The sequence below is a fragment of the Oncorhynchus keta genome, chromosome 3, assembly GCF_023373465.1.
Source record: "Oncorhynchus keta strain PuntledgeMale-10-30-2019 chromosome 3, Oket_V2, whole genome shotgun sequence".
In the NCBI taxonomy this organism is placed as follows: Eukaryota; Metazoa; Chordata; class Actinopteri; order Salmoniformes; family Salmonidae; genus Oncorhynchus; species Oncorhynchus keta.
In genome coordinates this window covers 9950513-10093972 of record NC_068423.1, presented here as the reverse complement: position 1 = coordinate 10093972, position 143460 = coordinate 9950513, and the positions used below count along the sequence as shown (strand labels likewise).

The window sequence follows — 143460 nt, the reverse complement described above, 5'->3', positions numbered from 1 at the left end:
ACTAGAGGTTGTGGGTTTAAATCCATGTAATGAAATATAAGGACATGTTGTTCAACCATGGTCATCTGTAGTGTGACTTGTTTTAAGATGTGTGCATGAGAGATGACAACTATATAACTATACAACCATGTAACTTTACTATATAGTTGGTGGAAGAGGCAACCATGCAGAGATAAATAAATAACATCCATAACATTCAAATGTGCTTTTCAGCCTTTTTATATCACAGACCACATACAAACACTTTCCTCCATAAGTTGTTTTTTTGTTTCTAGAATTTCTTATATACATAATAACATTCACATTGGTATTAACACACAATTACACTCACATAGAAACAATTGACAATATCAGCAAGCATGGCAGTTTTCTGCTTTTTGTGTACATACCGCTCCAGCACATCAACTTAATTTGGTGTTAACTGCTCCCTTCATCCATTTAGTACACATAAGACAACATAACTTGACAAGCCATCATGGCCATGGATATTAATTTTTTGTTCCTTTTGCATGCTAGTCTAGAGATGCTTACCGCTAACCCCAAAGCTGTTTGAAAGAGTATCATGCAAATACATTTAATACTGCTGTAAGAATTAATTATTGATATTTGGACTAGATTGTATTTTTGTTTTTTAATTTCACCCCCTTTTTCGATCTTGGGATAGATCCAGGGTATTTAACTTTGAACAATGACATAAATCTGGGCCAGTAGACCTTATAGCATCTCATTATCTGTTTTGGTAGTATTTTGCAGCTTGTTTTTTGCAGACAGCTTTTCTCTTAGGCTTACAGTTACAAAATAGGTATGAATAGCTACGAAATGGCTGTAACGGGCAACACTGTTGTAACGTAATTACGGTAAACTCGAAATAAGGGGTTTTCAAATATTAAAATCAATGTTTCTCAGACAGCATATTAAAAGGTAACAAAGGTTTTCAACCAAACTGAGATATCACAATTAAGTCTTGAAGTAAACTGTATTATAAATACCACTGAAAATATTTAAACAGGGTTCAAAAAGGCAGAATTGCCTTCTGTGTACTTCGAAAAAATAATAATCTCAGAGTTGGCTATTGTCGTGAAAGCACGTTCATCACTAGTTTGCAGAGTTTATCGTGCTTTGAACCTGCTGTGCAAGCTTTAGCCTCGCGCTAACATGCGCTAGCCCAAGCCTAGCATTAATATGTGCTAGCCTAGCGTTAACATGTGCTAACCCTAGCGTAGCACTATCATGCGCTAGCAATATCTGTACATTTATTACGTTCTGATCACTCCTCTTCTACGCTACATATAGTCAGGTTTTCATTTGGTTTTCATTGCTTGCAGCATCAGACTTTCCAGATCATTCCCTTTCCCTTATTAGTGCAAATTACGATTTTTTTTCTTTAATCCTTGAATAAAGAAAGACCCACCCTAATCTCCAATAAATAATTGCAACACTGAGAATAGTCCCCCATTGTTTCTTTCAACTATAAAATTGTGAGAAAATCTTGGACACAAAAGGATACATTTCCCCCAGTTTTCCGAAACAAAACATTGAAGGAAAATGAGTGGCCATTTTGAAGACCACCATAGAAAAACAACAGCCTTGTACTTGAACACTGGGATAACAATTACGTGACTTCCAAACAGATGCTAACTTCACCACAGAATTTTCCACATATTTCCCTGAGTTTAAAAGACACAAATTCACACTCAATAGCTCTGAATCCATTCCTGACAAATTTCTGCTTGTTGTTACGGAAAGCTCTTGTGAGAATTCTGAATAAGCATTTTTGGAAAATGTGTCCTGTGCCGAATGCTTTAATCTCATCTCGTCCACAGTGTCCTTCATATTTTAACAGGACTGTATATTGCACTGGGAATGGTGCTACAAATGTCCATGCCCAACTCCTCAGTCTTTGGGGGAAGACTGCATCCAACGGGACCTTCATGGCAGGGTCGGCCCACAGCTGCATCATCGGATAGGCTTCCATCTTCCTCACCTTTCACTCTGAGGTATGGCAAACCAAATGACAGGCAAGGGGGGGCTGATCGAGTTAGGGCTTGCCTCACAGGACAGCCTCATTCAGGGGAGTAGTCAGGTGGGATTTGGGGTGGCTCGGGTCAGTCCACAGCCATTTCACAGGGTAGCTGCTGGGCCAACTTGGCCTGAGCGTAGGCCTGGAGGAAGTCCTTGTAGCGGGGGGCGCAGCCCAACCATGCCTCACCGAAGTGGACGCGGCCGGTGAAGAGGAAGCTGCCTACCCCAGGCCGGACACCGCACTGCAGCAGGGTCCGGATCTCGCCCGTGCGGGTCAAACGGCCGGTGCCGGTAAACAGGGTGTATTTCTGGCGGAACACTTGGGTGGCGCTGACTTTGATTACAGCCGCCCGTAGCTCACTGTCCTCGTCCACTGCCTTGATGTTACCACGCACCACTGTGGGTAGAAGAGACAAACTGGTTAGTCAAAAGCTCTATTGACCCAATTCGTTTGTAGCAGTTGTTACAAATACGACAATCATAGTTAAACTAAATGTGGACTAATATGGTAGATGGTTAACATCTGTTGAATGGATGTAATGTTCTTCAATACTTGTTGTTCCCATTCTAAAAACACAATATTGGTAATCAATGGGAAAATATCTGCCACGCGTTAGCTGCCAAAAAACAGCTGAAGTACTAAACAAGTAACTAGAATCCTAACCCACCAGAGGCTAACATTAGAGTCAGTGAAATTGGTATGGAGAGCTGCCTGGGACAGTTCTGTAATCCCCCTGACTTTATGTTGCCAAAGGGCTGCCACTAAGCCTGATTATGGCTCAATTAGAGCCATGCGGATTAGTCCACTGCACTGTCTAGGGTGGGGGGAGATTATTCCACTACAGTGCCTTGAGGAGTGGGGGTTTAGGGGAACTTCAGGGAACTAGAGAGGCTAAAGTAATGCTGTTTCACCTTTGACCTCTGCATAAATTAAGTAGTTCAGAGGGGGGAGGATTTATATTTACACCAACCTCAGACCTGTGTTACCCCTACTTTCAGCTAATTCAACACAACCGATTTGTAGATCCTCAATCCTGACACAAAATCATTATCTTTTTTTCTCTGCAACTGAATGGCTTTTCTTGCCATGTTGTATTGAATCTACATGAAACGGAAGACGAAATTCAGTAAGACACCAAACTGTTCCTGGTCTGGCGTGTTGTTTTATTGTTATACGGCAGCCCAGACAACAAAACAGGAGGCTGTAAAAGAGGAGAACTCACCAAAGTCACTGGTGCAGACGGCCATAAGGAGCTCTGTGTTGTTACAGGGTCTGCAGGCACCTGGGAAGAGAGGGGGAGGAAGAAGGGGAAGAAAAAAAAGAGAGGGTCAGTTGGAGAACTCCACTAATCAAACAAACACTAATTACATCCTCATTCAAATTCTGTTTACTCCCTCGTGATGTTGTAAACCACAGAATACCTAAAAAAAAATAAACAAGTTATAATATTTAAAAGCTTTATATTACAAACGCGTTGAGCTCTAACCTATCCTGTTGCACACTTGAAAGGAGACTTAAAGGAGGGTGGAGACGAGCTTACAACAAAGATCAAATGCTCTGGAGGCGTGATGCGAATAGAACAAATCAGTGTAAGGACATACACACACACGGACCAACTGCAGTGTTCTTTCAGACAGTTGCTACTTTTACGATTTGGAGAGGAAGGCCAGTGAAACTCCAATGGCCCCAGACGTTTTTAAAGCCAAATGAAATTAAACAGCCCACCTACCTCCCACCCCCACTTCCCCCCTAGACCCTGCTAGGGTGTCTGCACCCACACCTCATCAAAGCCAACCAGACAAGGGCAACAGAGGAGGGTGGAAAACTTCAAAAGATTTAAATGGGCTACGCTACACTTCTACACTTTTTCAGAAGGCACTTACTTATTTTCTAGGAGTTGTGGCGGCTTCAATCACAGCTGTTTATCACTTTAAAAGAGGAAACTAAAATACAGCAAATCCTCCTCTGTTTCATACAAGGACCCAGTCCACAGATGGCCACAGAAAAGGAACGCATAGCGAAACAAAAACACCAAACTGTGGCTGCATTGAAATGACTGCACTGAAAAAAAGAAAACACCCTGGCATTTTTTAAAGTTCCAAGAAGTTCACCACCACCCCTCCTAGCTGCCCCCTCCACACATTCCCCTTCTTAGTGAAAAAGTCTGATAAATGAGATTCCTTCCTTCTCCCTGGCCATAGAGCAAACCTCCCCCCATGCCCAGCCAGTGTGTGTGTACGTGTGTGTAGACTCTTGAGCGGAGAGGGGGTGTATTCTTAGAGCCAAGCCTCCCTACAGAGGGGCAGCTCAACAAATGAGGGTAGCATCTCAGCTGAGGCCTCCCTGTCGTCAAGGCAACGGCAGTAATCCCAGAACACTCATGCGAAGGCTCCAATGAAAGGAGCTCCGGGCTCTGGAGAGAAGGCCTCACATACTGGGCTTTTGTCCCGCTAACCCTCCTCCCTCTCTTTCTTTCTCTGCCTCTCTCCACTCCCTTTCAAATCTGAACCTGGCGACAGGGTCTGTAGGCCTATGTGTCCAGGGAAACTAGAGGACACTTCCCCCACTCTACTCTGCCTGGACACAGAGTAAACTGAAAATTAACCCCCAAAAAGGGTCTGTTTGTGCTTAAGAGCGAGGAAACATATTTAGGGGGGTTGCCAGAATACAATTTAATATGATTCAGATACCCATGATAAAATAATTACTGGAAGCATGTTGGTGAGAAGAGAATTTAGTCGTAGAATCTGAGCTACAACAAATTCTAAAAGTTGTTTGTTAGGCCCATCAACCCTCAGGGAGCATATTCACAAACAAATGCAACACTGTCTTTTCCTTGCTTTGTGTTAAGATAAATATTTTATGTGTATCTATTTGAGCCCAAATATGACCCTTCCAGAACCCAGACTGACCTCGCATGGCTGCCTCCCTCCTCGTTCCAACTCACCTTCATTACTGATGATGGGGTTCGAGTCGAGTGACAGGCGTGCCGTCCAATCACCTCGCAGCTCATAGCGGAACGATGCAATGCGGCGGCTGATGTCCTGGTGAGGCGTGGCCTGGAGGAAGAGGGCTACCTTCTCGCCGGGCAAGCGGCTGAAGCAGCGCACCCGGGGTGGGGGAGACGTCTCCAGACGGTCCCCTACCAGGAGCTCCAGGACCCCGTCTCTCTCCAAGTAGAGCTGGGCCCCGTGGAAGTGCTCCGAGGGCTTGACGCAGGCCGTGATCAGGCCTGAGCTGCTGCCCCCCGGCCCCACCGCCGCAGAAGTCAACCTGGGGGACAGGGTGAGGCGAAGCGCCCCCTTAGGGTAGAGCCAGTCCAGAGCACCCTCCGAGCAGTGGAGGGAGATCTGCTCCACACTGCCTGGCTGCTGGGACAGACCACTGTGGGATGGAAAGAGGGAGAGAGAGAAAAGGGAGACCAAGTTACATAATTGAACTTCATCGCCTATAACCTCCAAGCTAGACAGACTCGTCTTCAGAAGTTGTCCTCTTGTCCTCTAAAATTGGAGTCACCAGCGTGTCACTTTCTAGGATGTGGTGCAATTTTTATAAACCAATGATGTATATAACCCCTGGATGACTAACAGGGGGCGCTGTATTGAGTCCATCGCATAGCCATCTTGGTACTCTTCATTGTAACAAAAAAAAATCTGGAAGCTATATAAATGCATTTATTGATGTCTACATTTGTTTTTGACACATTTTTATATTACAGACACTGTAATGCACACTTTTAAATTATATTATATGAGCTAAACATAAATTAAAAATCACATTTATTTCTTATTTTAGTGATGTTACTGTCCCCACTGGCCACAAAATAAATGTTTGTCCTTGATAACTGAAATGCTGTAGAATTCCATTCATTCCTATGGAGGACTGCTCCAAATGGGGAGTGCCAATATCGCTGCCAGGTGGCTTCAAAGCCTCCTCAATGTCCAATTCTATCATCATCAATCCAGGGTTTATATACATCATCGGTCGAAACCCATTACGGAAATGGTACTGAACATTGCAGGATGTGTGGTTTGGGTATAGGCTTTAGATGTGGGCAACTTTGAGAGGGACTGAGGGAAAGCTTGAAAAATAATAAATAAACAAATAATTCTGGCTGAAATGGATGAGAACAGATGAACCTTTTCAGCTGGAGATTTTCATTGCAGTGCATTTCTTAAGTGCATCCTTTGAAAACGATTAAAACATGCTTTCAAAATACACATTTAACTGAGGTTACCATTTGCATTCAAAAAGAAGTAGCGCTACCTATTGGTCACTAAATGCGGCCGTCAGTGCCATTTAAAAATGTGTCTGACTTCACATAGTGTAGGTCATTTCATCTATAAAACGTGGCCTAGAATTTGGTTTTATAAAATTAATATTAAATCATCCTTTTCCAGAAAACGACAAGTAATTTCCCCTGTGCACACATAAAACCGTTATAATAACGGCATAACTCTCTCCTCTCTCTTGCTCACTCTGCAAGACTGCAACCCAAGGCGCAATACTTTGTGGCAAGACACTGGAAACATTTAATTGCGCCCAAACCCTGTATCGACTTGTTTCAATCAAGGTAGAACCTGAACAAAACATTATTTTGCACCTAGCTATATCAAACAATGTGAATGGTTCTCCATAAAACAAATGAAACTTGAATAAACCGTTATAAAATGTATACTTGCCTCCCTCGCCAGCTGCATTGGTCTTCGGAATAACTGGACACAGCGCTATCAAAAATGGGTAGTAGCAGGATCCAAACTTTGTAAATCCAAGAAATAGCCATTTCCTTCGGTATGTGTTACGACTTAGATTTTTTTTTAAAGTTAATCTTCCAAAGATGCCGTCCCTTCAACCTTTACGCATGGGAATCTCCACTATTCCTTTCTACTCGAATTGTATTTTGCTTTTCTCGACAACCTCCATAGCGTGGTAGCCTCCTTTTCTTGATGAAAAGATAAGATACTTTCAGTTACACTTTTAAACGGACTGTCCCTACTTTTACTCTGCCTCCCTGACGGTAGTGCGTAAAGAGAAGAGTCGTCTGAAGTTTTGGCCCGTGAGCACAAGTTGGTCGACCAATCAGAGTTGGAGAGGAGAAACTTTAAACCACTCATACGATAGAAGGGGAGGGGGTGTGAGCTATTGCCCGTAACATAAGAAGAATGATCTATCAGTATGCAAGAACAAGCCTTGTTGGTAATAGATAGGCGGCAATTTACCATTGTGTCAAACAAGCATGTACAAAGAAGAAGAAAAAAAATGAGTTGCATGGGCACAAATATGAACCTCCTTTGTTGAAGTGTGAAGGCACTGTCCTCATATTTCCTCTCTCATATTATGAGCAAACACAGGGTTAAAGTGAAATTCTTCACTTGAAAGTTCTTGACAATAGGCCTACATGTATTGGAGCCATTCCTCCTCAAAAGTAGACAAAAAACATGGTTCAGTGGAAAATATGAATGATTCCACCATGTACAAAAAGGCGTTTAGATAATAATGACCACTATGAAATATAATAGCGTTTCTCTGAGCTTTGCTGCTTGAAACCCTAAAATGTGCAGGTTAGAAGCACAACCAAGACGGACAGAAAATTCTACCTTGAGACAGGAAAGTATGAACAGAGAATATTTATTTATTGTGATAATGCTAACCAAGGAAAGCTCTAACTCCTTGGTTAGTTTCATTGGTTACTCATTGCTAACCTGTGAGGCCCACTGGCCACAAACTGGTTAAATCAACGTTCTTACAATGGAATTTGTCAACATATTGTGACGTGGAATCTATGTGGAAAAAAGATTGGATTTTTAAAAAGTCATCAAAACTGTTGTTTTGAGGGTGAAATTTCATTATGTGTCACATATGCTCCTGCCATGCCCTCTAGTGCTCATCCTGTCTCTCCTTGACCTGCCGCCACTCCCCCAGCGCTCTCTCCCTCTCCCTCTCCCTCTGTGTGTGTGTGTGTGTGTGTGTGTGTGTGTGTGTGTGTGTGTGTGTGTGTGTGTGTGTGTGTGTGTGTGTGTGTGTGTGTGTGTGTGTGTGTGTGTGTGTGTGTGTGTGTGTGTGTGTGTGTGTGTGTGTGATTGTGTGGGCAGAGACAGGTGTGCTGGAGTCAGAGCAGATCCCCATCAGCTGCAACCTGTTCCATAATCAAGACCTCTACACATACTCAGTCCTGCCTCTTCCACGCTGCTAGATCGTAATCTCTGCTCAGTCAGCCCATGTTTCTAGTCCTTTGTTGCTGTTTTCCCTTGCCTGCCGCTGTTTTCCTCTCCGCTACAGTTCTGCCCGCTCTGACTCTGGTCCCTGTCTCCAACCTCCGCACCTGGTTTCCGGCAACCCGCCCGAGCTTCCCCTGGCCTGCACTCAATATTACCCCCGTGTTTCAATAAATACCTCGATAACCTTATCTCAGTCTCCTAGTCTGAGTCTGCTCTTGGGTTTACCTGTTCCGCTCCACATGACAGTACGATCTGGCCAAAGACATGAACCCAGCAGACTCAGATCCTCTCCACCAAACCCTCGCCGGCCAAGGCACCCTGCTCGAGCAACATGACCAAGCCCTGAAAACCCTTCTGTAGCACATCAATGAGTTTTCACGAAGCCTGTCTGACCTACAGGGCCGAACCTTCGCCCAGAGCTCGCAACCAGCCCCTAGTTCACCTCATCTGCACCGTGAGCCGTTTGTTCCGGCCCCTGAGCGTTACGATGGCAACTTCAGAGCTTGCAGAGCCTTTTTGTTACACTGTTCGCTGGTATACAAGCAAAAGCCCTACGCTTATGCTAGCGAATGGGTCAAGATTTCCTTCCTGAATGACTGCCTCAGTGGAGCAGCGCTTTCTTGGGCCACAGCTGTGTGGGAGAAACAGTCCCCTGTCTGCTCCTCCTACTCCAGCTTCACGGAGGAGATGAGGCGAGTCTTCGACCATCCTGTCTGCGGTAAGGATGCCGCCAAGCGACTCCTGTCCCTCTGTCAAGGCTCCCATAGTGTCGCTGAGATGGCGATCGAGTTTTCGCACCCTCGGCTAGAATGAGGATGCCCTTCAGCGAGCATTCCAGAACGCTCTCACGAGACCATCAAAGATGAGTTGGTGTCCCGGAATGAGCCTGATGAACTCGAGGAGCTCATCTCTCTTGCCATCCGCATCGACAACCGTCTTTGTGAGCATCGGAGAGAGAGGGCAGGACCCGAACCCACACGGCTCGACCGGTCCCGTCTGTATCCTGAAGAGAGGCAGTGGCGAATCAGCACTAGGAGCTGCCTATACTGTGGCCAGGTTGGTCACTTTGTTAAAGCTACTCCTGCCCCTCCCTCAGCAGTTGTGGGGAATATACTGTTGAGTCAAAGCACCGGTCCATCTTCCCCCAGACCCTTTCTAGGTGGCACTCTTGTATGGCAAAGTCGGCCTTTTTCTCTACCTGCCCTCATCGACTCGGGTGCCGAAGAGAGGTGTTGTTACCCAGTTAGGTCTGGACACTGTTCCACTCGATTCACCCCTTGATGCCAATGCTCTCAATGGACAGCTCCTCGCCCGTATCAGTGAGAGAACCGTGCTGGTCATCCTGCATCTCTCTGGGAATCACCAGGAAAGGATCAGTCTCCACATAATCGACTGCCCTCGCTCTCCTCTGGTTCTTGGTTAAAGCTGTACAGCCCACAGTTCGACTGGAAGGGTAACCACTTGGAGTACGTTTTGTCACTATAATTGTCTATATTCTGCCCTTACCCCTGCCTTGTCTGTGCCTCAGTCCATTCCAGAACCCCCCAGACCTGTCATCAGTTCCTCCAGAGTATCACGATCTAGCTCCTGTGTTCAGCAAGAACCACACATGGTCTCTGCCGCCTCATCGGCCGTACGACTGCGCTAACCTCCAGCCTGAAACTCCTCTCCTCTGTAGCTGGTTGTATAACCCCTCTTGCCCCATACAAGAGTGCCATGGGCCTCGCTTTGTGCAGGCGGGCAGTTTGGAACTCGGTAGTGAGTGTTGTAATCGAGGACAGACGATTTTGTGCTACATGTTTCAACACTCGGCGGCCCTGTTCTGTGAGCCTGTGTGGCCTACCACTTCGCCGCTAAGCCGTTGTTGTTCCTAGACGTTTCCACTTCACAACAACAGCAATTACAGTTGACCGGGGCAGCTCTAGCAGGGCAGAAATTTGACGAACAGACTTGTTGGAAAGGTGGCATCCTTTGACGGTGCCACGTTGAAAGTCACTGAGCTCTTCAGCACAGGACGTTCTACTGCCAATGTTTGTCTATGGAGATTGCACGGCTGTGTGCTCAATTGTATACACCTGTCAGCAACAGGTGTGGCTGTTGCTGTCAAAGTCATTCCAAAGGTTTAGCAGAGTAAATTAAATGTAACAATTCTTTATCAATCATATATCATCAATTATGCTATTTAGGCATATATAGCATTTGGGAAGTCATCAACAGCTATTGTTTAAATGATTCAGCTTTGGATTCAGCTAAAAATAGACCATACATATAAGCCTAGGGTTTCAAGCTTTGGTTGATTTCAAATGGTATCTACAAGTTAATAATACATACACTGTATGTTGGATTCACGTCTCCATCTAAACCAAAAAACGAAGTTAAAGAATAGGAGTAAATCAACTCAAACAGTATTTAAAGTGCATTTAAAGTTTGGTTTGTAATAGAGACATGAATCCAACATATGAAACATTAATTTGTAGACAAACTTGAATTAAAGCCAGTGGCACAGATGGAACTATCCAAGCAGAAGATAGATACAGTGTTGATGTTGATATTTGGTTGTGTTATTAGAGTCATCACAGTGTATAAATCAATCAAAAATCAGACATTGGTTGTGCTGTTAGACGGTTGAAAGCATAGTGAAAACACATTGGAAATTCAACAAACTTTAGGCTGTCTCTTTGAGTTGGTGAAAACAGGTTGCAATCTCATTGATCAACCTATCAACCAAATATTACCCAATTCTCTTGAAATGACGTGGTGTGCCCAATGGGGGTGTCCCCGCTGGGTGCTGTGCTCTCTGCCCCCACCCTGCTGGGGTTCTCTTTCATGTGGTGTTATTATAACCTAATCAAATATTCTTTTGTACTGGTACCCTCATCCATTTCCCTGGACTGAAACAGTGACTTTGAATGTATGTGTGTGTGCGCATGCGTTTCTGAGTGTGTGTGATCAAAGGCAGGGCAAGGCCTTCTGATCGAGTTATGACAAGGCCTCAGATGAGACACAAAGGCACATGTGCAGAAATCCAGCTGCTCCATTGTCTCCATCGGGACCGAGTTTTGTTCGCCCCCAGGGCATTTCAAAGGACCAGCATCTCAAAGACAGAGGCAGGGGGTAATGGAGTCAAAGACAATATGAATATATTTGGCTAAACTTAGTTATGGGCATTATTGCTATGACTATGCATCAGTGTGCACATAAACCTATGAATAGATACATATGTACAGTACACGTGTATCCCTAAAAACAATGATACACACACTTACAGTGACCTTAGAGGTGCCCTCCCCTGGGACACTACTATCTCAAACTTGTGGGCTTGCTTGGGTTGCATTTTTGCAGTGAGTTCCAGTGTAAACATGCAGTTCAGCACACAGTACAGTTTCACGGAACAGAGAAAATGCTTTTGTCAATTAGGGGGTAGTCAGCCGTGGGTGTGATTGTTCAAGCATTAGTTCCCAAGCTTCAAACAGTGAACCAGATTTTCTCTGTTGTAGAGTTAGCCATCTTCTCGTATGAGTCCGTGTTCACATTATTCTCACTGGCTTGTGAATGCAGTATCTTTAAACACTGTCCTCGCGTTAGTACGAGTCCTTGCATGTGTATGTTATACAGTGTGTGTATTTATTTGGTATGTTTATGCTTCTCTGCGTGTCTCTGTGTGTGTGCATGCATGCTTGTGTGTGTGTGTGTGTTTGCTGGGAGGAGGGCCTGGCACTGTAATGTTACCGGACTTTTTAGGAGACCTGACTCTGGAGCAGGTCTCGTGCTCTCTCTCTCTCCCTCTCCTCTCCTCTCCTCTCCTCAACTCCTCCCCCCTGAGCGATGAGTTGGGCCAAGAGAATGTTTTTCTGGCTGTGTTGGATCCTGGATCAAAGACCCAAGGTACAGAGCATTGTGTTCCCATAGCTTCAGGGCTACACTATATGCACCTGGACATAGTCTTGTGACCATACGTGGATGCCAACTCTACATTTCCTTTGCAAAATAGTTCAAAGATAAGTGTTTATACAGTATGGAGATACTGTATATTGTCAAAATGTTATAAAGTAATGAATGAGTAATAATTCACAAATTAATTATGTATTTTGAGGTTAACATTGTATAGTTTTAGCCAATAATAAGCATTTGCTTACTGCTTTACAGCAGTACGCCAGTGATTCGTACTGTAGTGCTAGTGATTCATACTGCATAATCATTTCGTTTTTATGTGATAACTATCCAAAACATATATATGCATCAATAAAGCTTTCCGAGCTAAAATGTTTCTTATGTAAATGTTTTTCCATAATCCGACCCCTTCCCGCCCTCACAGCTGCTTCCCATGGCACATCAGTGCAAATCCGCTTTATCTGACGTTCCTGCTATTTGTTCGCCAGCTCTGTGACATCTATCCCCGGTAATGAGATGGGCAAGCATGTCCAACTCCCCTCTCCCTGCTAATCAGACTACTCATTGTACCAAAAAAAACATTATGTCATCCTTAAGACACTGTACCACAGACACTATGTCATTCTTAAGTCAGTGTTATAACGTGTGCAAAGGGCTTCTGTATGCCCTTGTCTATGAGACCTCTGAACATGATGTTTTACAGTATTTAAGAAGTACAAATCGAATGTCCTGTATTGTGGGAATAGTCCTGCAAAGACACTGTAGAGTGGATGGGAAACGTTGGCATCTCCGAGGTGAAACTTCGGAATTCCCGAGTGAAACCACATCACAGTGCTAGTTTCTGATGAGTCGGTGAGATTGGTGAGGCTGGCGTTTTCCCATCCCTACCCACCCAGGTGATGGGTTCCTGTCCTGTCGTTTCTCTCAGGACTAGTATGTCTCAGTGAGGGCTGTGGGAAGCACTAACTCAGGGATCCCTATATAAAGTACTTTATTTGCCCTCTGAGCCCCTATGAGAGACCAATGTGAAAACCGACACCTGCTCTCTCACTCACTTTCTCAGGGCTGTGTATGTGTGTGTGTGTATGTGTTGTGTCCCTGTGGGTGTGATTGTGTGTGAGTCTATGGCTCAGTGGGAGAGCCCTAGCAGGTAAACAGAGGGAAAGAGTAGATTGCAAACACAGCTGGAACCGCAGAGAGGCACAGTGAGAATACCATTAACTCTCTCATAAACATGTAATACATCACTTAGCTCTACTACCATAATACTCCGTTCATGTTGTTCTGAGAGATTTAGCACTTCTTTAATATAGAAGAAGAATGTGAAAAGGTCTTAAAATCTGGATATGAGGGACCTTCCTACATGATATTATACAAAGTGGCTTCATAACGTCCCAAACTCATTGCTTCCTAGGTCAGAGGTCACAGCTGGGTGCTCTACATAACATTTGAATTACTGAAATGGAGGGAAATGGGTGCAGGTGTTAGGATGAGGCTTTAACATCTTGATCAGTGTTTCCCAACTCCGGTCATCGAGAACCGCCAACAAACACACATTTTTGTTGCAGCCCTGGACCAAAACACATGAGTTAACTTGTCAAGGGCTTGATGATTAGTTAACAAGTAGAATCAGGTGTGCTTGTCCGGGGCCTCAACAAAAATATTTACTGTTGGGGGTACTCGAAGAATGGAGTTGGGAAACACTGCTCTATACTGAACAAAAATATAAAAGCAACATGCAACAATTTCAAATATTTGACTGAGTTACAGTTCAAAGAAAGAAATCAGTCAATTTAAATAAATTCAATTGGTCCTAACCTATGGATTTCACATGACTGGGCAGGGGCGCAGCCATCTGTAACGTCTCTCGTCGGAAGGCATGGACCAAAATGTAGCGTGGTAAGTGTTCATGATACTTTATTACTCAAAAACACTCGAACCAAAATAACAAAGTGGAAAAAAACGAAACAGTTCTGTCAGATGCAGACACTAAACAGAAAATAACTACCCACAAAACACAGGTGGGAAAAAGGCTTCCTAATTATGATTCCCAATCAGAGACAACTATAGACAGCTGCCTCTGATTGGTAACCACACTCGGCCAAAAACAAAAAAATCGAAAACAAAGAAATAAAGAAACTAGAATGCCCACCCTAGTCACACCCTGGCCTAACCAAAATAGAGAATAAAAGCCTCTCTATGGCCAGGGCGTGACACCATCGGTAGGCCTGATAATGTATAGGCCCGCACACTTGGGAGCCTTGTCCAATCAGAATTAGTTTTTCCCCACAAAAGGGCTTTATTACAGACACAAATGGAAGCCCTGGGCTGTCGTGGTTACATGTGGCCTGTGGTTGTGAGGCCGGTTGGACATACTACCAAATTCTCTAAAACAACATTGGAGGTGGCTTATGGTAGAGAAATTAATGCTCAAATCTCTCTGGCAACAGCTCTGTTGGACATTCTTGCAGTCAGCATGCCAGTTGCATGCTCCCTCAAGACTTGAGACATCTGTGGCATTGTGCTGTGTGACAAAACTGCATATTTTAGAGTGACCTTTTATTGTCCCCAGCACACTGTGCACCTATGACATGATCACGCTGTTTAATCTACTTGGTGATATGCCACACCTGTCAGGTGGATGGATTTTCTTGGAAAAGGGAAAATGCTCACTAACAGGGATGTAAACAAATTGGTGCACAAAATTAGAGAGAAACAAGCTTTTTGTGTGAATGCAACAGTTCTGGGGTCTTTTATTTCTGCTCATGAAACATGGGACCAACACTTTACATGTTGAATTTATATTTTTGTTCTCTATAGCAGGGGTATTCAACTCTTACCCTATGAGGTCCGGAGCCTACTGGTTTTATGTTCTACCTGATAATTAATTCCACCCACTAGGTGTCCTGAGTCTAAATCAGTCCCTGATTAGAGGAGAACAATGAAAAAAAGCAGTGGAACTGGCTTCGAGGTCCAGAATTCAGTTTGAGGGATCTAGAGCATCCAAAATGGGGGATTGATTATTTCTGAAATTAGCTTCTAAGCCATTGGTTTAAGTTGGTCTTGGTTCCCATGATTTCATACAAAGGGGAAAGCTACATGGGACTTTTCAACATTACGAACATTCATGCAATGCTCAAAAGTCAACCTAACATCAAACCAGTTATGTCTACTTCTTTGAGTACTTAACTTTTTGTTGTTGTTGTAATTTTAACCCTCTTTTTCTCCCCAATTTCGTGATTACGATCTTGTTTCATTGCTGCAATTCCCCAACGGACTCAGGAGAGGCGAAGGTCGAGTCATGCGTCCTCCGAAACATGACCCGCCAAGCCACACTTCTTAACACCCGCTCGCTTAACCCAGAAACCAGCTGCACCAATGTTTCGGAGGAAACACCATTTAGCTGACGACCAAAGTCAGCCTGCAGTCGCCCCGCTCGCCACAAGGAGTCGCTAGAGCACGATGAGCCAAGTTAAGCCCCTCCGGCCAAACCCTCCGCTAACCCCGGAAGACGCTGGGCCAATTGTGCAATGCCCTATGGGACTTCCCTATGGGAAGCATTGGACCAGAACCTGACTTTTGACAGCACAGGTTTGTCACCAACTGGTACCACAACAGAGCCTATTATCTGTGTGTTCCTCTGTGGTAGTCAGCAGTCTGAATAGGTCCCTATCACACTACCCACCAGGCAAAGCACCATATCACAAACTGAGCAATGCAACTGATCATTGTCTAAAAATGTATTTCCTACTGGGGTGCAGCAGAGTAGAGCAGAGCAGATCACATGGAATTGAAATGCACATGTTTGATAACATTCCACTGACTCCCTTCCAGCCATTATTATGAGCCGTCCTCTCCTTAGCAGCCTCCACTGATATACTCCCAGGGCTTTTGTCTTTCCCAAACCCCCTCCAAGTCATCCAGCTGTCCTATTTTGGAGGGAACCTTTGGAGGGAATTAATGACTTGAACTGAATAAAACCTTAATAAAAATATATAACCATATTGGTCAACAGGTATAAGAGAATGATCAGATAGTCATTGTTTATGTTTCAAGCCGTTAGAGCTTGCAATTGGAAAGCTATGTATCCTTTGTTAATATGTTTCACCACTTTTCTAAATCCCATTAGCCCTCTTTCTCAGTAAACTCTCAATAAATACTGATAAAGCGTCACCAATAGATGACCAATTTCTATCCTGAGAGAAAGAGAAAGTGAGAGAAGGTAGTTTCCAACTCTCCCTCACCTTTATCTCACAGGCAAGGGAGATAACGATAGTATCATTCAAATGAGGTTGTCTTTAAAAAGAGGGGAGCGTCGACAGAGCAGCCAACCTTGACTGGGGTTTGCGTTGGTTCTGGCATTCCTCACATAAGGGAACGCTTCAGCTCAACAGCAAACATGGCAGACTCCCTGTGAAGTGGTTCTTCACACAGAGATGTCACCCAACAGATTTACTGGCTCTACGTTGACTCACAACAATCAATGCATGCTCATAGGCCCCACAGACGGGAGAGAGGGGAAAAGAGAGGAAGAAGAAAGAGGGAAAACCCCACAGTAAAGCAACCACAGAATGCACACAGGAAGTCTACCACGGTATGTGGTTTGAGAAGCAAATACGGTATAATATGACTAAACTGTACTGTTTAGGCCCCCCAGCTATTTGCTGTAGCCTGATTGGAAACAATCTGGTGGATTTAATTTCACTCTAACCACGGCCTGTCCTGTCTACCTAATATATAGTGTATTTCCCCTTATGAGGTTTGTGGGACTGTGTGTGGGGTGGGGTGGCTGAGTCAGGCGTGGGTGTGTTTTGGAGGGAACAACATCTGACTTATATTGTGCACTTCTTTTAACGAGGTTTGTGGGATGCCGGTGATTTCAGTCATGATAACCTGAGGTTTATTCCAGGCAATGTGTGGGGGGTGTCAGCTGTGTGTGGGAGGGTGACTGAGTTTAGTGTGGGGGTGGTTTTGGAGGGAACGGCGCTAGCTATTCTTCTTGATCCCATTGTATGTTTATGATTCTCATTAGCCACTGCTTACTACAACTCTTCCCAATATGTCTATTACCTCCATTACCCCTAATGGGTTATTGTTATTGGTATCACAATGATACACAGTGATGGTCCAGTCCTGCTGGGGCTGATTGCCTGTGTTGTTGTAGCCCAGTTGGTGGTCAGACAGAGGTGCTCCAGTGTTTGTCCCTGTCTCAAGCTCCCCTCCCCCACCACGTCATTGTCCACCATGATTGGCTGGATCATGTTGGAGGGAAACCATTGTAGTGCCATCCTCCCTCCAAAAATGTTTTTAGACCTATGCCCACACTCAGAGACACATTCTCAGTCGTCACATAGAGGCGCTGCACATATTTAAATACTTGATTTGGATCCTCAATGAAGCGTTGTTAACACAAACATCCCAACATCAGAGATCATGCTTGAACTAATACTTGGACACGCTTGGAGACATATCAATGAGTCATTTTTGATGTAACGACAAGATATAATTACACAAAGTTTGACATTCTGTTTCACTATCCTGCATCAGTAACAGAACCTATGATAAGAGAATGGTCCAGGTTTGCTCCTTTGGTCTGCCCCTTTGGTCTGCTCACTGGTCTGCTCATTGGTCTGCTCATTGGTCTGCTCACTGGTCTGTCCCTTTGGTCTGCTCATTGGTCTGCTCACTGGTCTGCTCGCTGGTCTGCTCACTGGTCTGCCCCTTTGGTCTGCTCACTGGTCTGCTCGCTGGTCTGCTTGCTGGTGTGCTTGCTGGTCTGCCCCTTTGGTCTGCTCGCTGGTCTGCTCACTGGTCTGCTCATTGGTCTGCTCATTGGTCTGCTCCTTTAGCCCCATTTGATAACAAAAACAATCATATACCTTCAGTCACACAAAACCTGAAGCTCAAATCCTACATCAGACTTACCCCTCCTCCATGAGTTGAGCACCGCTTTATGCTATTGACTCCTCTGTGCATTGTGTTTCAGGGGTCCTCCTTGGCTGCACAGGCTGTAATTAGCTTATAACACACACACACACACACACACACACACACACACACACACACACACACACACACACACACACACACACACACACACACACACACACACACACACACACACACACACACACACACACACACACACACACACACACACACACAGCGAAAGAGAAACGTTTTAAACCCTAGACAATGGTGTACATTGGACAATAGACCAATACTCTGACCCCCTCTGACAGAGCTCTCTAATCTTCGCTCGACTGCACTCAGACCCCTGATTGTTCTAATCTAACAACCCCGCCGCCCACCCCCTGCCCCCACTGTGCAGTATAATGAAACTGCTAATAGGTAAGATAACATTTTGGTAAGATAATGTGATGTTATCTCTTTTGGATTTGGTCTCTCTTGCTGTCATTATGTGTGAATACAAAATATACCGGTCAGTGTGTGTGTTGTGGTCTGGCAGGCCTGAATATACTATGAACCTCAGGAGTAGTTATAAAAACATTTCAATCCAGCTACAGAGCCTTGAATGATACTGAGTCTGCTTTGGTGAATAGAGTATCTAGAAATAGATCATCTAGAAATGCATAAATAGAGAACCTTCTTTTCACTTTGTCATTTAGGTTAGTATTGTGGAGTAACTACAATGTTATTGATCCATCCTCAGTTTTCTCCCATCACAGCCATTAAACTTTCAAACTGTTTTATAGTCACCATTGGCCTCATGGTGAATCCCTGGCAGTTTCCTTCCTCTCCGGCAACTGAGTTAGGAAGGACGCCTGTATCTTTGTAGTGGCTGGGTGTATTGATGTATCATGTAATTAATTAATACACCAAGATCAAAGGGAGTTGTGCTTTTTAAAAATGAGTTTTTACCCATCTATCAATAGGTACCCTTCTTTGCAAGGCATTAGAAAACCTCCCTGGTCTTTGTGGTTGAATCTGTGTTTAAAATTCTGAGGGGCCTTACAGATAATTGTATGGGTGGGGTACAGAGATGAGGTAGTCATTCAAAAATCATGTTAAACACTGTTACTGCAAACAGAGTGAGTCCATGCAACTTATGACTTTTTTACTCCTGAACTTAACAAAGGGATTGAATTATTATTGACTCGAGACATTTCAGCTTTTAATTTCTTTATTAATTTGATAAACATTCTAAAAACATAATTCCATTTTGACACTATGGTGTATTGTGTGTAGGCCAGTGACACAAAGTCTCCATTGAATCCATTCTAAATTCAGGCTGTAACACAACAAAATGTGGAAAAAGTCAAGGGTTTTGAATACTTTAAGGCTCTGTATATATATTTTGAAATGCCCTTCTGTGAGATGGGAACTAGCTTCAAACACCGCCGATCCTGTAACCGGTCACATTTGATGATCTGAAAAGAGATTCAAACAGCCACGATTTTTCCTTTGAAAGTTGCATTTTGCCTCGGCTTGCACACCAAATCTGAATTTGCTTCTATTTATTCCAAACCTTCCTTCCTCAACCCCTCCATTCAGTCAACCCTAGGCTGTGACCTGGGTCTGTCACTGTTTCCAGCGGCCTTTTCATCTACTTCTATGAAATACCATCTCACATGCACACACAAGATATTTATATTCTCTCTCTCTCTCTCTCTCTCTCTCTCTACACACACCTGCAGTTGTCTCTGCTGATCAATAGGCCTAGCTGTCTTTTATAAATGTATACATCTATTGTAAATGAGGAGCCTCTTGTTGGGGAAACCCTTGAGGGGACCGCCAAACTTGGGTGTCCCCTGTCGTTGAGTAAACTCTCTGCCCCCCTCCACCCCCTGCCCCCCTCCACCCCCTGACCCCCTATCTTAAATGGCACACCTCTCTCCACAGCAATATCATGTTACTTGGTTCTAAGGGAATTTTATGTGGGGTTAACGGCTATTAACGGTTGCTGCTATTTGGACAGATACACCATAGTGTAATGGTATTATGAATGCCACATGCGCTGTCAGGAAAAGGTGTTGCAATATGTGTTTTCTTTGCTCCTGTTGAAACCAGTAACATTAGTATAGTTGTATTTTGTTGATATGATGAATGTCGATCAAACGATTTAACTGTAATGAATGAATTGTTTAATTGGTTATGCCTATGTTTCAATACAAGATAGTTATTTGGTCTTGGTCAGTACAGTGAGCGATAAGTAGCTCTGCTTCTGTATATATATATGTATATATATATATATATATTTTTTTTAAATATCTAGGATTCTGAAAACCATCTCAGGAACGATAAACATTTCAACTCACAGCTCTGTCTGGTCATTTGTTTTTTTCTGCATCTGACCACAATTATGTGGAACAGAGGAGGCTGGGAGAAGACAAAGAGAGAGAGGGAAAGAGAGAAAGAGAGAGAGCAGACAGACAGTCGGTCCCCTCTTCAATAGAGCGAGTCTCTCTGGAGCCAACAGTGTCGGCTGCAGAGAATTTCAGAAGAGGGAAAGAGGGTTAAAAAGCAAGAAAGGGGGAGAGGGGACATGTTGAATAATGGAGCATATTGAAGGAGTATGCTATGCATTTGTCTTGAAATTCTGACACACACACAGGCCTGACTTTGTCCTTGCGGCTGGGTCTATCTGCAGATGTATGCGTTCTAATCTGGGCCCTCCAATAGGGAGAAAGGCGCTGGGTCAGCCAGGGTGAAATGTTTGTGATGGAAATTTGGACGGCAGGCGTAGGAAAACAAAGATTGAGACAAGACGCCCCCAGAGACGACATACTTTACACATGAGATAACATCACCAAATACAATAAAAAAAAGTTCCCAAATGTGATGTATCATCCTGTCATATTTTTTCCCTCTCCAGTCAAGTCCAACACTAGTTTGGTTGTTTTCATGGAAAATATTGGTGTTTTAGGTTTTACTTGATACATAATTAGCTAGCCTTGACCATTTATACCAACATTGATTGTGTTTTGACCCTTTCGGCAAAAGCTTTGCGGATGTATTGAAATGTTTCCATTTCGCAGGAATTTAATTGAATTGACACAATGACACACCGATATCATTTTGTTTTTGTGGGAGGCCCACAATGACAATTGGAAATCTTCAATAGGCTATTCGGATTGTCCAAAATGGTGGTTTGCCTCACAGGCACAAACAATCAAAAGCCAGTTTGAACAATATCTATTCTGCCCATTTAAAACTCAATCACTCTTTGGATCTGAACGACAACCATGAGCTTATATCGATTTCCCCCCTGTTAGTTCTGCTCAGGAAAATAACCCTTAATCCAGCCCTTCCCTGTTGGAACCCGGGGGGGAAGCCTGCAGAACCGGACAGAGCACGGAGATGGAACCATGGAGGAATCCAATGGAACCGTCCAATGGAACCGCTCCATACTGTGAGATCCTGCGAGATGGCACAAAGATTGGATTTAATGACCCTCCGATTCAGCGGTTCTGAATGAGCTGACCTCTGACCCCCAGCCTCGGCCCCTCCTGACCCCTCACGTCCTCCGGGGGCCAGTGGTTGTCACTGGTCGTTTGTCAAACTCCTTTCAGTGATCTGATTACCATCCAATTTGGGATCTGCCGACTACACGCTTCTGGGATCAAGGCAAGCTGCATATAGCAACTTTACATGACAACAAATAACTAGATTGAGGAGTGAAAAAGTGGAGGGAACATTAATTATTCTATTCGCAGAAGTAGAGGAGTTAAAACTTTAGAAACAAACAACTTTGTTATATATATATTTTTTTTATGAATCTTTAACATAAACCATAGACATACAAAAAAGATGTTTAGCGGCAATATTGTTCAACAGACAACAGACCTGATGGGCAGCTGTGAAAGCAGTTAGTAAAGAGTCTGGGAGCCGATGGGAATCATTAAGAGAGTCGTTAGCTGAATGAGGCCAATCAGTTATAAGAGCAACTGCGGAAGGATCAGCTATCCCAGATTCAACCAAACTAAACAACGCATGATGAATCATGACTCTTGTCCCCATCCAAACAAAATCTCTCGTGTCCAGCCGACTCAGAATCCACTGGGCACACACTGGTTGAATCAACGTTGTTTCCATGTCATTCCACGCCGTTGAAAGGAGGTCTGTGCCCAGTGGTTCTTGACTCATTAGGATGTGTTGCAGTGTGTGTGTGTGTGTGTGTGTGTGTGTATGTGGTTGTATGTGTATATGGACCCGTACAACTGGTGTACAATGCATCTGGCACAATGGTGATGAAATAAAATAAGAACTCTCTGTGGAGATACCGCACAATGGCACATTTTTGTGCAGACAAACTCTCTGTTATATCACAAAAACGATCAGTTGTATCATAACTATTGTGTCAAATGTGTTGTACAATCAGTGGTACAGAGCCTGTATGTGTACGTGCTCACACTTCGGTGTGTGTGTTCAGGTGTCAATGGGCCGCCATGCTTTTCTTTAATCTACTGTACTTCAGGAATGTGTGATATTATTGCAACCTTTTCCTGCCCCTCCCTGAAAGACCCTCCCTTCCCCCAGTCCTCTGTCTGGGTCAACACACACACACACACACACACACACACACACACACACACACACACACACACACACACACACACACACACACACACACACACACACACACACACACACACAATTAGCCCCCTTACCCCATTATGTCTGGCTAAACTCCTGCGGATTGTGTCAGAGTGGGTTGGGGGGGCTGGGCGGCAACCCTTGGAGAAGAGGACCTCGGGGACATGGGGGTGTCAGAGGGGTGGGGTGGCGGCGGGGGTGTGTGGGGGGGGGGGTGTGACATGGGGGATGGGGCAATGACATATCCCTGACACAGTCATTTTTAGTTCCCTCCAAAACCTTGGTCCTTGTCAAAAACGCCTCCCCACCTCTGATACACGGCATAAAGCCAGCACCCCCACCCGTCAAACATCTATCAACGCAGCCAGGAGGGGGTCTGGGGCGGTGTAGTGTTCACCCCCTAGGGTTTGAAAGATTTGAGAAATAACACCTTTGGTTTACAAAGCTATTAATAACATAGAGTTGCTTTACTTCCCTTTTTGATAGTGTCTGAAAAGAGAAGCACAGAGTTCAGGAATGCAGACTGGCAGTTCATGACTCGCATAGAATGAACTCAAACTCGTACAATGTTTGATCATGTTTGATCATTTGTTCATAGATTTGGTACACTGTCTTTTTGAACCCACGTTATCCTTTTGATAAAGCAAACTAGAGAACATATTGGTTATATATCAGACAGTGTCTTTTTCATTCTATTTGAGTTGTATGCTGCTGGTGCTTCATCTCCCTTTGTGTCTGCTGTGGACAAATAGACATAATTCATTGTCCCACCTGTTTGTGTGTGGATGTTTATTTGACTGATCTGTCCTTAATCTATCCTTCCCTGGGGGTGGGAGGTGTATAGAGTGTGATTCCACAGCCCTCCTCGGACAGGAAGCAGTAATCAGGGCCGTGGAGGTGTGTGGGTGACCCCTGACCTCTGTCTTGTTTCCATCATCCACCTTCCTCACTGGGACTCAGGGACCTGTGGCCCCACATGGCCCTACACACAGCCCACACACTTCCCTTTACCTCTCTGTCAGGATGTCCACTCACCCCTGACACCTCAGCTCCGGGTGGAAGTTGCCCTAGGCAAAGAACTAGGATCAGTTTACCCTCCCCAAAGCCTTACACGGCCCTCACACCTCTCAGTCAGGATGTCCACTCACTCATTCACTCAACACTGCCCACCTCTCTGTCCTTCAACCAGGGTCATATATAGAGATATACAGGTAACTGCCAAAATAAAGGAAACGCCAACATAAAGCGTCTTAATAAGGCATTGGGCCACCACGAGCCGCCAGAACAGCTTCAATGTGCCTTGGCATAGATTCTACAACTGTCTGAAACTCTATTGGAGGGATGCGTCATCATTCTTCCACAAGAAATTACATCAATTGCGTTCAATTGGGTTGAGGTCTTGTAGCGGTTGTCGTATGAAGAAGGTGTGGACCAAAGCGCAGCGTGGTAAGTGTTCATGTTATTTTTTATTTAAATTGAACACAACACAAAATAACAAGAGAATGAACAAAAAACAAAACAGTCCTGTCAGGTGCAGAAACACAAAACAACTACCCACAACCCATATTGGGAAAACAGGCTGCCTAAGTAGGGTTCTCCATCAGAGACAACGATTGACAGCTGCCTCTGATCGGGAACCATACCAGGCCAAAACCAGAAATACAAAACATAGAATGCCCACCCCAACTCACACCCTGACCAAACTAAAATAGAGACATAAAAAAGGAACTAAGGTCAGGACGTGACAGGTCTGGTGACAGACACACACACACTTAAACGCCCTATTATCCTTTGAGACCCCTCTTTCAAAGTCACTGAGATTTCTTCTAGCCATGGTAGCCAAAATAATGGGCAACTGGTCATTTTTATACGTGACCCTAAGCATGATGGAACAAAAGCTGTGTGGAAGCATCTGCTTTCAATATACTTTGCATCCCTCATTTACTCAAGTGTTACCTTAATTTTGGCAGTTACCTGTATATTGCTCTGTCTGGCCTCAAACGCATCACCACTCAAATATACCTTAAGGAACAGATATAGGATCGGTTTACCCCCCTCAAAGTCTAACTGAAATCATTAGGCAGGAAAAACACAAAACTGATATGAGATCAGTGTGGAAACTTCACTCTACTTTAGCCACACATCAACAGGTCTGGACATGTCCCTCTCAGACGGGGGCTGACCAGTCAGTCCAGGAGCAACTGGTCAATGAGCATTAAACACAGGCCATCTGCCATCGATGCACCGGCAATATCAATTAGTATACAGACACTGCACTTACACAGAGGCCCCCAAACCAAGATCACACTCCAAGCTGAAATGGGCAAGCGTGTTTGGCATGCGTGAGATGAAACCCATAGTCACAGTCTTTACGGCATCCATGTTAGGATGTTGTCAGTTGCCAGGCAAAACTCTAAACTGAGTAGGCATACAACATGCAATTTGTCTTGTGTCTCATATTGGGAAACTGTAATGACAGTTGCACTACTTTGAATAATATATAAGGGAAAATACATGTTTTTCCCTGTTACGGATTAACAGAAAATCCTTGAATAGTTGCCAAACCAGACACAGCTACTGTAGACTATACAATTACACTGTTGTTTAAGCTTTGCCTGTACCCATTTGAACCTGCAGTCTCCCCAGTGATAAGGAGAGTGTGCTCCTCTTTTTCTTTTCATTGGATTAGGTGGTGAATGGGGAAGAGTGGCTATTGCCAAATGGGAAAACGGCTACACAGGGAGAGAGCAAAGAAGAGAATCAATCAGGAAGTGGCAGCCTTTCAGCCGTGCCAGTGAAGCCGGGGCAACTTCCTGGTAGTGTTGCCAAGGTGACTCATAGTCCAGCCAGCTGGTTCAGAGGGCTCTCTGGGATGCTGGCAAGGAATGAGGGTATATTGGAGTGGAGAAGAGGGAAATCAAATCAAATGTTATTTGTCACATGCGATGAGCCGAATACAACAGGTGTAGTAGACCTTACCGTGAAATGCTTACTTGTATATGGTGGGCTATGTATTTCATGGTAAGGTTTTGTTTGGTATGGTTTTGCGGGAAGGTTTGTGTGTAGTGTGTGTGGATATGTATGCGGGTGCGAGGGTGTGTGTGTGAATGTGAATGTGATCAGAAAGTGTATAGTAATGGTGGTGTGCTTAGTGAAGCGTGAGAGCTTATTCCCGATATTCCCAATAGCTTAGGAGTGCATGGGAATTTAAATCACAGGCATTAGTGAGTCCATGTGCATGTGTATGTATAGCTAAGCTACATGTGGGTGGGGTAGCTAATACCTCGGTACAGCTGTGGCTCTATCCCCACTCCCGCGTGACCACAGGGCATTGGTTTGGGTGAGGGGAGAGGAGGGGTTAGGCAGGGTGAGATGGGGTGAAGATGGGGTGAGTACGGAAGGTGGGGTGGTGGTGAGGAGGGGAGAGTAGGGGGTCAGATATTGGGGGATTTGAGGGTCCAGACTGGGGAAGGGGGAATTTGGGAGAGAAGGGGTGAGGAGAGGAGAGGAGTGATGACAGGGAGTCAGTCAGATATTGGGGGGATACGAGGGCCCAGACTGGGGGAGCTAGCTGGGCAAACACAGCTGGGGCTGCAGACCCTGGTGGGTCCTGCCGCTCAACGGCCCCTCGCACATTATCCGTGTGTTTGCTCAGGGGATGGGCCCTAATCCTCACACACTGATCTGTGTGAAGGCCCACCACAGTCTTTTCCATCCTCTCACCTCATCATATTTGAATCATTCTCCTCTATTGCTCCATCCCTCCCTCCCTCCCTCTGTTCACACCAGGCCTACAGGCTTAGATTAAAATGACCCTGTTCACAGTCACAGACTTGCTAATTCCTATAAGAGTAAACATTTGTGTTCTTCCTATTCACTGGTGCAATATTAGATGTCTATTGGACTCCCAGAAGGGAGACAACAGGGTTGTGTCTATGGATCTATACTATGTGTGGGGCTGCTGTGGGTTAATCTCTAGGTGGGTAGGTTAGTCTGGTCTAAGTCCTAAATGGCATGTCAATGATCATCCCCTGACATTTCTCTAGTCTACATGTGTACAGGGAACCTAAATCTCTCAATAGAGGCATTACATATACTATAGTTTCCATTTCTACCAACTTTGATTTGAATTTGTTCACTCAACACCTACATTTACTGCAGAGTAATTTCCAATACATTTCCTGAACTTTGTACAGTGGTTTGGTTTCAGGCCAGAAGATATAGCTCAAATGATAGACGTTCCATAGCGTTGATGGAGAAATGTTGATTTTTGTGTAACTTTCATCCTTAGTAAGGGCTTCTAAAGAATATAAGAGGGAAAAATAGGTTGCCTCTGACGACCTTCAAAGACAGTCTGTGTTGGAGACATTAGCAACTGAGAAAGTTCTACATATCTTTGTTTTGCCTGCTGCCCTCTAGTGGGAAATGCTCACGCTATTGCAAGTCATGAGCAAAGTAAGGTAGCAAATTCAAGTCTAACAAAACAAGTGCATAGATACTGAATCCGTCAAGAAGTTTGGATCTCTTGGAGTGATGGTTAAGGTGAAAGCTTGACAGTCACTGGACCTGGGTGCGTATCCCGGTGAGGGCTCCCCCACGCGAATTCGCTACATTGGTGGCGCATATGAGGCCATTGGAGAGGAGTGGACACATGAGGGACTTGGTGCAGAGAAGCCTGGGGACAAACTCTCTCAAAGGAAGGGAGTAGTGTGTCAACCTCAACCCAACACTTCGAGGTCGGATCTGAGGTCGGATCTTTTGGCGTAGCGGTTCAAGTTGCGGTCGAGGCTGCCTTTCTGAATTTGCTACAATCCTGCATTTACCTGACATGTGATACAGTATGTGTTGAAATTATTATTTTGAATGTTAAATGTGAGATAAATTAAGTTTTTCAACATTACTTACATATCTTCATTAAATTAAGGTGCATATTTCACAAGGATGTAATACAATTCTAAAAAAATTATCATTTAAATAACAGTGTTGTGCTAAGATGTTACAGGATTGTGAGTATTCTGTGTTACTGCTCTCAATGCAGCTCCATCGATTGCTAATGCTCTTACAATCTTGCACTAAACGGATAAACTCTTCTCATGCAGTGTGTCCACATGGGACAGTGTGACAAGATTGTTCATTCTTGACCTGTGATAGACTACTCATGCCCTCTGCTGGACGGCCCTGTCTGACATCTGAGTTCACACAGAACCACGAAGCCGCCCTTGACAAAATACAAGCTGCTCCTACTAATAAGGAGAAACTTTTCACGGAAAACAAAAAGTTTCTCTGGAACCCGTGCTCTGTTTGTTGGCGTGTGCATCGAAATGACTCAGGCCATGGCCTCGATCAGTTGTTTTATCTACCTGGATATACTGAAGGATCCATTAACTGTCACATGTGGACATGGCTTCTGTATGTGTAGTCCAATATTAGACTACAGGAGCCTAACGTTACGGCTTAGTCCAAGGACCTTACGTGTTCTGTTTAAAAGGCTAATTGGCGCTGGAGGCCGAAACAGACAAATACTCCATTTAAATGTGAATTGAGTCTCAATTGCGGTACGGTTCTGGAAACATAAATCCCTCTACTTTCATATCACATCCAAATGCAAAATACACACTTACTGTACACTGTTTCAACCAGTTTTAACACAGTTGCAGTACACAGTATTTTTTGTGACACTACTTTTGTGGTGTCTGTCTTGCGTTTACACGCAGGTGTTCGGAGACGCAGATCGCTAATTAACACAGGTAGTCCACTGTCTTCCGCCTGTTTTCCGTAAACAAGCGTTGTAACATGGAAATATCCCCATGTGGGAACCTTAAACCTATGAACCCTAAACCTATAAAAGGTGTATCAATTGAATCTTTTTTTTTTAAAGATAGAGATTATTTCTCGCCAAAATATGAAAAACAAGGACCGTAGGCTTCCAAAACCGTACCTCAAGCGACAAGTGTTAATGTTCAGACCGAGTGTTTCGCTATTCTTAACAAAACTCCCGCCTACAGGAGACGCCTTTGTCCAATGACTCTTATGTGTAATGCAATGGAGCTGAGTCATGAGCAAGGGTTACTGTACGAACTGTATTCAGGGCTGCTTGGATCAGGATGATGAGAAAAGTGTCTACAGCTGCCCCAGTCCTGTTCTACGGGAAGAGAAAAAACACTCTTGGAGAAGCTAAAGAATACTGAGAACTCCAAGCTGCTCCTGCTCACTGTTATGTTGGTCCTGCAGTGTGATTTCTGTACTGGGAGAAAACTCAAAGCCAACAAGTCCTGCCTGGTGTGTTGGGCCTCTTACTGCGAGACTCACCTCAATCCTCCATTAAAGAAGTACATGCTGGTTAAAGCCGTCACACAACTAAAGTAGAAGATCTGCTCTTATCATGACAAACCAGTGGAGGTTTACTGCTGGATGGATCAGGGCTCGGGTCCCAAATGCATCTTAAGGCCAAGTTCATCATGAGAATCTTTGTCAAAGCATCATTGAATAGCCTAGCTGTTTCCCAAAACCCATTGTTATTTTACTAGGCAAGTCAGTTAAGAACAAATTCTTATTTTCAATGACGGCCTCGGAACAGTGGGTTTAACTGCCTTGTTCAGGGGTAGAACTACAGATGTTTACCTTGTCAGCTCAGGGATTCGATCTTGCAACTTATCGGTTACTAGTCCAACACTCTAACCACTACGCTACTTGCCACCCGTTATTAACAGTGCACTTGAAAAAGCTTGTAATCTAATGCCTGCCTCAGACCACTCATAGAAATGATAAGTGATGATTAGATGCTTTTTTGCCCTCCCACATGTGTCACTTCATACACAGAAGATCTCTGCTAAACATATAATCACATGGTTAGGCCTCCAGAGATCCTGGTTTGAGTCCAGGCTCTGTCGCAGCCGGACACAACTGGGAGACCCATGAGGCGGCGCACAATTGGCCCAGCGTCGTCCCTGTTAAGGGAGGGTTTGGCCGGCCGGGAGGTCCTTGTCCCATCGCGCTCTAGCGACTCCTGTGTGCGACTCCAGGCACATGCGCGCTGACATGGTCGCCAGTTGTACAGTGTTTCCTCCATTGGTGCGGCTGGCTTCCGGTTAAGTATTGTTGGGTATTGTTTCGGGACGCACGGCGTTAGAAAAAATGGGCAGTCTATATACAATGTGTGCAAAAGGCATGAGGAGGTAGGCGAATAATACAATTTTGCAGATTAACACTGGAGTGATAAATGATCAGATGGGCATGTACAGATAGAGATATTGGTGTGCAAAAGAGCAGAAAAGTAAATAAATAAAAACAGTATAAAAACAGTATGGGAATGAGGTAGGTGAAAAAGGGTGAGCTATTTACCTATAGACTATGTACAGCTGCAGCGATCGGTTAGCTGCTCGGATAGCTGATGTTTGAAGTTGGTGAGGGAGATAAAAGTCTCCAACTTCAGCGATTTTTGCAATTCGTTCCAGTCACAGGCAGCAGAGTACTGGAACGAAAGGCGGCCAAATGAGGTGTTGGCTTTAGGGATGATCAGTGAGATACACCTGCTGGAGCGCGTGCTACGGATGGGTGTTGCCATCGTGACCAGTGAACTGAGATAAGGCGGAGCTTTACCTAGCATGGACTTGTAAATGACCTGGAGCCAGTGGGTCTGGCGACGAATATGTAGTGAGGGCCAGCCGACTAGAGCATACAAGTCGCAGTGGTGGGTGGTATAAGGTGCTTTAGTGACAAAACGGATGGCACTGTGATAGACTGCATCCAGTTTGCTGAGTAGAGTGTTGGAAGCCATTTTGTAGATGACATCGCCGAAGTCGAGGATCGGTAGGATAGTCAGTTTTACTAGGGTAAGCTTGGCAGCGTGAGTGAAGGAGGCTTTGTTGCGGAATAGAAAGCCGACTCTGGATTTGATTTTTGATTGGAGATGTTTGATGTGAGTCTGGAAGGAGAGTTTGCAGTCTAGCCAGACACCTAGGTACTTATAGATGTCCACATATTCAAGGTTGGAACCATCCAGGGTGGTGATGCTAGTCGGGCATGCGGGTGCAGGCAGCGATCGGTTGAAAAGCATGCATTTGGTTTTACTCGCGTTTAAGAGCAGTTGGAGGCCACGGAAGGAGTGCTGTATGGCATTGAAGCTCGTTTGGAGGTTTGATAGCACAGTGTCCAATGACGGGCCGAAAGTATATAGAATGGTGTCGTCTGCGTAGAGGTGGATCAGGGAATCGCCCGCAGCAAGAGCAACATCATTGATATATACAGAGAAAAGAGTCGGCCCGAGAATTGAACCCTGTGGCACCCCCATAGAGACTGCCAGAGGACCGGACAGCATGCCCTCTGATTTGACACACTGAACTCTGTCTGCAAAGTAATTGGTGAACCAGGCAAGGCAGTCATCCGAAAAACCGAGGCTGTTGAGTCTGCCGATAAGAATTTGGTGATTGACAGAGTCGAAAGCCTTGGCGAGGTCGATGAAGACGGCTGCACAGTACTGTCTTTTATCGATGGCGGTTATGATGTCATTTAGTACCTTGAGTGTGGCTGAGGTGCACCCGTGACCGGCTCGGAAACCAGATTGCACAGCGGAGAAGGTACGGTGGGATTCGAGATGGTCAGTGACCTGTTTGTTGACTTGGCTTTCGAAGACCTTAGATAGGCAGGGCAGGATGGATATAGGTCTATAGCAGTTTGGGTCCAGGGTGTCTCCTCCTTTGAAGAGGGGATGACTGCGGCAGCTTTCAATCCTTGGGGATCTCAGACGATATGAAAGAGAGGTTGAACAGGCTGGTAATAGGGGTTGCGACAATGGCGGCAGATAGTTTCAGAAATAGCGGGTCCAGATTGTCAAGCCCAGCTGATTTGTACGGGTCCAGGTTTTGCAGCTCTTTCAGAACATCTGCTATCTGGATTTGGGTAAAGGAGAACCTGGAGAGGCTTGGGTGAGGAACTACGGGGGGCGGAGCTGTTGGCCGAGGTTGGAGTAGCCAGGCGGAAGGCATGGCCAGCCGTTGAGAAGTGCTTATTGAAGTTTTCGATAATCATGGATTTATCGGTGGAGACCGTGTTTCCTAGCCTCAGTGCAGTGGGCAGCTGGGAGGAGGTGCTCTTGTTCTCCATGGACTTCACAGTGTCCCAGAACTTTTTGGAGTTGGAGCTACAGGATGCAAACTTTTGCCTGAAGAAGCTGGCCTTAGCTTTCCTGACTGACTGCGTGTATTGGTTCCTGACTTCCCTGAACAGTTGCATATCACGGGGCTATTCGATGCTATTGCAGTCCGCCACAGGATGTTTTTGTGCTGGTCGAGGGCAGTCAGGTCTGGAGTGAACCAAGGGCTGTATCTGTTCTTGGTTCTGCATTTTTTGAACGGAGCATGCTTATCCAAAATGGTGAGGAAGTTACTTTTAAAGAATGACCAGGCATCCTCAACTGACGGGATGAGGTCAATGTCCTTCCAGGATACACGGGCCAGGTCGATTAGAAAGGCCTGCTCACAGAAGTGTTTTAGGGAGCGTTTGACAGTGATGAGGGGTGGTCGTTTGACTGCGGCTCCGTGGCGGATACAGGCGATGAGGCAGTGATCGCTGAGATCCTGGTTGAAGACAGCGGAGGTATATTTGGAGGGCCAGTTGGTCAGGATGACGTCTATGAGGGTGCCCTTGTTTACAGAGTTAGGGTTGTACCTGGTGGGTTCCTTGATGATTTGCGTGAGATTGAGGGCATCTAGCTTAGATTGTAGGACTGCCGGGGTGTTAAGCATATCCCAGTTTAGGTCACCTAACAGGACAAACTCTGAAGCTAGATGGGGGCGATCAATTCACAAATGGTGTCCAGGGCACAGCTGGGAGCTGACGGGGTCGGTAGCAGGCGGCAACAGTGAGAGACTTGTTTCTGGAGAGAGTAATTTTCAAAATTAGTAGTTCAAACTGTTTGGGTATGGACCTGGAAAGTATGACATTACTTTGCAGGCTATCTCTGCAGTAGACTGCGACTCCGCCCCCTTTGGCAGTTCTATCTTGACGGAAGATGTTATAGTTGGGTATGGAAATCTCTGAATTTTTGGTGGCCTTCCTGAGCCAGGATTCAGACACGGCAAGGACATCAGGGTTAGCAGAGTGTGCTAAAGCAGTGAGTAAAACAAACTTAGGGAGGAGGCTTCTGATGTTGACATGCATAAAACCAAGACTTTTTCGATCACAGAAGTCAACAAATGAGGGTACCTGGGGACATGCAGGGCCTGGGTTTACCTCCACATCACCCGCGGAACAGAGAAGGAGTAGTATGAGGGTGCGGCTAAAGGCTATCAAAACTGGTCGCCTAGAGCGTTGGGGGCAGAGGATAAGAGGAGCAGGTTTCTGGGCATGGTAGAAGTGGTGCCCTTTGAGGGGGTGATACTGTCACACCCTGATCTGTTTCACCTGTCTTTGTGATTGTATCCACCCCCTCCAGGTGTCACCCATCTTCCCCATTATCCCCTGTGTATTTATACCAGTCTTCTCTGTTTGTCTGTTGCCAGTTCGTCTTGTTTGTTCAAGTCAACCAGTGTTTCGTGTTTCAGCTTTTTCCAGTCTCTCTTTTCCTGCCCTCCTGGTTTTGACCCTTGCCTGTCCTGACTCCGAGCCCGCCTGCCTGACCACTCTACCTGCCCCTGACGCTGAGCCTGTCTACCGACCTGTACTTTTCTTACCTTCATACCTGAAACTAGTGTTTAGCAAAATACCAACACAATGTCAAATACAGGTAGTCTAGTCAAATAATTAACATCCAATCACATTAACTGTTACTCTCTCCGGGAATTACACTAACGGTCCATATGTAGCCAAACATAGCTGTTGCTCATTTCGTTTGCTCGAAAATTGATAAATGGTTAAAAAAAAAGTAAGGTCCGCGTCCATAGAGACACATACCAGCTCTACTGGTAGTACTGCTACTACCAGCAGTACTACACCTGCACTCCACAAGCACATCCAATGCTAGCATCAGTAATTCTACATTTGTTGTTAGCCCAGCTAGCATAGACACTGACATTTGTGAATCTGATGCAGCTGAAGAGGTACTGCCCCCTTTCCCAGGAAAGCACCGAACAACAGACAAGGACGTTGGACCATCGAAGAGGCGCAAATATGATGAGAACTATATTGATTTGGGGTTCAGTTATATTGGGAGTAGTGCCTTTCCTCGGCCAAAGTGTGTTATATGTGCAAAAGTACTATCTCACAACTCAATGAAACCTTCACTCTTACGCAGACATTTAGAAATAAAACATGCCAATTTGAAAAATAAGCCAAGGGAGGTTTTTGAGCGAGAATTAAGATGACTTTTGAGTAGTATAAAAGCAACAGATACCATTAATAAGAAGGGGCGAGCTACCTAGTGGCTAGGACAGGCAAGCACCATACTATTGTGGAGGACATAATTCTTCCTGCTGCCGTGGATATGGCTGGCACAATGCTGGGACATTGTCTGTTGCGTTTATGGGGGGGTCAATTAAGGAAGACATCCTCTTCTGAAAACCACTGGAAACCAGGACAACAGGAGAGGATATTTTTAAAGTACTGGACAGCTTTGTGACATCAAATGGACTTTGGTGGTCAAGATGTGTTGGTATCTGTACTGATGGCGAAAAAGCCATGACAGGGAGACATAGCGGAGTGGTAATGCGCATGCAAGCAGTTGCTCCCGACGCCACTTGGGTACACTGCAGCATCCACCGAGAGGCTCTTGCTGCCAAGGGAATGCTTGACAGCTTGAAAAATGTTTGGTTAACTTTGTTAAAGCAAGGCCCCTGAACTCTCCTGTATTTTCTGCCCTATGCAATGATATGGGCAGCGACCATGTAACGCTGGTTATGAAGGGGGCAAGGTACTGACACGCTTTTTTGAATTGAGAGACGAGCTTTCTTTACTGACCATCATTTTCACTTGTCTGACCTCTTGCATGATGATGAGTTTTTCACACGACTGGCCAATCTGGGCAATTTTTCTCACCTGAATGATTTGAATCTAGGATTACAGGGACTCTCCGCAACTATATTAAATGTGCGGGACAAAATTGAGGCTATGATTAAAAAGTTGGCTCTCTTCTCTGTCTGCATTAACAAGGATAACCTACAGGTATTTCATTGTATGATTTCTTGTGTGCAAATGAACTCAAGTTTACGGACAATGTCAAATGTGATATAGCGAAGCACCTGAGTGAGTTGGGTGCGAAATTATGCTGGTACTTTCCCGAAACGGATGACACAAACAACTGGATTCGTTATCCCTTTCATGCCCTGCCTCCAGTCCACATATCGATATCTGAACAAGAGAGCCTCATCTAAATTGCAACAAGCGGTTCTCTGAAAATTGAATTTAATCAGAAGCCACTGCCAGATTTCTGGATTGAGTATCAGAGTATCCTGCCTTGGCAAATTGCGCTGTTAAGACACTGATGCTCTTTGCAACCACGTACCTATGTGAGAGTGGATTCTCGGCCCTCATTAGCATGAAAACTAAATACAGGCACAGACTGTGTGTGGAAAAGGATTTAAGACTGAGGCTCTCTAATACAACCCAACATTGCAGAGTTATGTGCATCCTTTCAAGCACACCCTTCTCATTAACCTGTGGTGAATTATTCACAATTTTCAATGAACAAATAATGTTTTATATGTAAGATGGTTCAATTATGATTATTATTATATTATTATTTGTGCCCTGGTCCTATAAGAGCTCTTTGTCACTTCCCACGAGCTGTGTTGTGACAAAAACTCAAACTCAGTCCTATGTTTAATAAATGTATCGTGTGTGGCAGGCTTACAATGATGGCAGAAAACAGCATTTGAGAGTGCGCTGACCCTGGTGCTTGAAGTGGTATGGGACTATAAAAAGTTTGGGAGCCACTGCTCTGGAGGTTACAAAAATACCTTTATGTAAGCATAGCGGTTGACATTTTGGTGAATGAGAAATATGTGAAAGAGATTGCACAATGCCAGTGATGTCTGTGTTATTGTATATTACTTGAGTAATCAGTTGTAGTGATACACTAGAGTACTATCATTATCAGTGGCGATTTTAGAATGTAAAAAATGTTTATGCATGCCAGCAAAGCTACTACACTACACAACACAACACTAAACAATACATGAATTGCACTATAATGGTGACAAACGGTGCCCACAACTCTTAGGGCCTACATAAAGCTCTCTCAACAGCAAAGCTTTCTTTTCAGCACCATGGAGTGTAACGGTTTTCCTCCTCTTCTGAGGAGGAGTAGGAAAGATCGGACCAATGCGCAGCGTGGTAAGTGTCCATATTTTAATCAATAGCACTGAACACTAAAAATACAAAGTAACAAAAAGAACAACCGAAACAGTTCCGTCTGGTAAACTACATACAAAGACAGAAAACAACTACCCACATCCCCTAGTTGTCACGACTTCCGCCGAAGTTGGCTCCCCTGCATGTTCGGGAGGTGCTCGGCGGTAGTAGTCACCGACCTACTAGCTGTCACCGATCCTTTTTTCGTTGTCTGTTTGTGTCCTGTTGTATGTGCTTAATGGGCTTCCTTATTTAAAGTATGTGTACCCGCCCTTGTTTTGTGCGGGATTATATTTGTGTTACGTGTGTGTGCGTTAGATAGAGGTGTCCTTGTTCTGGACCTGGCACCCTGTGTTTTGAGTGGTCCACATTATTGTCCACGCCCTGTGTTGTGGGCTTGTTATTTTGTGCCACATTAAAGTGCACCTTTTCCCTGTGGAACTCTCTGCGCCGGATTCCTTCCTCACCCACCTAGTCCTGCGTGACACTAGTGGGAAAACAGGCTGCCTAAGTATGGTTCTCCATCAGAGACAACGAATGACAGCTGCCTCTGATCGGGAACCATACCAGGCCAAAACGAGAAATGCAAAACCTAGAATACAAAACATAGAATGCCCACCCCAACTCACGCCCTGACCAAACTAAATCAGAGACAAAAAGGAACTACGGTCAGGACGTGATATGGAGTGAATCCTTACCACTGCTACATCTGGCTATCAGCGGAGCCTTGTCTGGCAGCGAAACAGTTCATTCAGCCTCATTTACTGCCTTAAAAAAAAACATAGCTGATATGGCTGACTTGCTTAAACAAATGTGGTTCCTACTGACAATTGAGATGTACAAACTATGGCATAAGGGGACAACAAGCGGAAAAGAGGCAATCAGTAATTTTGATAAAGGTGTTAATGAGCAAGCTAGGACAGACGTAGTCCATATACAGTGCATTCTGAAAATATTCAGACCCTTTGACGTTTTCAATATTTTGTTATGTTACAGCCTTATTCCAAAATTGATTCAATTATTTGTTTTACTCATCAATCTACACACAATACCCCATAATGCCATAGCGGCATCCGTTTTTTCAGAGCGAAAACTGGTTTTTAGAAATGTTAGCACATTTATTAAAAATTAAAAACAGAAATACATTATTTACATAAGTATTCAGACCCTTTGCTGTGAGACTCGAAATTGAGCTCATGCGCATCCTGTTTCCATTGATCATCCTTGAGATGTTTCTTGATTTGAGTCCATCTGTGGTAAATTCAATTGATTGGACATGATTTGGAGAGGCACACACCTGTATATATAAGGTCCCATGGTTGACAGTGCATGTCAGAGCAAAAACCAAGCCATGAGGTCGGAGGAATTGTCTGTAGACCGCCGAGACAGGATTGTGTCGAGGCACAGATCTGGGGAAGGGTACTAACAAAGATTATTTAGCATTGAAGGTCCCCAAGAGCACAATGGCCTCCATCATTCTTAAATGGAAGATGTTTGTAACCACCAAGACTCTTCCTAGAGCTGGCCACCTGGCCAAAATGAGCAATCGGGGGAGAAGGACCTGTCTCAGGGAGGTGACCAAGAGCCAAGAGTGTGCAAAGCTTTCATCAAGGCAAAGTGTGGCTACTTTGAAGAATCTGAAATATAAAAAATATTTTGATTTGTTTAACACTTTTTTGGTTACTACATGATTCCATATGTGTTATTTCATAGTTTTGATGTCATTACTAAATCCTTCTTCAGCATTGGTGGGTCCCCTGGGGGATGGTTGAGCTAACATAGGCTAATGCGATTAGCATTAGGTTGTAAGTAACAAGAAAATCTCCCAGGACATAGACATATCTGATATTGGCAGAAAGCTTAAATTCTTGTTAATCTAACTGCACTGTCCAATTTACAGTAGCTATTACAGTGAACTAATACCATGCTATTGTTAGAGGAGAGTGCACAGTTTTGAACATGAAAAATGATTAATGAACAAATTAGGCACATTTTGGCAGTCGATACAAAATTTTGAACATAAATGCAATGGTTCATTGGATCAGTCTAAAACTTTTCACATACACTTCTGCCATCTAGTGGCCAAAATATACATTTCACCTGGGCTGGAATAATACATTATGGCCTTTCTCTTGCATCTCAAAGATGATGGTACAAATGATGATGGTATTTCTTTGTGTTATCTTTTACCAGATCTAATGTGTTATATTCTCCTACATTCCTTTCACATTTCCACAAACTTTGTTTCCTTTCAAATGGTACCAAGAAAATGCATATCCTTCCTTCAGGGCCTGAGCTTCAGGCAGTTAAATTTGTGTATGTCATTTTGAAAAAAAGGGTCCAATCCTTAAGAGGATGCGTAGGTGAATTTAATGAGTAGGTGTGTCCAAACTTTTGACTGGTACTGTGTATCGTTTACACATATTTAAAGACTACCAATAAGTACTGTGTGACCTTTATTTAACCATATGTAGTAAAATGTTGGGGAACGGTGGTGAACAGCAATCTTTCAGTCTTTCCACAGATTTACAAAGGGATTCAAGTCCGGGCTTTGGCTGGGCCACTCAACGACCTTCAAATTCTTGTTCTGAAGACATTCCAGCATTGCTTTGGCTGTATGCTTGGGGTCATTGTCCGATTGGAACGTAAATCGTCGCTCCACTCTAAGGTTCTCATCAAGTATTTGCTGCCACCACATGCATGCTTAACGTTAGGGAACGGTGTTCGACATGTGATGGTTTTCTCCAGGCACTTTTCATTCATTTGGTTCTTGGTCACTTCCCTGACCAAGGTCCTTCTTGCCCGGGTTGCTCAGTTTGGTTGGACGGCCAATGATCGAGGCCCCTGTGCTCTTCAAAGTGTTCAACACTCTAGAAATGGTTTAATACCCTTCCCCAGATATATGCCTCATCGCAATTCAATCTCTGAGATCTACGGACAGTTCATTGGATTTCATGGGATATTTTCTGCTCTGACATACACTGTCAACTGTGGGATCTTATATAGGCAGGTGTGTTTCTTTCTATATCAGGTCCAAACATTTGAATTGACCACAAGTGGACTCCAATCAAGTTGTAACAACATCTCAAGGATGATCAAAGGACACCTGAGTTCAATTTGAAGTGTCATAGCAAAGGGGCGTGAATACTTATTAAATGGAACATTTCTGTATTTCATTTTCAATACATTTGCGAAAATGTCTAAAAACATGTTTTCACTTCATCATCATGGGCATGAAAACTTTCTGAAGGATCCCTGTTGAGGAGGGTCACAGTAAGGGTCAAGTTAATAAATCATTTGTCCACAAGAGGGTGCTCTTAACCAACCCAAATACGTGTCCTCGGAGTGTGCTGTAATTCATATATGCCTGTCCACAGAGATGAAAAAGTAACCTTTTGTTATTGAAGATGCCAGTTGTGCAGTTAGTGCTGAAGTACCAAGTAGATGGTGTTGTATTCTATGCTAGCAATATGTTTCAATTCTCTTTACAACGCAGAGAATGGATTTAGGGTTTGAAGTTCAATAAAAGTAAAATAGACCAAATATTTTGGTCTATTACCTGTTATACTTGTGTCATATAGTACTCCTCTCCGGACATCTTGGTTCACAAGTGTGTCTACAGGCCTGTGTGTGATTGTTTCCTGTGACCCTGGGTCTACAGAGACGTATCCTATTTACGGCCAAATGAGGTGTAGACAGAATTGGTGTGGCACCTTGGCCTCTTCATCGTGACCAAAGAGCCACCATTTTGGGTCTTCGGGGTCTTGACAGATAACCTTTTCTGCCGTGACCAGGCGTGAGGGGTAGAGAAGAGGGGGCAGGGGAGTGCAGGGTGGCCCAGCGCAGAGCACCTATCCAAGGGGTTGACAGGTAGCCCTCTCCCAACCTATCTGGAGCCCCAGCCTGGGGCCCTGACCTTTGAAGGGGGGCCCAGGCGCGCCCAGGCACAGGTGACCTTGATGCTGCTGACGGTTTAGCTCAGGGAGCCACTTCACCTTTAGCATGGGTTGTTCATCCTGCCATGTCAGGGAAGATACATGAGTGCTACAGAGGCCATGCCACTATGCATTAGGAAAGACTATGGTTGCCTCCCAATAATCTCTCCTTTCTCCAGAAATATGCACATGTCCACTACCTTTCATGGATTTGAAAGGGAATTACTTATATGGAAAATGTTGTAGAATATCAACTGCTCTTGCTAAATAAATTTAACTGTATATTTCTAAGTTATTACACTTATCACAGTGTAAAGGCACTACACAATCACTCAGGGGTGCAATATTTCACTGAGGACGTTCTGAAATTGCATTTTTGCCCCCCAGTTTTATAATTGGAATGTGATACAAAACAAGGCAACGGTGTGCTTTAGGACCATGCATACGCCTCTGAGCGGTTGGGTAGGCTCTTTAGAGTGTTTATCCGACAATATATACACTACTGTTCAAAAGTTTGGGGTCACTTAGAAATGTCCTTGTTATTGAAAGAAAATAAATGTTCTTGTCCATTAAAATGACATTAAATTGATCAGAAAAACAGTGTAGACATTGTTAATGTTGTAAACGACTATTGTCGCTGTAAACGGCGGCAGATTTTTTATGGAATATCTACATAGGCGTACAGAGGCCCATTATCAGCAACCAACACTCCTGTGTTCCAATGGCACGTTGTGTTAGCTAATCCAAGTTTAGCATTTTAAAAGGATCATTAGAAAACCTGTTTGCAATTATGTTAGCACAGCTGAAAACTTGTTCTGATTAAAAAAGCAATAAAACTGTCCTTCTTAAGACTAGTTGAGTATCTGGAACATCAGCATTTGTAGGTTCGATTACAGGCTCAAAATGGCCAGAAACATAGAACTTTCTTCTGAAACTTGTCAGTCTATTCTTGTTCTGAGAAATGAAGGCTATTCCATGCGAGAAATTGCAAAGAAGTTAAAGATCTCGTACAACGCTATGTACTACTCCCTTCACAGAAGAGCGCAAACTGTCTCTAACCAGAATAGAAAGAGGAGTGGGAGGCCCCGGTGCACAACTGAGCAAGAGGACAAGTACATTAGATTTACACTAGTTTGAGAAACAGACACATCACAAGTCCTCAACTGGCAGCTTCATTAAAACACCAGTCTCAACAGTGAAGTTGCGACTCCGGGATGTTGGCCTTCTAGGCAGAGTCCAGTGTCACCCCCCACACACACTTCTAAAACCAAGTTGCGCCCCTGCAATCACTCATTCACTCTAAAGGCTCAGCCCAAAACTCTACAACTTCTACGACAATATTTCTTTGTTTATTCAAATAAATGAAAGTGCATTTGATATAGGCATGTACAGTAGACATGTACAGTGCGATGGTATAATCAGACACATAAGACAATCAAACAAGACATAATATAAAACATAACATTTACTTCTTAATTCATTTTGATTACATCAATCAAATAAATTACAATATGTACAAATCAGTTCAAAGGACTGTCTCTCAACTTGGGACAGAATTGTAAGAGAATTCATACCTTAGATATTAAAACAATTTTTTAATGTGTTCTGCAGTCACTCTTTTAAGTGCAAATACATTTTTTGTCGCATAACAAGTCTTTCATTTCAAACATCGCTACTGCCCATTGGAATAGTTTTTCCAAATAATCCTGTATCAACGATCACCATTTTAATAGGGAGAACTGATTGAGGGTACTAGTCTTATGTTAAATGTCACTTCTTTTCAGCCACTTCTTCATTCGCCCCTTTTTTTGAAGGTACGATGCTTGTCGTCTTTATGGGGAGATGGGGGTGATGTTGTAAAGTACATTAGTGGTGTAAGCGCTTGCCTGGACACTGAGAGTCTGGGAGTGCATGAACAAAATAAAATAGTGCTACTGTGTAGTCTTAAGGAGGGCGTTCAGGTGTGTGGCAAGCTGGGAAATTGAGTTTCTCAGGAGAGGTTTAGGAGTCTATTGTGGTCAAGGGGCTTGGCGGACATTGTGGTTCCCGTAGTTGCTGGATGGACGGGGGCCTCTTGGTGTTTTTGGTGGAGAAGGTGGGGAAGTCATTGAAGACCGTGAGGGGCCGTCCATCAGGGCAAAGCAGCACGCTGGAGTCAGCCTCACACTTGGTGGTCCTGCCTGGCCAGAGACCCTCCGCCTGGCTGGGCCTCAACCCCAACCCTCCTGAGGATAGGACCTCCGTCTTCACCCCCACCTGACTCATCTTGATCAGCACGTCCAAAGACTGCTTGCGACTCTCCAATGAAGCCTTCATCGCTTCCTTCCTCCTCTCGTTCTCCTTTTCCTCCTCGTCCCTCTCCTTGGTCTCCTCGTCTTCCTCCTCAGTGTCCATGGTAATATCATCTTTAAGTGAGGCTCCCTCGAGGCCCTGGTCGCCAGTGGCAACCACATTGGTCACTCCAGGGTGTTCCTTCTTGACCGAGAGGTCCAGGGGTCCTTCGCTCTGGCGAGCTGTCCTCTCCAGTGCATGGTGAATGTGGGAGAGCTCGCTGCGGATCTTGTTCAGGTGTTCCCATAGGTGTCCCTGAGCAGGGAGGTCTTCTTTCTCCAAGTGGGCGATCTTGCGTTCAGCCTCCTGGTACTCCTGTAAAGCCTTGGAGAGATCGCTGAGGAGGGCAGCAGCTGATGTTGGTTCTGAAGATGCCTCCCCTGTCCCTTGGCCAGTGGTAGAGTCCCGGCTGCTGGGTCTTCTACAACGCGGCAGAGAGGGCGAATCACTGACTGGGCTTGCGGGGGGATCTGTGTACCACTGCTCTGCTGGCTGGGCTTCAGACTGAGCATTCGTAAAACTATGGAGAGACCAAAGAAGAATTTTAGAAATCTGAGATTTCAGAGAAGAAAATATAGAAAAAGTTATGAAAATACAAAAAATAAATAGTAAAATATTAAAAAGCAAAAAAATATATTAAAATAGTAGGATCTGTAGGATCTTACCTGCTGTGGAGGAGATTTTCTGTTGGTTTGGTTTTGTGAATGTTCTTGAGGAGGTCCAGGGTGAACCCAAGGGCTGGCCGCTTCTCCACAGGGGACTTGTGGGTCCCCAAGGTGGCCCCTGTCCTCTTGAGGCCCCAGCTTGGCTTCCCCTCCTTGGCTGCAGCCTCAAACTTGTCCCCTGTCCTGTAGGAAGGGTCTGGTGACTCTCTCTGGGGGGATACCCAGGCGGCAGGGGAGGTGGTAGGGGTACCTGGCCTCAGAGCAGGCACCTTCCACAAGTTGATTTTGGGCTGGTAACTGGAGTTGGGCTCCAGGCCATTCACGGAGGTCTTAAGCCCCTTGCTGATGTCACTCTGAGCAGAGGCTGCTCCGAAGGCATGCTCACAGAGGAAGGGGTAGTAGAAGTGGGGTGGCAGGAGGCTCCGGTCGGCGGGGTGGTGTGCACCGGACGCCGGTTGCATGAGCTGAGCGGCCGACGCCAGGAAGGGGAGCTGGGCTAGCTGCGCATGAGTTGGGGTATTAACATTGGTGGTAGGCGTGGGGATTGCGTTCATTGAGTTCACATAGGAGAAGAGGCTGGGGCTCAGGGGGTAGCCCACCCCGAGGACAGACAGGTTGAGTCCCGTGGGATCCTGGTAGTCCACTAGGCCAGGTGGAAGAGGGTAGCAAGGGATGGAGCTGCCCACTCTAGGCTGGGCACCCTCGGATTTGGCCTTGGTTTGGCTGGTGGCCAGCAGACGCCACTGCTCCGACAGCAGCCCGGGGGCAGTCAGGCACGTCTTGGACAACTTGTAGTGCTTCAGCTGGGCTTCCACCTCCACAGTACGTGCCCGCAGAAGTTGGTCCTCCAAAGAGAACATATCGGCCATCAGCAGCTCAGGTTCAGGCCCTTTACTTGCTCTCTTGGTCGTCCCTTCTGAAGAATTCCTGTTATTGGAGCTCTCTCTGGTCATCCCATTGACTTCAGCCCCTTCTCCCTGTCCCCTCTCCTCCTCTCCTGCCGGACTCTGTCCATTGTCTCTGTCCTCCTCCACTGCACGCCGCTGCCGGGGCCTCTCCTCGGTCCCTGTGGAGGGCTCGGGCTCCTCTTTCCCAGCCGCGGCCCGGAGGCAGTGTGCCTGCTGAAGGGGCCGGATCTGGTCTGGGTGCAGCAGGTTGCCCTTCTTATAGGGCCAGTCGGACTCAATGAGCAGGGACAGGGAGTTCTTGCACAGGCTGTACTTCATGTGGTTGTAGAGGTGAGACTTCTCCATGCAGGTGAAGGGGCACTGGAAGCACTTATAGTTGTATGGTTTGCCCCATGGCCGTGGGATGTAGTGGGGCTTCTTGGGCTTGCGCTCCTTGTGCTTGCACACGGAGGTCACCTTGCACGCGTGACCCTCCTTGGACATGGTGCTGAATGATTCTGTGCTCACAATGCAGGTTATTCTGAGGAGAAGGTATGTGAATGTCTTGGAGAGATGGGGGTGTAGGGACACAGTCTCTCGTTCCTTCTCAGGCTAGATGTTTTGCATTTCTTTATTTGTTGAGAAGTATTCCTCAAGCTGGGATCCAGGTGGGCAGGAGCTGTGGAACACAAGATACATATTTTGGGGAATTATAACCTAAAAAGTCTAATTAATACATTTAATACATTTTTTCCAAAAGAAGTCAATCAACATTTTTAATAAAGTCCCAGAAAGAAACAGCAGAATTGAGTTAGATTGTCAGAATTACACTGCAGAGCATATGGTGAGTATATTAATATTATAATATTTGTTTTAGCTCGTTTTCTCCCCTATTGTCTCATCGCTGTAACTCCCGTACGGACTCGGGAGAGGCAAAGGTAGAGAGCCGTGCGTCCTCCGTAACACAACCCAACCAAGACGCACTGCTTCTTGACACAATGCCCACTTAACCAGGGCATTGGGTTAAGTGGGCATTCCTTAACCAATGTGTCAGAGGAAACACTGTGCTCCTGGTGACAGTGTCAGCATGCACTGCGCCTGGCCCACCACAGGAGTCGCTAGTGCACGATGGGACAAGGACATACCTGCCGGCCAAGCCCTCCCCTAACTCGGACAACGCTGGGCCAATTGTGCACCGCACCATGGGTCTCCCAGTTGTGGCCGGCTGCAACAGAGCCTGGACTTGAACTCAGAATCTCTAGTGGCAAAGGGATGTAGTGCCTTAGACCAATGCGCCACTCAGGAGGCCTGAGTATATTCATCTAAATGGCATATATTATTATTATTATTATCTTCATGCATTTCTCTGAGTCTGTCTGTATCTGTGTGCTAAGAGTATGTGAATGTACATAGGGGGCCATGTATCAGCATGCGCATATGTGTATCTATGGGAGTGTTTCATACGTTGTCTACCTGAGCTGCTGAGCTGAGTTGCCACTAACCTAACTGCAGGGTGGCCCACGCTGCTCTCTTCTCACTGTACCTGCCGCTACTCATTATTTCCAGTGCAGCACCAGGCACTAGCAGGGCCCAGGGCCCAGGGCTGGGGGGCAAACAGGCACCTGTGCAGGGGGCTTTACTCACAGCCATGGCCTGGCTACATGGGCTCTGGGCCCCTGGAGGCCGGCCAGGGGTGCAGCGGGCCAGGGTGAGGATTGTAGACGGCGGGCGTTGGGGGGAGGGGGTGCCCTGGTTCTTAATGAGAGCCTGGCGTCACGCCCATAGGGCATCGTTAGTGCCAGGGCTGGGATTTGGGTCAGGGCGCATCGCACCAAGTTCAACTGCTCTCCTCTCGCCCGCTTCTGTCTTTCTCTTCTACTTCTGTGCTTTTGGAGTTGGGGTGGTGTTCTCAACGTTTAATATACCCTTTCACGGGACATCTCGCATATCTATTACAACTGGAATTTACTGGAAAATTACATGGTAACAAATATAACGTTTTGGGACTTGAAAACATTGAATACAATTGGTACTGAAAACATTGAATACAATTGGTACTGAAAACATTGAATACAATTGGTACTGAAAACATTGAATACAATTGGTACTGAAAACATTGAATACAATTGGTACTATTTGATGCTGGTGCTACTTTTTTCAATGAATCCCAAAGACACAGAGAGGTGGTTATTAGGTAATGAAATGTTTTTGCTATATTTTTAAAATAAATATCAGGTAAATAATGGACCATAAAATAAAGTGTTCCCTGTGTGTATTTTGGTGGATATTTTAAGTGAATGAGTGAACTATTTACTAATGTGTGTGTAATGTAATCAGTCATTATCAGGATTTTTAAAAATGTTTTTTAAATGTATAAACCAGTGGACTAAATTCGGCACATTACAATATTTTTAAAGATGAATTAAGTTTCCTTTAGTGAAATTATACACTCCAGTGGGGCAGCAGGTAGCCTAGTGGTTAGAGCGTTGGGTCAGTAATCGAAAGGTTGCTGGTTTGGATCCCCGAGCTGACAAGGTAAAAATCTGTCGTTCTGCCCCTGAACAAGGCAGTTAACCCACTGTTCCCCGGTAGGCTGTCAATAAGAATTAGTTCTTAACTGTTTGGTTAAATTTATTATAAAATAAAAATGACTGACTTTCCTATCAACTCCTTTCGCTCTCTATTTCAGAATTTTTGTTGGATATTTAAGTAATGACAAAACATCTGACCTATAATATAATTACGGTAGCTCACAATCCCCAAAGGTAAACAAAACAATTGAACCATGCAGACTAAATGTCAAATTAGTTTTCAGGTTTTACACACTTCACCTACCCTATTATCTGATGCGGCAGATTCAAATGCCATCATTGTATGCACCATTCAGTCTCACAATTAGTTTTTATACATAAATACAAGAGAATATCAGTATTCTGTCTAATTATCTCAACAGAGCACCACTTTCTTCCATATTTCAATATAACAATCACTTTAGTTTAATGAACCTTTTCAATAATGCCCTTAAACCAATTACAAACACTCCCCTACAATTTATTGTAATTTTTTTTGAGGGGGGGACAGGGACCTAAAGTCAACGGGATGGGGAGAAAGAAACGTAATTGTTCTCCACTGTAAGCCAAGCCGCTGGGTTAGCCCTGTGGGTAGAGAGAGTGAGAGAGAGCGTCGCTCTTCAGATTAAAAGACCCTTCTGTGAGGCTTTTATTTTGTATTTTTCCTGAGGCCGTTCACGGATGAAAGCCTGTGTGATGTTTCGGGGTCCGGGCTGAGGTAAAATCAACTTTACAGACCCGCTTTTTTTCCTTTTAATTACTTGAATCATTCTTCTTGCTTCTCCCCTGAGATCCCTGGTGGTGAAGACTTGTTTAAGAACACTATAAACTTTTACTAAACCATCGCTTCGCACATCACACCTTGTGAGGACAGATCGACAGAAACTGACCTTGACTTCACTGCAATATCTGTAATACGAGAGGGATGACAAAAATTCCCTTTTTTTTGTCAGGTCCTGCCCCAATTGGCCCCTCAGACACTAGCCCGTTTGCATCGGCCCATGTGATTGGCTCACTTGTCTACCCCTGAGGCTCTGACCTGGCCTCTGAGATCATAATGGAGCCTAACAGCTGCTATTAGGAACTAATCAATACAAATAATTTTTCCTTTAGATTTTTTCACTGCTGAACACTGTTAGTGGCCGCCATGCCCTCTACCCCCTCTGACTCTGTGGGCCTCTGCCCCCCACCTTTCCCTTATCCAGGCCCTCCGGTCTTGTTTTAAGCTTTTAGGGGCTTGTGATCAGACAGGCCTAATCGCTTCAGCTTCAACATCTATTGTTTCAATTAAGAAGGCTCGCCTCACTAAAAGCATTGACAAGTTCATGCAATAACAACCAAAACCGATAATGTTGGATGGGATGGGGGAAGGGGGGCAAATGTGTCAAATGGCACCAATATGAGGTGTTGATCTGTCGGCTACTCACAGAGAGGAAAGAATGGCATTTTATAGAGTGTGGAATCATCCTTTCTATTTACTCTCTCTATATTATAGTTATATACAGAGAGTATAACAGTTTTGTATTTTATTTCAAATCGAGCCTAAATGTGACTTTACCTAAGATGGTGGCTTGCAGTGAAAACTGAGCGATGATCCAATGTCTTCTGTCAACTTGAACTAAGGAGAAGGTCCTGAAGGAGCGGATGACAGAAGATATAAGAGTGTTTGACGTCGATTTTTTTGGTACGAATCTTGTGTGTCATATTTATTGAATGAATATAAAAGTGATATAGGCCTATTTAATAAATACGTCAAGTCAAACACCATCGTATTCCTCTCAGCTTTTGGGAGATGCAGAAGGTTTTCCCATGGATGATATTGAGAAACATTCAATATCCAAATGCAGCTGTTGTCATGCATATCAAAGCAAATAACACATTTATTTCTACACTTCTATAAAAAAAATATATCTTTATTTCAGTCCTAAATTAGACTTTGATAGATAGCAGGCCTAAACCCATGTTATCACAGTGTTAGAAATGGTCAGTCTTGCATCCTAACAATTAGCTGGCTTATTCCCTTGTGAAATAGTTCATTCATAATTATGCCTAAAATAAATTGTTAATCTAAGTTCGGAAATAAATGTAAAAAAATCTATATAAAGTAACACTTAGGCCTAAAGTAATGAAGGTCTGTGTATTAAAAAAAGTTCATGAAATAATTCCGTGAGACATTTTCCTCATCTTAAAATGAATAGGCTGTTATTTTGAATGATATAGTAATAGAATATTATAAATATTTGTCATGTCATTTTCACACATTCCATGCATGTCAAATAACAGAACACATTGCGTTGTTTTCCCCATGGACAACGGTGTCTGTGGACCAATTATGACAATTACAAACATTGACACGACTCAACTGCAAAGCCCAATATTCATACAATATTCATAGTCTACTAAATGAAAACCAACTCATACGAATTAAACAACACATTGTATCTGAAATTAGGGAATAAATCTGGTATTCCTACCTGATGTGTGTCCCGGGTGTGTTTATGTCTGTCAATTCTCTGTGTCTATCGGTAGGCTACTAAGCAGACAGCGCATATCCTGCTCAAATGGGAGCGTGAGAGCGAGTGTGTGGGAGATATATATTGACTAGGAGCATTGCCTTGGGGCACTACAATACAGCATCCTCCCTCCTACCCGGTAATGTCACATGTGGTGTCTACCTTGCAGCAAGGATACAGTAAACGGATTTGACAGTATTGGCAAAGGTTGGTACAACGTTTAATTTGAGGTAGACTGTAGGTAGGCTAGTCAGCCGGTGCAAATTGAATACATGTTTTATTTTGTTTGAATTTTTTTACAATTTCTTGTTGGTTTCCAAGTGAGGCCTGGTAATGCTCGGTCTCAAAACTTGTTTGACCGAACTATTTCAGGAGTCTTTTCATTCACACATCATAGCCTATAGGCTTCAATGTTAAAAGTTACCTCCAAGTCGTGAATTATTCGACTATTTGTTAGCACTCTCATATAATAAGAATATTCTTATTTTAAAACAACCAGGTGCCGATGGTAATGATTATGGTTAAACATAGGCCCTATAGTCATGGATAAACACGTTTTCTTTCTGTTCCAACGAGCTTATCATGGACATATTTGAAAGACAAAACCATCATATTGGATGGACGTTGTCAAGTGTAGACATATTTCATTCATAATATAAATGCATATTATACACGAGAGACCGCATTCTGGTTAAGATTTCTAATAGCCTGCAGAAGTTGTGGTTTGGTTTGTTCTTGTTAGTTCAGTCATGCATAACTTTTACCCGGTGGTTTAGCCACACTCCTGCATATTTCAATAGCATGGATTTTGAAAACTATTAGCCTTTATTAACACATAAAAGGCCCGACCACCAAAACACCCCGTAGCCAAAGCATAACCTTATGTTTTAAATGTAGGTTAATATGTTCCCCAACATTTAATATCAGAAATATGATAGGCTAACATCTAAATGTCATTGTTGTTGTTATTTCTATTGTAGTTCAAAGGAAGATTTCATCGTCACGGTACGATGCTGAAATGGATGGAAAGTGACATTCTTTGTCAATGACAATAGATTAAAAGCAAACCTCAAAATCCCAACAATATCAACGAGAAAGGTGAAATGAATGGGGAGCTAAACAACGAGATAAGATGGGAAACAAAGCTGTCAACCTTCGCGTAGGGATATTCTCCACATCTGTCAGTTTGTGTCAAATCGTTCCGCATGAGAGAGATAGGAAAATAGAGAATATTTTCTGCTGCGTTGAGACAAACAGACAATAGGCTACTTGTCAGGATCAACATTTCTTACTTTTCCTCGTTTTTATGATTTTTTGGTCCATTTGGTCTTGTTGATTTTGCTATTCTCTCAGTTATGTGGTTATAGGCTTTTCTCTTTAGAGGTTTTTCCATTTCAGGTAAATTCCATATGAATAAACAATTTGTTAAAATAGCATTAATCATAAAATATAAGATCTTGGCCATAATCTATAGTTAAAATAAGTCTGTTTGTGGTTGTATTTGTCCATGTATGTGTATGCATGCACACGCATGTACATATGCCACTCTGCCTGTGTGTGTATCTACTGAGTTTGACTGTGTGTGTGTATGATTGTGTACTGTGTGTGTTTGCGTAAACAGGGGTATGTCAGGTGGAAGTGCATCTGAGGGTGGTCGGGGGCTCATTCTCCTCCGCTTGGCCTCACACACACGCTGCCTGGCCGGCCGGGCTGCCTGATACACGACTCAGTGCAGCCTCCCAGGGAAGTGATTAGTGCAGTGGCACAGGGGCACTGGATAGGTTACTGACGTGAGCTGTGAGATCACATCCACAGGCAATGACTGATGCGTGCCTTATCTGACAGCTCAGACCTGTCCCTCTCTCTCTCTCTCTCAACCCTTCTATTTCTCTTTCTCCTTTTACCTCTCTCTTCTTTGCCTCCCATCCCAACTCCCTGTTTCCAGCCCTCTCTCTCTCACCCATCCCTTTCTCTCTTTATTTCTCCCTCTCTCTCTCTCTTAGCCTGTGGCTGGCTCAGAGTCAACTCCAGGTTCTCTTCATTTCTCTCCTACAGTATCTGGCTGTGTGGAGGCGTGTGCGGGCCCCTTTGAGAAAATGTCAGTGTCCGTGTGTCTGGGGGAGTCGGGGGCCCTTCACGAGCCATCAGGCCCGCTGTCACACTGCGCTGGGCAAATGGAGACTGACAGGCCACTCCATAGGGCCTAACCATCTGTACCAAATGTGACAGCAGAGGGAAGAGGATGTCTGGCAAATCAGGAGGAACGAGAGGAGAGGGTGAGATAGAGAAGAGGGAGAAAATGAGAGAGGGAGTGAGAGAAAGAGAGAGAAGGAGAGAGAGATCCTTTGCTTCCACTTGGGAGGCAATGTCAGTTTTCCGAAAGAGAGAGAGAAAGAAAGACTTTCTTCCTCCAACAGTGGGGACACTTGGGAGGGGGTGTCAGGTCCCCATGTTGAACTAATGCCAAGTCTATACATTGTCTGGCACTGTAGAGAACTCAATGTATACAGCATCTCCTATCCCCTTAAACCTCTTTATGGCTGAACTCACATCTTTTCTACACTAAAGGGAGCGAGACAGGGGCTATCCGTTTCCACTATCTTATGTGTGCAGTTGTATCTTGAATTCTTGGATCTAGTCCCATGGTTCTATTGCCTAATATCTTCATCTTTCACTGCAATATTTTATAATTGTATAGGTTCCGTGTTTAGTGTACAGCTGAAACACGCTTTTTTTAGTGTGTCTTCCCAAACAGCCATCGTAGTGTTTGGCTTAGGCTTTTGGCTCACGTCTGGAGTTGAGATTGCTCCAGAGCTGTAAAGATATGTACCAATGAGAAGTAGACATGAGTTGAGAGAGTTGTGCTGGTGTAGTGAGTGTCCTTATGGAGAGGCATCTGGGGAGGCTGACAGGAGCACTCTATTAAGACTTAGAGAAAGGAACCTGGGGGCAGCTACAACACCGCTGCTGGGGAGATCCAGCTGTGCAGCCCCTGCCGAACACACGCACGCACACGGGCATGCAAGCGCGCACATTCATGACATAGAAGCACACACACACACACACACACACACACAGGCTCTCCATATACACACAAGATGGATTGTGGATGGAAAGATGGGTGGAGGATGGGTAATAGTTGCTGCACTAACGGATGACCTACCTCTTGCCCAGGTGAGTGTTCAGTCCTCAAGCCTTTTTCCCTTTTCCAGTGCCTGGGTTTAGGGCCTGAGGTGGAATAGCTAACAGCTCCTTTCTTAGCCCTGCGCTGCCAGGCACATTAAGTAAACTCATATCGCTCTCAGCCACAATCAATTATTGAACAGCCCGTCCCTCTTCCTTCCCGTTGTTTTCAAAGGAGATCAACTCCTAACATCCATCCCCTGCTCTACCAACACACAGCCACCAAATGCCTTTGGTGTCTTTCTTTGTTACTCCGGTATATAATTTAATGTTAATATTCGTTTTAACAGAAAATCAGTAGCTAACAAAGGCTTGAAATAGTTTCATTCGAGTTAATTATGTGGTAATACATAATGGTTGTATGTATCATAACATATCACGATCCAGTGTCTAAAAGTAGGTTGTGCAAGTTGCTTTAGTTGTGTACAGCACACCATAAATGTGTTACCCAGTCGAAAACATAGTTGCCGTTTACACTAAAATACCACTCACATTGTTTGCTTCCTTGCACGGCTCTTAAATCCATAACAGGTCAACATTATTCTTGCCAAAAGATTGGATAGATTTTGTAGTATAAACACATTAAAAACAGTGTAAAGACTCGTAGAACATCTCCTATGTACAGTGCCTTGCGAAAGTATTCGGCCCCCTTGAACTTTGCGACCTTTTGCCACATTTCAGGCTTCAAACATAAAGATATAAAACTGTATTTTTTTGTGAAGAATCAACAACAAGTGGGACACAATCATGAAGTGGAACGACATTTATTGGATATTTCAAACTTTTTTAACAAATCAAAAACTGAAAAATTGGGCGTGCAAAATTATAAGCCCCTTTACTTTCAGTGCAGCAAACTCTCTCCAGAAGTTCAGTGAAGATCTCTGAATGATCCAATGTTGACCTAAATGACTAATGATGATAAATACAATCCACCTGTGTGTAATCAAGTCTCTGTATAAATGCACCTGCACTGTGATAGTCTCAGAGGTCCATTAAAAGCGCAGAGAGCATCATGAAGAACAAGGAAACACCAGACAGGTCCGAGATACTGTTGTGAAGAAGTTTACAGCTGGATTTGGATACAAAAAGATTTCCCAAGCTTTAAACATCCCATGGAGCACTGTGCAAGCGATAATATTGAAATGGAAGGAGTATCAGACCACTGCAAATCTACCAAGACCTGGCCGTCCCTCTAAACTTTCAGCTCATACAAGGAGAAGACTGATCAGAGATGCAGCCAAGAGGCCCATGATCACTCTGGATGAACTGCAGAGATCTACAGCTGAGGTGGGAGACTCTGTCCATAGGACAACAATCAGTCGTATATTGCACAAATCTGGCCTTTATGGAAGAGTGGCAAGAAGAAAGCCATTTCTTAAAGATATCCATAAAAAGTGTTGTTTAAAGTTTGCCACAAGCCACCTGGGAGACACACCAAACATGTGGAAGAAGGTGCTCTGGTCAGATGAAACCAAAATTGAACTTTTTGGCAACAATGCAAAACGTTATGTTTGGCGTAAAAGCAACACCCTGAACACACCATCCCCACTGTCAAACATGGTGGTGGCAGCATCATGGTTTGGGCCTGCTTTTCTTCAGCAGGGACAGGGAAGATGGTTAAAATTGATGGGAAGATGGATGGAGCCAAATACAGGACCATTCTGGAAGAAAACCTGATGGAGTCTGCAAAAGACCTGGGACGGAGATTTGTCTTCCAACAAGACAATGATCCAAAACAAAGCAAAATCTACAATGGAATGGTTCAAAAATAAACATATCCAGGTGTTAGAATGGCCAAGTCAAAGTCTAGACCTGAATCCAATCGAGAATCTGTGGAAAGAACTGAAAACTGCTGTGCACAAATGCTCTCCATCCAATCTCACTGAGCTCGAGCTGTTTTGCAAGGAGCAATGGGAAGAAATGTCAGTCTCTCGATGTGCAAAACTGATAGACATACCCCAAGCGACTTACAGCTGTAATCGCAGCAAAAGGTGGCGCTACAAAGTATTAACTTAAAGGGGCTGAATAATTTTGCACGCCCAATTTTTCAGTTATTGATTTGTTAAAAAAGTTTGAAATATCCAACAAATGTCGTTCCACTTCATGATTGTATCCCACTTGTTGTTGATTCTTCACAAAAAAATACAGTTTTATATCTTTATGTTTGAAGCCTGAAATGTGGCAAAAGGTCGCAAAGTTCAAGGGGGCTGAATACTTTCGCAAGGCACTGTATATTCGCTATACCTTGGAATGCTCAGGGGAAGCATGGGGAAACTCTTCCCAGTCATTTTGCTGCTGACAGATCCATCTGAGCCTACCGTTGAGTTCAGTCGGTAGTGACAGTGACATCCTGTCTTTCTTAAAGGTGAAAGGCCCATAGAGGGCAACCTGGACTCAGGGGTAGTAAATGTAAATCTGACCCTCCAATTAGTATGTTGCGTTTCGTATGGTATGTATTTATTTGTGGATGTCCACCATCCATTCCATATGATATGATATGTCCATATGATAAGGAAGTGGATGGCTGCAAACTTTCTACTTTTAAACTCGGAGAAAACAGATGCTTGTTCTAAGTCCCGAGAAACAAAGAGATCTTCTGTTGAATCTGACAATTAATCTTAATGGTTGTACAGTCGTCTCAAATAAAACTGTGAAGGACCTCGGCGTTACTTTGGACCCTGATGATGACGAACATATCAAGACTGTTTCAAGGAGAGCTTTTTTCAATCTAAGTAACATTGCAAAAATCAGAAACTTTCTGTCCAAAAATGATGCAGAAAAATGTATCCATGCTTTTGTTACTTCTAGGTTAGACTACTGCAATGCTCTACTTTCCAGCTACCCGGATAAAGCACTAAATAAAATTCAGTTAGTGCTAAATACAGCTGCTAGAATCCTGACTAGAACCCAAAAATGTGATCATATTACTCCAGTGCTAGCCTCCCTACACTGGCTTCCCGTCAAGGCAAGGGCTGATTTCAAGGTTTTACTGCTAACCTGCAAAGCATTACATGGGCTTGCTCCTACCTATCTCTCTGATTTGGTCCTGCCGTACATACCTACACGTACGCTACGGTCACAAGACGCAGGCCTCCTAATTGTCCCTAGAATTTCTAAGCAAACAGCTAGAGAAAGGGCTTTCCCCTATAGAGCTCAATTTTTATGGAATGGTCTGCCTACCCATGTGAGAGACGCAAACTCGGTCTCAACCTTTAAGTCTTTACTGAAGACTCATCTCTTCAGTGGGTCATATGATTGAGTGTAGTCTGGCCCAGGAGTGTGAAGGTGAACGGAAAGGTTCTGGAGCAACGAACCGCCCTTGATGTCTCTGCCTGGCCGGTTCCCCTCTTTCCACTGGGATTCTCTGCCTCTAACCCTATTACACTGGCTTACTGGTGCTCTTTCATGCCATCCCTAGGAGGGGTGTGTCACTTGAGTGGGTTGAGTCACTGATGTGATCATCCTGTCTGGGTTGGCGCCCCCCTAGGGTTTTGCCGTGGAGCTGATCTTTGTGGGCTATACTCGGCCTTGTCTCAGGATGGTAAGTTGGTGGTTGAAGATATCCCTCTCGTGGTGTGGGGGCTGTGCTTTGGCAAAGTGGGTGGGGTTATATCCTTCCTGTTTGGCCCTGTCCAGGGGTATCATCGGATGGGGCCACAGTGTCTCCTGACCCTACCTGTCTCAGCCTCCAGTATTTATGCTGCAGTAGTTTATGTGTCGGGGTGCTAGGGTCAGTTTGTTATATCTGGAGTACTTCTCCTGTCTTATCCGGTGTCCTGTGTGAATTTAAGTATGCTCTCTCTAATTCTCTCTTTCTCTCCTTCTTTCTCTCTCTCGGAGGACCTGAGCCCTAGGACCATGCCTCAGGCCTACCTGACATGATGACTCCTTGCTGTCCCAAGTCCACCTGGCTGTGCTGCTGCTCCAGTTTCAACTGTTCTGCCTGTTATTATTTGACCATGCTGGTCTTTTATGTTATAATGTTATAATCTCCACCTGGCACAGCCAGAAGAGGACTGGCCACCACTCATAGCCTGGTTCCTCTCTAGGATTCTTCCTAGGTTTTGGCCTTTCTAGGGAGTTTTTCCTAGCCACCTTGCTTCTACACCGGCATTGCTTGCTGTTTGGGGTTTTAGGCTGGGTTTCTGTACAGCACTTTGAGATATCAGATGATGTACGAAGGGCTATATAAATACATTTGATTTGATATGTTACAAATGACAATTTCAATGATATGTTATGAATTGCAATTTGTACAATATGTTACGAATTTGCAAAACGTATGATATTTGTTGTGGCCAATGTTAGCTAGGTAGCTAACATTATCTAGGCTAGGGGTTAAGGTTAGGGGAAGGGTTAGCTTGTTGCAAAGTAGTTAAAAAGTAGTTGCTAAGTATCTAAAAAGCTGAAGTTGTCCTTGATGAGATTTGAACATACAACCTTTGGGTTGCTAGACGTTCGCCTTATACGCCTACCCATCCACCCTGACCAACTACCCTACTTTTGTTTTTGCCTTAAGTGACCTTCTGTCTTATGTAACCATACCAAACGTAACATATCATACTAATTTGAGTGTCCCCAATTTAAGTTTACAATGCTACGTCTCGTCTATGAGACCAGGCTGTAGTGGGAGTGAAGGAAGCAAACAGCCCTGGGAGCATGAAGCAGGAGGATTGAGACATTTTCAGTTTTCCACTCAAATGCCCTCACACAATTATACCAGGGAGGAAAGATGAGTGATGGACACGGTCCAAACTTCAAAAAAAAAATCTGCCTCTGAAGTGAGCTTGGTTTACCTCTGAAAAGGGCAAATGTCAAAGTGCAGTCATGACTGACTTTATGACTGGTTTCTTTTTCTCTCCAGATATTGATGCCCTTCTATTCCTCCTGAGTCAATACAAAATACCTTTAACAAGATAAACACAGTTTACATGACCCTCCATTGGAATAGGTGAAGATAGAGGTAACTATCATTCTGTTTTTGATTTAGATGTCAGTCAACCATGGTATAACAGACAAAGTTAACTGTTAGTATTACTCCGAGTGACATTGATATATCTGCCATTGTCCAGAGACACAGAGACATGGACTTGACTCTCACTGCTCCTGTGTTGTCAGACCGTGATGGGAAGCAGCTGGTGCGTCGTCTCTTGGTTCAGCTCATCGTGTCAGTCTGCACCCACGGTTACCAGCTGCCCCCCATCCACACCCCGAGGAGGCGGGGTCTCGGTTGTCGTGGCACCTGTGGGGGTGTCACCTGATGGGAGAAAAGGAAGTGGAAATGAAGGGAAGCAGCAGATCCTGTCATGGAGCATCAAAGCACCTGTCAGTCAAATCACTGACCTGCAGGGTGTGTGTGTGTTTATTGTGAGTGTTTGTGTGTGCCCATAAAGTCACTGACCTACAGGATGCGTGTGTGTGCTTGAATGTGTGTGTGCATGCCCATCATTGCAGGGTAGGTGAATACATTACATTAACAGCTTGATCCCAGAGAGTTTGTGAGTCCGTAAACACAATGACCTGGAGGGTGTGTGTGTGCAGTGTGTGTATCTAAATGCACTGATCTGTATACTGCATGCCTGTGTGTTAGTTTCTGATTTGGCTATGAATGTCATTGAGTTTCTTCTCAACAGCATCCCTTGAAAAAGGCCCAGCAGCCGAAACACTAGCCGTGAGTTGATATTGAATTCAAAGGTAAATGTTTTTACCTGTGCATCCTATCCTCCTTTGCTACTTCCAAAATGAAACATACTGGCAATGCACTCATTAAATATCACTAGGTTGTACATATTGAATTCCCAGACCACAGGCACATTATATGTAAGATAATCTCGGACACCCAACTAAAGTCTTGCGTAATTGCATCAGATGCTCGATTAAGTTCTGGGGGGGAGATGTGTTAGAAAATATACTAACGCGACACGCTAAGTCTTCACCCCTCTAAACGGAAACTCAACGAGTTTCAGGCAAGTCTAAGGGCCAAAAGTCCCCTCCCTTTCCAACATTCTAAATATGCGAGCACCTGCAAAATCGTGATTTGTTCAAATGATCTGTGACGAGAAATCTGTTTACCAGAACAAAGTTCCTCATTAGTCGTCGCATCCCACAGTCTGTCGAAAGATGCTACTACCATTTATGTTATGTGCATCTGTCCACGAGAAATGATATCTGTGACCGTATTACACTAGTCTACCTCACATACAGTTGTAATGCTCACCAAATATCTGGTTGCCTTTGGGGGATACAGCACCACCAACATGTCCATGACCATGCCCTTCTACCCTTAGCACCAGAGCTCAGTGCGATGCCACCTCTTGCCCTCACACCCTTTGGGAATAAGAAGCCTGGATGGTGTCAGTGTATGTCCCAGCTGCAACCTCTGCCCCAGCCCCCCGGCGAACCCCCTGTTCCTGGGTGTTACCTGCAGCGGTGTGGGGTGGGGAGCAGCGGGCAATGGGCGGGGGCTTGTGGGAGTTAGTAGAGAGAGGAGACTGCAGCTATGGCTCTGGTTCTCTGAGCAAGAGTTGAGGCGGCCTTGGCCCTGGCCCTGGCTAGCCAAGCGGGAGGAAAGGAGGGAGACATGGTCCAATCACCCAGGCCCCCTCAGCTCTACTCCCTGGGGTCCTGTGGCCTTCCAAACTACAAGTCCATGTTTTAGCATACCATATGTTCAACCCCACACCCCTTTAGCAAATAAACAAGCCGAGAAGCTATAGCTAGAGGGCAGTCATGTCTCTATCCCCCATACTCTCTCCCTCTATCTGCCTTTCTCTCTCTCTCTGTGTCCTCTCAAAGTACACTTTGGCTGCACGTGTCACATATTAATGGAGAAACATGTCCCTTATTATTGTATGACATGGAATACTGTATGTTAACAGTGACACAGCAGCGACTTTTGTAAGCGGGGGCTGACTTTCATTTTGTAAAGTGAGCGCCCTCGCACTGAGAGTATTTTGTAGGATTGACATGTTTTGTTGATCTGAAACAGTTTTGTTGTTTAGCAGGTATTGTGTGTTCCCTGTATTCCATATGAGGTCAATAGTATAACTGGGATGTATACCTGAACTCAGTGAAAACGACTGGATAAAAAAAAAAGTTGTTTCTGAAATCAGTAGTAATAGTAATTATAGTAGAAGAAAACAAATACAAAACAGGGGTCATTCCACCAATGAAGTGCCTTTTGCATTACCTATTCAACAAAACTGTATATTAAAGGATGTGCCCTTTAAATGCCCACAATATGGCCAGAGCTTACACATGATGTTGCACAACGTTTTAAGTCAATAAGTCATTGTTTTAGTCAAAGTGTGATATATTTGGGCTTGAAATGACAAATCCGAATTGCCCACTTTGTGCAAATCCGTGTGAATCTGGGCTCTTTTCCTATGATGACATACACGTTCTTTTCAGCCTATGTTTTCTTACCAGGGCTGGATTTTATTTGAATGTTACCACCCAGCAGTTATTCCTTTTCGTGACCGAGACAAGCCAAACAGCCTTGTGTCCACTTGGCTGCTTCAGTCATGGAGGAAATTAAAATAGGGCTTGCATGCAAATGTATGTTTTTGTATGGTAGTAGGTCCCAGGTGCACTGGTTTGTGTCAAGAACTTCAACGTTGATGGGTTTTTCACGCTCAACAGTTTCCCGTAATCCAGTTTCCACCATCCAAAGGACATCCAGCCAACTTGACACAACTGTGGGAAGCATTGGAGTCAACATGGGCCAGCATCCCTATGGAACACTTTCAACACCTTGTAGAATCCAACAAATTTAGGCTGTTCTGAGGGCAAAGGGGGGTGCAACTCAATATCAGGATGGTGTTCCTAATGTTTGGTATACTCAGTGTTTATATCTGGCCATATATGTTGTGATAAGACAGCATTTTGTCAACTCCCTCCCCCCAAGATGAATGGTTTTGACCACTAAAGTTTTGCTTCACTACACGCTCCACTACTTTGATTGGTGTAACGTTAGCTAGAAACCACGAGTGTCAATCCAGATAATGAAAAGGCACTGGCGCAAGAAAATGTCATTTGTCGTGTGCATGATCATGAGCAAAGTCATTGTAGCCTGTCATTTCACTTCCCCTGAGAGAACCATGAGCCGGGGCTGACTTGGCTTTGCTGTACCGCAGCCGGAGACTGCCAACCGCCTGCCTACCAAAGGTTGGACTGTGTCCATTACAATGTAGAAAAACGCAAATCAACTATCTTTCAATAGTTACAGTGCCGTTGGAAAGTATTCGGACCCCTTTACTTTTCCCCCCCAAAATTTGGTTACAGTCTTATTCTAACATTTGATTAAATCGTTTTTTCCCTCATCAGTCTGCATAATGACGAAGCAAATTGTAGAAAATTTTGCTAATTTATCAAATAAAAAACAGAAATATCACATTTACAAAAGTATTCAGACCCTTTGTTAAAGCAACTTTGGTGCGATTACAGCCTCGAGTCTTCTTGGATATGACGCACACTTGTATTTGGGGAGTTTCTCTCATTCTTCTCCGCAGATCCTCTCAAGCTCTGTCAGGTTGGATGGGGAGCGTCGCTGCACAGCTATTTTCAGGTCTCTCCGGAGATGTTCAAGTCCGGGCTCTGGCTGGGCCACTCAAGGATATTCAGAGACTTGTCCCGAAGCCACTCCTGCGTTGTCTTGTTTGTGTGCTTAGGGTCGTTGTCCTGATGAAAGGTGAACCTTCATCCCAGTCTGAGCGCTCTGGAGCAGGTTTTCATTAAGGATCTCTCTGTACTTTTCTCTGTTCATGTTGGCCTCGATACTGACTAGTCTCCCAGTCCCTGCCACTGAAAAGCATCCCCACAGCATGATTCTGCCACCACCATGCTTCACCGTAGGGATGGTGCCAGATTTCCTCCAGAAGTGACGCTTGGCATTCAGGCCAATCTTGGTTTCATCAGACCAAAGAATCTTGTTCCTCATGGCCTGAGAGTCCTTTAGGTACCTTTTGGCAAACTCCAAGCAGGCTCTCATGTGCCTTTTACTGAGGAGTGGCTTCCGTCTGGCCACTCTACCATAAAGGCCTGATTTGTGGATTGCTGCAGAGATGGCTGTCCTTCTGGAAGGTTCTCCCATCTCCAGAGGAACCCCAGAGCTCTGTCAGAGAGACCATTGGGTTCTTGGTCACCTCCCTGACCAAGGCCCTTCTCCCCTGATTGCTCAGTTTGGCTGGGCAGACAGCTCTAGGAAGAGTCTTGGTGGTTCCAAACTTCTTCCATTTAAGAATGATGGAGGCCACTGTGTTCTTTGGGACCTTCAATGCTGCAGAAATCTTTTGGTACCCTTCCCCAGATCTGTGCCTCAACAAAATCCTGTCTCGGAGCTTTACGGACAATCCCTTCGTCCTCGTGGCTTGGTTCTTGCTCTGAGATGCACTGTCAACTGTAGGATCTTATATAGCCTTTCCAAATCATGTCCAATCAATTGAATTGACCTTTAGAATATATGCAAAATGCAATACCATATCCTCAATTCATGGGGTTGCATTCCCTTTAGACCCGGAGGTCTGTCTACTGGGTAACTTTACTAACACCAATCTTAGGCAAAGCCATACTATAAAGCTAACAGAAATATTGCTAGCGATTGCCAAGAAATGTATTGCCTTGAAATGGAAATTGGATTCCTCCCTGCCAGTTGCAATGTGGCTATCGGAAGTTAATAGTTGTATCCCTTTGGAGAAAATCACTTACTGCTTGAGGAATAAGTTAAACACATTTTACAGAATTTGGCAACCTTTTATTGACTATATGGAGAAGGTCCCCCACATCTCATTGATTGAATCTATATATAATCCTCACATGTTTCACACGTAATGTATAATATGTAGCCTACGGCAGGTGATCCAATGTCTTGTTTTTTTTATGTTTGTTTATATAATTATTACTTATTTTTTTGTTACGCTCGTCTGTTACTGTCACTTTGTCCTATCGTTGTCTAATATCTTTTCACTTTTGTTTTTAATGTTCTTAATTGGAAAATGCAAAAAAAATATATAATTTTTTTTTAAAAGAATATATGCACATTTTCTCTAACACTAAGTATACTAATATGTGTACATGAGGAAAGTGAAATCTTATAGTTATTCATTTTATAAATGGATTATTTATACATGTCAAGCCTTACTCATAACAGGCCTGACAAAAAATACAATTATGGTGAACAATTTCTACTTAAAATATCAAAGGGACACAAAAGGCACTCTATTCGTGGAAAGACCCACATGCTCTCTTATCTATTGGCTCTGTGCAAAACGTTCCTTGGCAAATGTTATTTTCTGTTGTGTGTACGATAGTTGGCTAGTAAGCTTGTCGTACCTCTATCATGATTGTAGTTAGATATATTCACTTTGTATGTTGTCTACCTCACTTGCTTTGGCAATGTTAACACATGTTTCCCATGCCAATAAAGCCCTTGAATTGAATTGTATGAGCACTAAGACAGGTATCATAAAGCTAGCGGGTAGGTTTAATTCAAACATATTTTCAGGTTCGACATTGCTCCTTCACATCTTTACCTTCTTAGCAAGTTAGCGATTCGGTGCTAACTCCAAAGTGGAGCTGAAAGGGATCAACACAATTCTCTATACCTCTTTCTTAGAGTTGAAACTGACCACGGCTAGAATCATCTAAACGTGAGTCCTGAATTGAGAATCCATCAGACCTGGCAATTAGTTGAAGGACACTCCTAAACAGATGGACAGTGTGTGTGGTCCGCGGGGCGAGTCATCCTCGCTTTGGGCATAGAATTTGGCCAGAGATGGACAGCTGTGCCCAAGGCATGGCATATAGGAAATGACATCACGGGCAGTGTGCAACAGTATTTGTTGCCACCGGGGGTCTCTCGACTCAGTGACCTGGCCACCATGAGCAGACAGGCAGACAGATGACTATCTAAAATTCATTACAAGGTCAGCGACAGTCCTACCAACACCAGCATTATTACATGTTATTAGAATGAGTTGTCTCTAAAACACTGTGTTACTTTGCTTTTACAATACATTTGATGTCTTTGCAAAAAAATATAATCTGCTTTCGTTTAGGAGTCTGACCAGATAGAGTATAGGCGATTTCCTGTACCTTTCTGTGTCCATTTCCTTTTTTAAAAAAAGGTATAGAAGGTATTTTAAGCAGTGGGGCAGTCCCACTCCTTTCGTAATTGTTGAGCTTTAATTGAAGAGATAAAACAGTGTTGAAAAGACATGGGTGAGTTAAAGGGCAGTGGGCCGGATTCGAACACATGTCGACTCTGGCATACGTGTGTACCAGGATCAGCAGCTGTAACCACTGGATCACACAGGCCACCCGTGCATCACCTTAGAGTGGCAAGTTTGTCCGTTTCTAAGCTAAGACAATCTTGTGTTGTTGTGTTGACTGAAAATAATGTCCAATTGATATTGTTTCAGAATGTGACGTGTCATCATATCTATAATAGAACCCCCATGTTTCCTAAGTGTGCTTTCAAATGGATATGCATGAACAGAACCCTCATTAGATTTGAAAGAAATGTATCCGTTTATGAATGTCTGTTGTATGCTTATTTGCATATTGCTTATTCAAGGCAGTGCACATGTATGCGAGTAGGTTACTGTGTTTGTTTGTATACACTGTGTGTCGCTATGCCTACATTGGTTGTGAATTCGTACATTGAGTGTACTTACTTGTCTAGGCCTACGTGTGCATCCATTTCTTCTGATTCAATGTTGAGTTGCATCTCTACTGTTGTGGAATTTAGTTCAAAATGTACTTACATCGATCCTCTGTCCTCCACGTGTGCACACACACACTCGCCCCATGTGTGTAACAGCTCGCCTTCTATGACTGGTCCATTGAGCCATCATTGACCAAATGTGGGATTGGAGTTGCCAGGCCAATTGACCAAATCACTGATCTTTAAAAGCAGCTCTGGGCCTCCTCACCCTTCATGCCCCCACACCCCTCTACCTCGCTCTAATCAAGGAGCAGGCAGGCAGGACTCTGGGTCGCAGTGGCGACGCTAACGAGTGGCGACAGCTCCTCAGTGCTCGGGGCAACGACCAGCTCGGCTGTCGTAGACCGCGGAGAGAGTCCGCCAGGCACGCACTGAGGCGAGGCTTGCTGTTTTGGGAGGAGGGGTGGAGGAGGAAGGGGGTAAGATGGTGGAGATTACTGGTTGGAAGGGGGTGCATGGGGAAAATAAGCAACTCCAGCACGGGGGCCCACAGAATCACTCATATACACCAATGGCACACGCACACAAACATACTATTATAATTTACTGTACTCACAGAGATACGCACACTCTCTGACACTCTCTCACAGCACACACACTGGGCCCGCAAAAACTCCACATCCCAAGCCATCCCTCCATCCCTGGGGCCTACTTGCAGAGTGCTGTTGCCCCCCACCCTCCGTCCCCCCCATCTCCTCTGGAAGGAACACAGTTTAACTTCTGTCATTCTGATGAGGCGGGTGACTCAGTCTCTGCGTGGCGAGCGTATGTGACAGGCCGGTAATCGACAGGACAAAGAGGGGATTTATGAAGTATGAGCTAACCTTAATAATTGACAATGCACAGACCTGGGGAAATCCCTTGCCACTGAAGCTGTCCCCTCTGCCTACCTGTCATCTCTCTTTATTCACTCTCTTTCTTTGTCTCTCTCTTAGGTTGTTGAAGGTCAGTGTCCCTCACCAGTTTACTAGACTGAATGTTAGAATCACACATTTGAAACACTGTAGCCAACCACTTTGGTTTGTACAGCTCTAACAGAGACTTTGCCTTTTGCCTTCAGTACCTTCACTAATCAACTCTGGGTGTGCGGTAGATTCTGCCTATTATCTACAGCTCTTATGATGAAATCACTGAAAAACGATCTTGATATGGTGTTAAACGGGAACTGCACCCGGTGTTTTGGCCTCATTTTTTGGCTTTGCTCCTCAAGAAATACTGGCGGGCAAGACAGAAGCCAAACGTGAGTTGGATTGGGGGTGTGGTTTGATGTGGGTGTATCCTTGCCAAGACCAAAACACACCCATCTGTCAGAACCTTGCCCGCAGCTGTTTCCCCCCACTCAATCACAACAAACAAACCTCCTGCAGGTTGAGTTAAGTAACTACAGGAAGATGTACGGTGAGATGCCGGAGGAAGCTTTGAATGGGTCAGAGTAATATGAGAAGAATACAATTGCTGAATTTATGTAGATATTCTAAACTAAGCTTTTTGATACGTTTCAAATGTAGTAACATGTCCATGTAAAATAAACAACTCTTTACACAATACCATAGAAGAAGTGTTCTGCTAATATAACAATGTGCACCTTTCATTGTAATTCCCAGCCGATATACAGTACCAGTCAAAAGTTTGGACACACCTACTCATGCAAGGGTTTTTCTTTATTTTTTACTATTTTCTACATTGTGGCATAATAGTGAAGACATAAAAACTACGAAATAATACATATGGAATCATGTAGTAACCAAAAAAGTGTTAAATGAAAATATGTTTTATATTTGAGATTGTTCAAAGTAGCCACCCTTGATGACAGTGTTGCACACTCTTGTCATTCTCTCAAGCAGCTTCATAAGGTAGTCACATGGAATGCATTTCAATTAACAGGTGTACCTTGTTAAAAGTTCATTTGTGGAATTTCTTTCCTTCTTAATGCATTTGAGCCAATCAGTTGTGTTGTGACAAGGTAGGGGAGGTGTACAGAAGATAGCCCTATTTGGTAAAAGTCCATATTATGGCAAGAACAGCTCAAATAAGCAAAGAAAAACAACAGTCCATCATTACTTTAAGACATGAAAGTCAGTTAATCTGGAACATTTCAGGTACTTTGAACATTTCTTCAAGTGCAGTCGCACTTATAGAAAAGATGTCGCCGAAGAACATGGCTGACGTTTTACATTCTCCCAACCAATTGTGCTATTTTGTTAGTTTTTTTGCGTAACTTATTTTTTAAACTTATTGTGTACATAATAATGTTGCTGCTACCATCTCTTATGACTGAAAATAACCTTTGAACATCAGAACTGCGATTACTCCCCGAGGACTGGAAGAATCTTTTTCCTTTAACTAGTCCGACGAGAAGGATATCCTGCTTTCACTGGAACAGGCCCAGATCCCTGCCTTTTGCTTGAAGAAAAGACGCAGGAAAAGGGGCCGCAGATCGGGCAGCCTTCTGAGAATCCATAGGCGAGCAAGTAAACTCCCACTGCCATCCGTTCTTCTTGCTAAAGTGCAATCATTGGAAAAATTATGACCTACGATTAAGATTATCCTACCAACGGGACATAAAAAACTGTAACATCTTATGTTTCACCGAGATGTAGCTGAACGACGATACGGCCAATATAGAGCAAGCAGGATTTTCCATGCCCCGGCAGAATAGAGATGCTACCAAGGAAGCGAAGGTAACCTGCCTAAATGATTACCGCCCCATGGCACTCACGTCGGTAGCCACGAAGTGCTTTGAAAGGCTGGTCATGGCTCACATCAACAGCATCCTCATCAACAAACACCCAAGACCCACACCAATTCGCATACCGCCCCAACAGATCCACAGATGACAGAATCTCAATCGCACTCCTCTTTCTCACCTGGACATCCACATCTGACCGTAAGGCACTACAGAGGGTAGTGCGAATGGCCCAGTACATCACTGGGGAAAAACTCCCTGCCATCCAGGACATATACAATAGGCTGTGTCAGAGGAAAGCCCATAAAATTGTCAGAGACTCCAGCCACCCAAATTATAGACCGTTTTCTCTGCTACCGCACGGCAAGCAATACTGGAGCGGCAAGTCTAGGACCAAAAGGCTCCTCAATAGCTTCTATCCCCAAGCCGTAAGATTACTGAACAATAAATAAAATTGCCACCAGACAATTTACATTGACCCCCCCTCCTCACTTTTGTACACTGCTGCTACTCGCTGTTTATTATCTAGGCATAGTCACTTCACCCCCACCTACATGTACAAATTACCTCAACTAACCTGTACCTCCGCACACTGACTCGGTACCGGTGCCCCCTGTATATAGCCTCGTTACTGTGTTACTTTTTATAATTACTTTTTATTTTAGTCTATTTGGTAAATATATTTCTTAACTCTTCTTGTACTGCACTGTTGGTTAAAGGCTTGTAAGTAAGCATTTCATGGTAAAGTCTACACTTGTTGTATTCAGCGCATGTGACAAATAAAGTTTGATTTCATTTAATTTTAAAAACAATCAAGCGATATGATGAAACTGGCTTTCATGAGGACCGCCACAGGAAAGTTACCTCTGCTGTAGAGGACAAGTTCATTAGAGTTACCAGCCTCAGAAATTGCAGCCCAAATAAATGCTTCACAGAGTTCAAGTAACAAACACATCTCAACATCAACTGTTCAGAGGAAACTGCATGAATCAGTCCTTCTTAGTCGAATTGCTGCAAAGTAACCACTACTAAAGGACTCCAATAAGAAGAAACTTGCTTAGGCTAAGAAACACGAGCAATGGACATTAGACCAGTCAACAAGTGCTTAGCATACGTGGGAACTCCTTAAAGACTTTTGGGAAAGATTCCAGGTGAAGCTGCTTGAGAGAATGCCAAGAGTGTGCAAAGCTGTCATCAATGCGAAGGGCGGCTATATTTTAAGAATCTAAAATATATTTGGATTTGTTTAACACTTTTTTGTTTACTACATGATTCCATACGTGTTATTTCATAGTTTTGACATCTTCACTACTATTCTACAATGTAGAAAATACTAAAAATAAAGAAAAACACTTGAATTAGTAGGTGTGTCAAAACTTTTGACTAGTACTGCAGATATTGTGTCCATCTGCATATTCTTTGGTGGTAATGGGGCTACTTTGGCAAACATGTCAGAGTGGACATACCTTCCTGTGTGGTGTCTCGTATACAACAGGACTTCCCTGATCCTTGTCCAGAATACACAGGGTTTCTTCTTCCCCATATTGACTGATACCATTCAATTAAATCATTTTAAAAAGACAATACAAGTGAAAGATGTGTCTAGTAAAAATGTTATGTTGAGTGCCAGGTCTCTCTCCATTTAAAGACATCAATATCAAGCCTGTCTGCTGGTCAGGACATCATCTTACAAGTCTCCATGTCCTGGCTCCATAGACTCATCTGTCAACACATACACACATCGTCAGTGTTCCTATTACCAATGGCAGTTCGGATAGGTGATATCTGACAAACAAACATATACAGTACTATGTTGAAGTTTCAACAGGTCAGACTAAACCTACCTAAGTCTGTTCTCTCCATTGACGACCGTTGGTGAGCAGGCAAGAGGTGAGGCTGGAGGTAAGGTCTTTGCCAGCGTCCCATTGATGGTCATATCAGCGTAGATCAGCTCCTGGCCAATCAAAGATACTGGTCGGTCACACACAAAGAGCACTGATTAGCATCGGGGGAGCCAACCTGATCGCTACATTCACCTCTCTATTTGACTTATGATACCATGATATGTGAAGTGAAATAAAATGGTAAAGGCAGCGATCAGGCAGGTTCCACAGGTCAAATGTCACCAACCTGATTCAAGTGTCCTCCCTGTGCCATTCATAGGAGTGCTCACAGTGAGGGCATGTCTGCCTGATGCTGAGGGTCTTCTCAATATTGCATGTTCTGCTGCAAACTGGATATCTCTTGAACAACTGCAGCTGGGAGGGCCTGTGACAGGGTGATACAATAGACAGCCAAGTGGTAAATGTAATTTTGTTATAAAGAAAGGACTAAGCTTTTTGATAAAGCAATTTACCACCCAAATAACTTTTCACATAACACATGATGAAGCCTTCTGTGTCATCAGGGCAGTGTCAATCTAATTGTAGGTCGTCACTAGTTACACCAGCCACAAAGACCGCCTATTTCTAAAATTGATCTTCTAAAAATGTGATTTAAAACCTAACCATAACCTCAACAACACTGCTAACCTTACGCTTAACCCTAACATTAAATTAACACCAAAAAGCTATTTTTTATTTTTACGATATGTATTTGTGGCTGTGGTAACTAGTGGAAACTCAAATGCTATGCTTTACAGATGTCGATTGACTGTCGCTTCAGATTGGAGTAGATTCAGTCCGGTGACGCCGTTACGGTTTATTGCTCCTAGTTCACTGTATTAGTCAGACTCCGACATGAGTTAGCTGCATCCATTATTTAGTTTTGCCCTAGTCAATACATAATACACTTGTATGAGCTACGAACTAACGTGCAAATTCAAGTCGTAGGCTAACGTTAGATAGCTAGCTAGATAACGTTAGCTAGCCTGCCCTGCTAGCATTATCAAATGATAACGTTACATAACCAGCTATATTTAGACAATACACAAACTTTTATGAGCTACGACCTAAATTGTATTGAGGTAGCTAGCTCGCTGCTAAAACAAGGATATTTTATGGCCGACCGGCAGGCTGGGCACTTGGACGATGCAAGAGCTGTGGTACATAGCATCATCATCATCATCAGAGTGCTCCTAATCTGTCATAAAAATGTTAATTTGAAAGACTCTGATATTGTTTTATTTTGAATAAAATGATATGGACCCTGATTTAACTTTCCTTGTTCATTTGTTTATCTTTCATGGAATATTCGTTGTCCATAAAATGAAGTGGGCAGAGAACAAAGCCCTTTTCACATGATTTAAGATAGAATTTAAATATTATTTTGAAGTGATCAGTAAATGTAAAAACAACAAAGCAATACACACCATAAAAGTATTTAACAAATTGAAAATTAAATTAAATTTTATTTGTCACATACACATAATTAGCAGATGTTAATGCGAGTGTAGCGAAATGCTTGTGCTTCTAGTTCCGACAATGCAGTAATAACCAACGAGTAATCTAACTAACAATTCCAAAACTACTCCCTTATACACACAAGTGTAAAGGGAAAAAGAATATGTACATGAAGATATATGAATGAGTGATGGTACAGAGCGGCATAGGCAAGATGCAGTAGATGGTATCGAGTACAGTATATACATATGAGATGAGTATGTAAACAAAGTGGCATAGTTTAAAGTGGCTAGTGATACATGTATTACATAAAGATGCAGTAGATGATATAGAGTACAGTATATACATATACATATGAGATAAATAATGTAGGGTATGTAAACATTATATGAAGTAGCATTGTTTAAAGTGGCTAGTGATATATTTTACATTAATTCCCATCAATTCCCATTATTACGTGCTTTTACACCTGCATTGTTTGCTGTTTGGGGTTTTAGGCTGGGTTTCTGTACAGCACTTTGAGATATCAGCTGATGTACGAAGGGCTATATAAATAAATTTGATTTGATTTGATTTGATTAAAGTGGCTGGAGTTGTGTCAGTGTGTTGGCAGCAGCCACTCAATGTTAGTGGTGGCAGTTTAACAGTCTGATGGCCTTGAGATAGAAGCTGTTTTTCAGTCTCTCTGTCCCAGCTTTGATGCACCTGTACTGATCTCGCCTTCTGGATGATAGCGGGGTGAACAGGCAGTGGCTCGGGTGGTTGTTGTCCTTGATGATCTTTATGGCCTTCCTGTGACATCGGGTGGTGTAGGTGTCTTGAATCTTGATATGTAATACCCCTGTCTGTTAGGTTTATGTACTTGTTTGTATATTTTTAAAAAAAATGTTTGTATTTGTTGTGTTCATAATAAAATAAATACAATTAAAAATATATATTTTTAAGTCTGTCATAAGCATCATCAGCATCATCCCATTCAACCACCGCACTCCATTCAGAGTTAGGTCTTCTCAGTACTCGGAGGACTTGCCGGAGTGCAAGGTGAAATGCCTTGAGCTCTAAGTACTTTGACGTGGGCTGTTGTCCATAGTGTTGACCATACACCATGGAACCCTGACTGGTTCAAGACTGCTCCCCATCCCTACAGGGAAGCGTCTGTGGTCAGTCACCCTGTGGTGAACCTGCACCTAGGATAACTACTCATTGCACCTCCCCGAATCGTTGGAGAATCGTAAAAATAATGTAATCCGAAGGGGATTAATAGCAATCTCATAATGTAAAACACAAACGTGAGAGTGAAGAAATGACTATGTCACGCCGCCTTTTATTGTGACAGGTCACGTGGGTACAGTGTATGTATGGCGTGACTGTAAACATCTTTTGATATTAAGCATCTCAATCACATCGCGTGAAGGAGTTCCCATGGGTCGCTTGGTGACCCATTACGAAAGTGAACCAGCAATAACGTCGCCTAACGTTGTTAGCTAAATTATACCAGAGAGGTCATTATATTGCAGTATCTCTTGTTATACTCACCACCACTGGTCGTTGCACACCGTAGCCCCATTTAGTGGGCGAATTCGATTATGCTGAGCCGCGGGGCACCTATCTATGGCCTGTGACGTGATTGGGAAAAAACGGTCCATAAACATACATATCTTTTCCATAAAATATATGTTTGAATTTTCAAACTAGTTTTCATGGGGAAGGCAAATAAAACGTTTTTATTAAAAGCAATCACTTTTGCATGTAAAAAACTAAGAATCATACTCATTACTCCACGCGCTAATTACGTCACTTTTGTTTTGAGCCGACTTCGCCGTGGGCTTCGAACGGGACACCTGGCTCTCGCTCGGTCGGCAGCCCGGTTCTAAAACAAATGCAAGCAAAACTAGCCAAACAGGGCACCCAGGCCTGATAAATCGAACTCCCTCAATGAAGGGAAGCGAAGTGGGATGTGGTGCTTGGCAAAAGGGGGCATGATTTGTTGACATAATTGTAATCAAAACCCAAGCTTCATTTACTTGTTGTGACGCACTGAGGTACCACACTCCGTTTTAGTTGAGACTGACTTTATGACAAAAATGATCCTATTTACACTTTGTAGTCAATTTTGACACTAGAATACATGTTCATGACTCATAGCGATGCCACATAGAGGGAATAGTTGCTTTTCTGGGCAGTCGCTCTAAGAATTAACAACAATTCAGGAGATGGGACCAGACTTTAATGCAACCACTTTAACTAGTTGCATTGAATGCAGCTCCCTAGCAACTCAACAAGCTACAGCTACTACTAATTTCCAAATCAGCCTCCATGCCTGTTTTCAACACTTTAACTAGTTGCCTTGAACGCAGCTCAACAAGCATCAGCTTCAACTCATTGCTAATCAGCCTCCACACCTGTGCTCACACTCCTTAATCTCCACTGCCACCCTACTTAAACTTGACCAAACTAACAATAATCTTTGTTCTGCAGTGCATGTTAATGTGTGTTACAGGTCTTATCAAGTTGCGTCTCAACTACACTTTGCAAAACTATAAATGCAACAATTTTCAAAGGTTTTATTGAGTTACAGTTCCTATACGGAAATCAGTCAATTGAAATACATTTGTTTGGCACAGATCTATGGCCTTCACATGACTGGGAATACAGATACGCATCTTTTGGTCACATACCAGTCAGTATCTGGTGTGACTGCCATTTGCCTCATGCAGTGTGACATCTCCTTCACATAGAGTTGATCGGGCTGTTGATTGTGGCTTGTTGTCCCGCTCCTCTTCAATGGCTGTGTGAAGTTGCTGGATTTTTGTGGGAACTGGAAAACGCTGTTGTACACGTTGATCCAGAGCATCCCAAACATGCTCTATGGGTGACATGTCTGAGTATGCAGACCATGAAATAAATGGGACACTTTCAGCATCGAGCAATTGTGTACAGATCCTTGTGACATGAAGCTGTGCATTATCATGCTGTAACATGAGGTGATGGCCAAGATGTTCAAATGTTCATAAATGACCAGCATGGTCAAATAATAGTAAGGCAGAACAGTTGAAACTGGAGCAGCAGCATGGCCAGGTGGACTGGGGACAGCAAGGAGTCATCATGTCAGGTAGTCCTGGGGCATGGTCCTAGGGCTCAGGTCAGTTGAAATGGATGGATTATCTTGGCAAAGGAGAAATGCTCACTAAAAGGGATGTACAAAATTTGAGCAAAATAATATTTTTTTGTGCGCATGGAACATTTCTGGGATCTTTTATTTCAGAGAGACTATAGTCTATCTTCGGTTCTTCCAAGGATCTCCTGGGGGGATTGCCATCACCACAGCAGCTTAACTACCACGGCCTGACGATGACGTCAACCCGAACCAAGTCCAGCCCCTGGATCCTTCATCTGCAGCCCTTGATTTTATCCGGTCCATTCTCATTCCCCTCCACTGAATCCTTTCTCACATCCATTCAATTTCCCCAATAAATATTCAAAATCCATTTCAAAGTCTGGTCCTCAAACTCGTGAAACCTCATGATAGGGTCATCCACATTTTGAGAGCGTTTTATGAGAATTTCAGCATTTCATGAGCGCACCCACATTTGACTGGGATGCTTTTGTCTTAATGACCTCAAGTCATCTAACAATAAACTAGCACTGTCAAAGGAAACAATACCCACTGTCTTAATCTGGGGTACCTGTCCAGACCAAAACAGCCAAGCTCCCCCCACCTACCAATTAACTCTTATAAAAGTCTAGCAGGTCACAGTCAGGCAGACAAGCAGCCTAGAGGGGCTGACACACACCACCACCCCCTCCACAAGCACATCAGCCCCTTCCCAGCTGCTCCACCCTGGTTCCATCACCAAACAAACAGTGGGACTAATAGACTAACCCCCTTCTCCCCCTCTCCGCATCAAGCCTAATATCTCTGATGATGGCTAAGGCCTTGGCTCTGAGTGGCAGTCCCAGTCACCAGTCATCAGACCCCCCTCCCCCTATCCCCCACTGGCTGCTCTTTTCACCCCACTGTTTGGAGAGGCTCATTGACGGGTGTCTGTATGGGAATCTGGCCCAGTCTGGCCCAGTCTGCTATGACCAGTGTGACGGGGTTAACCAGCTCGACTGGCCCTCTGTCCCGTTCGACCCCCCTCTCCATGCCCGCATCGCCCCGAGAGATGTGGAGGGTGATCTGGCCTGGCACCGCAGGGGCTGCCCTGGCTGGTGCTTTGCTGGTGGTCTCTGCGGCCTATTAGTGTCCTGCTATCGGCCTGTCAGCCTGACAAAACAGGGCCCTGTCAAATTAAAGAGGGACGGGGATATGTATTCAAACGCACAAGGGAGAGAGAAAAAAGACGAGCCAGGAAGAGGGAAACCACCAGTGCTAATGTCGACTCTAAGCGAGAGTGACAGGCTGGGCCGATCGGTGGAGAGAGACAGAGATGGAGGAGAGAGAGAGAGTTCCAGTGGCTGATGATGTAGGGGTGGACTTGTCCTGAGGAGACTTGTTAGAGGTCCAGACAGACTAAGTCAGACAGCCACCATTTCCTGGGGATCTAAACCCAGGTAAAAAGCTCAAAGTTCGGGTGAACAGCTTGGAGTCATTTCCATCAACTCGGGTTGGACAGATTGGTTCTGTGTGTGCTTGTGTGCATGTTGTTGTGTGTTTCTCTTTGTGTGCACAGTACATGCTCATACCAAGTGACCTTTTAGACTTATGCATGGAGCAGATAATACAAAATACATTTTTCTTACTTTTATTGTGTATACAGGCCTACTAGTGTCCCCGTTGCTGGTAAATATACAGTACCATCATGAAAACATGTTAGCTCAACCATTTCACCTCCAAGGGCCTGAAAGCTGCCCTCGACATGCCATGCTCTTTGAGGTACAAGCATATTCCATTTCTTTCACTTGGCCCTTACAGTCACACTTGAGGGCTTGGTTTTACGGGAGTTAAGGGACAACGTGAAAGTCCCAGCACAGAGCTAATTGGAAAATCTATGTTGTCATTGTGTCAGTACAGTGTTGCCACAGTGAGGGCAAATATGACTACCGCAGAGCAAAGGAACATTGCCATTATGTTGAGTGTGGCTCTTGTTGCGTGACATAATTCAAGGAAGCGCTACTGGTGTGTTAACTAGTGTTCTGACTGCTGTGTCTTCAGGGGCTGCTTAAGCTATAGGACGTGTTCAATTTGAACGGAAACCTAGCGGTGTGTGGGCTGTAGCAGACATTACTGGAGGGTTGCTGGAGCACCGAGGTGCTACTATGTGTTGAGTTTGTGTACGACTCTAACGATGCGTCTCAGTTTCGGAGAGAGGGCCTCCTCTGCGCTCCTTTCTGTCGCTGTGCGTTTGCTGAGACGGAGAGGTTGATGCACAGTGGCAGCTCCCCCCTCGCAGCCACGGGCCTGCCCACAGCCACTGCAGATGATAGTTTTAATTGCTTTCAATCTTTCAGGCTAGTCCCTACCCACTGGCATAGAGTGGTTGTGTGTTTTTGTGTGTGTTGATTGTGTGTGTGTGTGTGTGTGTGTGTGTGTGTGTGTGTGTGTGTGTGTGTGTGTGTGTGTGTGTGTGTGTGTGTGTGTGTGTGTGTGTGTGTGTGTGTGTGTGTGTGTGTGTGTGTGTGTGCGCGTGCACTTATGTGTGTGTGCATGCTCTTATGCTCTTATGTCTGTGCATTCTTTTTCTTTGTGGATCTGTGCCCACGTGGTGTTTGTGTGTGTTTGTAAATCTAATAACCTTTAGGAATGCGTGTGTTTTTATGTTTTTTCTGTGTGTGTGTGTGTGTGTGTGTGTGTGTGTGTGTGTGTGTGTGTGTGTGTGTGTGTGTGTGTGTGTGTGTGTGTGTGTGTGTGTGTGTGTGTGTGTGTGTGTGTGTGTGTGTGTGTGTGTGTGTGTGTAAATCCATTATCCTAATAGGAAGGAGTGGATGTGAATGCATTTTATTGGCAGCGAAATAAACAGAGAGTAAACATACAATCCAAATGTTTGTAAAATAATATTGTCAGGATATATTGTGGATAATGTGCTGATTAAACTACATTAAAGTACATTAGAGTTGATTTTCCGAAAAAAAAAAAACGTTGTTAATGACACTCAAATTCAATGGGTGTACAAGGAAATACTGAGATCCTATTTTTCCATTTTCAAAGGCTATGTGTGGTAATAAATAATTCACTCTGTGGTTTTCATGCAAAGACCTCAAAACACACACACACACACACACACACACACACACACACACACACACACACACACACACACACACACACACACATACATGCGCGCATCTGTAAAAGCATTTCAGGCCTGGCGAACTACAAAACCAACTCGTCAATAATTCAATAAGAATGTCGAGCTGACATAACAGGGCATAGAAAACAGTATGCAATTAAGAGGTACAGTCATTTGCTTAACGTGCCTTGGAGAGATGCTTTCCTCACGTTGATTCACCCACTGAGTCAATCATTATGTGTGTTAATCCATTGATAGACCATCTCCTAACTTTATAACCTGTAAGGCAACCCAGGTGTTTGGGTTGCAGTCCAATTTCGGTTCAGATTCAATCCGGACTGCATAAGATCTACGCTATAGCTCGATTGAAATGTAAAGGCAACGTTCCTGCGTTTGCGGAGACTACGTTCATGGTAAACACAGCCCGTGTCGGCTCAATCGGAAATGAGCTTTACATTTCAATCACGCTATATCACGCTAGATCTTCCGAGGTCCGGATTGAATCTATCCCTAAATGCCAACTGAGGTGATGATCAGAAAACAGGGATGTTGGTATAACTGTTTAAGTCTAGGCATCTACAATTCTGCTAAAGCCATTTTGTCTTGGAGTGTAACTGTTTGGGGAAGTAAAAAACGATTTAATAGCGAAAGTCATATTCAAGTCCTCCTGGGAATGACACTGGAATTTAGGGATGTGTTGGAGAGGACAGGACTTTTAAGACTGTCTAGAGATGATTTTGAGAGTTAATTTAGACTAAGTTTTAGGACTACTAGGCTTCCCTCCATGTAAGAAGTGGTGATGTACTATAGACATAGTATAGAGACTGCAAGAAGACAGTGCCTCTGAGCTGTCATATCATCTCTAACCTATACCGAGCCCCTGAAACCATTGCCAACCCTTTCCCCCCTAAACTACTCCCCATTACATGCATTTACACCCCCCTCTCCCCTTCATGTCCACACCCCACAGACACAGCGAGTGTGCACTCTCCTCTCCTCCTAAGGATGGAGCAGAGTGGAGTCGGAGCCCCTCTCTCTGGCCGGGGGGCATATTAAGCCCCTAACATTCCCACAGAGGCTAATCTCCATCCATTTAGAGGGCTGTAATATTTAATGAGGGACCCTGGCCTTGCTCCCAGTGCCACGCGCCCTGGCACGCCTCATATGTTCACATGAGAGGGAGGCCAGCCCAGGGGCGACAGAGAGGAATTCACTGCTAAAAGCCCCACACAATGCAGTCGACCACAGAGCCGCATTGCTGCTTTTCCCTCAGTCCATCTAACTGCAGTGGAGATGGAGATGGGAGGAAAATACTGAACACACCTTGGTTTAGATGAGATAACTACCCTTCTAGTAGTGGGACAATGCAGTGTCTAAGTAAAAGATGCTTGATTAACTATAAATCTCCCCAATAAATATATATGGTCAGTTAACTTTTTTATTTTAATGAAAAGTAAAACTTGCATTATATGTATACTTGACTTTTAAAGTAAAATATATAAATATATATAAATGTGACTACATTCAGGAAGTGGGGCATATGGCTCTAGTTCCTACTTTACAGTAGGGCCATTTGGAAAAAGAAAACGGAAATGCCTTCTTGAACATTTGAACTTTCCTAAGCCGTAATAAGAACTTGTATGTGATCTGTAAATATGAATACAAATGTTAAATGATGAGCCTTGTTTAGCAAAGGAGAAAGCACTGAGCTATATAGGGAGAATGACTGGATCCTTCCTGGCTTGCTATGATTGGCTGAGATAATGGGTGGCTAAGGCTTAAGAGGGTATAAACGATGTAAGTGTGAAAATCTCAGGAAAATCTTTCAAGGGCTTCTTCTCCTAAGTGGTTTTACAAGTTTATCCATTTTCAAAGCAGCATAACTTTCCCATGTTTCCTCCAACTACAGTGTATGGTATTCCATTTCTGAGATATAAAATGTAGACTTAAGCTCACATAGAGGTGCGTTCACGAATGCCAACCTTCAATTCTTGTCTGTTTTGAAACAGCTGCACAGACATCATTTTGGGAGTCTATAACGGCCTTTAGGCCTACTCTAAAAAGGATTGTGATTATTGCGATAACTTATTAAAAACCATATCGACTGCTTAGACACAACCTCTCCAAAAATCCTCAGAGTCCAGAATCAGTATCTAAAGAAATGTCTCCCAATCCTGGTCCCGGGGACCCAAAGAGGTGCACATTCGGGAAACACTGTATAATGCAAAGGTTTGGAGGGGGGGGGGGTACCATTCCTAGCAGTCCTGAAGGTCTTCCACCAGACAGCACTTACCCACTCTCTCTCTCCCTCACACATTCAACTGAAGGTCAGGATTCACACAAGAAGTGTGAAAAGGCTGGATGGAAAAGGGTACAACGCCTCTGGTTTTAACAAGTGCGTAAGTGTGTTCATGTGTGCGTGCGTATGTCCGTAGTGCATGCAAGTGTGTGGAGGGAGTTAGGAGACACTATATGACACCACTACCCTGACACCGTCGGGGAGAGTCAGACATTCCAGAAAGGCAGTGATTTTTTTTGTGTGTGTGTGTATTTAAAACGTAACATTTGCGTTACTAAGTCGCGGAGTGGCGAACGTGTCAGGAGGGAGACCATAGAAGTGCTCTCTGATTCAAACTGACTCTAATGGGGAGGCCTGGTGAATTTTTCATACAGCCCAGAGGGGAAGGAAGAGCAAGCATACTGGGGACATTATAACCTCCATCTCTCGAGGAGAGAGAGAGAGGGAGGTAGAGAGAGACCTTACTCAACACTATTCTCTGACCAATATGTCCATTTGTAATGCTTTTATTATAATCTATGATAATTACCCGACATAGTTCTGTTCTCAAGCTTAAGCCTCTACTCTCTGAAATATTACCCCAGACAAAATATAATGCACCCAGATGATTATGAAAGCTTCTTGTAAACGTGAAGTACTGTATAATTTTACTGACACATACAGTATTTCAAGTAATTGTGAATTTGTCATGCTGAAGACAAGAATCACAATAGAGAGACACGCTAGATAGCTAGTTGATGTGTACTTGTAGAGATTTCTGGACTGATCAGTGTGAAATACATGTACACTATATATACAAAAGTATGTGGACACCCCTTCAAATTAGTGGATTTGGCTATTTTAGCCACACCCATTGTTGACAGGAGTATAAAATCGAGCACACCGCCATGCAATCTCTATAGACAAACATTGGCAGTAGTTTGGCCTTACTGAAGGGCTCAGTGACTTTCAACATGGCAGTGTCATAGGATGCACCTTTCCAACAAGTCAGTTCATCAAATTTCTGTCCTGCTATGAAGTCAAACCGTCTAGGAGAAACAACGGCTCAGCCACAAAGTGGTAGACCACACACGCTCACAGAGCGGCACTGCCAAGTACTAAAGTGTGTTGCGTGTAAAAATCGTCTGTCCTCGGTTGCAACTGTACTCCCGAGTTCCAAACTGCTTCTGGAAGCAACGTCAGCGCAAGAACTGTTCGTCGGGAGCTTCATTAAATGACTTTCCATGGCCGCACACAAGCCTAAAATCAACACGAACAATGCCAAGTAAGTGCTGGAGTAGTGTAAAGCTCGGTAGAGGAGGAATAATGGTTTGGGGCTGTTTTTCATGTTTTGGGCTAGGCCCCTTAGTTCCAGTGAAGGGAAATCTTAACTCTACCGCATACAATGACATTCTAGACGATTATGCGCTTCCAACTTTGTGGCAACAGTTTGGGGAAGGCCCTTTCCTGTTTCAGCATGACAATGCCCCCATCCACAAAGTGAGGTCCATACAGAAATAGTTTGTGGAGATTGGTGTGGAAGAACTTGACTGGCCTGCACAGAGCCCTGACCTCAACCCCATCGGACACCATTGGGATGAATTTGGACGCTGACTGCGAGCCAGGCCTAATCGCCCAACATCAGTGCCCTGACCTCACTAATGATCTTGTGGCTGAATGGAAGCAAGTCCTCGCAGCAATGTTCCAACATCTAGTGGAAAGCCTTGCCAGAATTGTGGAGGCTGTTATAGCAGGAAAAGCAGGACCAACTTCATATTAATGCCCATGATTTTGGAATGAGTTGTTTGACGAGCAGGTGTCCACATACTTTTGATCATGTACATTAAACGAAAGGTTAAATCCATTTTTTAAATGAATGTAGTGTATATATCAACTAAAGATAGTTCATGAATAACTGTAGAGCGTTTCATATGGAGTTTTACAGAAGATATGGTTGTAACCTAAAACCGAATACAAAATGTGACTTTTGTTGGGTTAATCTTAAGTCTCCATGTTTTTCATTTTTGTTTCTGTTATTTTTAAACAATATTCAAGTGCTCTTTCTTACTAGGATATCAAATCTTTGTGTCAACAATTCACTAATACAAGGTAATAACCGGATTCATAAAGGATCAGATTTAGGATTACATTCTGTGTTATGAATCTGACAAAAGCTGGATAAACATCCACATTTTAATGGTATGAACATTTCTGCAAGAAAGCTCTTTAAAAAAATATCCATCTGTTCAATGGACACGTGCCAGAGCTCACCCAGATAGCTCGTAGCACTGTCTTGCGTATGCAAATATGTTTTGCCTGGAAATCTATTTGGAGTTGCTCGAAGGAATCCAGAACGGGCCTCCTTCTGTCTTCCCCAACGGCTCACGCGGGCCTCCCTTACGCCGTCTATGTCCTCTCGCGTGGAAGACATTTCACCAGCTCACACACGCAGGGACGAGCAGCGAGCTGCGCCTCGGATGGCCCAACCATGGGCGATTATGCAGATCTCACAGGCCGCGGCTGCTGGCTCCTTCCGTCTCGGCGAGCAGGGACAAGGCGCCCCGCAACTGTTTGCTCAGTTGTACAACACACGCAAAAGACCCCCATTCGAAGGACAGCGAGTAAGTAGTTATAGGCTTACTGTTTCACTAGATGACCATAAAGAGGTGAAAAGGACGCTACAATAAATGTTTAGGTGTTGTAACTTTAAAGGTAAAATGTTCAGAAATTGTTTACAAATTCAGTGGTTCAAAACATCAATATGGTACTAAAACTGAGACCAGGTTGTATATAATCCTATAAAATAATGGTTGAAACAAATATGCTGATAGTTGATCTTGTATAAAGGGTTCCCAATGGTGTTTTTGTCAATAAAGTTTATTCTTATTATGGAAAATATTAAATATACTGCCGAGCAAGAACACACAAATTTGACTTTTGAGATGTTCCAAATAGGCTCAATGACTGCTGCCATAAAGCTTCACTTCAGTATAAAATAGGCCAATATAATGAATTGTTCAGAATTATTCCAAAATATTCCTACTCACTAATCTCTAGTCTCCTGCAATATGGGATGTATTCATAGTTCATTCATAGTTCATCCGATCTCAAAAAGTTCAAAAACTTGACTTAACTTGAAAGTTAATCAACCATAAGTAAAAGTTAAGAGGATATGGTGATATGGTGTGTATGGGTTGGGGGTGTAGTGTGATGGGGGGGGTTGTGTGTGCGTGCGTGTGTGCGTCTAGGCTGGAAGGCAGCTAGCACTCCTCTTGGGCATGGATGCGAGAGGAGAGAAAGGAGGAGAGGAGAAACAGAGATGTGTGGTTGAAACCAGAGGGCCGAGGAGCCTGCCTGGGCAGATGGTCCACAAAGGTGTTACTACACAGTGAGTGGGCAGCGCGATTGATGCATTGCAACATTCAAGAAGGTGGAACATTTGGCTGCTGACCCGCAGTCAGAACTCATTCGCCCTCCCCTCCTTATTTAGCTGCTGCTGCTGCTGAGAGCCGACGGGGGGGATTGGGTTCGAATAAACACACACAAACTCGGAACGCCGCACTTTCCCACCCTCTGGGGGGCAGAGGCTGTATGTTCACTGGAAACTCCTCCTTCCTCTCCAAGGAGGTCAAGATGGAGGGGGAAGAGAGAACGGGTTCATAGTGCCACAGAAGAACAGGAAAACTACTAACTACAGCACATAGCTGCTACTAAGTCAGCACAGATCCTTGAGACATGCTTCCCCACAGGGCACACACTGGTTGAATCAACGTCTTTTCAATGAAATTACGTTGAACCAACATGGAATATACGTTGAATTGACGTCTGTGCCCAGTGGGTTCTTTCAAGGGTCAATATTATCAGGACTGCAGCCTACACTTCATTATTTGCTCAGTGAACAAATGTCTATACTGTTCATGTGGTGTTGTTTCTTTTAAAGTGCAAAACATCATTCCCAACATAGGTTATTACACGTGGACAAATGGCCATTTCATTTTAGAACAATGAAACAATGGCACACTATACCACCACTACTTTACCTTGTGAAGGTCTCACCAGCAATTGTAGGAAGAATACAAAAGTGGATGCTCAAAAAGTTCAAAGAACTATTTTCTCTTTAATAAACACACACTTTTAGTTATGCACATGCCAAGATCTGATTTCAGACCCCAAAAGCATTCTTACATCAGTTTAAACATTGAACATTTATGAGAGGGAGTGTGATAACCAAAGGCAACATTATGGCAATAGCTTTTAAACATCAAAATCGCAGTTTGTCCGAAAGCGCAGTTAAATGATCAAGTATAGAAATAATGAATCATCCTTCTCTTTCAGCTTTCATTCACCTTTCACTCATCCTGTTTTCCATAAACAATTGTCAAAATAGTGGTAACATGGTTCACTTTCAGGAATAAAATCAATGATTTTAACGTTGCAGGTCGAATGTAAACAGTTTCAATTTAGCCATTAGCGGGAACAAAAGCAATTGAAATCTTGAGCACAGGAATGTCACACCATTTGGGCTCCCGAGTGGTGCAGCGGTCTAAGGCACAGCATCTCCGTGCTAGAGGCGTCACTACAGGCACCCTGGTTCGAATCCAGGCTGTATCACAACCGGCCGTGATTGGGAGGCGGCGCACAAAGTTGTTCGTGTTCGGCCGGTGTCGGCCGTCATTGTAAATAAGAATCTGTTTTTAACTGACTTGCCTAGTTAAATAACAACTCGCATTATCATAAAATGTATTATTTGGAGCTCACTGATTAAAGAAACAAGCATATACTGCCACCTTGTGGTTAAATCTGGTACATTCCTTTGAAAATAGTGCTCACCAGCCACGAGACAAGTGTATACCACATTTTCACATCTTGCTTCATGAATTAACATAAAAACTGTTGGAATGCTAATAAAATATGGTTAATCTCACCGTCTATGCATTAGGTGAGTGGAAATATCGTATCTATCCTAAATAGTTAGTTATAAAAAGAAAGGACCTTTTGGAATCAACTGGGTTTGACATTTCTGCATAGACTTTTTAAACATCACAAAATGTCCATCTTTTCTTATGAACAACTGGTATTTTGTGAGTGAACATAGTTAATTGACTACATAAGGCATGCAAGTGACTAGATCGAGAAGACCAAACTAATGAAAAAAGGTCAGTAGCAGGCCAGCACAGACACACAAACGGGTCACATCCGCGTTTGCTCGCGACTCCACTCCGAGTCAGTCATCATCCACCACCATCACATTCCCGTTCAGCTGGTACTCGATGGTGGCCCAGTCAAAGATGTTTCCTTTGGTGATCTTATGTTCGTAATGCAGGGCTTGGATCTGGCTTCTGGGCAGCACATAGTCCCACATGTTGAGGTCGGTCACTTCCCCCACAAAGCTCTGCACTGCCTCCAGGTCTCCCAGGTGTTTGTCCGGGTCTTGCCCAAGGAGAACGGTCCCCTTGGGCCGGATGGTATGGCCCGGCTTGTACACCTGGTAGGTGCTGCGGCGGCCGTCCACCCAGAAGGCGGCCAGCCCGGTACGGGACTCCCAGGTGAGGCAGAGACTCGTTCTGAATGTGGTGATGGGCGGCAGGTGGAAGAAGGCGCCGTCGCCACTCAGGTAGAAGGCGATGCGGCCGTCTTTCTCGCGCCACACGTTAAGCTCGTCGTAGTCGGGCGTGCGGTAGGCGAACAGGATGATCTGCCGCTCGCCCTCCAGCTCGGTGGCCACGCGCATGCACAGCGTGAACGCCCGCAGGCCCATCTCCTTTTGGGGGATGAGCGCCACGAAGCTGAAGTCCGTCTCATACGGGAAGACCAGCACCTTTCCGCCCAGGCCAACTGTAAACACCACCACAAACAACATCAACTGTCTATTAGAGCAGTTACTGGAGAAGATGACAACAGTATTGTAGCACATTAATGGTGTAGTCTGAATGGGACTTGAACCCGGGTTCCTGTGACTGTCAGCCCAGCACTTTAAATCGTTAAACCAAGAGGTCCAAACCACTTGACGGTCACTAGATGTTGTACTGCCGTCACAACAATATAAAACAGTGTGGCATGAGAGCAATCTGAATATGACTTCCTCAAAGATGTGCAAAATGTAAAAACATGAGTTAATAGGGATTTTTTTTACTTGAGGTATGCACACATATGAGCTAAAGGACTGACCATTTGGGATTTTACCAAAAATAGTTACGCAAATAAATAATTGTACATTTTTTTCCCTATATTCCATAGCCTACCAACCAAAACATACCTTCATTGGCTGAGGTGACACCCACGATACCCAGTAGGAGTATGAGCCTGACAGTTATCTACCACAACAAACACATATCAGAATGGCAAAGCATGCCACTACTACGGTCATTGTGAAAATAATAAATAGTAGTAAATACATCATATACTATAGTAAAGTGCATATCCTGTTAACAAAATGCCTCAGCACACAAAAAACACTAACAGCATTGCTCTTACCATGTTGATATAAGGTTGTTATTCCACTGAAAAGGTGATGCTAGCGCACTCTGTCACGCCCGTCTATTCTCAATGCCATGGTGTCTGTACGCCTCTTCCCTCCTAGTACCAGACCATTACATCACTTCAATGGACAGATGTGCTGACAATGGACCCGGTGTGTGCAGGGCGAGGGGGGATTGGGTCTGGTTGACACTGGCCTTTTTGTGTTGACTGACACGCCAGAGGGGATGCGCGCACACACTTTCAGAACATGTGATTGTGGGTGTGTATCATATATTAAGCCATTGAATGACTGTGTTTTTTAATAAGGGTGAGTTCTAGGTCCAGCAACCTCATGGTCTTTGTTCATGTACAATTGTGTTTCGATGGGTACTAATGTCTGATTGACAGGTTGATTAACTTACAACTTTTTTTTTTGCTGTCCGTTTTTCGAATTCCCAACCTCCCTAGCACGACACACACCTCAAATGCTGGAAGCAGCACCCCTTGGAGCAGGTTAAGGGTTAAGTGCCTTGCTAAACGTGCGAGATGTGATCAAAAGTAACATTTCACAAGGAGACAAAAAGGAACAAACCAAGGTCACATGTATAATTAACATATCTACATTTAATACAGTTGTTTATTCTCAAGCTCTTCAGAAATCCTCAAAAAGCCATCCCCTCACCAACACAAAACCTGCAGTTCCCTAAAATCACATGCATTCAGTTGAGAAAGGGGGCTTACGTAAACTAATTGAGGAAAAACTGAGAAATATCTAAGACGACTGTCAACAGCTGAGAATTCCAAGCTCCTAGTCAAGGTACTGCAACACTGATTGCTGTGATTGGTTAGAAATGCTGGAAGGGGGACGGACATAGGTTCGATCAAAATAGGGAAAGACACTGAAATGAGAAGGTACAGGAGACAAAGTATTGGGAACATGACTGCTTTGACCAATAGTCAGTTGTCGTACTTACATTTTTAAAGTTGTTGCGAACACCTACTGCTACTGTGTGGTTATAGTAAAGTAGGCATGTATGACGGGGCTTTTCCCTGCAATGGAGTAGGAAAACAATTATTGGCCAAGCAGACCTGAATGCTTATAACAAACCTAAGCAGACCTCATGCTTAACAATGTAGGTAGTCCATTGTCATGTTAAATGCATACTGTACCGGCGGTTGCACTACTAGCCATCAGCCAAACATTGTCCAAGCGCACGCACCTATTGTTTTGTCTCTAATAACAGCAATTACAGCACAGTCCTTCGAAACAGGTTTCAAGAACGTCAAACCCAAAGAGAAAGTAAAGACGATAAAAGTGGAGGCATATGGACTATTAGAGAGGAAATAGAAACGACCTTGTAGAGTCTATGCAGCACTTTAAACTGATGAATTGTCTATCATTCAAATCTACTTCTTGGATGAAGACAAGAATGCCATTTGGTACTACTGTAATAATACATACAACTCGTTGTAAAATAAAATAGGTTTAATCTATTCACTCTCACTATATGCATACATTCAACATAGTATAACTGCCCGCTATGAGGGACTGATATAATGCAATAGAGGACCGTTGACCATCAGTTGGAACATTATAGTTTGTATGACCTTGTTATAACTCCAGATCACAGGCAATGACTTGAAGCAGAGCGACTTGGTTGGTCAGTTTTTCTATAATACATTTCTCACATTTGCCATTATCTTGCATTAAAAAAAAAAAATCCACACTAGATTGTTTGAAAAGTTAAATAACAATTTGGCATCAAATTGACCAAGACCACCAACACTGAATTGTGGGAAATAAGTCATTACAGTACAACTAACCCATTATGTTTTAAAAAAATAATAAATTGAAATAAACAAAAATACTGGAGTAAGAGTAAGATAAAAGGCTAATATTTTCATCACTTAGGTAGATAGTTCCAATGGTTATATTTGAGAAGAGATTGAAAACTTTACATTAGAGGGTTTTGAGACCAGCGTGCAGTGCGATGTGTTCAGAGAGAATTGTGGCACAGATAGATAGAGGGGGAGAGAGAGACCTGAGAAACATGGCCTCCAATTCTGAGGGAGAGAGGACTATCAGAGGAAGGGAAGCGATAAAGAAAGATTTAGAGAGAAGGGGAGGAGAGAGAAGAGACCGATTTAGAAAGAGAGAGTAATCACCTCGAGATATGGCTGTCATTTTGCAGTCCATAGTGTGACCCCCCCTATGTGTAAAGTGCATGTCCAGGAGGGAGTTTGTGAATTCTGTCACTTCCTTTTTTTCCTTGACACTTCTGGTGTGGATCTCAGCTCTGGGGCGTGTGGATCTACGAGCCATAGGGGGTTATGGGGGTTCAATAGTCCTCCACCCAACCGTTCTCCTGGATAAAGGCGTCGATGACCTCCTTCATGGCCAGGTTGGGGATCAGCTGGTCGTGAGTCAGAGGACTCCGGGTGACCGGATCGAAATGGCCCACTCGCTACAGAGGAAAAATGGCATTGGTGTTGCTGTGAGATGGTGGCTTTCATTATTATCCATTTTACTCATGGTTTACAGTTTGCTTTGGATAGTATTACCCCTGTGGGTGAGTGGTTGATCGAGTAGGAACGGCAAGTGTATTTATAGCAATCTAAATTGGTGGTAATTTAGCGGTAAGTGATCGGAAGTGTGGCTAAAACAGTAGGTCTATGAATGGGCAACGGTTAATCTATACTTCTGCTGAGTAGATGTCTAGGACTATAAAAGGATGGTATACTGTACCTGGAGATGCTCCTCAATGTCCTTGCGGTCGTAGGTGATCCCACTGGGGGTGATGCAGGGCTCCCTCATCAACTCAAAGCTGATCTTTCCACACAGGTAGTCAGGGATCTCCCGCTTCTGTGGGGTTCACAAGAATAGACATGCATGTAAAATGATACATACAGCTGAAGTTGGACTTTAGCCAACTACATTTAAACTCAGGTTGTTCACAATTCCTGATATTTAATCCTAGGTTATATTCCCTGTCTTAGGTCAGTTAGGATCAACACTTTATTTTAAGAATGTGAAATGTCAGAATAATAGTAGAGACAATGATTTATTTCAGCTTTTTATTTCTTTCATCACATTCCCAGTGGGTCAGAAGTTCACATACACTCAATTAGTATTTGAATAGCATTGCCTTTGAATTGTTTAACTTGGGTCAAACATTTCAGGTAGCCTTCCACAAGCTCCCACAATAAGTTGGGTGAATGTTGGCCCATTCCTCCTGACAGAGCTGGTGTAACTGAGTCAGGTTTGTAGGCCTCCTTGCACGCACACGCTTTTTCAGTTCTGCCCACAAATTTTCTATAGGATTGCGGTCAGGGCTTTGTGATGGCCACTCCAATACCTTGACTTTGTTGTCCTTAAGCCATTTTGCCACAACTTTGGAAGTATGCTTGGGGTCATTGTCCATTTGGAAGACCCATTTGTGACCAAGCTTTTGCCTTGAGATGTTGCTTCAGTGTATCCACAGAATTTTTCCTACCTCATGATGCCATTTATTTTGTGAAGTGCACCAGTCCCTCTTGCAGCAAAGCACCCCCACAACAAGATGCTGCCACCCCCATGTTTCACGGTTGGGATGTGTTCTTCGGCTTGCAATCCTTCTTCCAAACTTAACAATGGTCATTATGGCAAAAAAGTTATATTTTTGTTTCATCAGACCAGAGGACATTTCTCCAAAAAGTACACTATTTTTCCCCATGTGCAGTTACAAACCGTAGTCTGGCTTTTTATGGTGGTTTTGGAGCAGTGGCTTCTTCCTTGCTGAGCGGCCTCTCAGGTTATGTCGATATAGGACTTGTTTTACTGTGGAAACTGATACTTTGTACCCGTTTCCTACAGCATCTTCACAAGGTCCTTTGCTGTTGTTCTGGGATTGATTTGCACTTTTCGCACCAAAGTACATTAATCTCTAGGAGACAGAACACGTCTCCTTCCTGAGCGGTATGACGGCTGCATGGTCCTATGGTGTTTATACTTGCGTACTATTGTTTGTACAAATGAACGTGGTACCTTCAGGCGTTTGGAAATTGCTCCCAAGGATGAACCAGAGGAGGTCTACAATTTTTTTCCCTGATTTCTTTAGATTTTCCCATCATGTCAAGCAAAGAGGCACTGAGTTTGAAGGCAAGTCTTGAAATTTATCCACAGGTACACCTCCAATTGACTCAAATGATGTCAATTAGCCTATCAGAAGCTTCGAAAGCCATGACAATTTTCTGGAATTTTCCAAGCTGTTTATAGGCACAATGATCTTAGTGTATGTAAACTTCTGACGCACTGGAATTGTGATAGATTATTTCACTTGTAACTCAATGTGTCTGTAAACAATTGTTGGAAAAATGACTTGTGTCATGCACAAAGTAGATGTCCTAACTTGCCAAAACTATAGTTTGTTAAGAAGAAATTTGTTGAGTGGTTAAAAAACTAGTTTTAATGTGTCCAACTTGTGTATATAAACTTCCGACTTCAACTGTAGATATTAATACTACCCCCTAGATGAGTGGTTCCCAAACTTTTTTGAACTGTGATGGGATAAAAAAAGAAGAAGATTAAAATAGGGACATTTGAAGTGTGCCGCATAATGTAGTGGTAATGACCTCCATCTCATCTGATCCACTGATCGTGGTCCTTCTGTAGCTCAGTTGGTAGAGCATGGCGCTTGTAACGCCAGGGTAGTGGGTTCGATTCCCGGGACCACCCGTACGTAGAATGTATGCACACATGACTGTAAGTCGCTTTGGATAAAAGCGTCTGCTAAATGGCATATATTATTATTATTATATTATCCATACAGCAAATCTATTTTGTGAAACATTTTTTATAGATTAAATAGGGTTCATTTGAACTAGTTTAATAGTTCCTTACTCGTGATGATTAATTTGTGTGTACCGAGGGCCAGATCCAGGTATAAGCGGTCGCTTATGCGCCTTGGACACATTCTAAAGGTGCCACTACGGACACAAAGCCATGTTCCGTTTGTTTCTATGACAGAGGCTGTGTTACAGCTAAGCCTAAATCAGACTTGCCTGTGCTAATGGTTCTCAAAGGAGATGTTAAATTATACAAATGGCTTTGCTCGTGATGGGCTTCCCTCAAATTATACAAACGTAACAGCCTGAGCACACCGGACTTGAAACAACGATACAGATGTAACCATGTGTGCCATTCAATGTTTCACCCTGAGCCTCACTGTTGTTTCCAAGTCAAAATTCCATGAGCATCCGAAGGGTCACATTTATAAGGGAGAGTTCGATGTGTGTAAAAAAACAAAACTAATTTTAAATGTTTTTTTATTTTTTTAAAGAGTAATAATGGATTAGGAAAAGTTTTACAGCATACCTGAGAGTTCATCAAGGCACACTGGTTGAAAACCACTCCCTAGACACCATCTAGATCATATTCAATAGGTAACAAATAGAAGAAAACTGACTAAAAAGGGACAGACTACCTGAACTTGTCCAATAAGAAATCCTTGTTTTCCACGGTAAAACATTTAGCTATGGTGTGCCCTAATGAACACAACCCAGTATAGGGGTTTGAAACACCAATGTTGACAGAGGCAAGACGATGTCTTCTTAACTGACAATGACAATTACATATACCAAGTCAACAACTATATATAGGCCCCGATAATCCTTCATAACAAGCCTCGACAAGCAACTTGAGGTGGCGGTTGCTGTAGAAATGGCTTGGACTGGAAATAGGAGGTGGAGTGCTAGTCTATTTTGGTAATCATAACACTGGCACAGCTAAGTGTCAAAGCAAGGGGGTGGGTCAGACAGCTGATCAGAGAAACAGAGTGTGGTCAAATTCTATGTGTTTCTCTAAATTAAATCGTGTGACATTTTATGAATAAGATCAAATATGTATTGTTATTTCAGTAATGCAGAGCTGTGTTGTGCTATGGCTAACGATATTGAATAACCAGTAAGATTCAGTGAAATTAGTCTGGATTGAAGGTTGTTCACAAATCACAGCAAACGGTGTGTTCAACTCATTTTAAAAGTATCACTCACTTTTCTCTTCTCGTCCACTTGTGAAAAGAGCTCCTCCATGTCCATAAGGAACTTGTCCTATTTAGGAGAAAAGCAGAGAGTCGGGTGAGGCTAGCACAGAGCATTAATACAAACGCCCCTCAATATCAATGAGATATGGAGAAATAGGCAACGTGATGGCAATTCAGATGCACGACACCAGTGCTCAATACTTTAAAAGCAAGTGGTTCCTGCATATTGACATAAGAGGATATAGACATAACTTACATGTTTTGATTTGATCTTGACGACGCCGCTGCCACTCGGATTGTCCGACTCTTCGTTTTCCCGGCAATCCGCCACTTCCCTGAGAAAGATATAAAGACGTAGCATTTCCTTAATCACTCACTAACGATCCCAAGATGAACTGGGACAGAAAATGCACCCGCAAATTCTAATGCATTAGCCAGACTTATTCCCCATCTCAACAATTTTATTATCACACATGATTGTGCATGTGTAGAACACTGGGCAGGATATGTTGCAACTCATTAAATGTAATTCAAGTGGGTTCTGGCAATGAACTGATTTGCAATGAACCTACAGTATACGCAATGAACTTCTATGCTTCCCCATAGGAAATGGAATATCAGTGCAGGCGTTTTGCTCATACAAGAGTACAAGTCGCAGTCTAAGAGTGTCAGTCCAGGTCCCTCCCTCACCTCTCCTTCTCAGCCAGGATGAGTTTGGTGAGATAGGCAAGCAGCTCGTTCTCCTGGTTGATGCGCTTCTCCTCGATGCTGTTCCAACGCTTCTTTTTGGCGACCCGCAGGGCACTTGGGATGTCGTCTCCAAAGTTCAGCCGTTGCTCCTTGGCCAGGTTGTAAGCTGCCCACAGAACATGTCCAGATATCATTAATGTTGTCCGTTGAAAGTAAGAGCTTAAAACTGGTATGCGGCCTCTTCCCCCCCCCCCATCTACAGATCTTAGCATTCTACAAAAGAACATTTTAGTTGCACTACAAAATTCAATACAATTTCAGTTTAGTACCAATACACAGTACTAGGCACCTCTGAGGTTTAGTTAGATTGCAGCACATAGCATTCTAACTAGCACTCAAAAACAAAAATGCACATCAATATTGTGTTGCAATACTGAGGGGGCCATATAAATACCATCCATATAATCATATTTATTCACTTTAAAGACAAACTGAGCCTATATTGGTACTGCTACTCTGACTTTGTGAAGGCCCAGGCTTAATCTGTATTCGAGAAACTGGCCCGGAGGGTTGTTCCTGACCTCTCTGCAAGTTGCCGATGGCCTCGTCGTAGTTCTCCAGCTCCAGGTGACACTGGCCCAGGAAGAAGTGGGCCTTGACCGACTGGGGGTCCATCTCCAGCGCGTGCTTGCAGTCCGCCAGGGCTTTGTCGTGCTGCTGCAGCTTCAAGTGGCACAGAGCCCGGTTGGTGTAGTACACCGCCACCAACGGGTTACGGTTCTGTTGGCAGGATACCCAAAAAACACAAACATATTGCACAGGCTACTGTTGTAAGGGTGCATCAGTCCAGCGTTTAGGCTACTTTTTATACGTACATCAATCTATTCACAATAGGTGAATAAGTCAGTGTCAATATCTCATGTCATACCCTTTCAAAGCAAGCGGACAAGTCTAGCCATGTCAACTACTACTACATCATCCGGCAGAAAGGGAGGTAGCTCGCTACTCACGATGGCTTTGCTGTAGCAGGTGGCAGCCTCCTGGTACTTGCGGCAGAGGAACAGTCGGTTGCCCTGTTCCTTCAGCTCCTGTGCCGTGGAACTCTTCTCCGGGCTGCCTGCCATCTTCTCCGGTGGCTCCGCGGCGCCTGCTCCGCGCTGCTTCCCTATCCTGTTCCCCGTCTCTCCGGCTGGCTAGCGGTCAGGTGAAAGAATGGCCAGGCCGTCTGTTCTTTGTCTTCTCACCAACTACAAACGAAAGATGGGCAGCGTCACGCAACAGTCAATGCCTTGCTGCTGCAATGCACCTGCACTGCATTGAGCGCTTTTGATGAGGTGCAGTCGCTGTGGCAACTCATAAATTGAGCCCTCACACTTCACTGGCTAGCTATGCATCATCATCACTGTTGTATGGTTGTGCAACTGCAAAATGCTGAAGTCGAGGTTTGAGATGCAGAAAAGCCAGTCACACCACCTGACCACACTGAAAGGACCGCATTTGTCAAAATTCAGCATATCCATGTCAAGTCCCGAAAGTTAGTTAGGTCAAGACTATAACGTTAGCTCTACTTGCTAACGTTGGTCCATGTCGCAACGAAAAAAATAACGTTAATTAGCTAACATTGGACTAAAGGAGCCGAACATTACTCCTTACTCCAAGGAAGCTACGAGTCAAATACTCCATTGCAGTACGGCTCTAGAAACATAAGTTGCTCTAACGTTACTTTCATATCACATCAAAACCATTAAACAAATTAAAAATACTTTGTCTGTACATCGTTTTAACCGGATTTAATTCAGTTCCAGCACATAGTATTCTCCAGTGATAACACGTTTGTGTCTACCGTTTACACACAGGTGTTCGGAGGCGCAGGTAGTTACAGTACTTAGCAGTGTGTCTGCCCACTTGTCTGTTTCCCGTAAACAAGAGCTGTAAACATGGAAATGTGCCCGTGTGGGAACCATAACCCAATAAAAAGGTGTATCGACTTATTCTGATTTATTTTATTAAATTATTTCTCGCCGATGTCAAAGAATTATGTATGTGAAATGTACTGTAATGGAACTGTGAGTCATGGTCAAGGGCTAGCAACGGTGGTTAGCTAAGAAGGTAATTTAGCTAGCTATCTAATCTTAAAGCTAGCTAGAGTGGACTTTCCCCACCATGAGTTCGCGGTTGACTGAACTAGAAATGATGGCAAATGTATAGTACTTAGCTACATTGCAACGTCCAAATCCCTGCAAACCCCACAACAACCCCTCGCGAATAAACTAACGTTAGCTGGTTAGCTAGCTAAGGGCTAGCCTACCTCAAATATGCGGTTATTTATATACTACTAGCTCTACACAACATAAACATATGTAACCTCACCTGCTCAAATTAATTTCACATACAGGCGGTTGATGTGCCAGTATATTTCGACTTCAATTCTTAATTTATTTGCTTTTCCCATTGAGCTGTTACGACAGAGCTGACAGAAGCTAGCAAGTTTGTTTTTATGCTGACGTCATGGTGTAGACGACGGAAACTCGCGAGGTACGCTTCAGTGAAAATACACGTCTAACAGATGGCACTCTTTGACAATATGTCATCAAATTATACATGCTCATGCAATTCAGAGAATAATGGGTGTAAATGATATACGTTTTTGATATGTGTTAATTGATTCCGTATCATCAAAGTCAGGGTTAGTCTGATTGCCTTTCCGCAGCAACTGAGGCTCACATCACGCGTCTAGCTAAGCAGAATTTGCTCAAAGCAGCCCAGGAAGCGAAATTTCGTTTCATAGTACCCGAAGGTATTGTACATGAGGGAACACAAGTATATATAGATTATATAGATTATATACAATGGACAATTGAGCTAGGGGGTACAATATCACATTACACAAGGACCTTAAGGAACATACATACACTTATAATTCTAACAGCTTTTTTGTTAGTAGAGTATTTAATTGTCTTAAAATACAGTTCAATTTATTTTTGTAGGGTAAGAAAACGTGTTTTTTTGTTTGTAAATTTACATTTGTGAAAATGAAATTTTACCAAAAGAATCAATTAATTTATGTAATTACATTTTATGTAATTTAATTAATTACATAAAAATGTTTCAGCTTATTCCTAGTATACCCGAAGGCAAAGTCATTGGGCGCGTTCGAGCGGATCACTTTTGTCATGACGTTGACCAAAGTTGATCACCGCCTTTCAAAATGTGTTACATTATGGGTATACATTTTCCGATTTGCGACTACATATATAGATAGATAAAGAGGATGACCCAACTCGGTGGAAAATCTGTCTCCCTCCAGCAGATGGCGTTTTTTCGTTGTTTTTCCTCACCAAGCAAGGAGTTTTTTTAACGGAGGTCAATGAAAGTCGAATTTGGTCAACAACAAAAATGTATGGCTTATTTGTAATTCTTATGAGTGTACTGATATAAGTAGGACAAAAAACACTTTATATTAGAGTTTGCTATGCATATTCTTGACATGGGGCTATTAGCATAGAGCATCTCTCCATTGAATGCAGGCGGTTGTCGTCAACAAACCTCTTAGAATATTCAAAAAAGGTTTACAATAATGAGATGTATCCAGCAATCCAAAGAAAGGATAGGCGGGAGCTAGACAGCCTGTCGTGCCGCTTTGCGGACAACGACTCCCATTGTTAGGGCGGAGAGATATGTATCTTGTCAGTTTAGAGTACCACTGTATGGTACCCTTCATTCAGCAAAATACGTATTTTTTCCTATTTACACTTTGTAGTACATTTTGACACTATAATAAACGTTTGACTAATATCGATCCCACGTAGGCCATTTTCTACCAGAGAAGTTGTTTGCCTTCAGTTTTGAGGGAGAGTCCAATTGGCATGATGACTGCAGGAATGTCCACCAGAGCTGTTGCAGATAATTGAATGTTCATTTTTCTACCATAAGCCGTCTCCAAAGTAATTTTAGAGAATTTGGCATAATACCTATAAAACCTAGAGGTCAGACAAGGGAAATGGTTCCAAATTTTTTCCCAACATACGTTTAGGGGATTTTAGAAACACGTAAAATAAGGGCTGTGTTTCGTGTAGGCTTACCCGGTTGTGATGTTTTGATAACTGTGTAAATCTCGCTAGGATAAGGAAGCTCTTATCAATATATTCACCTGTATTTAGCCCTCCCCCCCCCAAATTAAATGCTAATTAGCTGCTAATGTGGCTATCATAAAGAACTACAAATGCCATGATGATCCGGACGAGACTGCCGAATCAAGGCAAATGTAAGAATCTCTGGATTAACTATCTAATGTTAGCTAAATGTAGTAATTAATACATTGGCAACATTTCTTTAAATGGACAGTTCTGAGAACTGTCTTGTGCAAATTTTACATTGACACAATACCTGTCAGGAAAGGTGTCAGCTAGAGATGATATGCAGGAGCTTGCCGGGATTTGTAGTTTTGCATGATTTTAACTTTGATCTAAATTTGCTTTTTTTTTATCTGAGAGTAAATAGATCCAAATATATTGATAAAAGTGACCTTGTCCAAGAGAGATTTACATGACTATCAAAACGTCACGACAGGGTAAGCCTACACGAAACACAGCCCTTATTTTAAGAATTTCTCAAATCCCTTATGGGGAAAATTAATGTTGGAAAAACTATTGGAACCATTTCCCTGTTTGACCGTTAGGTTTTATGACACAGCCACTGTCCATAACCTTTGCTATATGTCAACTGCATGACCTTTACAACAACCATGTGATCAAAGGTCATGAACTTTCAGAACCAAAGTATTGTGGGATACAACCTGTTTTTTTGGAAGCAAAAAGCACTACATGCTGATAAATGGTTGATGTTGCCACCTATCATTGGGTATTATCAATGCATGTTTACAGTTTTGGGTGGATTACTATTTTGAACTGAAAGATGCACTATGCAGAAATAGCTCTGCCATTTCCTGGTTGGTAAAATTTGCGCTCTGGGGCAGGTTTTCATCAAGGATCTCTCTGTACTTTGCTGCATTCATCTTTCCCTCAACCCAGACTAGTCTCCCAGTCACTGCCGCTGAAAAACATCCCAGCAGCATGATGCCGCCACCACCATACTTCACCGTAGGAATGGTGCCAGGTTTCCTCCAGACATGATGCTTGCCATTCAGGCCAAAGAGTTCAATCTTGGTTTCATCAGACCAGAGAATCTTGTTTCTCATGGTCTGAGAGTCTTTAGGTGCCTTTTGGCAAACTTTAAGTGGGCTGTCATGTGTATTTTATTGAGGAGTGGCTTCTGTCTGGCCACTCTACGATAAAGGTGGTGCAGTGCTGCAGAGATGGTTTTCCTTCTGCAAGGTTCTCTCATCTCCACCGAGGAACTCTGGAGCTCTGTCAGAGTGACCATCGGTTCTTGGTCACATCCCTGACCAAGGCCTTTATCCCCCTCATTGGTCAGTTTGGCTTGGTTTTTGTCAACTGTGGGACCTTATATAGACAGGTGTGTGTCTTTCCAAATCATGTCCAATCAATTGAATTCACCACAGGTGGACTCCAATAAAGCTGTAGAAACATCTCAAGGATAATCAATGGAAACAGGATGCACCTGAGCTCAATTTCAAGTCTCATAACAAAGGGTCTGAGTACTTATGTAAATAAGGTATTTTTGTTTTTTCAAATTTGTATAAATATGTAAACATTTCTATAAACCTGTTTTCACTCTGTCATTATGGGGCATTGTGTGTAGATTTTAGAATAAGGCTGTAACGTTACAAAATGTGGAAAATGTCAAGGGATCTGAATACTTTCCGAATGCACTGTATATATATTTTTTTCCCCCACATTTTTGAACTAGGCTTTTATTACTCCTGTGCGAGTGGAGAAAAATACTCCTCAGCTGTTTGGGTTGTGTCAGTGTGTGTGTGTGTGTGTGTGTGTGTGTGTGTGTGTGTGTGTGTGTTTTGTTTGGGAGTGTCAATGTAGTGTATGAGAGTGTGTATACAGTTGAAGTCAGAAGTTTACATACACTTAGGTTGGAGTCATTAAAACCTGTTTTTCGACCACTCCACAAATTTCTTGTTAACAATGAAATGACTGATGATTTGCTGAAAGAAATTGAAAGTAAGATTGTTGGAGCTCTTTTGTTTGACTTCAGCGCAGCTTTTTATATCATTGATCATAACTAGGGCTGTTGCCGTGACACATTGACAGCAAAATTCCACGTTCACACACACACACACACACACACAAACACACACACACACACACACACACAAAATTCCACGTTCACACACACATACACACACAATTCCACGTGACCATTGAGTCATGGTAATCTCCTTTTATGCACACTGGATATGTTTGGTTGTACCCAGCTTGATAAAAAGCATCAGGTCCTAACGACCTAGTATTCAGGGATCCATTGTCCCTCTAACCACTCTGACATCAATACAAATGCAAAGAAAATCACATCAAACATGTCATCAAAACAGTAGGCCTATAGTACTTTAAAACTCACCTCACTGTGATGATTTTTTAATATTTTTGAGATCACTTTATTTAACCAGGTAGGCTAGTTGAGAACAAGTTCTCATTTACAACTCCGACCTGGCCAAGATAAAGCAAAGCAGTGCGACACAAACAACAACACAGAGTTACACATGGAATAAACAAACACAATAGAGAAAAAAAGTATATATACAGTGTGTTCAAATGAGGTAAGATAAGGGAGGTAAGGCAATAAATAGGCCATAGTGGTGAAATAATTACCATTTAGCAATTAAACACTGGAGTGATAGATGTGCAAGTAGAGATAGTGGGGTGCAAAGGAGCAAAACAATAAATAAAAGTGTGGGGGTAAGGTAATTGGATGGGCTATTTACAGATGGGCTATGTACAGGTGTAGTGATCTGTGAGCTGCTCTGACAGCTGGTGCTTAAAATTAGTGAGGGAGATATGGGTCTCCAGCTTCAGTGATTTTTGCAATTTATTCCAGTCATTGGCAGCAGAGAACTGGAAGGAAAGGCGGCCAAAGAAGGAATTGGCTTTGGGGGTGATCAGTGAAATATATGTGCTGGATGCTACGGGTGGGTGCTGCTATGGTGACTAGTGAGCTGAGATAAGGTAGGGCTTTACCTAGCAAAGACTTATAGATGACCTGGAGCCAGTGGGTTTGGCGATAAATATGAAGCGAGGGCCAACCAACGAGAGCATACAGGTCGTAGTGGTGGGTAGTATATGGGTTTTGGTGACAAAACGGATGGCACTGTGATAGACTGCATCCAGTTTGCTGAGTAGAGTGTTGGAGGCTATTTTGTAAATTACATCGCCGAAGTCAAGGATCGGCAGGATAGTCAGTTTTACTACGGTATGTTTGGCAGCATGAGTAAAGGATGCTTTTTTGCGAAATAAGAAACCGATTATAGATTTAGTTTTGGATTGGAGATACTTAATGCGAGTCTGGAAGGAGAGTTTACAGTCTAACCAGACACCGAGGTATTTGTAGTTGTCCACCTATTCTAAGTCAGAACCGTCCAGAGTATTGATGCTGGACGGGTGGACAGGTGCGGGCATCGATCGGTTGAAGAGCATGCATTTAGTTTTATTTGCATTTAAGAGCAGTTGGAGGCCACAGAAGGAAAGTTGTATGGCATTGAAGCTCATTTGGAGGTTAGTTATCACATTGTCCAAAGAATGGCCAGAAGTATACAGAATGGTGTCGTCTGCGTAGAGGTGGATCAGAGAATCACCCGCAGCAAGGGCGACATCATTGATGTACACAGAGAAAAGAGTCGGCCCGTGAATTGAAGCCTGTGGCACCCCCATAAAGACTGCCAGAGGTCTTGACAACAGGCCCTCCGATTTGACACACTGAACTCTGTCTGAGAAGTAGTTGGTGAACCAGGAGAGGCAATCGTTTGAGAAACCAAGGCTGTTGAGTCTGCCGATAAGAATGTGGTGATTGACAGAGTCGAAAGCCTTGGCCAGGTTGATGAATACAGCTGCCCAGTAATGTCTCTTATCGATGGCGGTTATGATATCGTTAAGGACCTTGAGCGTGGCTGAGGTGCACCCATGACCAGCTCGGTAACCAGATTGCATAATGGAGAAGGTACTGTGGGATTCGAAATGGTCAGTGATCTGTTTGTTAACTTGGCTTTCGAAGACCTTAGAATTGCAGGGTAAGATAGATATAGGTCTGTAGAAGTTTGGGTCTAGAGTGTCTCCCCCTTTGAAGAGGGGGATGACTGCGGCAGCTTTCCAATCTTTGGGGATCTCAGACGATACGAAAGAGAGGTTGAACAGGCTAGTAATAGGGGTTGCAACAATTTGGGCTGATAATTTTAGAAAGAGAGGTCAATTTGAAGAAAGAAGTTCAACAGCAGATTGAAACAGTGTAAAACATGATTGTTGTGGATGTTGTTTCAAAACCTAACACAACGAAATGGACAGTGTGTTCTAAGGTGATGATTAATTCCACACACTCATATGCATATTAGAGCTTATGCATATGCATTAAATAAACTGAATAAAAATTAGGATTGTGCCGTTATACAATACATAGACTACCTGTCACGCCCTGACCTTAGTATTCTTTGTTTTCTTTATTATTTTGGTTAGGTCAGGGTGTGAAATGGGTGACGTATGTGTTTTTGTACTGTCTAGGGTTTTTGTAGGTTTATGGCGTTGTTTACCATCTAGGTGTTTATGTATGTCCATGGTTGCCTAGATTGGTTCTCAATTAGAGGCAGTTGTTTATCGTTGTCACTGATTGGGAATCATATTTAGGCAGCCATCTTCTTTGGGTATTTCGTGGGTTATTGTCTATGTCTATGTGTTAGTTGCCTGTGTCAGCACTATATTTAGCTTCACGTTGTTGTTTTGTAGTTTGTTTATGTGTTTCTTCGTCGTCATTTAAGGAACATGTATTCATATCACGCTGCGCCTTGATCTCCTCCATTCAAAGAACGTGACACTACCGCATATTCTGCATTGCAGAAAAACATAAAACACAACTGATTTAAAATGTCTTTGGTACATAATTGGTCTAACATCTACTCCAAAATATAAAAACGTGGAGTAATTGCCTTTGTGAGTGTGGACTGTATTATCATCCATCCTGGATGGACTGGTTATCTTATGCTACGCTCCAAAATGTCAATACATGAGTCTGGGAGAGAACGTATATAGCCTAGGCGATGCTATTGGTTCATTGATTCTGCAGGGCAGCTTACAGTTAGCCTACAATTGGTGAATTCGTATTTGATTTTGAATAGCCTAGTAATATGGCATTTTAAAAATATTTTCATAATTAATTGGGTGACACATTACCTTTAGCTATACAGAATATCTCACCAACATGCATTTCTATCTCCTACTCCAGGCCTGGGCAAAGGCCGGCCCGGGGGCCGTATGTGGCCCGCGACCTGATTCAATACGGCCCGTGGAATCATGCTCAGATCACATAAAGAATTTGCGATAGTAAAGTTTGGAGAAACGTATTTGTTATTCAGATTAAAAGCCCAATGAATACTCGCCTTTGTGTAATGACTTAACTCCCACCGCTTGTGGGACATTTATTTGAAGGCACGTATAAATAACAAGGACAGACAGTGACTGACAGGCTGACACACACTTCACAGTTACAAATAGTAGCAAACTAAAAATTGTGCTAAAATTTGTTTTTCAAAGATTTCAAAGAAAAGGAAAGTAGACAATGAGTGTAGGGTGTTCCAGCAAGAGTGGACATCAAAATATTTATTTATTGAGGTATCAGGGAAAGCTGTGTACTTAAAACCTGTTAAGGATGATGCGAATTTTTGCAGCTTTTCGCAGCTTTTTGTTAAAAATCGCGCAAAATTTCAAAGTCCTGCTACTCATGCCAGGAATATAGTATATGCATATGATAAGTATGTATAGAAAACACTCGGAAGTATCTAAAACTGGTTAAATCGTGTCTGTGGCTATAACAGAACGTGTTTAGGAGTAAAAATCCCTGGGAAAACTGTTCACCAAAAACACAAAAAAAATATTCATCCGCCAGTCAATGTATTGTCTAAGGCTTCCACACGATGTCGCCAGTACTGGCATTTCATGGCTGCTTTATCCTTGGTTAGATGACGTATAGGCACTTCCTGTCTTGGGGCTCACCGCAGGATGTTATGAAAGTGAAAACATGGACGATGATTTCAAGACTTGCTGCTATCGAATACAGATCGCCCCGTGATCAATTTGATAGATTATTAACGTTTATTAATACCTAAAGTTGGTTTAGAAAAGTAGTTTGAAGTGATTTGTAAAAGTTTATAGGCAACTTTTGTAATTTTAAAAAGTGACGTTGCGTCTTGTAAAGGGGAAGTTTCCTGGATCAGACCGGCCTTAATAAAATGACATTTTACCTATACAATGACGGATTTAATCGGGAAAAAGACCCAATTGTGATGTTTATGGGATATATAGGAGTGCCAACAAAGAAGCTTGTCTGTCACGCCTTGGTCTTAGTATTTTGTGTTTTCTTTATTTATTTGGCCAGGCCAGGGTGTGACATGGGTTATTGTGGTGTGTTTTTTGTCTTGGGGTTTTGTGGGGTGTCTACGTAGTCTATGGCTGCCTGAGGCGGTTCTCAATCAGAGTCAGGTGATTATCGTTGTCTCTGATTGGGAGCCATATTTAGGCAGCCATATTCTGTGAGTGTTTCGTGGGTGATTGTTCCTGTCTTTGTATTTGCACCAGATAGGACTGTTTCGGTTTTCACATTTCATTATTTTGTAGTTTCTGCATGTATAGTTTTTTCCTTCATTAAAATATCATGAATCATCATCACGCTGCATTTTGGTCCGACTCTCCTTCACCACAAGAAAGCCGTTACAGAATCACCCACCACACCCGGACCAAGTGGTGTGGTAACAGGCAACAGCAGCAGCAGGAGCAGCGCGACAAGAATTTCTGGACTTGGGAGGAAATCCTCGACGGGAGAGGACCCTGGGCTAAACCAGGGGAGTGTAGCCGCGCCAAGGTGCAGCGAGAGAAGGACTGGAGATGGGAGGCCTGGAGAATATCGCCGCCCCAAGGAAGAACTGGAGGCGGGGAAAGCGGAGAGGCACTGGTATGAGGAGGCAGCACGGCGACGCGGATGGAAGCCTGAGAGTCAGCCCCAAAAATGTCTTGGGGGGGGGCTCACAGGGAGTATGGCTATGCCAGGTAGGAGACCTGCGCAAACTCCCTGTGCTTACCGGGGGGCTAGAGAGACCTGGCAGGCACCGTGTTACGCTATGGAGCGCACAGTGTTTCCAGTGCGGGTGCATAGCCCGGTGCGTTTCATACCAGCTCTTCGTATTGGCCGGGCTAGAGTGGGCATCGAGCCAGGTAAGGTTGGGCAGGCTTGGTGCTCAAGAGCTCCAGTGCGCCTGCACGGTCCGGTCTATCCAGAGCCACCTCCACACACCAGTCCTCCGGTGGCAGCTCCCCGCACCAGGCTTCCTGTGCGTGTTCTCGGTCCAGTTCCACCAGTGCCAGCACCACGCATCAGGCCTACAGTGCGCCTCGCCTCTCCAGCGCTTTCGGAGTCTCCCGCCTGTCTAGCGCTATCAGAGCCTTTCTCCTCTACAGCGCTGCTGGAGTCTCCCGCCTGTTCAGCGCTTCCAGAGCCTTCCTCCTCTACAGCGCTGCTGGAGTCTCCTGCCTGTTCAGTGCAGCCTGAGCTGCCAGTCTGCATGGATCAGCCTGAGCTGCCAGGTTGCATGGAGCAGCCAGAGCTGCCAGGTTGCATGGAGCAGCCAGAGCTGCCAGTCTGCATGGAACAGCCAGAGCTGCCAGGTTGCATGGAGCAGCCAGAGCTGCCAGTCTGCATAGAGCTGCCAGTCTGCATAGAGCAGCCAGAGCTGCCAGTCTGCATGGAGCTGCCAGTCTGCATAGAGCAGCCAGAGCTGTCAGTCTGCATAGAGCAGCCAGAGCTGTCAGTCTGCATGGAGCAGCCAGAGCTGCCAGTCTGCATGGAGCAGCCAGCGCAGCTAGATCCGCCAGTCAGCCAGACTCTTCCAGATCTGCCAGTCAGCCAGACTCTTCCAGATCTGCCAGTCAGCCAGACTCTTCCAGATCTGCCAGTCAGCCAGACTCTTCCAGATCTGCCAGTCAACCAGACTCTTCCAGATCTGCCAGTCAACCAGACTCATCCCAGATCTGCCAGTCAACCAGACTCTTCCAGATCCGCCAGCCAGCCAGATCTTCCAGCCAACTACCTGCCTGAGCTTCCTCTCAGTGCCAGCCTCTTCTCAGTGCTGAGTCCCTCAGTGCTGGGCTTCCCCCAGATCTGCCCCTCAGTGCTGACTCTCAGTCCAGTGGGGTTCTGGGTGAGGACCAGCCAGCCAGGGTGGATCTCCCAGGACGCGAGGGGGAGGAACTAAGACCTGCCTGGAGCTTCCTCTCAGTGCTGAGCTTCCACTCAGTGCTGGGCTTCCCCTCAGTGCTGGTTTTCCCCTCAGTGCTCGGGGGGCTTCCCCTCAGTGTATTTTGGGCTTTATTTATTTAGTCAGTGCTGGGTTATTGTGGTGTGTTTTTTTTGGGGTTTTGTGGGGTGTCTACGTAGTCTATGGCTGCCTGAGGCGGTTCTCAATCAGAGTCAGGTGATTATCGTTGTCTCTGATTGGGAGCCATATTTAGGCAGCCATATTCTGTGAGTGTTTTGTGGGTGATTGTTCCTGTCTTTGTGTTTGCACCAAATAGGGCTGTTTCGGTTTTCACATTTCATTATTTTGTAGTTTCTGCATGTATAGTTTTTTCCTTCATTAAAATATCATGAATCATCACGCTGCATTTTGGTCCGACTCTCCTTCACCACAAGAAAGCCGTTACATCGCCAAAGGTAATGAATGTTTTATATTTTATTTCTGCATTTTGTGTAGCGCCGGCTACCACAAAATCTTTTGTTTAGGTGTCGTTCATGTATTTTGGGGGGTGCATGCTATCAGATAATAGCTTCTCATGCTTTCGCCGAAAAGCATTTTACAAATCTGACTTGGTGGCTAGATTCACAACGAGTGTGTTCAGTACCTTGCATGTGGTTTTAATGAAAGTTTGAGTTTTATCAAAAACAATAGGTGGCGCTCTAAAATTTCCGCTGATTTGGTCCCCGCACAGGGACACCCATCCAAGAGAGCAACGTTTTCTTGAAAGACTACAAGTTGTCCAGAGACCTCCAGACGAAGCATGCAGAGACATATAGGAATATGTCTTCTGAGAAGAGGGCAAGTGCATCAAAATAGTTGCTTTCTCAGTTGCAAAAGCAGCAAGGACTTTTCACAAAACTGCATTCAGCAAACGATGGAATTGTGAGAGCTAGCTATGTACTTTCCCACAAAATTGCTAAACATAGCAAGCCATTCGCTGAGGACGAACTCATTAGAGAATGTTTAATTGACTCTGCAGTAACTTTGCCCCGACAAGAAATAGCTGTTTGAAAATGTCAAGACGAACAGTGACACGGCGTGTTGAGGACAACGCAGAGAATATGGAACAACAGTTGAAAGTCAAGGTAAGGGATTTCACCTATTTCTCCTTGGCCCTGGATGAGATCAGTGAGATCAGTGATGCAAGTGACATGGCTCAGTTGTTGATATTCTTCCGAGGCATAACACCTGACTTTGAAATGACAGGAGCTTGCTCAATGCAGTCAATGAATAGAACAACCACAGGGAAACATTTATTGGAGGAGGTTAATAAGTGTGGCAAAGCTGGGACTGAGTTTTGAAAAGTTGTCCAGTGTGACCACTGATGGGTGCCCAAACTTGACAGGAAAAAACATTGGCCTTTTGAAAAGGATACAAGATCAAGTAGATGAGCTGAACCCAGATCAGAAAATGATTTGCCTACATTGCATTATTCATCAGGAGGTGCTCTGTAAATGTGTTCTGAAAATGAGCCATGTTGTGGATTCAGTCACTAAAGAGGTACACTTCATAAGAGGAAAATCTTTAAACCACATGCAGTTTGTCTCACTGTTGGAAGAGACAGAGTTGGGTCATGCAGATCTCCCCTACCACACAAACGTGAGATTGTGTCACGACTTCTACCGAAGTCGGTTCCTCTCCTTGTTTGGGCGATGTTCGGCGGTTGACGTCACCGGTCTTCTAGCCATCCCCAATCCATTTTGTTCCATTTTGTTTTGTTTTGTTTTCACACACACCTGGTTTCAATTCCCTAATAACATGTTATAAATATATTCCCTCTGTTTCCCCCATGTCCTTGTCAGGAATTTGTAAGTACTTGTGCTATATGTTACTGGTGCGCTATGGGTTTTGTACCCATGTGTTTGTTGTTTTGTATGCCGTTAGTCTTATATATCAAACTGCTCCGGCTATTCACCAAGTATTGCTCTCCTGCGTTTGACTTCCCTGCCACCAGTTACGCACCCCTTACAGATTGCTGAGTTTGGGGAAGGTGCCTGAAAGGGTGTGGGACCTGAAGTCGGAGATTGCTGAGTTTTTGCAAATTAAAGGAATATATGTGGATTTCCCTCAACTGCAAGATACATAATGGCTGGCTGATTTTGCTTTCACCGTGGACATCATGGCCCTCATGAATGAACTGAATTCCAAACTGCAAGGGAAGGGCCTTTTTGCACATCAGATGTACAGCTTTGTCTAAGCCTGCAAGGGAAAATTACTCCTCCTGACCCGCCAAGTAGAAACCAACAATCTCACCCACCTTCCGACACTACTAGTCTGACACTATCAGATGCGGGAGAAGTATACATCGATGAAGATTTCAAAGTGTTCATCAAAATGACATGCTGTTCGTTTCCTCTCCTTTCACCTTCAATGTAGATAACGCTCCCAATGACCTGAATCTGTAAGGTTCGTCGTTGGTGGAAGAAGGTGAGGACCAATGCGCAGCGAGGTAGGTGTCCATATTGTATTTAATATGAATACTGAACACTTGAACACAAACAATAAAACGACAAAAACGGAACAGTCCTGAACGGTGCAGCAAAACACAGAACAGAAAAGAATCACCCACAACTCAAAGGTGAAACCAGGCTACCTAAGTATGGTTCTCAATCAGGGACAATGATTGACAGCTGCCTCTGATTGAAAACCATACCAGGCCAAACACAGAAAAGAACATAGACTGTCCACCCAACTCACGCCCTGACCATACTAAAACAAAGACAAAACAAAGGAACTAAGGTCGGAACGTGACAGTACCCCCAAAGGTGCGGACTCCGGCCGCAAAACCTGAACCTATAGGGGATGGTCTGGGTGGGCGCCTGTCCACGGTGGCGGCTCTGGCGCGGGACGTGGACCCCACTCCACCATAGTCTTTGTCCGCCTCTTAACCTGCCTCCGTTGTCTCTTTAGAACCTGCCTCTGTGGCCTCGCCGCCGACCTCGGACTGGGGACCCTAGCCACGGGTCTCGAATGGACGGGAGACTCTGGCAGCTCAGGACAGACGGGAGACTCTGGCAGCTCAGGACAGACGGGAGACTCTGGCAGCTCAGGACAGACGGGAGACTCTGGCAGCTCAGGACAGGCGGGAGCACCTGTAGGGAGGAGACAGAGAGACAGCCTGGTGCGGGGGGCTGCCACCGGAGGGCTGGTGTGCGGAGGAGGCACCAGATAGACCGGATCGTGGAGGCGCACTGGAGGTCTTGAGCACCGAGCCTGCACAACCCTACCTGGCTGGATGCTCCCTGTAGCCAGGCCAATGCGGCGAGGTGGAATCGACTGCACTGGGCTGTGCTGGCGATCCGGGGACACCATGCGCAGGGCTGGTGCCATGTACCCTGGCCCGAGGAGACTCACTGGAGACCAGATGCGCTGAGCCGGCTTCATGGCACCTGGCTCGATGCCCACTCTAGCCCGGCCGATACGTGGCGCTGCTATGTAACGCACCGGGCTATGCCTGCGCACCGGGGACACTGTGCGCCTCACGGCATAACACGGTGCCTGCCCGGTCCACCTCTCTCCACGGTAAGCACGGGGATTTGGCGCAAGTCTCCTACCTGACTTAGCCACACCCCCTGTGTGCCACCCCCCCAATACATTTTTGGGGCTGCCTCTCATCCCAGCCGCGCTGCCGTGCTGCCTCCTCATACCACCGCCTCTCGGCTTTCGCTGTCTCCAGCTCTGCCTTGGGGCGGCGATATTCTCCCGGCTGTACCCAGGGTCCCTTGCCATCGAAGATCTCTCTGGAGATTGCTGCTGCTGCCCATTACCACGCTGCTTGGTCCTTTGATGGTGGGTGATTCTGTAATGTTCGTCGTTGGTGGAAGAAGGTGAGGACCAATGCGCAGCATGGTAGATGTCCATATTGTATTTAACCTCTTGCTCCTACCTGACACACAGGCGTCCCATCTAGACATCTGGAAATGCAAATGCGCTACGCTAAATGCTAATAGCACTCGTTAAAACTCAAACGTTCATTAAAATACACATGCAGGGTATTGAATTAAAGCTACACTCGTTGTGAATCCAGGCAACAAGTCAGATTTTTAAAATGCTTTTCGGCGAAAGCATGAGAAGCTATTATCTGATAGCATGTAACACCCCAAAAGACCCGCAGGGGACGTAAACAAAAGAATTAGCATAGTCGGCGCTACACAAAACGCAAAATAAAATATAAAACATTCATTACCTTTGACCATCTTCTTTGTTTGCACTCCTAGATGTCCCATAAACACTATTGGGTCTTTTTTTCGATTAAATCGGTCCATATATAGCCTAGATATCGATCTATGAAGACTGTGTGATCAACGAAAAACATAGCGTTTTATAACGTAATGTCATTTTTTAAAATTAAAAAAGTTGACGATAAACTTTCACAAAACACTTCGAAATACTTTTGTAATGCAACTTTAGGTATTAGTAAACGTTAATAAGCGGTCAAATTGATCACGAGGCGATGTATATGCTATAGCTGTACGTCTGGAAATAATGTCCGGGTAAATCTCAACCAAAATATCCGGTCGGAGACCTGAAGAAAGGTGCTGTCTCTTCTTCGTTTGACCAAGAAACAAATCGTAGGCAAATGACAAGACTGTTGACATCGTGTGGAAGCTGTAGGTATTGCAACCTCGGCCCCATTTAATGTGGTTCACCTTTATCAATCGGTTGAAGTTGCGCATGCATATATTTTTCCATTTTCAGTGATCAGATTTTCCTGCACTTTTCGACGAAACGCACATTCTGTTATAGTCACAGCCGTGATTTAACCAGTTTTATAAACGTCTGAGTGTTTTCTATCCGCACATACTAATCATATGCATATACTATATTCCTGGCATGAGAAGCAGGGTGCTGAAATGTTGCGCGATTTTTAACAGAATGTTCGAAAAAGTAGGGGGTAGGAGTAACAGGTTAATACGAATACTGAACACTTGAACAAAAACAATAAAACGACAAAAACGAACAGTCCTGAACGGTGCAGCAAAACACAGAACAGAAAATAATCACCCACAACTCAAAGGTGAAACCAGGCTACCTAAGTATGGTTCTCAATCAGGGACAACGATTGACAGCTGCCTCTGATTGAGAACCATACCAGGCCAAACACAGAAATCCCAAATTATAGAAAAAAAAGAACAGACTGCCCACCCCAACTCACACCCTGACCATACTAAAACAAAGACAAAACAAAGGAACTAAGGTCAGAACGTGACAGCAACTTTAGCTTATCGATCTTCACTCTGATGCAGTGATTGGACAACTATTCAAAACAATGTCACTGACGAGGTTCTATTCATCTCTCAATTAACAAAACTTTTCAAAGATTAGGAGTCATGCTCAGAAGATGTTTGTACTGTTTGGGTCAACCTACAGTTGCAAGAAAAAGTATGTCAACCCTTTGGAATTACCTGTATTTCTGCATAAATTGGTCATGAAATTTGATCTGATCTTCATCTAAGTCACAACAATAGACACACATAGTGTGCTTAAACTAATAACACACAAATTATTGTGTTTTTCTTACATTTTTAAAATTTAAACATTCACAGTGTAGATTTGAAAAAGTATGTGAACCCCTAGGCTATTGACTTCTCCAAAAGCTAATTGGAGTCAGGAGTCAGCTAAGTCCAATCTACACTGTGAATCCAATCAATGAGTCGAGATTGTAAATGTTGGTTAGAGCTGCCTTGCCCTATAAAAAAACCTCACAAAATGTGGGGTTCCTATTCACAAGCATTGCCTGATGTGAACCATGCCTCGAACAAAAGAGATCTCAGAAGACCTAAGATTAAGAATTGTTGACTTGCATAAAGCTGGAAAGGGTTACACAAGTATCTCTAAAAGCCTTGATGTTCATCAGTCCACGGTAAGACAAATTGTCTATAAATTAGAGAAAGTTCAGCACTGTTGCTACTCTCCCTAGGAGTGGCTGTCCTGCAAAGATGACTGCAAGATCACAGCGCAGAATGTGCATTCAACACCACTTAGAGTGTCAACTAAAGACTTACAGAAATCTCTGCAACATGCTAACATCTCTGTTGATGAGTCTACGATAAGTAAAACACTCAACAAGAATGGTGTTTATGGGAGGACACCACGGAAGAAGCCACTGCTGTCAAAAAAAACATTGCTGCACGTTTGAAGTTTGCAAAGTGCAGGTCTAATCCGCAACTACAGAAAACATTTGGTTGAGGTTATTGCTGCCAAAGGAGGGTCAATCAGTTATTAAATCCAAGGGTTCACATACTTTTCCCACCCTGCACTGTGAATGTTTACACAGTGTGTTCAGTAAAGACATGAAAACACGTACGTGTTTGTGTGTTATTAGTTTAAGCAGACTTTGTTTGCCTATTGTTGTGACCTATATGAAGATCAGATATCCATGGAAAATATTTGCCCTGGCCTGTCCTACTCTTTCTCCTTTATTCCTTTCTCGAGCGCCCAGGCGGGCTGTCAACAGTTTAGTGAAATACTTTTCTTTGCGAAAACAATCGATGTTCCCTAACAGATTTCACTTGGTTTCCCAAATTAAGCATTCGGTAACTGCAGGAACAACATTGGCGATCCCATTGAAATACAGAGTTTGGGCAGAATATCACCTGTTAGGGAAGTGAGAGCATGCTCCTCAAACAGTGGTTGGTGGGTGGAGGGAAATAAGTGTTCTCAGCTGCTCATATTAAGCACAGCTCCACTATAAAACCGAAATAGCCTACAAAAAGAACCGGTGGGTCTTTTTTCCACCTTTAGATTTAGAATGGCCCATTGTGTCACGCCCTGACCTTAAGAGCTTTTATGTCTCTATTTTGGTTTGGTCAGGGTGTGATTTGGGTGGGCATTCTATGTTCTTTTTTCTATGTTTTTGTATTTCTTTGTTTTGGCCGGGTATGGTATGGCCCATATATGTTTTGATTTCCAAGACCTTCTACATTTTGTATCATTCACAACTAAAGTTACCAAATAACTCTAAATGCAGCATAAAGGACCTGTTTCAAATGATCACTTTCGCACTGTAAATGGGAAAGATGTCCCTTCTATTTTATTCAGTTAAGTTAAATTATATTCTTCTTACTATAAAATAATGACTTTTAAGCATATCCTTCTCAGCTAAATGAACAAGCCTACAGCCTATGGCATGGTGCATAGCCAGACAACATAGGCCTACAGTAGGCCAACTCATATTCTGTTCTTCTGAAATACATTTTCTTCATATTATAATGTTTCTTTAGACCTGACTAAAATAATGGATTTATTGAGATGGTGTAAATTGAATTGATTTATTAGACTTTTTTATGTAGATGCGCATCGACAGCTTGTATCCATTTACCTTGAGACCGCCAGGCTTTTGCATGACAATAACGGTCATGACCGCCACAGCCCTAATCATAACCTATTGCTGGAAAAAAAAGTGTTATGGATTTGCATCCTATGCCTTATCATGGATTGAGAGTTACTTATCTAATAGAACAGAGGGTTTTCTTTAATGGAAGCCACTCTAATGAAAATTTAGTTGAGTGTAGTGTACCGCAGGGCAGCTGGCTTGGGCCATTATTGTTTTCTGTTTTTACTAATGACCTTCCACTGACATTGAATAAAACCATTGTTTTTGTTGATGACTCAACAGTATACACGTCGGCTACGACGGAAAAACATATAACTGACACCCATAACATAGAGCTCGAGTCAGCTTTAGAATGGGTAAGTAGCAATAGGCTGGTGCTGAATATAATCGTTTAGATCTATTATTGAGTAATGTGGCGATTCAGCATGTTGAGGAGATAAAACTGCTGGGTTTAGATAGCAAGCTGTCAAAACATACAATGATTCTACAACATAATAAGAACACCTGCTCTTTCCATGACCAGGTGAAAGTTATGATCACTTATTGATGTCACATCAATCAGTGTAGCTTCTGCCTCTAACCCTAGGAAGCTCTTTGCCACCTTCTCCTCCCTCCTGAATCCTCCTCCCCCCCCCTCCTCCCTCTCTGCAGATGACTTCGTCAACCATTTTGAAAAGAAGGTCGACGACATCCGATCCTCGTTTGCTAAGTCAAACGACACCGCTGGTTCTGCTCACACTGCCCTACCCTGTGCTCTGACCTCTTTCTCCCCTCTCTCTCCAGATGAAATCTCGCGTCGTGACGGCCGGCCGCCCAACAACCTGCCCGCTTGACCCTATCCCCTCCTCTCTTCTCCAGACCATTTCCGGAGACCTTCTCCCTTACCTCACCTCGCTCATCAACTCATCCCTGACCGCTGGCTACGTCCCTTCCGTCTTCAAGAGAGCGAGAGTTGCACCCCTTCTGAAAAAACCTACACTCTTGAACGTGCTGTCCTTGGCCAGCTCTCCCGCTATCTCTCTCAGAATGACCTTCTTGATCCAAATCAGTCAGGTTTCAAGACTAGTCATTCAACTGAGACTGCTCTTCTCTGTATCACGGAGGCGCTCCGCACCGCTAAAGCTAACTCTCTCTCCTCTGCTCTCATCCTTCTAGACCTATCGGCTGCCTTCGATACTGTGAACCATCAGATCCTCCTCTCCACCCTCTCCGAGTTGGGCATCTCCGGCGCGGCCCACGCTTGGATTGCGTCCTACCTGACAGGTCGCTCCTACCAGGTGGCGTGGCGAGAATCTGTCTCCTCACCACGCGCTCTCACCACTGGTGTCCCCCAGGGCTCTGTTCTAGGCCCTCTCCTATTCTCGCTATACACCAAGTCACATGGTCTCTCCTATCATTGCTATGCAGACGACACACAATTAATCTTCTCCTTTCCCCCTTCTGATGACCAGGTGGCGAATCGCATCTCTGCATGTCTGGCAGACATATCAGTGTGGATGACGGATCACCACCTCAAGCTGAACCTCGGCAAGACGGAGCTGCTCTTCCTCCCGGGGAAGGACTGCCCGTTCCATGATCTCGCCATCACGGTTGACAACTCCATTGTGTCCTCCTCCCAGGGCGCTAAGAACCTTGGCGTGATCCTGGACAACATCCTGTCGTTCTCAACTAACATCAAGGCGGTGGCCCGTTGCTGTAGGTTCATGCTCTACAACATCCGCAGAGTGCGACCCTGCCTCACACAGGAAGCGGCGCAGGTCCTAATCCAGGCACTTGTCATCTCCCGTCTGGATTACTGCAACTCGCTGTTGGCTGGGCTCCCTGCCTGTGCCATTAAACCCCTACAACTCATCCAGAACGCTGCAGCCCGTCTGGTGTTCAACCTTCCCACGTTCTCTCACGTCACCCCGCTCCTCCGCTCTCTCCACTGGCTTCCAGTTGAAGCTCGCATCCGCTACAAGACCATGGTGCTTGCCTATGGAGCTGTGAGGGGAACGGCACCTCAGTACCTCCAGGCTCTGATCAGGCCCTACACCCAAACAAGGGCACTGCGTTCATCCACCTCTGGCCTGCTCGCCTCCCTACCACTGAGGAAGTACAGTTCCCGCTCAGCCCAGTCAAAACTGTTCGCTGCTCTGGCCCCCCAATGGTGGAACAAACTCCCTCACGAAGCCAGGACAGCGGAGTCAATCACCACCTTCCGGAGACACCTGAAACCCCACCTCTTTAAGGAATACCTAGGATAGGATAAGTAATCCTTCTCACCTCCCCCCCTTTTAAGATTTAGATGCACTATTGTAAAGTGACTGTTCCACTGGATCTCATAAGGTGAATGCACCAATTTGTAAGTCGCTCTGGATAAGAGCGTCTGCTAAATGACTTAAATGTAAATGTAAATGTAGATATAGGGGAGAAGACAGGTTAAAGAAGGATGTTCAAGCCTTGAGACAATTGAGACATGGATTGTGTATGTGTGCCATTCAGAGGGTGAATGGGCAAGACAAGACAAAAATAACAGGGTATGGTTGTAGGTGCCAGGAGCACCGGTTTGAGTGTGTCAAGAACTGCAACGCTGCTGGCTTTTTCAAGCTCAACAGTTTCAAGAATGGTCCACCACCCAAAGGGCATCCAGCCAACTTGACACAACTGAGGGATGCATTGGAGTCAACATGGGCCAGCACATCTGTGGAAAGCTTTCGACAACTTGTCGAGTTCCTACCCTGACGAATTGAGGCTGTTTTGAAGGCAAAAGGAGTGGTGTGCAACTCAAGGTGTTCCTAATGTTTGGTATACTCGGTGTATAAACTCAATGATTGCTAAATGGGAAGAGATCTGTCCACGATAAGCCATTGTTCTGCTTTCTTGACATGTCAGTCAACCAGACAGGTCCTGGTAACACTTTACATGACGCCCAGCATCATAGCACGTTATGACATAGTCATAGCCATGTCATAACAGCTGACATAACTTGTCAGAACCTGACATAATATGGTCATAACACTCACAACACATATTTAGACCTGTTGTGACATTGGATTATTTTATAGCTGGTTATGACACCTGCACTACAGTTAAAGAGTTTGCAGTCACATAGAAATGTCCACATAGCAATTACTTGCATGGAAAACCTTCATTTCTCAGAACAAGAATAGACTGACGAGTTTCAGAAGAAAGTCCTTCGTTTCTGGACATTTTGAGCCTGTAATTGAACCCACAAATGCTGATGCTCAACTAGTTTAAAGAATGCCAGTTTTATTTGTTCTTTGATCTGCACAACAATGTTCAGCTGTGTTAACATAATTGCAAAAGGGTTTTCTAATGATCAATTAGCCTTTTAAAATGATAAACTTGGATTAGCTAACACAACGTGCCATTGGAACACAGGAGTGGTGGTTGCTAATAATGGGCCTCTGTAATCCTATATAGATATTCCATTTAAAAAAATCAGCCATTTCCAGCTACAATAGTCATTTACAACATTAACAATGTCTACACTGTACTTCTGATCAATTTGATGTTATTTGAATGGACAAAAAAATTAGCTTTTCTTTCAAAACAAGGACATTTCTAAGTGACCCCAAACTTTATAACGGTAGTGTACATAAGAGTGTCAAAACAAAAAAAAAACAACCACGGTAGTTATTTTAAGGCTGGTTATGACACCTACATAAGAGTGTCAAAACCTACCACACAAGGCAAAACATTACATTACAGTCCTTTACATACAATTTCCTGAAATTATAAAACCATCAAAATTCTAATTGTAATCCCCACAAATTGAAGTCAGACATGCACCTACCCCAATGTTCTGTTGCTGATGACTGGGATGAATGCAGGAGCAGATTTCAGGAGCAGGACAAGACACCCTCTTTTGGAATGATGACTGACATAAGGGCATGTACATGATGGACCGATCTGGTTAATATCATTATGATGGTCATAATCAATGTTCCCTTTAAACTGCGTGCAGGCGCACAGCTCCCCTCAGACTGCTGCACAGAAGAAATATGAACTCACACAGAGAAGCGTGAGACTGAACTTCACTCAACTTCCTAGTTTTCCCCTTCAGTTAACACTATCAACGTTTTGCTGTCAATGTAATATACCAAAACAAAACGAACTATGCAAGATTTAGTATGAAAAAGTAACTGTGCAAGAGATTTTCTTGTAGGCGGAGCGCATTAGAGTAGAATTCTATTGTATTGACCTGCCCGACTCAGGCGTGTATTCTACACAGACTAGTGCTCCATAACCAATCATAGCTGCAGTAGGACTATATGCAAATAGCCATTGCCATATATGGATCTGTGCCATTCACTTTTAACTGGACTGTGTTTAGGCTACAGTATGAGTGGTCTCGAAAAGATTGCTTGTTTTGAGATCAAAGTGAAAGCTGCATGTAGCCACTTGTGCACATGTGTTCATATTCTTTTCTAGTAAGTGAGTTATTAATGCAGTTATAGCTCATTTCTAGTCAACAGTGGGGGAGTGCTTGCTTCCAGCAAGAGCACAAAATGTGTGCATTTCTAGCCATCTTAGAAAAGCGAGTCATGTAAAGAGCTTTTTTATGTCTTAAAGGGGATGTGTTGTATTTTGAGACGGTCTTGAATAATCTAAGTAGCCAATAGGAAGAGCGTAGCATAATTTGTCTGATTCTCTGTAATCATGGTATGGGAATAATAATGCATTTTATTTTGTAAACACATTTTCAGTCACCTCCTTGTCTGAAGGACAAGTGATAAACAGGTTCATCTCAAGCCCTGCATGTTTTTTTCTCTCTCCAAAAGTCTCATGGAATGTAGGCATTGAACACCACAACATTGGCTGCTACTTCTAGGCTGAACGATAGAACAGCTATTTCCATGTTAAAATGTTATGGTTGGCGTTTTTCTCCATTGTTTTTGATGGTAGGCCCACTCTGGTACAGTAGGCCTACATTATGATCAGACAGCCACAATAGCCTACTTGGCCACTGTTAAAACTCCCCATTACAACAAAGGACTTAAGAAACACATTTTCAAATGAAAGTAAACTTCTTGTCAGGTAAAAAACAGATTTGAATAAATGTGGGGTTTTGACACTTATGTAGGCGTCATAACCAGCAACAAAATAACGTAATATATGTCTGTAAACGTAATAACAGCTGTAAATATGGGTTGACAGTGTTATAACTATATTATGAAAAGTTATGTTAGCTGTTATGAAATCAGAAGAGGAGGAGGAATGCCGTTATAACTAGTCACTTTAATTATGCCACTTCAAGAATGTTTACATACTATATCTCACATTACTCATCTCATATGTATATACTGTATACTGTATCCTTCACTATATGTTCTTCACTATCTATCGCATCTCAGCCGCTCTGTTACTGCTCATCCATATTTTTTATATTTATATATTCTCATTCCTTTACTAGAGTGTGTGTATTAGGTTTTGCTGTGGAATTTGGGGCATGCATCATAATTGTGTTCCTTACCGACGACAAGGGAATGGAGTGCTGTGTGATCATCTCCTCGTTGTGTTTCCCCTTGACGATCCTTTTCATCGTCCTAAACCTCTGTCCCTCTGTAAAACATCTCCTGCAGCCTCTGGAGGTGTACCTGGCTGGCTTTGATGTCCCGACCGTTCTCCTGTACACCTCCGCTGCGACACTGTGGCCCGTATTCAGCTTCCAGAATGACCTTCGTCCTTCTATCTGCCAAAACTGACGTGTCAACCTGCTCCTTTACTTTGCGAACTTGATTTATTCCCCGTGTGGCTTAGTTCATTGTACTACTGGTGCATGATGACACCTACATACAGTACCAGTCCAAAGTTTGGTCACACCTACTCATTCAAAGATTTGTCTTTATTTTTACATTGTAGAATAATAGTGAAGACATCACAACCATGAAATAACACATATGGCACCATGTAGTAACCACATAAAAGTGTTAAACAAATCAAAATATATTTTATATTTGAGATTTTTCGAAGTAGTCACCCTTTGTCTTGATGACAGCTTTGCACACTCTTGGCATTCTCTCAACCAGCTTGATGAGGTAATCATCTGGAATGCATTTCAATTAACAGGTGTTCCTTGTTAAAAGTTCATTTGTGGAATGTCTTTCATTCTTAATGCATTTGAGCCTATATCTATGTGTTGTGACAAGGAAAAGGTGGTATACAGAAGATAGCCATATTTGGGGAAAGACCAAGTCCATATTATGGCAAGAACAACTCAAATAAGCAAAGAGAAATGACAGTCCATCATTACTTCAAGACATGAAGGTCTGTCAACCCGAAACATTTCAAGAACTTAGACAGTTGCAAAAACTCTCAAGTGCTATGATGAAATTGGCTCTCATGAGGACCGCCACAGGAAAGGAAGACCCAGAGTTACCTCTGCTGCAGAGGATAAGTTCATTAGAGTTAACTGCCCCTCAGATTGCAGCCCAAATAAATGCTTCAGAGTTCAAGTAACAGACATCTCTACATTAACTGTTCAGAGGAGACTCTGTGAATCAGGCCTTCATGGTCAAATTGCATCAAAGAAAAAACTACTAAAGGACACCAATAAGAAGAAGAGACTTGCTTGGGCCAAGAAGCATGAGCAATGGACAGTAGACCGGTGGAAATGTATCCTTTTGTCTGATGAGTCCAAATATGAGATTTTTGGTTCCAACCGCCATGTCTTTGTTTTTCAACAGGACAATGACCCAAAACACACCTCCAGACTATGTAAGTGATATTTGACCAAGAAGGAGAGTGATGGAGTGCTGCATCAGATGACCTGGCCTCCACAATCACCCGACCTCAACCCAATTGAGATGGTTTGGGATGAGATGGACCGCAGAGTGAAGGACAAGCAGCCAACAAGTGCTCAACGTATGTGGGAACTCATTTAAGACTGTTGGAAAAGCATTCCTCCTGAAAGTGGTTGAGAGAATGCCAAGAGTGTGGAAAGCTGCCATCAGGGAAAAGGGTGACTACTTTTTTTTAGATTTAGATTTGGTTACTACATGATTCCATGTGTTATTTCATAGATGTCTTCACTGTTATTCTACAATGTAGAAAATAGTAAAAATAAAGAAAAACCCTTGAATGAATAGGTGTGTCCAAACGTTTGATTGGCACTGTATATGTTGTACGTTCAGTACATCCTCGTCAATAAAAATCATCTTACCAGATTCGTTTTTTTATGTACTTTATTTAGTCTGTCTAACAAGCTTTGTTATTTAAAAAAACAACCCAAAAACACACCAATGCATTGCGGCTCACAGGCCTTCCCTGAAGAAGCAATGCAATGCGATATCCACTAAAATAAATGCTTCTCGTATTTTTTGAAGTACAATGTTTTTACACAGCTGCAACTTAATTGGTTGCTATAAGTTATACCTCGTTCTCCAATGAACACTTCTCCTTATTTTCATTCCAGTTATCAAAGCAGCTCTCCCTCCTTTTTTTGAAGGTTGAAATAAACCTTGCTTCATTTTGTCTTTGGAAACTTGAGAGAGTGTGCATTTGTCACAGATGTTTTCCATGCTTGAATTGAAAACATTTAGCCAGTCTCTCTTTCAAAAACTTGATACTGCACACTGTGTTTCATGAATATCATGCAAAGCACATTGTGACTGGCTATCTACTAGGTAACAGATAAGAGGATAGCTCAGACGAAGCTCACTCTCTCCTCTACCATTACAGCGGTCTAGAAAGCCTGATAGAGGAGAAGAGGCATCACACACTCGGAGACAATGGACAAAATTAAAAAGGCCCTGTCCGAAGCCGTATTCACTCCTTCCTCTCTAATAAATGGACGAGGGGCCCTGCACATGACTCAGATAGTGCTGGGCATCTTGACCTTCATCCTGGCCGCTGTTCAGGGCGAGACTCAACACACCTACTGGAACTATGCCATGTTCACCTGGGCCTTCTGCTCCATCATGACCCTCATCATCACCGTCATTGAGATGTTCATGCTCCACCTCCTCCTCAAGATTTGTCTGGACTGGGACGACTTCACCACGGGAATGGCGATGTCCTCCGCTCTCATGACCGCGTCCGTCTTCGTCATGTACGCCAACTTCTACATCTGCAAAAAATGTTTGTACTCGATTGTGATCGCCTTCCTCGCCCTACTTTGTGGCGTGGCCTACATCTTAGAGGTAGTGAAAGATAAGTTCATGGATAAGAAGACGGGGAGCTACCTGGCCGCCCTGCCTGGCTTCTGGAAAGTTCTGGAGGCTTTCGTGAGCTGCATCATTTTTATCTCCCTCACGGGTTATGACGGGAAACCGGCACTGATCATGTGCATTGTGGCCTATGTCATTCCCTTTCCCATCATCCCTATTATCATCATCACCAACATCTTCACAAAAATTAAGAACTGTTTGCCATTTAATATAGACAGGTTTGTGTTTATATTTCTGGTCATATCTGTGGTCCTCTATACCTTTGCTGCCATCATCTGGCCCATCTATACATTCAGAGGCAACCCTCGTCCCAGTGACTGTCCTGGAAGCTTCTGTATCTGGGCCATTCAGTTCATGGTGGCATTCATGACATACGTCAATCTGATCCTCTTTATAGTGGACTTGGTGTTTACCCTGCTTGGGATATGTGGCTTCAAACGCTCATAGTGGCAACTGATCACCGTCTGTATCTGTTTTACTGTACTATATAATCAATAGCTTTTCATGAATGATTTGTTGTTGCATTGAATAGTCATTTAACAAGAGCTGCTTGTTTCCCTCATCTTTTCTTGATTTTGAAAAAAATAAATAATTATAGTTGAAAGTAGAACAAATATAAACCCTGCAGTGACCTCTGAGGAATTTGTCATGATGTTACACGTTCACGTTGAAATGATCCAGATAGAACGTAAAAGGGTATAGTTACAATGTCAATCACATATGGATATTTCCATTTACATAAAAGTAGCCGACGTAACAGCATTACATGGCCAACATTCACAACTACTGTATATGATAAAGGATTTTGAAGTACCACAACCACATCTCTTTTCATTACGTTAAATATGTTTGTGTGTGAGTTGCAGCACTGGCCTACTGTCCTTTTACCACTTGAATTCTCGGGGGCACTTTATTTAGATTGACGACAGACTATCTGTAGAGTCTCTATCTACTAAACCTAGCCCTTATCCTAACCTCAACCAGACCCCTAACCCTTGTAGTCACCTAACCATAACCTTAGCAAGCAGTTGCTTATCAACAGATAGTTTGTTGATAATATGACCATCCTTAGAGTATCTACAGACTGACTATTCGGACTATCTAAATAAAGTGTGACCGTATTCCCATTGGTCTATAACAGTAATAGTGCAGAACAGCTTCTCCATAGTGTACTGTATATCTACTTCTCCAGGGATTTGAATAACGATATTAGTGTCAAAGGTACGTTAACCATTAACAGCACATAACCTGCCCACTTCTGCCTGTAATACTATAAGGGTTGCCTCCATCCGAGATTGTGAAACAGTTATGAAGGTGGAATAACTCAGCGTAACTCAAGGGAAGTGTTACTCACTCCAGAGCCTACAGCAAAAGTTGAGCGTGGAAAATCTTGGTTATCCTTAAAAGAAAGCCACACAGGTGGAATAGAATTTTGGAATTGAAGTTTGCCGTATTCAGGAGTTGGAGATGTGTAAACACTTCAAGAGTCTGCTCAACATCTTGAGGCTGCTGGAGATCATACTGTGTACGTTAGCCTTGGTCGTCCCTATGTTTAGGGGTAGGATGGTGAACCCATACGGCATCTACTGCGAGTTCATCTGGGTCTTCTGTGTCATTATGGCTGTGGTCCTACTGGTGTCCGAGATCATGCTATTGCACATCCTCCTGCCCAACTGGGACGACCTTGTTTGCGGTCTGACCATGCTGTGCACGCTCATGGTCGCCGCCGCCACGCTCATTTTCGCCATCGTCTTTGGCTGCCTGTCGTGTATCAGCAGTGTCTTCTGCATCATCTTCTCAATGGCCGCTACCGCGGTCTTCCTGGTAGACAGTGTCAAGAGAAAAATGAAGTGTCCAAAGGGCTACCTATCAAACCTAAGGGGTATTCTGAGATTCACAGAGGCCGTCCTGGCTTGCATCATCCTCGCCGGCGCCACCAACTACTTCCTGGGTGTGGAAGGCGAATTCCGCCCACCAGCCATGTTGTGGTGCATTGTAGTCTATGTAGTCTGTCTCCCTGTGACCGTTCTCATCATACCCATCCGTCTGTGCAGTCTACTTGAATGCCTCATCTACTGTATTGGGATGGATCTGTTGGAGTTGGTGTTTAACATAGTGGCTGTGGTGTTGTACCTGTCTGCTGTCATCCTCTGGCCTGTCTTTGGTTACAAGCACTACCGTGAGTACAATCCACCAAACTGTGACTACTGTCGCCATAACGACCTGGATGTGGTAACTGTGGGGACCATTGCCAATCTCATCCTCTACGTCGTGGACTTGGTTTTCACCATCTTGGCTCGACTGAAATCCTAACATCTTGCAAAGTTAAGAGGTAGGTCTACATTTTTAAAAATGACAAATTGTCTGTTTGATCCGTTTCCAGTAATCATCGACCTCAACCTCTTTTCCTGTAAAACATATCTTCCAGCTTCTAGAGGTGTACCTGGGTGGCATTGACATCCTGGCCGTGCTTCTGTACACCTCCGCTGCGACCTTGCCTTCAGCTTCCAGAACGGCTTTCCATCTGCCATAACTGCACATGGGACAATCTGGTGGTTGTAGCGTATGTCAATCTTTTACGTTGTGGATTTGATTTATTCCCTGTGTTAATTGTTGTTCTTTTTCATAACATAATGGAACCTATGGCGCTTTACTTGAAAGCCCAGATGTAGAGTACATCCATGTCAATGAAACTCTTCATCCTCTTTATAGTGGACCTGGGGAGAATCTCAATTGCACACTCCTCGCGTCCTCTTGCCGAGGAGGAGGAGAGAGGACGCAAGAGGAGTATGCAATCAAGATCTTCCCCTGGTTTTTACCCTGCTCTGGATATTAGGCTTCAAACGCCCAGAGCTGACCTCTGGTGGGAGCTGATCTCTCTTCGGTCTGTCTGTCTAATCCTGTACGGATCTCGCATGAATTCTTCATTAAGATATGCATAGGTGAAAAAGATACCCATGTATAACTGTCACGAGGTGGAAAAGGTTCGTTTGGATCTGGGTTGATCAGGAAGAGTGAAGTAGAGGAAGGCAACAGTTTCAACAAATAACATATTTAATAGGGCATGGCTTTCTGATGGTTACACCACACAATGTTCTGTTCCATAGTTGTTGTTTAGCCAATGCAAATAGATTAAAAGTTCAAAATGACATACAAATACCAGAAAGAAACAAACCAAACCAAACAGAAACGGGCACTGGAAGTGGTGCAGCCCAGGAGGCAGGTGCCCAGTTGCTCCTTTTTTGGTACAGTTGCTTCATCTCAAAGAGTTGATCTCACCAAACGGATGCGCTCTCTCGCTCAGCCAACAAAGTGCTCCACCATGACTCCAGACTGCATGACTTCCTGTGGGCGGCCACCCCTTAAACAGGGGTTAAATAGAATTCAGAAGAACACTTACTTAATCCATCGTCCAATTAAATGTCTGGGAGAGTTAATGAGTCAATCAGTCCCACCTGTGACATACCATTTATACATGTTAGCCATTTCCATGGCAACAGGGCCTTCATACTGTAAGTAATTATATTTATATGGAATGCAACAGCATTACATGGCCAACCTATGCACAAGTACTGTATCATTTATTGGACTCACTCACGACTTTGCCTGTTGGGATTAGTACTCTTCTGATTGTTGGAGATGCCACCAAGACAGAGGAACTCTAGTCCACCGGCTATGGGCTTGCTCATTCAACAGTTCTGGACTGGTGTTCATGAGGTATTAACTAGAGAAAGTAGCACAATGTACAATCCCTTTCAGTCCTAGTTAATACTCTAAGACCCCTCTAAACTAAAACACGTACATTATTACACCGGGAATTGAATACAAAGTGCCTCACTCTGTGCCCCGAAAACTCAATCTACAAATGGAAAATTGATGGTACCCCCCACAACGCAGGAGTGGCACCTGCTCCCGGGGAAGACTGCTGACCTTGAATGACCCTCATATAGCCTAATCCACCACATTGAAAAGTTCCTATTAAGATGGGTGGCCTACCTTGACACTTTATCAACCCCACCAGTCACCCTTGATACCTACTGTCCTATGATCTGTTCACAACCCCCCCATCATCCATCTTTTATTATTTTTGTTATTATATCTGTATTATTGTATGTTGTCTATGAAATTCTCATGCTTTTTCATTTATTTTCTTTGTCTGTAGGCTAGGGCTTTTTTATTTTGTTAAGTGTAGTGGCGTGTGTTATGTTATTCCTTGTTTATGGAAAAATAAAAAAAATAAACATCTTATTTAAAACAATACACTTTGAAGTGCCAAAACCTCACGTCTCTTCATACCCTTATGTTCTTAATGTGTGAATTGCAATTTCCAACTTAATTGGAAATTGGAAATGTAAAAACATTGTTTGTGTGAGGGCAACTTTTGTGCAGTTCTAGTGGCCAGACTGCCCGTAGAATCAAACTTTTTAAAATGTGAATCAAGTCTGATGATTCATGGTGAGGACTAGATGTTATACAGTGACGAACCTAATTGATTTTTGGAGCAAGTTAGAATAATCAACGTAACAGATTAGGAGAAGTAGGTTAAGGTTAGGACAATGGTTAGGTTTAAGGTTAGTTAAAAGTCAAACATTTCCCCAAAACGTCACTTTCATCCTAGCTGTAACCATCTAGCCACAACTATGATTCACAGACAGCTTTCAGCAGAATTATAAATGTAAAAAAATGGATGCCCTTTGCAGTTTAAGAGAGAAGGGCTGCCCTAAGCAGTGCCAGTCAAAGTGAAATACCTAATAAGTATTCTGTAGATGAGTACATCTCAGTGTGTTTGCTATAGGACAATATGGGGATATGATTCCCATAAATCCTGGATTTTGTTCCGGCCTCTTGGCTTGTAATTTTGATAGAGTACTCTGTCCCCCTGGAAGGTCCAGAACCTCCCTGGAAGACCTATTGTAAGTCCTCTTGCGGCTATCTGCTACTTCACTTGCACTCTTCTGTGCCACTTCGCAGGCAGTTTTCAGGCATTCATGGTGTATCTGTACCCATTCATCCATCGATGAAACATCCAGATCATTAGATCATTCCTCTAAGACAATGTGGAGTATTGCATCCCTCAGATACATTAAGTAGAAAGGAGGTAACCAGTTACGGAGTGACGATGGCTATTGTAGGCCAATATCAGTTTCGGTAGGTATTAGGTCCAATGTCTCTTCTTCTCTGGTGACAGAGCTCTCAGCATGTCATGGAATGTGTGATTGAATTGCTCACAATTCACATTCCACTGAGGGTGGTATGCGGTTGTCATGCTCTTCGCTAAACCATAGACTTTTCAGAAATCTGAAATCACATTTGACTCTAAATGTCTCCCTTTCTCCCGAATGCAGCCTTGCACAACATCCAAAATATTGAATCCAATGTTTCACAATGGCATTGGCAGTAGTCATTGCAGTTTGGTTTCATGTGGGCACCATGACTGTGAACTTTGTGAACATATCTGTAGGAACTAGAGCATTCTCATTGCTACCTGTCTTCCCAAGTAGTGTGTGGTCCATTGCAACAGCCTACAGAGGTGCAGAGAAATGAATGCAATGTAATGGAGTTTTGGTGTGTGGTAACACGTCTCTTGATAGAGCACTTATTCTGCATTGCCCTGTCCAACGTTGCAAGTCTTTCGTCATTGTAAGTCAATAGTAGCACCGGCATATGGGAATCTAACGTACACTTCCAACCGAAATGCCAAGCATCTGTCATGTTTTGCACTGTATGTCTGCTGCTGAAGAACAGCTGCCAGAATTCACCATCACGAGGATCGCATACAATTCAATACAGGATGTTCTGGCGCAGTGTAAGTCTGTAAAAAAACGTGAGCTGGCGCACACCCAGAATAAAAGTTTGTGTGGAGGTGCTGACTAATGGCAAATAAACTATAAACTATCAAAATAAAGAAAGTCGCACACTCCATGTGTAATCTCCCACCAATTGAATGGGTGCTCACCGACGTTTCGGCATCGCAGTGCCTTTCTCAGGGTAATGTCATGAATACTTGAAACAGATTGTGTGTGCAATTAGTGTAACCAATGACCGTAGTGAGGGGTGTGTCATAATGATTAAGTTCATTCAAATGTATTAGTGTAACCAATGACCGTAGTGAGGGGTGTGTCATAATGATTAAGTTCATTCAAATGTATTAGTGAAACTGTTAAAAAATAGCATTTGGCATATTAAATACAGTGTATTACGCTATTGTTATCATATAGAAACATAAGGTAATATTGGACATCATATTAACATCAACATACATTATTGTTTCATTCAATTTCACATCATTTATCCTACCCTGCCTTTCTAAGGTATTCGAAAGCGAAGTTAACAAACAGATCACCGGCCATTTTGAATCCCGCCGTACCTTCTCCGCTATGCAATCTGGTTTCCGAGCTGGCCATGGGTGCACCTCAGCCACGCTCAAGGTCCTAAACAATATCATAACCGCCATCGATAAGAGACATTACTGTGCAGCTGTATTCATCAACCTGGCCAAGGCTTTCGACTCTGTCAATCACCACATTCTTATTGGCAGACTCAACAGCCTTGGTTTCTCAAACGATTGCCTCTCCTGGTTCACCAACTACTTCTCAGACAGAGTTCAGTGTGTCAAATCGGAGGGCCTGTTGTCCGGACCTCTGGGAGTCTCTATGGGGGTGCCACAGGCTTCAATTCTGGGGCCGACTCTCTTTTCTGTATACATCAATGATGTCGCTCTTGCTGCGGGTGATTCTCTGATCCACCTCTATGCAGACGACACCATTCTGTAACTGTCTATGTCCTTGATTACTACAAATTTTCTCTCGACCTGTCCTTTCAATCACAGGTTAGGTTGTAGCAACCTCATGATGATTATTGGGAAAATGTTTGTATCATGTAGTAGCCTAAACCTATCAATATTACATTGAGCTGGGTGAATTGAATATGAATGACAGTCATCCAATATATTGCAATAGGAATAAGGCCATGCTCATTAAAAAAAAAAGTTGTCCTCCCTAATCTTAAAGGACACCGACCACCAATGGTGCACGCTCATGGTCGCAGCCGCCACAGTCTTCTTCACCATCAAATTTGCTTGCCTGTCTTGCATCAGCAATATGTTCTGCATCATCTTCTCAGGAAAATGAACTGTCTGGAGATTCATCTGTCCATTCTCATGGGGGGTCCTCCGCTTCAAAGAGGCCATCTTCGCTTGCATCATCCTGGCCGACGCCACCAACTACTTCCTGGGTATGCGGTGGGTCTTCCGCCCGCCTGCCATGGTGTGGTGCGTGGTGGTCTATGCAGTTTGCTTCCATGGCACCGTGCTCATCCTACTCATCCATCTGATCAAGCTACTTGAATGCTTCATCTCCTATATTGGAATGGAGCTGTTGGAGTTGGCGTTCAACATAGTGGCTGTGGTGTTGTACTGGTCTTCTGCCATCCTCTGGCCAGGTCTTCGGTTACAGGCACTAGCCTAACTATAATCTGCCTAAATGTGACTATTGTCACCATGACGACATGGTTACTGTGGGGACCATTGCCAATCTCAACATCTACATTGTGGACTTGGTCTTTCAGTGTTTTGGCTCGAGTTGAATCCTAATATCTGAAGTCTTACTAAGTTAACACTAACAGAGGAAGCATTTTATTTGCTTAACAGTTTTTACGTTTTATAATTTGTAATAACTGATCTTGATTTGACCCCTTTTGTGTTAATTTTAAATGAGTGACACAAATGCAATCAATATAAGAACAATATGGCACTCCATATCAGGATGTGAAACCAAGAACCAACACAATAGTGATGAGCATGTTTTGTTTTTTAAAAAAAATCACTTTAACGGTAAAAGGCAATACTACTTCTTCACAAAAAGTATATTTCAAGAACATCAGACTTCAGAACAGAAATGTTCAAAAAGATGGAAAGAGCGTATGTATACATTTTTATTAAAGACTACTAACAAATACCTTCAAATAAATCAACATAATGCAGGAATATATGGCTTTGGCTTTTTTCTGTCTTCAAATGTAAAATCCACAAAGGTACACTTGAAGTCATTGAGGTGTTTATGGATTAAAGACATTTATTATTTCAGCAGTCTAACAGCTGATAGTATTTAAAATCAATAATGAACTAAGTAAATCGAAAACCTGTGTGCTGCTGTCCTCTTTTGCAATTAAACATGTTCCAGTGTACCAGCAACTTGGCTTCACCTAATTATTGCGGGTTGGTTCTGCTTTTTGATTTAAAATAAAAATGATCACAGTGACTGCAATTAGAAAAGCGACCTCTGATATCTCCTGTAAGCAGTTTGTTGAACCACAGTAAGTGTAGCAACATGCAAACTCATTTCGTAGATGCGCACAACTGTCACTTCCTTGTACATTGGCTCAGAAACACATGGCTCGCATAGAAAAGGAGTGCAAATGCTACTGTCCAAAATCTATGCAAACAATCTATTGCCTGCCAACAAGACAAAGGTTTCGTATGAGTAAATTCAAATGGTGAGAGATAAACGTTCAATGTAATTCCACTTACCGGTGGATGAGCAATTAGATAGTCGATGCAAATGCTTTAACATACCTCCGCTCTTGACTGAACTACTGTTAGTATTGCACCTCTTTTTCTCACTTGGAGTCGATAAAAATGATATCCGTGTCTTCTCCCTACACCTAAAATGTTCTTTATGTCTTGAATATCAATGTCCCGTTAGTGTTCAACTTCAATTCAATTCTCAATCGTCCTCTGGTTCTTCAAACTCCACTGTTTCCAGTAGGCCCTGGAAGCAGAAGTAATGGGAGTTGCAATATACAGGTGGTTTGTTAGGAGTGGCCTGGACCTGCTCTGGTTTCTGGGAGGCAAAGGGGTTGACTCCACTGCATTTTAAATCCATCTCCAACTCTGAGAGGATCTGCAAGGAGTAGGTCATCTCTGTCTTCCTGTGGGGATCAGGCAGGATCAACAATTACACACTCAATTCTTTGTAGTAGACAACAGTGAGCTCCAGCCACCCAAGTCATAGATTGTTCTCTCTGCTACTGCACAGCTAGCAGTACCGATGTACCAAATCTGGAATCAACAGGACCCAGAACAGCTTCTACCCGCAAGGCATAAGACTGCTAAATAATTAGTCCGGTAGCTATTCAACTAATTTAACAGTCTTATGGCTTGGGGGTAGAAGCTGTTCTGGGTCCTGTTGATTCCAGACTTGGTGCAGCTTATGTGACGAGTCAAGAGTTAGTGCAAAAAGAGTCAATGCAGATAGTTAAATAATTAAACAAATAGCTACCATACTATCTGCATTGACTCTTGACACAACACATACGCTGCTGCTACTGTTTACTATCTGTCACTTTATTCCTAGTTGTATGTGCATATCTACGTCAATTACCTTGTCGCGCTGCACATCGACTCGGTACTGGTACCCCTCGTTTTTAGCCAAGTTACTCATTGTGTATTTATTATTAATTGTTTTACATGAATGTTATTTCTCTGTATTCTTTCTCTGCATTATTGGGAAGGGCCCGTAAGTAAGTATTTCACTGTTAGTCTAGTTGTTTACAAAGCATGTGACGAATAAAATGTGATTTGATTTTGTAAATATGGAGGATTCTGTTATGCTATGGAGGGTATTAAGATCAGGGTTATGTGGGGCTTACTCTAGTGCAGTAAATAGGGAGGGGATCTCGTAGTCCCTGAGGAGCAGCAGTGTTGGTAGCCAGCCCTGATCGAGGCCTTGACTGGCATCAAACCCTGTAGGAGACAGAGGAAGTCAAACAGAGCTTAGCTCAGACAAGAACAACTCAACCAGCAAAGCTTTAACCTCAAAACCAACAAGTTTATAGACAGGCAACATCCTAATCTGTTTCTTTCCCATTTGTTTTATCATGAGATAACTGGAGTTTTAGGAAACACAAACTTTGTCAATTCTATTTCTTTGAAAATCTGGAAATTGCACAATGGCAGAGCTTCTCACCTGGGTGAAATCCAACCACCAGATCTGGCTTAGCTGCTTTCTCCGTCTCCACAAGCTCCTCAAAGAACTGATGGTAGAGGCCCTTGTAGGCACTGATATAGGTCATCGTCTTGGGACCAAAGTTAGTCAGTGGGGGCCTCATGATTGGCCCGTCCACAACCTCTGGCCCCACCATCACCACCTCCAGACCCTTGTGTCCAGGGAACATTCGGTCCAGTTCATCATAGTCCGTCAGTCGGGCTCCCAGGGTCTCATTGTCAGAAACCCCTATCAAGTGGATGGTGAGGGGTTTGGAATACGGGTTTAAGCCAAACAGTCTAAACCCTAGGGCAATAGTCATTGGTCGGGAGAGGAACTCGCTCGATACCCGCCAAATTGACTTTCTCAGGTCATCGTCCTCTGGCTTGGGCCTGCTGGCGTTAGTCCAAAGGTCTGTCATATTAGTGCCCGACAAGATGGCGTCCAGACGGGGGGTGAGGTCCCCTTGCATGGCAAGCCAGTCATCCCAGCCCTTCACCTCCCCTTGAGGCCGAGTCCACTTCCCTGTGGAGAATGGGAGGTCTCCTGATTGGATAAGAGGAAGGGGGAGTATGAAAAATCAGTCTAGGATATCCTGAAGTTGGTGCTATCCTCCTGATGTTGTCTCTTTTTATTTATTTGAATACACTGTTCAGAGAATAACTGTCATAAAAAAAACTTAAAGGAACTGGTCCTAGAATCAAACCCTGCGGAACACCTTTTTAATTCATTTTTCAAAATGATCCCAGATAGGTGGTGCTGTCATCATGACAAATAACAGAGGACGATGGCACTTCCTAGTGTCGAGGTCAGGACCCTCAGTGCACGTTGTTAACCTCTCTTGGGTAGGGGGCAGGATTTTGACGTCCGGATGAAAAGCAGGCCCAGAAGCTAGGATATGCATATAATTGGTAGATTTTGATAGAAAACACTCTGAAGTTTCTAAAACTGTTAAAATTATGTCTGTGAGTATAACAGAACTGATATGGCAGGCAAATCCCCGGGGACAATCCCCCCCATTTAAAAAAACAATTTGGCCTACCTCTATTTTCAATGGCTATCACTTTTACTATAAGGCCAAGCCCTCTCAGATTACAGTTTCTAGGGCTTCCACTAGATGTCAACAATCCTTAGAAAGAGTTTCAGGCTGGTTTTTGGAAAAATGAGCCAGAAATTGTAGTTTTTCTAGATGGCTCCCATTTTGGCTGTAGTGTTTCTCAGCGCGTGGTATTTTTCTCCGGTAAAGACAATAATGATTCTCAGTCTTAAATTGTATTGTTTATTTATGTATTAGGGTACCTAAGGTTTGATTATAAACGTTGTTTGACTTGTTTGGAAAAGTTTATTAGTAACGTTTGGGATTCATTTTGTATGCATTTTGATGGAGGGAAACTGGGTGGATTATTGACTGACGCGCGCCAGCTAAACTGAATTTTTATGGATATAAAGGATGTATCTGGGACCTTTTCAAGTGCCAACAGAAGAAGATCAAAGGTAAGGCATTTTTTATACTGCTATTTCTGACATTCGTGTCGCACCTGCCTGGTTGAAATATGTTTTTCATGTGTTTGTATGCGGGGCGCTGTCCTCAGATAATCGCATGGTTTGCTTTCGCCGTAAAGCCTTTTTGAAATCTGACACCGCGGCTGGATTAACAAGAAGTTAAGCTTTATTGTGATGTATTACACTTGTGATTTTATGAAATTTAAATATTTATAATACTGTAGTTTGAATTTCTCGCTCTGCAATTTCACCGGATGTTGGCCTGCCCATAAGAAGTGAATCTAAACCACGACAATCATGCAGCAATTGGTCCAATGTCATGGCTCATTCCTCTTTTATCTGCCTTCTCTTACCTTTGAACACGAGCCATTCCACCAGTCGGTCAATGGCTACTAGACGCAACTCCGAGCAGACCTTCTTGTGCTGAGGCCAATCAGCCTTCTGACACTCTTTACTGCAGTAGTAGACATTCAGACACCTGTGATAGTCAGGAGGAGGATGAGGGAGAGGATGGAAGAGGAAGGAAAGAACCCGTGAGGACAGTGCACCTACTTCCAACCAGATAACTCCTTTGGATCATGTAACCAGTACAATACATAATGCAGTGCAAGTTTCATGTGCAAGTACATTTTCTATTCTGTCTGTCTCATAATTACCTCACACAGCGTTTGAGCGTTTGTGCATCTGAAACCTGACCAGGCTGCTTTCTGCAACTGGCACAGAATTTGAACGATTCCTCCATCTTCTGAAACATCTCTTTCTGAGACTTGAAGGCCAAGGCTTTGGCCTTACCCCCTGGTGCTGGGGCACTAAAGAGTGGTCGATGGAGACAATAATTATTTTTAAATTTAAAAACATCATCCTCTTCAATAATGCTGTTGTACCACATTCTGCAATGCCATTGCCAATAAAGCTTTTTTGAATTCAAACTTGACAGGGACAATAAAAAGTAGGCCTTCATGTCTAACACACTTCATCGGAAAGATAGTTTTACAATGAGAACCACAGAAATGCTTGCAATAGAAACACAACACCCTATACTCAGTGAGGGGATTTCTATAATAAGGTGAGTGTGTGGGTGGCCGTTGGGGTTGGTCATGGAGGGGTTAAAAAGGAATCCCACATCACACAAACATTTATGCTGATACATGAAAGGCAAATGTATTAGCCAGGGATCAGAACTCACATCAAATTGGGCCAAATCATGACCTGTCTTGCAGCTATTTCTTCCGTTGGTGTGCTACCCAATCATAAGGACCACTACTGACCAATGTGAAGCACATGTCCATTATTTTTAGATTGGAGTATTTGGCCTGCCATATATGGAGAGGGTTGAGGGAGAGGGCAGGGTGGAGGGGGGTTCGAGAACATGGCACATGAAACACACATTGCAATATTACTATAAAGGCTTGAATTATCAGTATAAAAAAAAGGTTGTGTTAGATATGTTGTGTTGTTGGACCCAGATCCAGATAATAATGTTTTTAAAGCCCGCACAGAATAGAATGACAAATTCTTTTAGTAGAGGGAATAGTACCTATAAATTGAACATCATATTGACTGTGACAATAGAGTTATGAGACACATAAAACCACCCATATGCCCTTGACCACATCTGAATGTAGGCCTATGACCCTATTCTCTTCCCTCAGTAAACTCCTCCGTGGATATTTGATTACCATAAGCATGTCCAGTCCCGCAATAGACATAGTAAAACACATGGGGACATTCAGTGTCTACATTGTGGCATAACACAAACACAAGGCAGAGGAGAAATCGTTCACACTTTAGCCGACCTGGTATTTGCCAATCAATAAAGCCGCTTTGCTCACCTCTTGTTATCTGTCATTGGACCTCTTGACGTACCTCACGTTGCTGAACGAGTCTCTTCTCGCGGAGCTTGCTTGACTCGCAGCGGTGGCTGCGCCAGCCCCTTATACCACCTGTGCTCCCCCTTCCAGAACTGTCCGAAATCTCTAGAGCCTTCCCGTCTCTTCAGGTGGTCTCACTTCTTTCATATAAACTTTCTCGAAACTCATTCCACTGGTAGACCAATATATATATATATATATATATATATATATATATATATATATATATATATATATATATATATAAATAGAAAATATTGGAGGGTATTCCTACCTGCCTATAGTAGGCTCTGCTAAAGACGGTATACTGTTCAGTAGTAGGCTGTTGTAGTATAGATTTTCATAAGCTTTGAAGAATATCCCGTTTAGATTCAATATACTGTATGTGTGCGCACACACACACACACATGTACATATATATATATATATATACACCATATATATATATATGCCTAAATAAATACACTGAACAAAAATAAAAATGCAACATGTTAGGTGTCCCATGATTTATGAGCTGAAATAAAATATTCCTGAAATGTTCCATACATACAAAAAGCATATTTCTCTCAAATATGCTCCTGTTAGTGAGCATTTCTCATTTGCCAAGATAATACATCCACCTGACAGGTGTGGCATACCAAGAAGCTGATTAAACTGCATTATCATTAGACAGGTGCACTTCGTGCTGGGGACAATAAAAGACCACTAAAATGTGCAGTTTTGTTCCATGTTGCAAGTTGAGGGAGAATGCAATTGGCATGCTGACTGCAAGAATTTCCACCAGAACTGTTACCAGACAATCAAATGTTAATTTCTCTACCATAAGCCGCCTCCAATCTCATTTTAAAGAATTTGGCAGTACATCCAACTGGCCTCACAACCGCAGGCCACGTGTATGGCGTCGTGTGGACAAGTGGTTTGCTGATATCAACGTTGTGAACATTGTGACCCATGATGGCGGTGGTGTTATGTTATGGGCAGGCATAAACTACGGACAACAAACCCATTTGGATTTTATCGATGGCAATTTGAATGCACAAAAATACAGTGACGAGATCCTAAGGCCCATTTTGATGCCCATTTTTGTTAAGGTATCAGTGACCAACAGATTCATATATGTATTCCCAGTTATGTGAAATCCATAGATTAGGGCCTAATGAATTCACTTAAATTGACTGATTTCCTCATATGAACTGTAACTCAGTAAAATCAATGACATTGTTTTATGTTGTATTTAGATTGTTGTTCAGTATACCTAGGCCTAAATACCTGAATGTGTATGCTTATATATCAGCCTTCTAAAATTGCACTTTTATCACAGATAGGGCATTTGATTGTATTCAGGAGTGCATTTACGATTTTAATCCACTAGATGGGGATCTATTCAAGACCGGCGCACAAGCACCTATTGATGTGGATTGGATTGAGTCAATGGGATGGAATGGATTGCACTTGGTTTCGACACCGAAGGATTCATAATTCAACTTAAAATATTGATGGACAATTTTCACACTTCTGGAAGTTATTTGTGTAAGAGGAGACTTACATTTCCCTCACTAACTTTAAACATCAGCTATCTGAGCAGCTAACCGATCGCTGCAGCTGTACATTGTCCATCTGTAAATAGCCCACCCAATCTACCTACCTCATCCCCATATTGTTTTTATTTACTTTGCTGCTCTCACCAGTATCACTACTTACACAGCATCGTCTGCGCATCACCACCTGCTCATATATCACTCAAGTGTTAATCTGCTAAATTGTAATTACTTTGCCTCTATGGCCTATTTATTGCCATACCTCCTCATTCCATTTGCGCACATTGTATATAGACTTTCCTTTTTTTCTATTGTGTTATTGACTGTACGTTTGTTCATGTGCAACTCTGTGTTGTTGTTTCTGTCGCACTGCTTTGCTTTATCTTGGCCATGTCGCAGTTGTAAATGAGAACTTGTTCTCAACTGGCCTACCTGGTTAAATAAAGGTGAAATAAAATAAAGTAAAATAAATAACATTTTCATTGTATTTATTAACCAAATTAGTTTTCAGTTTCACTATTCAGCTCGTCGGCCTGCATGCAATTGTGTGCACACATAACTTGTAGGCTTTAGCAAACTAAGTGAATGATTCACAGGCACAATAAATGTATATAGCGTCATCATACACAAGAGATACAAAGGAGAGCAACACCATAATGCATTAATTATGCTTATGCATATAAGCAACACTAAAAGCATCCATTTGAGCATTATAGGATGCTAATGTGGCAAACCCTTGACTAGAGGCTATTCATTTGATACTTTTTAAACCTTCCAATAAGTTCTAGAATTGTCCGGTTGCTCAAGCTCTTCTTGCTCCAGTAGGCCCTGAAAATAGAGGAAGTGGGAGTTGCAGTATGAAGGTGGTTTGTTGGGACAGGCCTGGACCTGCTCTGGCTTCTGGGATGAAAATGGGTTGGGGCCACTGCCCTTGATATGCATTTCCAACTCCGACAGAATTTGCAGGGAAAAGTTCAGTTCCATCTCACTGTGGATAGACAGAAAAACACATATGATATCGTAACCCTATTTAAGTCAACAACAATCCTAGCTTTGGGCAAAGCCTTGCCAGTTGACCTGTACAGGTACAACCCTGTAACTTATCAGTTCCTGGTCAGGTAAACGCCCTCCCCCCGAACGCCACTTCTGAACGCCACTTCTGAACACCACTGTCTTAAAGCATAGAGGTGAGGCGACTTACTTGAACATGGTGAAGAATGAGGGGATGTTGAAGTCTCTGAGGAGGAGGAGGCTGGGCAGCCAGCCTTCTCCCAGACCCTGTGTGGCATGAAACCCTTGGACACAAAGAGAAAGACACACATGAATGAATTTCCTCAAGTAAGGACAATACATTGAATGAGTCTCAACTTGAATCTGAAAAAAAAGAGAACACAATCTAATCATGTTGTGCGTACACTGTTGAGCACACAGAGAGCGTCCATATCTCATTCAAAAATATGGACATAGAGAGGGCACATTAAAGAAGCTACGGTATTGCATACAGGAATGTCAGCAACAATCGAGTGCATGTTCAGAAAAGGCGCCCCGAAGGAGCTTATTACAGGGACAGTGTAAAGCCTCTAATGTTGACTCATCTAGGGTATCAAATGAAACACGATCTTATGCCCCGCAGTGTCTCGTGAGAGAACACACACCTAAGAAGGAGAGGATTTGTGGGTGAATAATGCATGTTATGAAATGTACACCCAAGGTTACAATTTAAATGGCGCTAAAACATTTAACGCGGACTAAGCCGTGTTTATCCCTCGAGGAGATAAGGTAACAGAGAGACACACCATCATGACTGTTAAGGGTCGCAATTACCACCGGCTACAGGGCCGGCCGCCATTTTGAATGTGGGACAAAAATTCTAAATATACCATAATTATGACTATTATCTGGATTCATTATACTCCTGCTATGAGGGTAGTTGAACATTGTAACGAGGAGAAAAGGCAGTGTAAGATGGCTTTCAAATAGTTGGACTTGCATGTGTTTTATTTGGGTTTTATATGGCGTCTCTGCTTCAGGCTCTATCTTTGCTGTGAAGATGTCACCAATTACTCCTCCATCAGCTGTCTCTGATGAGTTTCCAGTTGGAGAGTCAAACATTTTGGGCATGTAACCATTCTGGATTGTTTGAAACGTTAGCCCGTTTCAACCAGAGGAGGTACTAGTCTGTATCAGTGAGTCAAGTTACTGTTAAAAGAGTAACAGATAAAATAAGTGCATGTTTTGAAGTTGGATGCGTCACTGTTGTCAATGCACTGTAAACAGCTTTACTTTGGACCACCTTTACATGTGGCATCGGAATGAAAACACTTTATTACCTCCACCCTCTAAGTAGATCTCAGCTTTCATTAGTATCTACAGAGACGGGGCTTGACTATGGGATAGGGTTTCCTGGGTTTGGATGGTAAAAAAGGACACTGCCAGGGGTGTTAACGGTTTAAAAATATATATTTAACCTTTTAGACAGTTAAGAACAAATTCTTATTTACAGTGATGGCTTACTGGGGAACAGTGGGTTAACTGCAGGGGCAGAACGACAGATTTTTACCTTGTCAGCTCGGGGATTCGATCCAGCAACCTTTTGGTTACTGGCCAAAACGCTCTAACCACTAGGCTACCTGCCACCCCAAGTTGTGGGCTGCCTGTTAGGTAAACTCCAGAGTCCAGCAATCAGGTGCCAGTTCCGGTCCAGCTGTCGCAATGAATCACCAAGATGCCCAGTAAAAGTCTGGCCTAAACACATCTTTCTAATTTAGTGAGTAACTCTCCTCCTCCCCCGTCATCCTGGCTCTGAAGCAGACTATTTCCCTCTCAAAGACAGCTGACCACTTGTGTTTGACTCTGCTTAATCTCTCAGGACAGACTGTTACCAGATGGCCAGGACACACGCGAGATTTGGTTCTGGGTGACGAGATTAGACCCTTAAAATACCTTGAAGTGGCAAATCTGGCAATAACACATTTCAAACAAAAACAGACTTCTCAGAACTCTGAAGAGGGCATTCAACTCATTATGCCAACTATCATTCTTTCAACCCTAACCCTCTTTTAATTTGGACTGAATTTAAAACAAGGAAATGTTTACCTGGGTGAAATCCAACCACCAGATCTGGCTTAGCTGCTTTCTCTGTCTCCACCATATCCTCATAGAACTGGTGGTAGAGGCCCTTATAGGCACTGATGAAGGTCTTCGTCTTGGGGCCAAAATTTGTCAGAGGGGGCCTCATGATTGGCCCGTCCACCACCTCTGGCCCCACCATCACCACCTCCAGACCCTTGTGTCCAGGAAACATTTGGTCCAGTTCCTCAAAGTCTGTCAATCGGGCTCCCATCGTCTCATTTAGGCTGGCCCCTGCTAGATGGATGGTGAGTGGTTTGAAGTAAGGATCTAGGCCAAAGAGTTTTATCGCCATGCCAACAGAAAGGGCCCGAGACAGGAACTCACTCTCAACTCGCCATACAGACTCTCTCAGGTCAGCATCTTCTGGTCGTGGCCTAGAGACATTTTTCCAAAGCACTCCCATATTTGTGCTAGACAAGATGGCGTCCAGACGGGGGGTTAGGTCGCCTTGCATGGCAAGCCAGTTGTCCCAGCCCTTCACCTCTGCTGCTGGCAGGGACCACTTCTCTGTGGTGAATGGGAGATCTCCTGATTGGGTGGCAAAGAGAAGTAGTATGAAAAATGGATCCGTGATGACTGTTTGTCGTTGTTTAGCAGCACAGAAAACCTAGTTATACTGTGGAATATCATACAAAACAATTATGATTTAAAAAAATGAAAATAAAATGGTCCTAATATGGAACCTTGTTGTACACCATTTAAAAGTTGCAGACACTGAACTAGGATTTTTTGTATTTCAATATTTTATTGCAATGAACTGATATATGCATTGGTTGCACTTCCAAAAAGCTGAGTGTGTGGGATTATAAATACAAAAGAAATGGTCAAGCAATGTGTTACAAGATCACCTCTCTCCCACACCTTTCTAACGTCTCACCCGTAAACATAAGCCACTCCACCAGCCGATCAACTGCCACTAGACGCAGCTTCTTACAGAACATCTTATGCTGGGGCCAGTCCTTCTTCTGACACTCCTTTGTGCAGTAGTATACATTCAGACACCTGCGTGTGTGTGAGAAAAGTGGAAAGTAGGGCAAAGAGGAGGATGACATTTATGTTGAACATGCAAATAGAGTGCATCTTTGGAATCCCATCGCAGGCTTGCTTTTTGTGAGATTAGTGGCCTATTTGTCTTGGTATATCAATAGCAGCCATATCACATTGGTGTGTAGAGTCATGCCACGGCCAGGTTCAAACTCTGACCTTAGCCATCAACAGAGGCATTTGACACATTTAAGACCGTTGGAGTCTGTCCTGTTTTAAAGAGCAGCCGGTATTAAATAGCTGGGGTTAAGGACAGAATCTAGTTGGAAATTTACTGCTGATTATACGACCAGGGTTCTTGTGCCTGGCCGCATGGTTTAGGTGGTAGAGATAATGCTGTCGGCGGGGTGGATGCCTGGCTACTCTCTGAAATCATAATACCCTAACCCTGCATCCACCACTTTAAGCCCCAGACTTGGTTACATTTAGATTTACATGTATTCAATTGTCAGTCGCCATTGACAGAGCCACTTTCAAAATTCTCTCAGTGCTGATGAGGTGATCCAGACTGGACAAAGTAGCTTATCCACTTTCTGGGCAGCGAGTCTCTGAATTAACGGTAGTGAAGTGTTTTCAAACTAATGTCTAGTGCAAAGGTTACAACACTTTCCTTTAGTCTGTGAACTATACCTTAAGCTATTGACATTCATTTTTGAAATACCAAATTCTGACAAAAGCGGTCTTTCCAGTCATAAGCCACAACCCACCAGTGAAGAAGTTTCTCCAAGGGTTTATAGGTGATAATCCTATATGCCAAAGACCCTGCCACCCATCGTTAACATTGCAATAATGTCAACAGCTCTGTCTTGTGTCCCCAGGAAATGCTTGTACTTTCCTCCTGAGCCTCAAAAATGCCCCGCTGGCGCATCAGACAGGCTCAATCAAATGCTCAAAGTGTTTGAAAGAAATCAAATGTTATTTGAACCCATGTTTGATCTATACTGCTTGTGTATTAACTTTGAAGTCACAGCTATGACGCTTTCTGGCTGGAATGGAACTGAATGACGAAAGTCTGTCATGGAGAAGTTTGTTTTTGTAGCTTAGAAATTGCTCACCACGACGGTCAATAATAGACTCTTATATGGAAATATGACAGCATTGACATGTCATTAGAAACCGCAGGTTTCTTCTCCAACTGGACAAAGTCATAGAGTCGCTGAGAGAGTCAGAACGCCTGGCTAAATTTGCCCTTGGCTAGGACCCAGTGAGTCTGCCGTTCTGTCTGCACCGAACTATCCTAAATGAGCTGCACATGAATGTGTGGTGTGGACGGCACTGGTCAACCTGCTTATCACACGACAGCTATTGGGGAATAGATCAAAATACCTTCCCGTCTGCGTTGCGACATTGCTGACCATAGAATGGTGTCATGTTGCATCGAGGGGTTGGCAGGCAAATGTGAAAGTTATCTTCTCTATTTTTTCGATAAGCAAATAGTTAGAAACGTTCTGTATACACTGAGTGTACAAAACATTTGGAACACCTTCCTAATATTAAGTTGCACCTCCTTTTGTGTGGTGCCAGGACAACAACCTCTCCCTCAACGTGATCGAGACAAAGGAGATGATTGTGGACTACAGGAAAAGGAGGACCGAGCACGCCCCCATTCTTATCGATGGGGCTGTGGTGGAGCAGGTTGAGAGTTTCAAGCTCCTTCGTTTCCACATCACCAACAAACTAACATGGCCAAGACAGCAGTGAAGAGGGCACGACAAAACCTATTCCCCCTCACGAGACTGAAAATATTTGGCATGGGACCTCTATACCAGGCGGTGTCAGAGGAAGGCCCTAAAAATTGTCAAATACTCCAGCCACCCTAGTCATAGACTTTTCTCTCTGCTACAGCAAGGCAAGCGGTACCGGAGCTCCAAGTCTAGGTCCAAGAGGCTTCTAAACAGCTTCTAACCCCAAGCCATAAGACTCCTAAACATCTAATCAAATGGCTACCCAGACTATTTACATTGTCGTCCCCCCCCCCCTCCTCTTTTACACTGCTGCTACTCTCCGTTTATTATCTATGCATAGTCACTTTAATAACTCTACCTACATGTACATATTACCTCAATTACCTCGACTAACCGGTGCCCCCACACATTAACTCTGTACGGGTACCGCCTGTATATAGCCTCGCTATTGTTATTTTACTACTGCTCTTTAATTATTTGTTACTTTTATTTCTTATTTTTGTAGGTATTTTTCTTACAACTGCATTGTTGGGTTAAGGGCTTGTAAGTAAGCATTTCACTGTAAGGTCTACACCTGTTTGATTTGGCCCTTAGAACAGCCTCAATTTGTTGGGGCATGGACAGCAAGGTGTGGAAAGCATTCCACAGGGATGCTGGCCCATTTTGACTCCAATCCTTCCCACAGTTGTATGAAGTTGGCTGGATGTCCTTTAGGTGGTGGATCATTCTTGATACACGTGGGAAAACGCTGAGCGTGAAAAACCCAGTAGCGTTGCAGTTCTTTGACCCACTCAAACCGGTGCACCTGGTACTTAATACCATACCCCGTTCGAAGTCACTTAAATCGTGTGTCTTTCCAATCCTCCCTCTGAATGACACACATGCACAATCCATGTCTCAATTGTCTCAAGGTTGAAAAATCCTTCTTTAACCGGTCTCCTCTCCTTCATCTAAACTGATTGAAGTGGATTTAACAGGTGACATCAACAAGGGATTATAGCTTTCGCCTGGATTCACCTGGTCAGTCTGTCATGGAAAGAAATGGAAAGGGAAAGGGGGATACCTAGTGAGTTGTACAACTGAATGCGTCTTCCGCATCAGAGTGGTGCGGAGGGCTTCCTTAATCGACATCCACAAGAGCAGGTGTTCCTTATGTTTTGTACACTCAGCGTTGACAAGTCCTTTATAAGCAATGAAACTGTACGAGTAAACATTTATCAACTGTAATAACCATCATGGAATGGGTTTATGTTATGGTGAATAACCCTACTAACCCTACTTTGTGGTCACATTTCATTCATTGACCTGCAACTCCTCAATGTTTTGACTCACTTCACACAACGCTTGAGTGTCTGGCCCTCTGACAGGTGCTCTGGAAGCCTGTTGCAGCTGGCACAGAATTTAAACGTCTCCTCCATTTTCTGGAACATGTCCTTGTAGTTACGGAACGCCCCTCCCTTAGGCTTTCCTTCAATAGCTGCCCTGGGGTGAGAGAGACACACAAACTGCTTCCACACCAAGAATAATAATCAAATAGTACGTTGTTTATTGATTTAAAATCGTGTAACCAGAAAATATTACAGGCTTGGTATTATTTATTTAACTAGGCAAGTCAGTTAAGAACAAATTCTTATTTTCAGTGACGGCCTAGGAACAGTGGGTTAACTGCCTGTTCAGGGACCGAATGACAGATTTGTACCTTGTCAGCTCGGGGATTTGAACTTGCAACCTTTCGGTAACTAGTCCAACGCTCTAACCACTAGGCTACGCTGATATGATGGCCTTAAGTGTCAAAGTAGCTTTTAAAATGTAGTGATAGCATGCACATGTTTGGGGTTGGTGAAATGGGGCTATTGGTTTGGTGCTTGCTCGGTAATTGAGTTTGTCAGATTACATGTCAGCCTATATTTACCTGTATTCCCCATAATCCTTCATGTTGAGTTTGTTGAGAATGACCTTGGACAGGCCAGGGACGTTGGAGTCCAGAGAGTAGAAGCCAATGCGGTCTGAGAACACGCCGTCTATTCCTGGAGCAAAGGATTCTGGGAGAGCTGGGATTTGTCCAGACATTTTGATGTGTCTGAATGTTGTTACAAGGGGAGACAGACAGAGACAGATAGACAGATAGACAGACAGACAGACAGACAGACAGACAGACAGACAGACAGACAGACAGACAGACAGACAGACAGACAGACAGACAGACAGACAGACAGACAGACAGACAGACAGACAGACAGACAGACAGACAGACAGACAGACAGACAGACAGACAGACAGACAGACAGACAGACAGACAGACAGACAGACAGACAGACAGACAGACAGACAGACAGACAGACAGACAGACAGACAGACAGACAGACAGACAGACAGACAGACAGACAGACAGACAGACAGACAGACAGACAGACAGACAGACAGACAGACAGACAGACAGACAGACAGACAGACAGACAGACAGACAGACAGACAGACAGACAGACAGACAGACAGACAGAGACAGATAGACAGATAGACAGACAGACAGACAGACAGACAGACAGACAGACAGACAGACAGACAGACAGACACAGCTGATGATCAATCAACTGCAACTCTGCGGCTTCGTCAAGACACTTGGTCAACCAAAATATGTCCTATAGATAGCTTGTCTATGGTATGTTTTAGAACTGGCACACCACGGTGACTTACAAGGACAATTCTATTTGCCAGCCAATTGTCTACAACAGTAAATATTCCTAGCATGTGGCCCAAGCCACAGAGGTTCAGGAAGTCACTTTATACTTGATTGACAGGCATAACCCAGACACTCTTGGGGTAAATAATGGGACACTGTTATGCCCCAAGAGCCCAGATTGACAATGACAAGGAGCAGAGATAGTAATGCGATCTCAGACAGACAAACAATTCGGGAGGGTGGGGTAGTGTGAGGTGGGGTGGGATAGTGGGGTGGGGTGGGATAGTGGGGTGGGGTGGGATAGTGGGGAGGGTGGGATAGTGGGGTGGGGTGGGATAGTGGGGAGGTCAGAAGAACAGACCACTAGGATATCCTACTTTCTAAAAAAAGAAAATATATTCAGTCACAGATCAAAATGTATAACACATCCACTAGGAAGTCATAACCTTACGCTATGTCGACTAATGTCACTCAATTCAGAATGATTAAAGGAATTAAGTTTGACTTAGTTAGAAGTGCACATGTGTTATTTCACACAGTTTTTTACTTAAACATTTCGCTACACCCACAACATCTGCTAAATATGTGACCAATAAAATTGGGTTTGATTTGC

General features: G+C 43.6%; 8 protein-coding genes and 2 long non-coding RNA genes across 15 annotated transcripts in view; 3 read left to right on the top strand and 7 right to left on the bottom strand.

The window, feature by feature from the left end:
- Positions 1–190: 190 nt before the first annotated feature.
- Positions 191–7057, bottom strand: metrn (meteorin, glial cell differentiation regulator). The gene is made up of 4 exons (XM_035748165.1): positions 6706–7057; positions 4971–5407; positions 3246–3305; positions 191–2419 (listed from the first exon to the last, which is right to left on the bottom strand). The coding sequence occupies exons 1-4, from the start codon at positions 6804–6806 to the stop codon at positions 2106–2108; spliced, it is 912 nt and encodes a 303-aa protein (XP_035604058.1). The 5' UTR covers positions 6807–7057; the 3' UTR covers positions 191–2105.
- A 34298-nt stretch (positions 7058–41355) lies between these two features.
- Positions 41356–44570, bottom strand: prr35 (proline rich 35). The gene is made up of 2 exons (XM_035753616.2): positions 42905–44570; positions 41356–42759 (listed from the first exon to the last, which is right to left on the bottom strand). The coding sequence occupies exons 1-2, from the start codon at positions 44293–44295 to the stop codon at positions 41910–41912; spliced, it is 2241 nt and encodes a 746-aa protein (XP_035609509.1). The 5' UTR covers positions 44296–44570; the 3' UTR covers positions 41356–41909.
- A 4364-nt stretch (positions 44571–48934) lies between these two features.
- Positions 48935–57463, top strand: LOC118369130 (uncharacterized). The gene is made up of 3 exons (XR_004822508.2): positions 48935–49081; positions 56922–57020; positions 57176–57463. It is a non-coding gene; the product is annotated as an uncharacterized LOC118369130 (long non-coding RNA).
- Positions 57464–66976: 9513 nt separating this feature from the next.
- LOC118369123 (uncharacterized) lies at positions 66977–71375 on the bottom strand. 2 transcript variants are annotated; one of them, XR_008087618.1, is made up of 4 exons: positions 71343–71375; positions 68596–68733; positions 68310–68436; positions 66977–68187 (listed from the first exon to the last, which is right to left on the bottom strand). It is a non-coding gene; the product is annotated as an uncharacterized LOC118369123 (long non-coding RNA). The 2 variants fall into 2 exon arrangements; XR_004822507.2 differs by having other exon boundaries at positions 68310–68419.
- An 11025-nt stretch (positions 71376–82400) lies between these two features.
- On the bottom strand, positions 82401–84924 carry LOC118365840 (pentraxin fusion protein-like). The gene is made up of 3 exons (XM_035748161.2): positions 84789–84924; positions 84571–84628; positions 82401–84149 (listed from the first exon to the last, which is right to left on the bottom strand). Exons 1-3 carry the CDS (start codon positions 84789–84791, stop codon positions 83539–83541), a joined length of 672 nt encoding a protein of 223 aa, XP_035604054.1. The 5' UTR covers positions 84792–84924; the 3' UTR covers positions 82401–83538.
- Positions 84925–85377: 453 nt separating this feature from the next.
- On the bottom strand, positions 85378–94015 carry LOC118365813 (E3 ubiquitin-protein ligase CHIP). Of its 2 annotated transcripts, none has more exons than XM_035748159.2 (8): positions 93854–94015; positions 92494–92730; positions 92065–92263; positions 91484–91649; positions 91050–91128; positions 90804–90860; positions 87520–87636; positions 85378–87238 (listed from the first exon to the last, which is right to left on the bottom strand). In XM_035748159.2, exons 2-8 carry the CDS (start codon positions 92605–92607, stop codon positions 87113–87115), a joined length of 858 nt encoding a protein of 285 aa, XP_035604052.1. In that variant the 5' UTR covers positions 92608–92730; positions 93854–94015; the 3' UTR covers positions 85378–87112. The 2 variants fall into 2 exon arrangements, with proteins under 2 accessions (XP_035604052.1, XP_035604053.1); XM_035748160.2 differs by having other exon boundaries at positions 93877–94011.
- Positions 94016–118950: 24935 nt separating this feature from the next.
- On the top strand, positions 118951–120215 carry LOC118369114 (myeloid-associated differentiation marker-like protein 2). The gene has a single exon (XM_035753597.1). The coding sequence runs from the start codon at positions 118974–118976 to the stop codon at positions 119856–119858; it is 885 nt and encodes a 294-aa protein (XP_035609490.1). The 5' UTR covers positions 118951–118973; the 3' UTR covers positions 119859–120215.
- Positions 120216–120401: 186 nt separating this feature from the next.
- Positions 120402–122968, top strand: LOC118369104 (myeloid-associated differentiation marker-like protein 2). Its single transcript, XM_035753591.2, has 2 exons — positions 120402–121743; positions 121840–122968. Exon 1 carries the CDS (start codon positions 120879–120881, stop codon positions 121722–121724), a length of 846 nt encoding a protein of 281 aa, XP_035609484.1. The 5' UTR covers positions 120402–120878; the 3' UTR covers positions 121725–121743; positions 121840–122968.
- Positions 122969–127322: 4354 nt separating this feature from the next.
- Positions 127323–132883, bottom strand: LOC118369088 (putative protein MSS51 homolog, mitochondrial). 3 transcript variants are annotated; one of them, XM_052488515.1, is made up of 7 exons: positions 132730–132751; positions 132084–132210; positions 131554–131706; positions 131251–131375; positions 129377–129940; positions 129060–129153; positions 127323–128339 (listed from the first exon to the last, which is right to left on the bottom strand). In XM_052488515.1, exons 2-7 carry the CDS (start codon positions 132101–132103, stop codon positions 128135–128137), a joined length of 1161 nt encoding a protein of 386 aa, XP_052344475.1. In that variant the 5' UTR covers positions 132104–132210; positions 132730–132751; the 3' UTR covers positions 127323–128134. The 3 variants fall into 3 exon arrangements, with proteins under 3 accessions (XP_052344475.1, XP_052344477.1, XP_035609472.1); XM_052488517.1 differs by lacking the exon at positions 132084–132210 and having other exon boundaries at positions 132730–132883; XM_035753579.2 differs by lacking the exons at positions 132084–132210; positions 132730–132751 and having other exon boundaries at positions 131554–132057.
- A 1894-nt stretch (positions 132884–134777) lies between these two features.
- Positions 134778–143460, bottom strand: part of LOC118365786 (putative protein MSS51 homolog, mitochondrial) — a 15262-nt gene continuing 6579 nt past the window's right edge. The window contains exons 2-7 of one of the 2 annotated variants that reach the window (XM_035748144.2): positions 142080–142247; positions 141500–141649; positions 138316–138440; positions 137403–137966; positions 135508–135601; positions 134778–135294 (exon numbers count right to left, since the gene is read on the bottom strand). In XM_035748144.2, the coding sequence (XP_035604037.1) occupies positions 135072–135294; positions 135508–135601; positions 137403–137966; positions 138316–138440; positions 141500–141649; positions 142080–142237 (1314 nt within the window). In that variant the 5' untranslated portion in view covers positions 142238–142247 and the 3' untranslated portion in view covers positions 134778–135071. Of the gene's footprint in view, positions 135295–135507; positions 135602–137402; positions 137967–138315; positions 138441–141499; positions 141650–142079; positions 142248–143460 lie in introns of those variants that run through there. The other variant, XM_035748156.2, reaches the window with a different exon arrangement.

Excerpts from the sequence above, each read along its gene's own strand:
- LOC118369114 (XM_035753597.1), top strand. The coding sequence starts at position 118,974 with ATGGACAAAATTAAAAAGGCCCTGTCCGAAGCCGTATTCACTCCTTCC.
- LOC118365840 (XM_035748161.2), bottom strand. Across the intron at positions 84,150-84,570 it reads TGTCACCTCAGCCAATGAAG|TTGGCCTGGGCGGAAAGGTG; the intron begins GTATGTTTTGGT and ends TGGTGTTTACAG.
- LOC118369088 (XM_035753579.2), bottom strand. The coding sequence starts at position 131,858 with ATGAAGGCCTACTTTTTATTGTCCCTGTCAAGTTTGAATTCAAAAAAG. Across the intron at positions 131,376-131,553 it reads ACGCTCAAACGCTGTGTGAG|GTGTCTGAATGTCTACTACT; the intron begins GTAATTATGAGA and ends TGACTATCACAG. Across the intron at positions 128,340-129,059 it reads TCCCTATTTACTGCACTAGA|GAAGACAGAGATGACCTACT; the intron begins GTAAGCCCCACA and ends TGATCCCCACAG.
- LOC118365813 (XM_035748159.2), bottom strand. The coding sequence starts at position 92,607 with ATGGCAGGCAGCCCGGAGAAGAGTTCCACGGCACAGGAGCTGAAGGAA. Across the intron at positions 91,650-92,064 it reads CATCGGCAACTTGCAGAGAG|CTTACAACCTGGCCAAGGAG; the intron begins GTCAGGAACAAC and ends TTCTGTGGGCAG. Across the intron at positions 87,637-90,803 it reads AAGTGGACGAGAAGAGAAAA|AAGCGGGAGATCCCTGACTA; the intron begins GTGAGTGATACT and ends TGAACCCCACAG.
- LOC118369104 (XM_035753591.2), top strand. The coding sequence starts at position 120,879 with ATGTGTAAACACTTCAAGAGTCTGCTCAACATCTTGAGGCTGCTGGAG.
- prr35 (XM_035753616.2), bottom strand. The coding sequence starts at position 44,295 with ATGTCCAAGGAGGGTCACGCGTGCAAGGTGACCTCCGTGTGCAAGCAC. Across the intron at positions 42,760-42,904 it reads GAAAATCTCCTCCACAGCAG|TTTTACGAATGCTCAGTCTG; the intron begins GTAAGATCCTAC and ends GTCTCTCCATAG.
- metrn (XM_035748165.1), bottom strand. The coding sequence starts at position 6,806 with ATGGCTATTTCTTGGATTTACAAAGTTTGGATCCTGCTACTACCCATT. Across the intron at positions 5,408-6,705 it reads CAATGCAGCTGGCGAGGGAG|TGGTCTGTCCCAGCAGCCAG; the intron begins GCAAGTATACAT and ends TCCATCCCACAG. Across the intron at positions 3,306-4,970 it reads CCCCATCATCAGTAATGAAG|GTGCCTGCAGACCCTGTAAC; the intron begins GTGAGTTGGAAC and ends CTCTCTTCCCAG.